Raw genomic sequence first — 144,179 nt, 5'->3', positions numbered from 1 at the left:
GTAGGAGAAGTGCATAAAGCAGATGGGGGACACAAGGTTTCCTCAGGGATAGGAAGGGTTGGTGATTCTGGTACCAGGAATTTGGTGTTCCCAGAGCCTGTGCAGGTGGGCAGCACCAGCAAGTTCACAAACCAAACTCATTTTATGGACTGCAATCCAGGGATTATCCCTGTTTGTCCTTTTCTCTTCCTTGTATCCAAGACAGACTCCTGGGCTAGGAAGACAAATGCTCTGACTCAAAGCATTTTTTTCTCTTGCATATTCCTTTAGTGTGACAGTGAAGATGAAGAAGAGGTTTCTTGCCATCTAGTAGAACTTAATTTAAAATAATGCTCATAGTAAGTCTCCATTAAGTCATTGAAAAAAAATACTTCAGTTGATTTATAAAACAGCTGTTAGAAAACTAATTTTTGAATGGGCAGTACTTTCAGTCTTGAGGCTTGTAACTATTTTAAAGGAAACTGCTCTCCATTGAATTTAACTGACTGGAATCCCTTTATAATCCATTACACATTCTCTGGCTTTCATTTTGAGGAATAAAATGTCACAGAGCGGCCAGAATTGCATAACCTTCTGAAATCGTGGAATTCCAAGTATGAGAATAAGCCTCTTATGTAAGCAGGGACTCTTAGGAACGGGATACTTCCATCTCTTCACTGCTATGATTTCTACTGAGGAGCACATGCTCAGCCCCCAAGCAAGAGAACTCCTGGTCCTGCAGCTTGGGTGGGGTATTTTGGCTAAGCCACCCACTGGTCTCATTTTGGAGTTGTCTGCAGGTACCTCCAGCCTCTTGCTCTCACTGAGACAGAGGAGAAGCTAAACATCAGCAGAAGGTTGTCTGCTAAAACAAGCTGAAATTACAGTGTTTCAGCTTTTTTTCTTTTTTAATTCCAAATTCTGCTTTCCCACGTTGCATTTGGCTTTCACATAAATTAAGTCTTTACAGAGAGCACTTTGAGCAGCCTGCAGGAAAGCTATCACTGTGTGAGCTGAAATGAGCCAAACTTGGCTTCATGAAGATGCTCTGACACTTTAACATGAGGAACTTTAACAAAATCAATGCTCCAAATTATTGTTTTATTACTTCATATGTGTTCCCATAGTTTTAAAGTTTAATAAATCAGAAGGCCAGAACAAAAGAATTATGTTTGCCATTGACCTTTCATTACTTTGTCTTGCACTTGTAGGCTTCCAACACATAACTAATGTGCACAGTTTAAATGTATACAATGCAGAAATTCAGAATTAAAAATACTGTAAAAGGAGCTTACTATTTTTTCACACCTTAGTTTAACTTGGATATTTTTAATTTATAGGGTTTTCAATTCATGGCTGTATTGATACCTACAGTACTTTTTATTAACATTTGAAGACTCATCAATAACTGTAATTGTAGTCCAATATTAAAATCCCATTTTTCCCTGTAGGAAAATGCAGCTAGGTCTCCTTAAACTTTTCCCATTTCCTGGAGGATAGCTGATCACCAATTTCTGGTGCAGTCCTTCTGTGCCTGTGGGCCTGAACATGTTTGTTGCCTGCCATGCTCTTCATTGCCGAGATGAGATCTGACTCCTGGAGTCAAGCACTTGGCTTTATACTCCTCCTCAATATGCTTATTAAAATGAGCCAGAGGTTAGTTCATTTTAAAGGCCTGAAGAAGAATTATTAAGGAGCTGATTAAGTCAATTATGCTGCTTAGGGAATCCTTTTTGCTGTGTTGTTGTTAGCCAGGAACCTTAATAGGACAATTAGGATTAATTAAAATCAGCCTGATTGATTAGGATATATAAACCTGCACGTGAGCTGTAGCTGTGTGGTTGTGTTTGTGCAGCCTGGGAAGGGGGGCACTGCATGCTGAGGTTTGTGTTTCTGCAAATATTATCTGTATGCAGGCAGGAGCAGGCTGATTTGAGGGTGCAGTTGGTTTTGACAGGGATGATTCCACATCAGAGAATTAAATTTTCTGCATCTCCCTATTGGGATTAACAGGACATGAGACTGAACAAAGAAACAGCAAATGGATTTTGCTGTATATATGTGTAAAATGACAAGGGGGTGGGGAATCAATCCTTATTTGCCTGTAAGATTGAAGCTCACCATGATCACTTGGGGCCATGAGCAATGATGGCTTAATGGCAATGGGAGGTGAGGGAGAAGGGCCCTAAAATGAGGAGTTTGTGCTGCCCCTTGGGACAGCCTCTCCTCCAGGGGCTGTAAGCTCCCAGTTTGTGTCTGAGCTGCCATCAGAAATCAGTTTCTGCATGCAGCACGACCATCCGACCGTGCTGGTGTCTTCAGAATGTTATTAAATGGATGATGTCCAAGAAAACTTGAACACTGCTGTAATGGCTGTTTTAAGCTGTGCCAATAGCACAGTTAATGGATGCAGCCATATGCTCAAACAGCCCTGGGATCCTCACCTTTCCCAGGGTCATGCAGTTTGTGTGCAGACACACGACGGGAGAGAGCGCCATGGGAATGGTCACATGGCTTTGCATCTTCTGGGCAAGGCAGAAGGGTCTTAAGTTCCCTGCTCTTTCAATGACCAAGCAATGCTCTCCTCGTTTAAAGCTCTCACCTGCTTTTTGTACATTGATGGATTTTGGTTACTTCTGGAAACTTTTTATAATCTGCTGTTCTGTCCTCTTGAAATAGCTTTTTTTCTAAAAGGAAACTGATCTCCTGTGAAAAAGGTTATCTGAGGAATGCACCTTAAAGCTTCCTTTGTTTTACTGCCAATGAGCATAAGTAGCTCCACTATTTGTTCTGTGTCTTTATCCAAGATTTTTTCAGTCATTTCCTATGTAGGGAAACATACAAAGAGTCTTCACTAGACATCAGCAAGGCTTTAATCAGCAACAGCATTTTTTACTCTAAGCAGTTGGATGAGTGTTATCAGTCAGAGTTTCTTTCTTCAGGTGCTTCAAAAGAACCTGTTATTTATTAATGATCTAGAAAATTAACTAATCTTTCAAAACAATATTTATAAGCATGTCTTCATTTATTACAGTCCTGAACTAGTGCACATCTAGGCAAGTGTGCTATCTCAAGTCTTATTATGCCACTGGTAAGATCCATTTCCAGGAATGCTTATTCCATCTTAAAGAATGTCTTCAAATATTATCTCAGATGTCAGTCCAAAGGAAAATCAGCTTTTCACAATATTATTTGAAATGTTAAAGTTCTTTATTTTTATGCCATGATGTTAGGAAATACCAGAGGAGTTCCTGTTTTCAATAAATAGCATTTAGCAAAATGTGGTGTTTAACTAAATAGCATGTTATCCTGTGATATGCAGTCTGAAGTTATCTGTGCAGTCCTGGGGTGTCTCAATCTGCAGAGTTTCTGCTCTTTAAGACAGGGATAGGTAAGGAGAAAGAGATAAGCAGGAGATAATGGTGTCACTGAAAAAAATCTCATACGCTTTTAATCCTGATAAAAATATTTATTTCAGGGGCTAATACCCAATAAGACTCAGTAAGTAAGAATATCCTAGTTCCATAATCTAAGAAGGAAAAAGTAATCATCCACAAGATTAATTTTTTTTTCCTAAATTATGTTGGAGTAAATCTTAGCAGAATCCTCACAACATCAAGATATTAAGAAGATACTGAATGCCATCTATTTTTATTGTGCTCTCTGAGCACAATGCTATTCTGAGAAGTTCCTGTATATTGTCATGACATGCCTGAGAAGTCCCAAATCCCTTTCAGAGATTGTAATTGTGGCCATCTCTGGCAGTAAGTAACCCTTATTAGGTCTTTGTAAACTTCAATAAGTCAAAACAATAGGGGAAAAATAAAAGCTTAAGAAGCCACATGTATGTGGTATTCCACTCCCAGTTTTCGTTACTGATGCAGAATAAGATTATAGAAAGCTTTGGTACTTATTTCCCTTAATTTTTTTGAAGGACATTTTTACAAGCTACCTGTCATTTTCAGGACTTTATTTACTCTTGAACGTCCTCACCCAGTGTTTACAATAAATTGTATCTGCCCTTTAAATCTGAAGTATTAATAACTACATATTTACATAATATAATACAAATCAATAACTTAAAATTCCCTGTTTTCACCAATAGGTGGTGGTGCTAGCTGGTTCTTTATCTGTTGCTTCTTCAAACTTCAGGGCAACTTACTGTGAAAACATCTGCATATTTCTGGCACTAAATAACCTAGACATAGATAATTTGAGAGGCTTGGAGCCGGGGTGCCATGGCTGCAGGAGGAAATGCAGACCCTGTGAAAGGATGAGCAGTGCTGTGGTGATGGAGAAGAGGCAGAAAATGCTCTCCACTCTCCAGACTGCTTAGAAAACAAACTCCCTCTGATTTTAGTTGCTCTTGCAGTGTCTTCCATTGAAGAAACAATCTGAAAATGTTGTCAGGTCACCTGGGCTCTCCCCTGGTTACCAGTTCCCAGTTTGAGGTGGGAGCAGCAGGATTTGTGAATGCCCAGGGTGAATGCTTGGAGTCCAAGAACAGAACATGGTCTGTGAATGGATAAAAGGCTGTGAGAGAGAGGGATCTTTTTCCAGGCAGTGACCAAAAGTACTGGGAGAAATGGAGGTCACATCTGAAGCTAAACCCAAGTGCATCACTCAAAGATTGAGATTCACAAATACAAAAAAATGAACATTACAGTAGGTGAGTTACAATGCAAAAAACATTGGCGTAAAAGCACACATGGTATGCTGAACAGGAAATGAGTAAGAGAAATATTGTTCCTTCCTTGAATTCCCCCTTTGATGGTAGCTTAGTGGTTGCAGAAAAAGTGTTTATTTGGCCATGGTGTGCTCTGAAGTTGACAATGTGACAGGCAGACACTCTGATGGGGGCCACTTGGGCTTAGCTCTAGGCCTTGTATTATAATAAGCAGTTTCAGCAAGCCACGAGTTCCTCTAAAAGAACAATTAAAAGTTGACACACTTCAAATGAACTCAAGAACAAATTGAAACATGCCTGTAGCAAGGACCATGTTTTTAATTTTATATAACCTTCATTAGAGCCTATGATAATGTGACACAAGAATTCTTGATGCTGAATAAAGTATCAAGAGTATGAATGTGTTCATCGTCTGATTGCTTTCTTTGTTGTGGGGATTTTCCCCCTCTTTTTTTTTCCTTCTGTTGTCTTTTCCCTGTATCTCTGGCCTATTTGCTTCCCTGTTTCTTCTGTAGTCTGCTCTCACTGCAAGGAATAAGATAACTCATGACTGGCAGCCAGCAGCTTGGAGTGAGAATTCTCATTTGTCACATTCCGTTGCCAGCTGCCAAGAGAGATATGCAAAACCTTGTTTCAGAAAGTTCCAGTATTGTCAGGTTCTCTTGGCTGCTAATATCTTCCATTCTAGTATTTTGGAAGGGAAAAAATCCTTAGGTAAAATATTTGAGCTCCTCTGGTTTTCCCTTGGAAGAAAGAGGAAAGAAAAGAAAAAAAAAAAAAAAAGGGAAGAGAGAAAAGATGGAAATTTATTAAAGATGAAATTTAAAAAACACCCTTTTTTTTTGTGTTTTACTGGTAGGTAACAAGTTCTCAGTATGCATATAAACTCTGTAAATGCTGAGGTTCAAACATGCAATTCTCAATGCCAGAGTATCTGACAACTTGAGCTCATGCCTGACTACTCTGAAGCAAGTTTATAGACCCACTTGCTGGATATATTCCAGCTTTTCATTCTATCACCTTATCTTCCTGAAGGGCTTCTCTTATACTCAAAACTGGACCCAAAGACTCACCAGCTTTAAGCATTTTTTAGCCTGTCTATCCTTTCATACTGTGCCAGCCAGATTTTGATTTTGTCTGGTTCTGATGCTGTCTGGGTTTTTATTTTTATGCCTTCAGCTTTCTCAAAGATTATTTCCTACCTTTAGCACCAACTGTTGCTCTTTTCTAAGTGTTTCTAGGTGAAGGCTGTGTGCATTTGTACTGTCTGTCTGATGGGATGTCCTTAAGGAACTGTGTCATGTCCTCAAGTGACCATGATGCCACCAGCAAGGGCAACTCCAATTAAGCTTTTTCAGTGTAGGCACGGTCCATTTCAGAATCCACTCAGAAGCATCCTAAGGTTTCACTGATTTTGGTTTGTCCTGGAGTGATTGCTGATATAACTCTTTTAATCAGAGCCCCCTGCTGATCAAAAGTAACCAATAAAGTGAGCTGACAATGATGATAGTAGGGTATCAGCTGTTAAAGTTATAATGATAACTAAAAATTGAGTTATTTTTGTCACTAAACTCAGCTTTGAAAGAGTTCTTAAAGAAAGATTTCCAGTAGTTGTGAAATCAGAATAATCTCTGGATGCAATCCCTGGCTAAACCCTCACCAGACAACTTTTTGACAGCCCCCTAATTTCATCCAAGTGTTGTTAAACATAACGGCATTAAAATAATCTGTTGTGTTTCAGTGAAATACCCAGTATTTCAGTGATGTAATTCAAAATGGGACATTATTACAAACTCTAGAGAAAAAGCAGCAGTAAAGGAGAATTTGGAACACTGAAAGGTAGACTTGAGCATTAATGGCTAAGATGGCAATCTAGGAGCTTGAAGTGTACAAATCCTGAAGGACAGTATCAGCTAAAGAGAAGTAAAATATGGGGTCCTGACAGCACTTCTGTGGCTTGAAGCATTGATAAGAAGCCATGCATGGAACCAACTTAGATAATATGGTAGTTCTGTAAGGCAGCATAGAAAGCATAATATCTAACAGCTAAAGGAGGATTTTTCTGATGGGCAACTGAGTTAAAAAAAAAAAAAAACCTCACTTTGCAAAGGTACCACTGTACAGCAAATGTGGAAAGCTAAGCATCTCTGTGATTCTTTAGCAGGGATAGGGATAAATATTGTTATATGTACATGACTGACACACGTGGCTGTGGAGTTAAGGGAGCCTGCCTCCCTCCTGAGTTGCCAGAGTAAACTCTCCCAAGTTTTTTTACTAAAAGACTTCCATGAAAGAAGAGTTTTTCCTTTATTTTTGTTTTTAAATACAACTTCTACAATGTACTTCTAAGGAACATTGTTTTTCTTTATCAGTTTGACGTTTTCTGAACTTTACATTATTAGCTGCAGGACTTAGCTTTGAGCTGGGTTCTTGCCCTTGTGGTTTTCATGGCACACAGAACACCAGCTCTGGCTCAGGAGCTTGAGGGGCTGTACCTGAAAAGAGTCATTATGGAGTTGCCTTTCTCCTAACTTCTTCCTCAGACACAAGTTTATGGCTCTTGTGGACTTGGAAGTTCAGACTAAATGGACTTTGGTGTGTCTCAGCATGGTCATTCATTTAATCATCACTGACTTTTTCCCCAATATTTGAAAAAAAAAGAGAGTAGCAGTGTCTGGGCTGAGCAAAGCTAGAAAGGATCAGATTTGCAATGCATACATGTTTCAAAAGCAGTTAAGAAATAGATGAAATTTTGCCATGAATTAGATTGGGTTATGCATTTAAGGCTGTGTAATATTTGCTGGAAGTTATAGGGTGTTAAATTAAACATAACAATAGGGGTTGAATTGGTACCTGCTTCATAACTATGCTAATGCACTGTTCTCTGAGCTCGGCATGAAACTTCTGTGGACTTAAAATTCAAGAACATTTTATTTCATTTGTGGTGGTGGAATTTTGATGGAATGCCAATAAATTTAATGTAAGCACTGCATTTTTCTAAAAACGCAAACGATGGTTTTGCTTCTTTATGAACTTCTGTTGGCTTCACTCCCAAGCTCAGATCTACTTCCCCATCCTAAATGAGGACATGCTTTTTAATATGAGGAAGCTCAAAAAGGTGATTGACTAGATGTGCAAGGAGGAGAGACTGTGAACATGAGAGCTTATCACAGACACATCACCGTAAGCCAGGGAAAATCAGAAAGAGCTTTGAAAAACATTAGTTCCAAGAAAATTCTATAGAGGTTTTTTGGTTGGGTGCTGGGTAAAAGGGGGTTAGGAATAAAATAAAACCCTTCCAACTTTGTGTTAATCTTGCACTCATGAAAGTGAGGCATCACTGCAGTGTTTCTTATTTATAAATAACATATAAAAAAAAGAGTGATACATTGCCTGTTTTTTAATTATTAACAAAATCTTTTCTTAATCCAGAACAAGGTGTTCTTGGAGAGTAAGGCTCTCATTCAGTATATATGTGGGTTGTTGCAGGGTTTTGGAGTTTTTTTGGTTGAGTAGTTTTATTGTTGTTGTTTTTGCTCTTGGTTTTGTTTTGTTGCTTTGTGTTGGGTTTGGAGATTTTTTGGTGAGGAGGAATGTGTGTATTGTACTAGGGTTTGGGGATTTTTAAGTGAATTTAATAATGTGGGAATTCTTTCTAATAAGAAAGACTAAATGTACAATTATGAGAACATTTCCTTAAATCTTCATCCTCACCTGGAAGGATGTAGCTTTGGTACCAAAAGATATACCCAGAATAAAAATCCACTTAACAGTTGCAGCATTTTCTGAGTGCTGACTTTCTTGTAGCTGCTTATGCACCATTCCTCTGCTTTCTGTCACATACCCCATGCCTAGGAGCCAGCAGAGATTTGCAGCTGAAAACCAGTGTGTTCTACAATGACCTGAAGCCCAAGCTGCTTTCTAATTCATAATTGCAGCAAATATTGGTTGGTCACTGTTCTTGGGGCTTTTATTGTTTAGCAGTGCTTTTTTAGCTTTTCAGCTGTCTCAAATTGGTGATAATCACCTAATTCATACCAGATCTGACTTCTCTTAATGGCAGAAAATAAACGTGTTGCAATTAGAGCAAGGAGTTATGTGGGCTACTCATCTTTTATATTTAATGCCTTATTCTGGTGTGTGTATTTAAGCAAGAGTATCTCCAGCATAATGTTTTGAATGTTAATAACTACTCAAATTCATATTTACGTGTTGCTTATTCCAAGATCTTGGTGCAATCAAGACTTCACTTTCAGCAAGGAAGTATAATATATGAAGAAGAGTTCCTGTCCATATTTTCCTTTCTTCTTGGATATGACTTCACACCTGTATTATACATATTCTTCATATATTTATTGAATCCTATAAACATCTTCCTCCAATCTTGGAATGTGCTTCATAGAAGATTAAAGATATTTGGACTAGCTGTTAATAATGAAGGTAGCCTTTAGTTGCTGATCTGAAGAGGAAGATCACATTTTGATGCACTTATTTCTGGAGGTACATCTTCTGAACTTACTGAGAGTCTCTTTTCAGTTAGAAAAGAACCCTGTTGTTTTCTGTAATTTCTTGAAGGGGTCATCTATGTTATGGTTCCTAACACTGCCTTCCTTACATCCATTTCTTATCGTCAATTTAATTTTTTCATGTCTCTACAATGGGTTGCTGTACCTGGCACAATTGTTTTGGGTAGTTATAACATTTTTCCCCAGATGGATTTTCTTTCATGTGCATCCCACTTCAAATTTTCTTCTGGTAGAGGCATCTGTCAGAGATCAAAGAGAGGATTAGTTCTCTGTGCTTCCACAGATAAGGATATTTCAAGGAGCAAAAGTATTTTATTTACTTACAGCTGAAAAGTAGCAGATGATAAACTTGTAATAGCTTTATTAAAATTCTGCCTTTAGCATGAATTATCAGTTTCCCAGTTCATTACCAAATGAGCCATTTCAATGGACAAATAAACTTGGTATCCTAGAAGATTTCTGAGTCCTCTTGTATTGTTCAGTGGGACTTGTTTTCTATTTATATTAAAATATTTTTGCGTCTGATTTTTATGAAATAATTCCAGAGGTGAAAACTAGGACCAGAGAAGTGGTTCCTGATTATTTGGAAGAGACTAAGATGAAAAGATGGTGCTTTATGTTCACAGCCTTGTTGGAAGAAAATAGGTTTGAATGCTCCCTGCCTCAACCCCACTGCAAAAAACCAGTCAACAGCCAACACATTTATGGGAACAGGTCGGAAGCCCTAATGTGACAATTTGTAAGAGAATTGCAATATTTTGCAAATTCATTGCACCTGTGAGTAGCAATGCCAGGAGCATTTTAAATCACTTCAAAGATAAGTGGTGGAAGGAAAATTAGAGGAAACTAAAGTGATACCTGATATAAAGTGGTGTATTGTAAAAAAAAAAAAGGATTCAAGAGTAATAGATTTGGAATAGAGCTGTAATTGCCAACACAGCCAGTCATTTCATCCCAAGACCCAGCCTGTCTCTTTTACCTTAAAGCCTCATCTCTTGAATTACTGTGAACATATCTGTATCATTTTAGATGTTAAACCTAGCAAATAACACTGCTATGACAAGCTAATCATCCTGGTTATGATAAAAAATTTTTGAAGCTGCTATATGTTTCAAAGTATTTAAAGAGAATTCTTGTTCTAAAGTCTTGACCTCTAAAATTCTTGGGTTTAGTAAGCTGGTCTTATTGCCTTCATTGTGACCTGACCTGGTAACTCAGCAATACTGGCAGACCTGAAATCTGAAATACAGTATTGTGCTCCTTCAGCTAGAATAGAAATCATTTTCTCTTTCCAGCAGCAACAAAACAGGAAGAGAGAGTCTCTCTCAGTAGTACTCCAGTGTGGTTTGAGTGACTTGTTCCCTCATGTGTGTGGCACAAACACATAGCCACGTTTCAGCAGGAGTGTGAGAGCTGCACCACTCACTCTGCAGCTGGAGGCGCCTCATTCCTCACTGCAGTTTGCCCCCAAGGCTTGGGGAGGCAGGGAAGAGGAATATTGCTTTCTGGCTTGCAATTTAGTCAGTATTCAATGCAGTTTTTGTTTACTGACTGCTGGTGCCATATAACTCTCTCTGAGGTCTGCAGAGACAAAATGCACAGCTATTTAAATGGAGCAACAGCACGAGGTTATATTGTGAACAATAAAGAACCAGAAGTGATCACTTCTTACAGGCTGTTCCATTCTCCCTTTGATGAGCACTTCACTGTGATGTGGAATGTGTAGCTTGTTGTAGTTGCTGAAATGTTTGTTTGGAAAACCTCTTGATGTTTTTGGTGTTAATAGATTCTGCCCTCATGTTCGGTAACTCTGCATTTTAAAACTTGACCCTCCACAGGGCACAAGTCACTCAGAAATTTTGTACTGGTAAATGTCAAAGTTCTGTACATTATTCACAGTTCATGTATGGTTTCCTTATGGAAAATACCTAAGTTTGACTGTGCTGCTGAATGACTTTCAGGATAGAATGTCATTTTGTACATCTGGTGTTCTGTTTAATTGTCATCAGGCTTTGGTTTTCAACAAGATAATTGGTGAGCTGTCTTTGGTGCTTTGAAAAATAAGTTGTCTTCAAATCTATTAATGTTGTTCAAATATGTGCTTTTCTGAAAACGTGTCTTCTGTCATAAGGCTTCAGAGCAATTTAAGAGTTTATCAGGCTGTTATTGTCACAGATGAGAAAACAAAGTGTTACAGATAAAAGTCATATGAACGTGACTCTCGTCTTGATCACTGTGGAAATTGAGAAGCCTATTTCATTTATGTTCAGGAAATTAAACTAATAGATATAACAGATGAATAGGCTGCTACTTTTTGACCTCTTTCCTGACTTCTCTCAGAAGAGAAAATACAAGGATTAGTTCTCTGTACCTATTTTATTAAAGGCCTTCTGTTACATAGGTTATCCAGTAAAATGGTGGAATATTCAGCAGGAGGGAAAAATTGTAGCACTTCTTAAAAGGAAATGTAGTATTGTAATCACTCTAGAACCAAATTTTCATTGACAAATATTGCACACAACAATGTGGGATAGGTGTCACGCCATGAGGTACCTAAGTGCTCTTTGTGTTTCCTCAAAAGCAGGAAAAATGCGAAGTCTTGACAGAAGAGATGCAGAAGATGCATCTTGTTCTTATTCTCTGGTTGGCCTTGGGTTGCACCCAATTCATTGACTGCAGGATTTTTTTTCATCTTTTGCAATTTGCTTGGAGAAGTACATAGCAAATGTTGGTATAGAAGTCTGGATGGCCTTCTGATGTCTCTTGTATATCCTGATTGTGTGAGGAGATCAGTGTTATACTCATGACACCCTTTCAATTCAGCATAAGTGCGTATTTCAGATATTTTTATGTAAAATGCCAAACTCTGTATGGATTTTTGGTAGATATAATTGACCTGAATTTCTATTGCTTAACTATGCTCCACTTGTCCATATGTATCCTCTTAACAGTTTGGATCTGACCTGGTGACCCAAGCCTGAGCCCTGCAAGGTGGACTTTCCCTCCTCCCCACACAGAACAGAAAACTGTGTCATTTACCCTGGAGATTCTATTAAGCACTACCTTGTCAAATCCCTGCTCTTTGGAACCAGAGTAGAGATGTAGCCTATTTTTCACTGATGGCTAATCTTAGGTCACCGGGCTGTATAGTTTGTGACCTGAGACTACTAAAAAGGTCACTGAGGATAAAAGGAAAAGACTGACTTGAAGAAAAGAGGTTTTTCATTTTGACAGTAGTAGATTGGCATGATAAAAACTGGAATCTTCTTTATGCTGAACTGAAGATACAGAACATACATTTCTCCTTTTTACGTTGCTGGATAAGTTGCACTTTTATAAGACATTTCTGTAACCATAGTAGTGCTAATACATCTAAAAATGATGCTGCATTTGAATTCAGTGATGTGCTGTGTAAGGACTTGTCTCCAGACCCAATCAGATAACATTTGTACTGAAAAGCAACTATTAGAATTTAATTTTTCACCAACAAATAAATTTATCACAACTTAGAAAAATATTAATCTCTGGTAATGAAAGTGTTATTTTAATATATTGCTTTGATGCATTCTCTATCCTAGTTTATAGTTTGAGGCATTGCGCTGTTCGTTGTGCTAAAACACTTTTGGCACTATTAGTTATTCTTCATAAACCAATTCATTAAGTGAACATGTGTGTGGAGTGTATACTATGTGTGTTGTCCAAGACTTAAAGAATAAATTACTTTAAAGATAATAAAGCAATCACATCTGAGAAGAGAAATTCTATTGAAATCATGTCGCGTGCATTATTTGAGATTAGAAATGTGCCTGTAGATTTTTTTCACCTCTTGTGACCTAATTAGAATACAGCAGAGCTGTAGAGATATTGCAATTTGTGAAAAACAGACTTGTAATAGGATCTATGTATAGGAAACAAAGTGCGTTTATTTCATTGCTTCTAAGAGATGCATAGAGGAACACACAAGCTACAGATTATTTTTTTCCCATGGCACAACTGTGTTAAATTCTTTTTAAATAAAGGAGCAAAGGCCTCTGGCTGTTGAAGACTGGGTTATGGTGTAATATTGCCCTGATATTATATGCGTATCCTTGATTGTCTGGTAAAATATATACTGACTGAAGAATAGTAGTTGTAGTTCATGCTGTATTAATTTCATTTTAAAAATATTTGGAGAGAAAATAATTTTAATACCTTTCTTGTAATGAGGTTTCTACAAATAATTAGGTTAATTTTTCCCTAACTGAATTTGTGCATATATTTTAATTGTGTTTGTCCTAAGAGTGACTTTGCTAAGGAATAGCCTGTTTATAAACAAAACCAACCTGACATAATTGTCATGTCAAGTCATGAAGATCAATGCCTCCTTCAAGGTCAAGATGTGCGCCCCCTCCATTGTCCTGTAGATGTAGCTGGGATGGTGCAAAGGCTTTTGGGGGAACAGTGTTATGGTTTGTAGGTGGAATGGTGTAATGGTGGAATGGCACAAAGGCTGTAGGTGTAATGGTGGAATGGCACAAAGGCTGTAGGTGGAATGGTGGAATGGCACAAAGGCTGTAGGTGGAATGGTGGAATGGCACAAAGGCTGTAGGTAGAATGGTGGAATGGTGCAAAGGCTGTAGGTAGAATGGTGTAATGGTGGAATGGCTGTAGGTGGAATGGTGGAATGGCTGTAGGTGGAATGGCACAAAGGCTGTAGGTGGAATGGTGTAATGGCACAAAGGCTGTAGGTGGAATGGCACGAAGGCTGTAGGTGGAATGGTGCAATGGTGCAAAGGCTGTAGGTGGAATGGTGCAATGGTGCAAAGGCTGTAGGTGGAATGGTGCAATGGCCTTTCCTCCATTCAGCATCTCTGGGGTTTCATTGGCTTTTCCTCGGCTTTTCCTCCTTTTGCAAGTCCCCATGCCAGCTCTGCCCTCCTCCCTGCCCTGCAGAGGTGCTGGTTTGAGCCCTCTCCCCTGGGCTGTGCCTGGGCTGCAGCCAACAGGTTCTGCCCCAGGTTCTGCCGCATTTCTACCCCGAGTTCTGCCTGGCACTGCTGGTCCTGCCCAGCCTTGCCAGGACAAGGTGACACCTTCTCTTCTGCTCTTGTTTGCTGTGGTGCAGAGGGGCAGCCAGGACAAACAGGCAAAGTGAGCTCCTTCTGCTGTGCAGCTGTCTCTCCTCTTAACAAAACGTGCAATACTTTGTTTATACCCTGCAGTTTTACTTTCTTTATTTTCTGTGTCCCACCTACTGAAAACCGTGTAATGCTCACTTTTGCATGTGGATTTGGGGACCTAAATCTGTGTCTGAAAATTATTTGCCTAATGGTGGGATCTACTTTATAAATATGCCTCTTTATAAATATATCTCTTGGCTCAGCAAATTTGTTGACTGTTTTCCAATATTTTAAGGTAGTACTGCAAAATACCTGAGGAAATAGATCATTACAAAATCTAATTCCTTGTACTCAGCACTGAATCAGGACTAAATTTATTTTACATGACAGAAGCAGAGTGAATATTGCAATGTCCTTGAAATCCAGCATGGTTTTAATTGGATTCTATCTTTTTCTAATGCTACTGTGAAACACAATTTAAATCTTTGGGATTAAATTTATATGACAGGCTGCCATTCTCACTAAAGTGGTGCATCATTTTAATTTATTTATTTTGCTTTTATGTTTCTTGACAAGTAATAAAGCATTAGGTCCTTAGTGGTGAAGGTCTTGCTGCTATTTTTTTGCTACAGTCCTTACATTTCAGAACCCTTTTGCTGACACATGGCAAAGTGCAACAACATTCATTAAAAAAAAGGACAACTGTTCTTAAGCTCAGCAAGAATTCTAGTGAGATACAATTTAAGATAAGGAAAGCTTCATTTATGTAATAAAAAAATAACCCCTAGTAAATGAGGTTTGTAATGCATTATCTTCTTAGCCTTCCACTGGGCCCATAATTATGCAGAATATCTAATGTACTCTAATAATCAGATTTTAACTTGATAGTTCCTTCACTTTATATACAGACTAAAACATTACAGCCCAGTAGATTAGAAAATAAAGACACTGATTGTTTGACTGTAATAAATACCTGATGCTGTGAAGGTGAAAAAAAAAGCATGATGTGCAAAATATGAAAATAAATTAAAATGTTAGGAAACAGGTGTGAAGAGACTTTGAAAATAGGTTCACATCTTTCTTTATGGCAGTATTGTGGTTCCTTGTCCCAATCACAGTCACTTTTTCTGCCAATAAGAAGGTAGATAAAAGTAAATCATTCCTAGGTTAATGAGCTTATTATTAAAAATTAAATAAAAAATTAAATATGGACACATTAGGAAAAATGGAATTGCTATAAATTAAATTTTAAATGCTCCTTATCTGGAGAGTATGAGATTTTAAAAATATTGTGTTTGTCTCTCTGTTCTAGGCAGCAAGCCTATTTTAATTTCCAGTGTACCAGACTCTTGTTTGCTAATATCAAATGAAGTGCACTATCTGTTATAATGGTTTAAATCAATTACACTGTTTTATCAGCTGGGATTGAGCAAATGGCAGGGATGCTGATGAAGGACAGTTCTGTGGGTCTGTCTGCAGTTTCTGTTGGCAGCATCCCCATTTGCACGGCTTCATATGGCACAGAGAGCTTTGTGTGTGTGAAATTTGGGAAGAGTGAAGCAAGTGAACCAAGGGCTTTGGAAATGGGTGCACAGATTATGAACGGACTGGAAAAGTCACGAATCTAGTGAGAGTCATACTTTTTCTCCACAAAGCTCATGATAGGATTACTAACATAGCCAAGCCATTGCTGACCATCACCTGCCTGGCATTTGAAGCACAGTGTTACAAGCACAACCTGTGCTGTTCATCATTGCATAGGAAAGAATCTGGTGTATCCAGGAAATGAACCTGTTCTTCTTCATGGATGTGCTCTTTGGTTTAGATTTTCCTTGTCTGTGACCAGTTGCAAATCTTTGTTTGTATGGCTGGCTGGGATCAGGTCTTGCTGTTTTCTTTTTTTTTTTCCTCTCTCTGCAGTTACTACACAAGAAAGAAACCGAAATATTAATGACAGAAACTCAGAACTTGGGGGGGATTCTGTCATGTCAAACCTCAAAGTGCCTCCAACTGTTGTGTGTGTACCAGGTGTTTTGCCATCCTTCCACTTTGCTGGGTCTCTGCCCACTGGAGGAAAGAGTGCATTGCCTTATTTCCTGTGTGTGAGCATCCCTGTCCTTTGATCGGTGTGGAGAGCAACAAGTGGCTGTGAATCCTCAAATCAGCACAGGCCCAGGATACAAAGGGCTTCCTGTGCAATAGGACTTTGGTTTTCACCTGTGAAAATCATTTCTAAAAGCTTCTAGAAATTTTTGATAGGCTCCTTCACGTAGACCACTGATAATTAGAGCCTAAATGTTTTTTGTTTTACTCCCTACAATCACATTTGATCTTGGCAATCCATGTTATTAAACTGCTCAATAAAATCCCGTGCTGTGTCTTTAAATCTGATCAGCTAGAAATTTTGAGAACACTAGTGAGCTAATTCAGACTTGAGTTTTCTGTAGGTATAAAACCACAGACAACAATATTTCTCTTCAGAAAATTGCGCCCTTCAATAAAATTTAGACTAGTTGTGAATTATTGTCTTCTCAAGGCTGAGTACATTTTTGGAAGATGTGCTGGGCTAAATTTAGAAATTAAACCCTTTTTTTTACCCTCCAGAACTGTGGAGGAAAATCATAAGGGGAAAGTATAATAAACATATAGTACATTCTGTGTTTGACTTCTTAGCTCACAGCTATTTTTATTATTAAGCTCTGAACCTTTAAAAGAAGACATGATAACATCTCACATGAGCAAGTAACTCTCTGCAATCTGACAGTTCACTAGATAAAAACAGTTGATGTTTCCATCTCTACCTATGCTGTGCTGTGTTTGTTTCACCTGTTTTTACTCTGGTCCCTGATATGAGTAATTTCCACTAGATCTCTTTGAAGCTGTCCAAAAGAAAACTCATTGCTTTGGATCATTGTGCCTGGCATAGGTGTTGGGACACATTTATGGATCCTCACATGGCATTTCTAATTTATTTTCCTAAAGGCAGAGTTTGCAGGGCAGCTGACTCTGCAAACTTAGCCAGTGTAGGCAAGTGGAGATGTGCAGCAGAACTGCTGTGTGAGTCCCAAACAAATTGGGCACTTTCTCCTTGAGTTGGCCTGCACAGCTATTTGTGTTCCTTCTCTCCATGGCTGAGATGGAATACAGGCTTGCTCAAGCTGCACAAAACTTGTTGTGGGAGCAAAGGTGATTCCAGGGTGCCCCTGGGCTGCAGACCTGCGTACTCTTTGTACCTGCCCACGTGAATTCACTCCTACCAGAGCCTGTGGGAAGGGATGAAGAAGGGAGTTCTACAAGTTAGGGAGATTATCTGTGTGGTCATGTAAGCAGAGTGTTATTAGGGAATTTTATACTGCTGGGGTTTGGGCTTCATCCCTTTGTCAGGGGCTGTAATGAGATGCTCAGAGGGCAGCTTGCTTACAGTCTCTAACAGTGATTGACTGGAGACTTTAATTGAACCGGAATCAGAGGGTTTGTGCCCTTTCATTAGTTAGCATTGAGGATGAAGTTCTTATAAGATTTTATTTCTGTAGAAGTTCCTCAGTCCAGGACAGATGTACATCATGTGCCTGTCTTGCTAGAGGGCAAAATCTCCTTAAATGTTTGGGGAAAGAGATCTGCATTGAACAAAAGGATAGGTCACAAAATTCCACATACCTTATTCTTTGAAGTCTGGTCTCTTTAAGTTCCTGATTATTCTATCTTATAGCTAGAGTGTAATTAATTGAAGCTTTTGTTGGCTATCAGAAACTTTGTGTTTATAGATGGTATTGACTGCAGTAGTGCAAGGGTCTTTGGGAGCTCTGTTGTTGTTTGTAATCTGAATTATAACTGAATACTGTAAGCATCCTATAATGAAATTCTTGTGTTGTCTCCTATGATTGTTGAACTGGCTAGTTCATGCTGAAACAATTATTTGAGGAAGTTGTCTCAAGCTGCCTGAGGATGTGATCTGATCAGTCAGGCAGCTGAAGGGATTGATCTAGTCATTGTGAATAGTCCCTAAACCCGTGCTTATTTATTGCATTACTTGTCTTCCTGCCAACCACTTACAGCCTGATCAACTTGGTAAAGATCTTCAATGTCTGACAAAGATGAATACTCCATTTTCTGTGGGGCCATTTTCAGAATGAATGAAGTGTAGGCTGAATTCTGCAACACGTGCAGAACCATCTCATTACACATCTGTGGTGGTTAGGGGTAGTGGTTAGGGTTAGGGGTGAGAGAGTCCCAGAGCCTACAGCTCCAGGAACACTGGGGCTGGGAAAGGCAAGCCAAGGGGATGGTGGCCAGGCCCCAGCATTGCTGCTCCTGCATCTTTCTGATCTGTATCACCCTCCCTGGTGATGCATTCAGGGTTAGGATAGTGATTATTATTAGTAGAAGTTACTTTGTAGGGGTAGTAGTCAGTGAAGTCTGTGTAGTGGAAGATTTTGGGTAGTGGTTGTGAGTGGTTTTAAGGGTAGGTGTTAGGGGTAGGATCAGGTTTGTGGTTGGAGGTTAGTGTGGTCAGTACCTCAGGGGTTAGTGTGGTGCTCAGGGCCAGGATTATGGTGGTGTTTAGGGGTAGTGCTTATCCTATATATCTGACAAAGGTGAGTGCTCTATTTTCTGTGGTCTCATTATGCAAGTATCTAAACTGTGTGCTGAAGCAATATATGTTTACCCCTGTCATTCAAAATGCATCTGATACATTTCAGATTCAAAGCCTTTTAGATGGAATAGGGAAATTTAAAAAAAGTGGCTCATTTGATTTTGGAGCATGGGAAAGAAGGGAAACCTGACATTAGTCTTGAGTAGGTTATATTGCTAGTAAAGTATTTCTGTGATTTAAACTGATTGTGTGCAGTGGAACTACAATCAAATTTTTTCCTTCTTCCATTTTTCAAGTACATATTACTGAATAAATCCTTTAAAGGTTAGCCAGCTTACTGAATGTCCTTATTTAAGAGAAGTAGACCCAATTAAAATGAGACTGGTGGGCTCCTCCTTGTGCATGCTGGAATAAGTGAATATTTGAAGAATGGAATATTGTCCCATGTTTCTTAGCAAAGTTGTTTTAATTTCATTTGAGGAAGACCAGAGGGATTGTTTGTACCCCAGACAGCAAAGGCTGCTTGTCCAAATACTTCCTGAGATCAAGCAAGAACAGTCAGAAGGGGAGACCAGTTTGGAAGGATAACTCTTTGTAAAGAGTAAGTTTTCCTCTGGAATTTGATGTGCTATTGATGATTACTTTAGGATTGTTTTCCATTTTGTGCTTGGAAGATAATAGTTTTTACAACTCTGAAAAGAATTTCTGAGCTAAACTATCTAAGGGTCACCATGACAGACCATAAGGTGCTGATTAATGTTTTAGGAGAGAACATCTCGTTTCAGTGGCCAAGATGAGAGAAAATCTGCAATAAAGTGTGAGACTTGGAAACAGTGCTATTTAAAACTTAAAAATGCTCTTGGTAGATAAGATAGGTATGGCTGTACTACGGCCTTTTAAATATTTCCTTTATTTATTTTATATTGGACTGGGTTTATCTAATCTTTAATTGAAAATGTTGGTTGTAAAACAGTCTAATCTAGATGTCAAAACAGCATAATTTAGAATAGTATTGCAATAATAAATCTGAAAGAATGCTAAATGCTTTTTATTAGATAGTAGGCATTAGATCAGCACAACTGGCCACAAGTACACAGAAAGAAAAAGATCCATTTGCTTCTTAAACCTTCATGGCAGTACTAAAATTTGCAAAGATTTAAATGGAGTAGTGGGCTTTTCATCACACAGTGACTATAACTCTAAGAAATTTCAACATTCCCCACTGTTATGCTTTCACAAAGAATGTTAAGCTGATGATTTTATGAAGTAAAATATTATTTTAATCTTAAAATGACACTAAAGAAGAAAGTGACTATTTGTAGAACACTGCAGGTGAAACAATTTTGAATTTCTCAAGTCCTGTTACTTTCTTGCTCATGGACAGTAAGTAGCAGCAAACAATTCCTGCATTGACAGGGTAGGAGAGGTAAACTACCTATTGTTGGTGTTTGAAGAACAACAGAAGCATGGAGATCTGCACAAAATAATATTTTGGCTATGTTTAGGACAGAACACTATTCAAGGTAGTGTAAACTTGCTGAAAAGCCATTGAAAGTGCATCAATTTACAAATTCCTAGGAATTCAAGCCTGAATACTCTCTTCCTGTAATATCATTAGGTAACTCTGTCCAGGAGTGGTTCTTCCATAGGTCCTGCCACATCCTGATGTGAAAGAGCTGATTGAAGCTCTGACTGGTAAGGTTAGAAAGGCAGATGTACATGCTTGCTTAAATAGAGAGGCTATTTCCCTCTATTTACACTGCCATTAGTACCTTCAAGTCAGTTTTGGTTGATGCAATTGAGAAAACATTTGGTTCTTGCTCGGAGTAGCAGTAGAGTTAATGAGGCTTCATGGACCTAAGAGTCTGAGTGTAAATGTCTGTATATTTGAGCAATTTCTCCCTGAAGAAGCATCATTTCACTTTTTGCCCTGAAAAACAAAGAAGCTTGAAGAAACCATATGAGGTCTATTGGCTGTTTGAGATAATTATACAGAAGCCTAAGATTTATGCTGGTATTTTCTCAGGAAATCATCAAAACCTTGTGTGTCTTGGCTTTGATAGAATTATTTAATATCAGCAACATATTACAGTAAAGTAAATATTTTATACTTCACAGAGAAATAAATGTATTGTAACTTGTGACATACATACTAACTCTGCATGACCCCTTTGTCAGACTTCTACTAACATAAAAAATAAACTACTTAACAGATGCTCTATTGCTCATCTCAGGGGTTTATTGCTTCTACACATTTTTATGAAGACATTAATTTTCCAGAAGTATTCTTCCTGGAGTATTCTGAAGTATTTTCAGAAATTAGCAGTTATCAGTCTAACACACTGCACTTCCTGGAGGCCTGATCTATGGACTTATTTCCCTTTTTTTATTTGAGGAGTCTTTTTGATTTGCTTGAACTATATGTATACTTCTGGGGATTAGTAGAAAATTATTCGTATATAACCCAGACATGCATACTGGACTAATAATATTTTTTATTTAGTTTGTATATTAGTTTTGCAAAGAGATTATAGAAGGTTACATTTCTAAAATTATAGTGGGTTAGGCCAGTCCATTACTTTAAAAAAGGCTTTTTGCAATTCTAATTTTAAGGCATTGGCTTCTTTAAATGAAGGGTTTGTAGGGATACTATTATTATTATTATCATATTGCAGATATTGATTTTGGCATAATAAGAGGATATTTCATGATCCATATGTCAAAACAGTTTATACAAAAAACCATTTATTAAACTAATTGGGGCTGAATCTTTACTGGTAGGGACAGAGCTGAAAGTCAAACAGTAGCTCAGAAGGTTGTGTTCCACATGAAAGTCTGAATAAGCAGAGCTTGAGTTTTTTCTAACAGTGTGTGTGTGATCTTGAATGTCTTTGTAGCAGAAAACTCAAAGTCATGCTGTCAAGATGATGAAATCCAAATTTTGTTTTGTCTCATTCTTTCTCTACTAACATTTCTTGGAAATTTAGCTGTTGTCAACTCAAATCTACCCTGTTCTCTTTCTTCTTTCTTTAGCTATTATTTCTAATAAGAAAACAAATTGAAAGACTTTGGATAGAAGTTCAAATGGCAAGTTTGTAATTGAGACTGGACTCCAAGAGCTCAGTGGCCAGAGACAGTCAGGCCTTGGGATTTTTTTCCTCCCTGTTGACTTAGAATTTACTCTTTGTAGAAAAAGAAAATTATTTTTTAAATCTATTGTACCTTCAGTTGCATGATAGGTGAAGCTTGATATATTGATCATATTAACTAGTTTTCTGAATTAACTGTATTTTTCAGGGAAAGAGTTTGTTCTACTGCTGTGTCCTGTATGGGATAAAAACCCAGAAAATGTTAAAATAATAGTGGATTTTTCTCATTGTCCTCCCTGGCTTTCTTCCAGTTGGCAAAGATGCAGTAAATAGATCTCATTGTGGCTTTTATCCTCTGTTTTGTCCCTTGAACATCAGGCCAGACCTGAGAATAGGTGGCTTATGTCCTCACACTTTTTAACTGAAATCCATGGCCATACTAGAGTGGAAGCCAATACAATAGCCCACTACCTGCATATCAAATGTATTACTGAGTGGATATTGGAGGTTTTATAGATGCAAAAAACCAAGTCAGAATTTTTCTGACACCTTAACAAAAGTGTTGGAAAAACCTCTGGTCAGAAGCCTTTGGTGTTGCTTTGTTTTTTGTATTTTTCACAAAAGCTGTATCACTAAAAGCTTATCCAGTACAAAATTATCCTGCAGCTGGGAGCATGTAGCAAAAATTAAATGGAATAGCTAAAATTAGGTTTTTTTCTGCTTTTGTAAAAGAACTGTCTCACTGATTTTAAAATGATTGTTGCTGCCTATGCATTTCTTACTGTTTGGATGTTTGGGGTCTTTTACACAATAGATATAAGAAAATTTCTGGTAGCTTGAGACTTGAAACAGATTCAGGAAAAATTATGCATTTGTTACTGCTTTGTTCAGTATTTATTTCCAGAGCCCACTAGAGCACAAGTGGCATTATATGGCTGCAAGAGATAACAAGAAAGGAAGGAATGTGTTCCTGGTCCGTCCTGGAGGATTGCTGTGGGAGTGCACTTGTGCCTGAGCCTTGTATCCCCCTGCTCCTGCCAGCGCCTGGTGCTCTGCCAGGAGGGAGCATGGCCAGGACAGCTGGCCTGAAGTGACCAGAGATGCCACCCTACACACAGCCCTGCCCAGTTTGTGACGGGGGGAATTGGCCAGAGCCACTGGTGGATGCTCAGGGCTGGGCTGGGCATCGGTCACTTGTGCTTCTTGGGTTTTCTCTCTCTCTTCCATTACTTTTTATTGCAATGATTATTAGTAGCATTCTAATAATTGTTGTTATTACATGAATTTTGTTTCAATTATTAAGCTGTTTTTAACCCACGTGGTTTAGTGTTTGCTTTCTTTTCCTCCCCGACTCCCCTCTCAGTCACATGAGGAGCAGCTGCATGGTGCTGGGGTTAAACCCTGACAGATTTATATTGGATTAGTTTGGTTTTATGCATTTCCTGTATTAGGCATGAAAGATTATCTTGCGATCTATTCTTAACTTGGAAATAATCTTATCTATGCCTAGAGCCCTAAAAGGATCCTTTAAGTATCAGTGCTCGATAACAATATGTACTGAATGCAGGCAAAAATTCCTCCTTCCCTCAGAACTGTAACTGATTTCCTGGGAAAATCATGATCATGTATATCAGTAACTTGCAGTGCAGCTGGGTGTCTGACAGTGTTTGTCCATGGGAGTTCTCTGATTCTAGATGTATCCTTCAACACAGAAAAAAGTTAAAAGTTAACTGTAAAAAGAGAACTTCTGACTAAATATATGGAATTCATACCAAAAGTACAATTCAAAATTAAAACAATTTAATTTTACCTTTGAATCTATGCATTTGCAAAAACAAATACTTAAGTAGAAATATTCTTTTTTATTAAAACAATTCCAAGAAATTCCTACCAGATTGAAAGTTGTTTTTCTAATTACAAGTAGCACCATATAAAACTGTATTTCACCTCCATCAGATATTCATATATTTGTTATGTGATGTTTAGCTTCCACACTACCTGACTAAATGGATGTGTTGGGTCTGTCTGTGAGCACTTTCTGCCCTCACAGTTATTCATGCATGTCAGTAGTTTTGCTGTTACATTAAACTCAGGTGCAAGTAAAGCTGCAAAGCTCCTGTACAAATGTTTCTTGTTTGGGGTTTAATGCTGTGTTTTGTGGTGACAGCTCTCCCAGTGTGTCAGAGGGGCTATGGAAACAGCTCCTATTGCTCCAGTGTAGGGCCAAGGCATTCAACTGTGTCACTTAAAGCTGGAAGTAAGAGGGCAGCAGTGTAGGAGCGATTGTGAAAGAAAACAGTGTCAGACAAGTGGTCCAAAAAAATCCTTCAGTGCTCAAAGCCATGGGATTTTACACAGAAATTGCTTAGAAACAGACCTGACTCTGAAATCAACTTCCATCTCAAAATCACTGTAAGGTTTGTGGGCCATTTTTCTTTGTGGTTGGGGTTTTTTATTTCTTCATTGTAGAGAAGAATTTCATTGCAAGATAAATGTTTTCCATACATTTTACTTTCTGACCAGGAAGTACCTTCTTAATTAAGCACGTTTCCTAAGTTTTTAGCATCCAGAATTGGCCAGGTGTACTTTTAAAGCTTGTTTGACAGCATGCTGAGACACTGGAGGCTTGGTGGTGTTTGAGGTTCTGGCATGCTCTGGTTTTTGGCAAGTCATGTTCAATAATAACTGGAATGAGGGGCAGGGATAAGACATTCCAGCAGCAATGGAAATGTGACACTAAATCTCAGACCTTCTTCCCAGCACATCAATTCAGCAGCAAAATAGTGAGTTATTTCTTGGGGCAGCATTCCTGCACCTTTTCCATGTCCCACCATGCCTGATTAACATTTCTGCAGCAGCCTCTTGTTAAATCCATGATCAGCATTATCTCTGTGAAGGTTTACATGCAACCAAATTGTGAATTGTTTCCAGAGATCTGTATTAGCTCTCCATTCTCTCCAAGAAGGAGGGTCTCTTTCTTCCCTTTTTCTTTCACAGCATTAATTTGGTGCCTAGGCAAAGGACAAGCTTTGATGCAGCCCTTTGTGGAGGTTCAAAATGCCTTCCCTCTCCTGCTGTGAGATATTCTTTGTCTCCTGGCACTGCGATTCTGACAAACCCATACATAGAACATGAAAGCTTTGCTAAAATGCTGCCTCCTGTGCATCAGCAAAGAGTCTGTCAGGATCTGCTCTGTGGTAATGGCAGGGGGATTCTGAAAGGTGAAAAAGGCAATTTGAGGGTTTGAAAAATGAGGCCACTTGCTTAGATCCTTGGCTCACTCTAACTTCAAGGACAGTTGGACATATCAAGATTTGTCACCAGCTTTGAAAATCAAAGGTTGTGGAACTGGGCTGTGGCTGCAGAGTGGCTAGAAGATAAGCCTGATGACTCTCATATTAAATGTTTGTGTTTATAGAGACCTTTAGAAGTTTTTCAATTGATTAAATAAAAGTTAAGCTTCTCTCTGAAAAATAAAAGGGGAAAAATATTAATCTGCAAGTTTTCTGCAAGGTACACTTAGTGTGTCACGATGCCCTTTTCAGGTTCCTTCCTCTCTTCCTTCCTCTCTTTCCCTCTTTCTTTCAATCAAGTCAACAGTGGTACACAACCAGCTCTTGGTATTTTAGACATCTTCAAAAAGAGCTGACTTTTAAAGTAGGTCTTCTACTACTGAAAGATTGAGTTTTCCTCTTTTTTTTTTTTCCTGAGGCAATATGTGGTTTAAGTAGCTAGCTTTATTACACCCACTCTGTCCACTGAATTTGCTGGTTTTCTTTATTATTTACAAGTAAAAATCAATAAAATATTAATGAATTATATCCTTTGATTTACTTTGCAGTGCATCTATATAGTGTTATGAAATCATTCCACTACACTTTTTTCAGTTTCTCTCAGTGCTGTTTACCTCATTAGTACTCTAATTCATGCAGATGTGGTTGGTTGCCACTGAAAAACAACAATTCCTGAATCAGAAGCTCCATGTTACCTTTGATTCACTTCTCCTTGAACTGCAGTAGATGCTGTAGCTTGGGAAACAGGGGGTTCGAATCAGTCCTGTAAATGGGAAGTTGAAAAAGGATCTTTATTTTATGCATAAAATAAGATATGGTTTCCATCTCAAAATAATTACAAGGGTTTTTCTGCAGGACCCTATTAGATGCTACCCTGATGTGCTCTGTGCACAGCAGAGAAGCTGCAGAACATATTTCTCATAGTGCCAGAAAAATCTCTATTGTATCTGTGTCACATCAGTGACAGAACATATCCAGTGGTTTGCTTTATAATTGGGCTGATGTAATTTACACTTCACACTTGTAGTCTGCTGGCAGCATTGTCCAGTAATGTTTTTCTTTGACCCCTCCAGCACTACATTCTAAAACAAATTTCTCTAACAAAATTATGCTATAGGGGCACATAGATATTTCCCTTAAAAGTACTGCATGATTCATGCATCATGTATTGCCAAGTCTTCTGCTGCAGTGTCCCAAAGGAGATGCTTTCATCTTCTAAATAAAACTATAAAAAATAATTTGCACAGTAGTCAGTCCCTGTGTCACTGGCATTTATCATTTTTTAGTAATGCAGAGCTGGAGGTATGGGCTGACAATTGCTAAATTAAGCTTTTTTTTTTTCTCCCAGTGTATGATTTTCTCTGATTTGTATGTTCCTTATGTAATGGCTAGGGGTAGGTGTAACTAGTGACCAGCTCATTTGGGGAAATTACTTAGGCATATATTCACATATTATTCTTTTCCTGATGACCCCTTGCAAACGTTTATTGTCCATTACCAGTAGCTCCTGTAGTCATGTGGAGTTAGAGGTCTTGGAAAACTGACTTGGCTGAGGCTGGGCAGAAGGAAAGCTAGTGCAAATTCAGTGCTGATATTTTTAGCTTATCTGTTTCTTATATATGTGCTTTGATTACTTTTTTCTATCCTAAACCATTAATTATATTCACAAAAGAAAAAATTACTGTCTTTTCTTGTGTGATTATCTTTGTTAATAAAGATGTGGAGGATCTCTGGCTGCAGCTGAGGCACATTCCCTTCCCCCAGATTGGCTCTGACTTTATTGTAAATTAAATACTACAGAAACAACTAGTAAGTGGGGGTTTTGCTGCAGAAAAGAATGGAAATGGGATTTGGCTCAATCCAATTTTTGTGCCTTTTTTCATAATGAATGAGCACTGTAAAGGAATGGATGAACAAACCAGTGTTCAATGCACTCCTTTATCTGGGGTGGATGTAGTTGGAAACAGGATCCTTGGGAGACCTGTGCAACTTCTGTATATGATTCATAGTAAAAGAGATAAATGCATTAAATTTGTTGGGAAACTTTATTCGTTTTTATTGAATTTTACCTACTTGCACAAGCGATTGTATGCACACTATGCATAATGTGAAGAATAGTCTAGTGACTCCAATTAAATTATACCTCATATTTTATTTCCCCTTTGAAACTACCTTTTATGCGCAACATAATTCATTTTTGTTTGCATTCCTTCTTTAACCCCAGCTTTACCAGATGCAACTTTGCCAATGTAAAAATCTGATTCAGTGCTACTTTCTTGGTCAGGTCGCTTGCACTATGGACAGCTATTCCTTATTGTGAAGAATAAATATTTTTTTGGAAGCAATGAGATATGTAGAACATTTCTTTAGTGTTTTCAAGTCGCTTATTTTTTGTAATCTCTTTTGATAGAAATTGCTTTGCCTTCAAGGTCTTCAAAGCCTTTATAGAATGGAGTTTTCTGCATGGGAAACACCTAGGTGTCCTCAGTCACTTGAGTTTTTCTATAGCCTAGGATAAGTGCATGCCTTTGATTTCTTAAGAATGGATATTGGGTTGGTACTAATATGGCCGTGCAGAAATTTTTCCTGTAAAACAAATCTTCTGGTATGATATTTCATAGTGTTCTTTATTGAGCTTATGTATCAGGTGCTGCATTACTAATACATGTTAAAATAAGTATAACCATGATTGTGACATGCCTGGCTGATGCAGATGGGCCAGTGAAGTAATCTGGTGACAATATCAGTATTCAGTACAGGTCTAATAGCAAATGTAGTCCTGTGAAAGTCAATTTATCTGTAAGCATATGTTCAAGTGATTTGTTGGATTGAACACTACTTGCAAAATACACTAGTTCTGAAAAATAGAAAATGAAGGTTGGTTTATTTCAATAGAGGAAAAAAACCCATTCATTTTAGCCGATACAACCTCTGTTCTCTATCTAGCTGATCAGAAAAAAGTAATTTACATGCCTATTTTTTAAACTATGTGTATTCCAAAAGTGGAAAGTTGACAACACATTTTTTTGCTCCCTTTTCTCTGGCAAGCAGAAAGAGCTGCTAAATTTTCCACCATGAAGTAGGAAAAGAGGCCAGTCTTACCTGACTTCGGCAAGAGCAATGCAAAAGGAGAATCACTTAGATTGACTGGTCTAAGAGAAATAGTTTTGATAAAATGTTCTTTACCTTGGCATTCACTTGCAGTAGAAGTTTAACTTTAGTTAGGATTATTCCCTTACACTTTGATAAAGAGGTGACAGCATCCAAACTGGCACTATCTTACTGTCTGTTCTTAGTACTGGGATGTCTTCAGAAAGCAGTGCTGATAATGCAGGACACATTTCCTGCTTTGAGAATTTGGCTGGAGAGTTATATGCAATTGTTATTAATCAAAATAATAAAACAATTTTTCTCAGTGTTTTCTGTATAAAATATACAGGAGAGCTTCAGGGTGCCACATCCTAATTAAAGAATTTTTTCACTCTATTGTGAACTATTTTGATGCTTTTCTTGCAAAAAGTTTTTCTTCTATGAGAAATTTTGAAGGGATGTCTTATAAATCCCTCCAGTGTCTCCTTCTGGCTTCCTAACACAGAGTTTTAAGAGTAGTGAATGGCCTCAGACACAATTTGGTATTAAATGCAATCTGTGTGTGCCCAGTGATTTATTTAAAGTAAAATATTGAACAGTCTGTGATGCCAGACACACTCTTAAGTGTCATGTACTTTCTTCTGCTTGCAAACAATTATATTCTTATAGCTTTTCATTATCTTTGACTCTTCTGAAAATCTATTCAGAGGCATGCAACCTCATCCAACCCCACCTTCCCCTCAGACATGGTACTGGTCAGAAATGGAAGTGCTCCTGTGTATTGCTCACTCACTTGAACTCTATTACCAGAGTGATCGTTGTAACATGAAAACTTTGCAAATTTGACATCTGTTCTGATTTTAAGTTTCACAGTCTAAGTTTTGCCCCTGCAGTGGGTTCCATTTGGTTTGGTTTTCATTTCAACTATAGGAAGACAGATCTGTGGTTTTCTAGAGAAGTCAGTAATTTATTTAATCTGCTGGCACTGCTGCAAGGTCTGGCTGTTGCTGTTTCTGCAGCAGAATCAGTCTCACAGTGGCTTCTAAAAGCTATGTAAAAAGAATATATTAAAAGGCAAGAGTGTAGATCAGATAAATGTACTCAGGTTCCCAACTCTGCTTGTGTCCATTATTTTTTTGAGTTGTATTTATCCCGACATGTTTTACCAATGTGTTTTTATCACAATGCTCCAGAACACTGCACTCAGCAGTTCAGCTTTTCCTCTCTGTTAATCACTTTCCTTTTTATCAGACAAACATCACTTGAGAAAAAAAAAAAAAACAATGCTGCATTGCTGAAAATCTGGTTTGTTAGTGGATTAAAGAACAAATAAATGCACATATTGAGTATGAGAATGGAAGAACAAAGCTCATTTTCTCAGTCATTAACTTTCCTTGTTTTGTAAGGACACTTTGAGAGGAAGATGTTACTTCAAGGTGCAGGAAGAAAGTGCAGAATTTTTATCAGTGCTGTTGCCTGTTTTAGGTGACTTTCCGTGGAATTCTACTGAAACTGGCTGATCCACAGGGACAGCTTTGTGAGGTGGGGGTTTGCCTTTGCCAAAAACCCTCATGCCAACCCCAGTCTCTCAAGACCAGGGAGGATCTTTTCTATTTGAGACTTCTACTTTTGCCAGTGTAAAATAGTGTATTTTCAAGAAATTTTGGGGAATTCTGAGTTGTTGGTCTCAACTGAGAGTAGCTTTACCCAAACTGCTTCCCTATTCTGCTATCACTTACAGAAGTTTTACTGTTTTGCATTTCCTTCTAGTTTTCTACCCAATAACTATGTGAGTTTATTAAAATATTTTAAGGTTAAATAGACTTACAATTGTCATTTTGTCTGTTTGGTTGTGTAAGAAACAAATAGAATCTGCTGCAGTTACTATTGCATGAGGTAGAATGTGGTTCCTGGTTGATTTAGAGCTTATATTTTTAGGAGAATTTGAATGCTGATTTGGTGACTTCAAGTGATGGAGAATTCAGCACACCTATAAGCAAATTGTTTTAAGACTTGATTATTCACATGATAAAATTATGTGGCTACTGGGTATCAGATGTTGGAAATTCAGCTGTCATTTAACAAAGCTATTCAGGAAAAAAAACAACTACATTTATATGGAGAGAGAGGAAAGATTTCTCTGAGAAAAAGATGTACCTTTTTGGGGGAATAATTTTTAAAAATTGAAAGCAACCTGTGGTGAGCAATTATAAATGTGAAACAGTGGGGAAATGTAGGGAGGTAAAATCACATTTCTTATTCTCTTCTAGCCTAAGCCCATGATGAAAGGGTAAAATGTAATTTCTTAGTGGTACTGAATGCTGGGAGGACAGCATTTTCTCCTAGGATGAAATGCACAAGTTCCCAGTGCCACCTCTGAAAGGGGCAGCCTCAGCATGACATTTCCTGGGCAGAGAGGGAATGGAGATGCCATGGCGTCCAGGTTTTATGTCCCCAATAGATTTGCTGGGCTGCACAGCTGAACTGAATCTAACCCTTGCTGAATTGCTCTCTGCTGTGCAGCCTGCATTCAGAAATGTATTTCACATGTCCCCAAGACTTCAGTGTAGGAAAAAAGAATCACCCTTATTGTGTATAAAAAGATTTGAACTACTCTCATTTTGGAGATTAATACAAGCCACTTTGATTTATCAGCAAAATGTGCTTCACATCAGGTATTGAACCAACAGGCAATCCATTGGGCAAGGGAGAAGAAAATGAATACCATTAGATCATTTTTTGTCCTTTTTAACTGTCATTTTATCCATTTCCTACCATCTGAGTGTTGTTGTGACAATATTTGGTGCATTCAGTCATCCACTGGCTGTTGTGTATTTCATTTTTTCTGAAGACTGCTGCCGCTGGGGAAGAAAGCAAAGCAAAACAATTGCCACAGGTCAGACTGTGAGGAATCCAATTTTATCAAGAGAAGTCTGGAATTCACAAGCTCTAATCTGATGCTTTAAAGTCCCTAAGGTCAACAGTGAAACAATCCAATAAAGGGGCCTTAAAAATGTAGATCTTTATAGAATTTGTATCACTGGCCAAACCTATTAAAATCGAATGTGTTAATTGATTTGTTGAGTGGGGTTTTTTACAGTTTTAAGAGATTTGAATTTATCTGGACTAGCAAATGGCAATATCAAAAACTGACAGCAGCCAGCACCAAGGTGTGTGGCAGTGTTGATCTGCTGGGGCAGGAAGGCTCTGCAGGGACCTGGCCAGGCTGGACCAGCAGCATGAGGTGGGTGAGCTTTGATAGGGGCAAGTGCTGCATCCTGTCCTTGGGTCACACCAGCCCCTGCAGGGCCCCAAGCTGGGCACAGGGGCTGGAAAGGAGCTGGGGCTGCTGCTGGCAGTGAACATGAGCCAGGTGTGGCCAAGGGGCCAGTGGCACCTGAGCTGTTCCAGCCGTGGTGTGGCAGCAGGAGCAGGGCAGTGACCACCCCTCAGCTGGGCACTGCTGGGGCCACACCTCAAATCTGTGTCCAGCTCTTGTCCTCATGTCAAGAAGGACATTGTGGGGCTGGAGCATGTCCAGACAAGGGAGCAGGGCTGGGAAGGGTCTGGAGCACAAGGTTGAGGCAGCTGGGGGTGTTTATTCTGGAGAAAAGGAAACTCCAGAGGGACTTGATCACTCTCTACCTACAGCCCTGGAAACACCATATGCACAAACAGGGAACTGCCTTTTTGTTATTGCACCTTCCCAGTCTCAAAGGGTAGAAGCTGCAAGTAGAGGAAGATAAAATAAATAAATTTTTTTTCACAGAATGTAGCAATGCCTGAGAGGAGGTTGTAGACAGGCAGGGTCAGGCTCTTCTCCCAAGCCACAAGCAATAAGACATGGGGAAACGACCTCAAGTTGTGCCAGAAGAGGTTTAGATTGGATATTAGGAAAAATGTCTGCATCCAAAGTTTGTCACACTCTGTCACAGGCAGCCCAGGGCAGTGGCAGAATCGCTGTCCCTGCAGGGACTTAAAAGTTGCACAGAAGGGTCACTTGGGGACATGGCTTCAGGATGGACTTGGTAGTGATAGGTCAGTGCTGGCACTTGATCTTTCATGTGTTTTCCAACATAAATGATTCTATGACTCTAAATCTAAAAGAAAATCATGAAAATTTAGTATTTCACTGGGGGGAGAAAGGAAGAAATGTGAGCATAATAATAAGCAATAACTTCAGAATATCAATTTAACTGTCATAAGGTTGACTTAGGGTTAGCCATGATTAATATATAGCATTTGCTAGTTTGTCTTTTGTGTTATAATAAATTAGAAACATTGTTTCCACTGAGACATGGAAGGTTGTAGATAATGAAACAGCACAGTAACTACTCACAAATAAGCTTTGGCATTAAATGCTTAAGATAGTTTAATACAATGTCATACATTCATGAAAATGTCTGAGTTCTGACATATATAGAAAACCTTTCCAAGAAAATATTTATATCATCTTCACCCAGCTTAGGTCTATATGTTATAGACCTGAGGTGCTACACTGCATTAAAAATAACTTCAAGACAGACTATTTAAAGTCCATAAAGTTCTCCAAAATACTCCAACCATACTACCAAGGAAGATGCTGCTTGACATTTTGTTCATATGATAGGTCATTTCTTGTTCTTTATTTAAATTATAATAAAAAGATTGGGATTTAAAATAATTTTAATATATAGTGGAGTGCAATTAATACTAAAAATAATATTTTTAGTATTAATTGCAGTATGTCTTTAAAACCTGTTTGTTTAAGAAACCCTAATGATACTACAGAACCTCTGCAGAATTCTGAGAATAGATAAAAATAAAACTTGGGTCTTAACTGAGCCAGCAGTTGGAACCTGGTGCAGAGTCAGTTGATGAGCATGACTCTGCAGAGGCATCACTTAAAATTAAACACAGGCTCAAAAAAAGCTTGTCAAAAACTGCTGGGGCTTCCTGGCCTTAGTTCAGCAGGGAGGCAGAGCTGCACGGAGCTAACATGGAGTGCTCCTCTCCATTATTGTGGTTGTCATTGTCTCTCCTGACCTGGGGAAGCTGGTCTTGGATGGGATGCATGAACCAGGTCATGGGTAGGAATCAGCTCCTGGACTGATGGGTGCTGTTGAACCAGAGCAATATTGGAGTGTATCTTAAATAGAGATGAACTGGAAAGCAAATCTGTTCTTTAAATCAAATCATCAATTTAAAAAAACAAAAACCAAACCCTTATTTTTCTCTAAAACTCAGGCTTGTGAATCTGAAGGCAATGAAGTAATTTCATTCATGTCACATTCACAGATGTCATTTTCTTCAATCTTTACAAAATTGCAACATGAGACTAATACTTCTGGAAGGAATGCAGTGTAGAATGTTAGTCCCCTTTTATTTTGAGCTGTTAATTATAGGTTGAAAGTATTGAATGCCTCTATACTAAAAGTAAAATAGAGCTAGTATTCAAAAAGTACAATATATAGCACAATCATATAGAGCAAGAAAATCTTGGCTTGTCTCTACATAAATTATATTCTCTTTGAAATATCAGCTCTACTGTCATAAGTATGGATGTAAGAAATAATGTTGGGGCAGTGGCTAGTCTGGACCATAAATCAATATACTCTGCATTTATCAGATTTAGAAAAAGAGGAAAATGTTCACTGAAATTTAGTCAATGAATGTAGAGAATTTTCAGTCTCTCTTTAAGAACTCAGCATGTTATCCAGCATATTGCTCTTCTTCCCTAAATAGTTGGGCACAGCATTACCTTTTCATGTTTATGTAGAGTATTGAAATGAGATGGAAATTTATATGCTCACTCCCTAAGAATTATTTCCTAAGCATTAACCTGGTCAGAAATTACTAAAACCAACCAACAAAAACTTTTCTAAGATTATTATTTGATACAATTGTTGCATGAAAGGCTATGCTCCATTAAAATAAATGTCTTTCTCAGTCATCATAACTGCAGTGTGGTTCCCAAACTAATGAGGAATGAAGCAATTCCCTCACTCTACCTGCAGCCCTGGAAACAGCATATGCACAAACATGCACTGGCTTTCTGTTATTGCAGCTTCTCGATTTCAAAGGGTAGAAGCTGCAAGTAGAGTAAGATAAACAAAATAAATTCATTTTTTCACAGAATATAACAATGCCTGACTACAAGTCAAGGGCTCACTGATAAAATATTTCAGTCTAACTTTTTGAACTAATTCTGATATTTTAAACTGATTTAGGGTGTTCAGGGGTGGTTTTGGTCCTTTTTTTTTTCCTTTGGTGTGGTTCTTTAGTTTTGGTTTTTGTTTGTCTGTTTCTTTCCTGATTTGTTAATTTTGTTTCCATATATCCTGCAATTAGATTTTCCTAGGTCATGTGAATGCTGCACTCTTCCCAAACATGGACTTAAGGGGATATGTGTGACTCCTTAATCCTAGTCATAGTCTGCATCATTTCCTGCTTGAAAAGATAGAAATAGTTCAGGAGTTTCTCTGCTGCCAACTTCCATTTTATCTTCCTTTTATGTAGTCTGATTCACAGGTAAAGCAGGAGTGGATGCTTTCTCTGCCACAGTAATTTTAGGATTTGAGAAGCAATGCTTATTTATGGCTTTAACTTCTAGTATTTTATCACAAAATGCTTTAAACCATAATGTGGTTCATGATAGCAACGAGGAGAGCTCTGCCCTTTGCATTCTCACATTTTGAACTGTTCCTTGTGGCTTTGGCTTTCCACTTTATTTCAGTGAGATGGGAAAGATAACACCCCAGCATCAATACTGAAACTCTGTGCCTGGATGCTGGTATAATTGACTTAAAGTTGTTAAAATTCACAGGATCACCAACGTGTACCTCAATTAATCAATTTTTTAGAAACACAGAATTGACAGTTTAATGAGAAAAGCTTTCCCAGGATCAGAGTCCCCTCCTCCTCATTACGAGAGTCAGTCTTACATTAAAGAAATGGTAAATCCGATTTGATTTCCCTTTCATGAAAGACTGAGCTGTCCCAGGGGTAACCTTTCTTTTTGCTGGATGAGGAGGACAAGTGCTAAAGTAATGAGATAATCAATAGGAGTTGTTTCTGTCTTGTCCATCTCATATACAACTGGGGACTTTACGTGTTTCCCTTATTTTTTGCTCCTTTGCTGGTCCAGCCCATTTCTGACGGGCAGGGCACAAGAAGTTATTCAAGGTCAGGCCATTCCTTGGTTTCAAACTTTTCTTTGGCTCTTCTCCCATTGTCATTTAAATTAGCCTGAGCTCATCAACACTTTAAAGCAGCTTTTAAAAAATGCTACTGAGATTGTGGTTTAACGAACTGAGAAATGAATGTGTTGACCTTACCTTTACAAAGGGGATCACAGGACGGTTTTGCTCATGGCTTCATTGGTCTCATTGTGGAATAACCCCTTCAAGTAAATGCCTTTTTCCACAGGTCCCCTACAAAGTTACAGGATATCTCTCAATTAGCTGCACTATTCTTCTTTTAGAGCTCCAGCATCTTTTGGAGTAAATTAGCTGACTGCTGTAATTTACTGGAGACTATATCATGTCATTCAAGTTTTAAACTGTGCAAAAGTCAGTGTGTAGGAATCTCACAGATTTAAATGATTTAAATATTTGTATTTGAATATTAACTCAATCTGAGATTTTCCCAATTCATCTCTCATTTCCTGAGAAGAACACTATTATGCAGTGTTTAACTGTATAATGGTTATACCGATTTCTGGTGTGTGGTGGGAAGGATTGTAAGAGAGGAACAAAAAAAAAAAAATAAAGCGGAAAAAAGGGAAAAAAAGAAACCAAACATAAACATTCTTCACCTTTCTGAAAGAGAAACAGCAAAGTAACTGCAACAAAACCAAACCTGGCATTCTTCTGTCTCAGCCCTGGGCTCAGCTGTGGGCATTCAGTCTTCTCTGGATGGGGTTAACAACTGCCCCCATCCCAGGATCACTGAAACAAACCTGCCCCTACTGTTGGCTCTGATTTTTTATTATTTGGACTTGTTACCTGACTTCCTGACCTGGGAGCCTTTTTACTTTATTCAGATTTGCAGAATTTGGTGGGAGGAAATATTGTGGTACCAGAAGGGAGCACCTGGTGATGTATCAACATTGTATAAAGCTTTAACTGAAGAAAATGGTGGATTTTACATAAAGCAGTATAGTTTAGCTGCTCCGTTCTTGTCTCTTTTTTTTAGCTTGAAACAAATTTCTTGCTGGCCTACATGTGCTCTGTGCATGCAGGCTTACATGGTGACTTACCCAGGCTGGGAGGAATTGAGCATGCTGTATTTAGTGTTTAGGAAAGTATGAAAATACATTATTTAATTCCATTCATTCTAATTAAAGTACAGTAGGTTGTGTGAATTCTGGGATAATTGTTTGACTATGGTATGAAAACTTTTCTTTTGCTTCCTTTCCCTATTCATGATGTGATTTGCATAATTATTCTTTAAATTTGGGTCTCTGAATATTGTCTCATTAACATAATTACCTAATTTCTTGTTTTGTGAATTGCAATAGATAAGTAACAATAGTCTTAGCTTATTATCACACTTTCTTCTGTGCTTTGTGATCACAGTAAACAGATGAGAAATGAGATTTTTTTCTTTTTATAAGGAGGGACTATTTAAATATCAGGATGATTATGTGACCCATTTACACACATGCAAAACCCCCAAGAGATTTCAGCTGCTGACTGCAGCATCCTTTTAGGCACCTGCCTGAAGTCAAACTCTTCATTAAGGCTTTCTCTTCATCAGGAAATTGTTTTACAGTATTTGAACGCCACAAGGAGCATTAAATGCCATTTTTTCCTTTAATTTTAGAAAATTAAAACCAAATTATTAAAGGATTTTAGTCCCTGCAGAGATAAGTCTCAGGCACCTATGCTGATTTGTGGTGGAAGTGTTGTTATAAAAAAAAAGGCATTTAATTGCAGTTAGGAGCTCATTTCCTGTCAATATTTAATGTATAAATTATTTGTGCTGGCATCAATAATGTCCCAGAATCCACTAAAACTGCTTTTGCATAGAATATGTTTTGTGTATTTGCATGATGCTCCTGCAAAAGGAATTCATCTTCAGATAGATTTTTAGACCAAATTTTCTATTTTTAACATAATGTTTGCCATATAAACACCTATGCTGGAATATGAAACAATATTTAACTGGGGAGCCCAGAAAATTATATTTTCAATTATATCTGGTCTTTATAATTATATTTGGTCTTTAAAAGGCCTTTATTTCAAAGTGCTTTAAGAGGTTTTTATATTGAAGCTACTGTTATGCAAGTCTCTGCAAGGAGATCCTGAGGTGGTTTTGAGAGATCTAAAACCTTGCTTTTACCCAGAAAGTATTAGCTCTAATTAGGCACATTCCCTGAAACCTAAGTAGGGACTAAAAAGGATATTTTTGAGAGTAAAATGTCATATAATATACAGGCTATACTGTTCTTTTCCAGTCTAACCCATGAAGAAAGTATGGTAATGTTTAAAATACATTTAACATAACTCTAAAAACAGAGATTCTAAGATCCCTACTCATCAAATCTGTTTACAGGAATATTATCTGGGCTTCCATCTGGGTGCTGGATGTGGGTTTGGTTGGCAGCACAGAGGATTGCTGGGGGCTGAGAACAGCCAGTGCTGGGCTCCTGTTCCCATCAGTTCATAACTGTTCATTTATGTGACCATGGAATTTTTCATCTGGATCAAGCTGGTCCTATTTTTAACTAATTTATGTGGCTCATGCATGATTCTTTACTTGTAAAAGACATTCCTTTGAGGAAGGAAAGATTTTCAGCAGTTTTGTTTAACTGGGTTAAAAGAAATCATTATGTAGCAAAGCTCTAGAAAGACCTTGTGAAATTTCCAGTGTCAGTTAAAAGTAAATATGGAAGAAAACTCTTCAGGAAGCAAAGGGGCCTGTGAGGCTTTTACTTGGCTAAGTTGTTTTCTCTGCAGCTATTTGATATGTGCATAAAACAAGACAGAAAAAATCATGAATATTTTGCTTTTTCTGTTTGTACCAAATCAGAAGCTTATCTGAGTTGGTAAAAGACCTTTCAGCCTTCATCAGGTATGGTGAACAAGGGAAAGCTAAAGAAGGAAAAATAATGTAATTAATAAAAGCTACTGGGGGTTGTGTTGTTTTGCTTTGAAGGGAGAACATTTGTATATAATAATAAAAAATGTGATATAGTTGTAGAAGCTGGGACCTGAACACCCATGTTTTGAGATTGTTGCAAAACCCGAGGTAGATGCTTAATTCAGTTGTTGGATCTGTTTGCCTTAGTACTTTTAACAATGGTAGAACTGCATCATGGAGACACAAGTTAATTCCACTGAATTTCTTAAAAGACAAATATTGGGATTTGGATTTTCAATCAAGAATTTTTGACCTAAACAATAAATTTGTAATGTACATGGGGGGTTGCATGGTTACTGTGCCAATTTTCCTAAGACCAAAGAGAGATGTTTCAGGAACAATGAAGCACTTTCCTCACAGAGGACTGGAAAAAGAGATTATTACTTTATCACTGTGTGCTGGCATGGAAGCTGTCCAAAATTATACTGGAAATTCTGGTCCTTTCCTCAGACTGCAGACTCCTGTGACATTGTTACAGCCCAAAGGATATCCATCCATTGTGTCCCTTTGAATTTTTCAAACAAAAACACAATTAATATTTTATTGCATTTTGAGTCCTGCTAAACAGAAAATGATCCTCTTCCTTGTTGTTTTGTTTTCACTGCATATTTTTAAAGTGGGCATCAATGAAGGTTTGGAAATAGGACCCCCTCTTTTCCAGCTTCTCGAGGAAGCCTTTAATGCACTGCTGTCCTTAAACACACTTTTTTATTGTCTGGATCAGGGAAAATATCCTCACAAAAGAAGCAAAACTTTTGAGATAAGCTGTTCATTTGAAATGTGTCTGACAGGAATAAACATGACATCTCTAGAGTGTTATCTCACTGAAATAAAAAAGACTGTGGTAGTAGTTTAATAAGTGGGTTGCCTCCATTTGTTAGGATTTTGTAGTGAAATAGGCACAGACTGCCTGTGCTCAGAAATGCTCAGAAATTCCTAATTTGCACTGGAATTCTGTTATTCACAGTGCTGAACAAAAGGAGTTGCAGAGTGGTGCTGTTGGATAAAATCTTGATGGATGCTTGTGTTTGAGACCTGCTTTGCTGTTGATAGTGTGGGAGGCAATTGTTCCAACAGCCTGACTTGGGGTAGTGTTTTCTTGAGGGAAAGAGCATAAATACAAACTACTGTCTTACTTAATATGAATAAAAGTATCACACATTAATGTAAGTGATTTTTGAGATGAAATTCCAATGCATGCTCTGCCTGTGTTTGGCTTCTAATTCTAATTAAGCCCTTTTTAACAGGAAGAATCATAGTACAGAAATCTGCCTTATAATGAGTAATACATGCAAGTGTCTCAAATTGTATTTTCATATTGAGACCAGATTATTCATCTATCCTGGACATACAGTACATGAGAAATTGATTTTGGATTACAGTGGTTAATGGGTCGAGGATACTACCTGAATTGTATCATTTAAAACAGGGATGTGAAAGTTTCTTGGATCCTGGGCTGATCCTCCGAACAGAATTTTTTTTTTTTTTTTTTTTTTGTAATTGAAAATTGATTTAGCTTCCACAGAGCTATACAAAATTAAAGCTTTGATTCGAGGACCAGAGGGACAAAAATCTGAGGCAAAGCTTAACTAACCCACATACTTTTTCTTCAAAGCACACAATCAAGCAAATCTTATTTACTTCAGCAATCTGCTACATGATTCTTTCCCTCTGAAAAAAACTCAAAGGATTGTATGGTAGTGTGGATGGTCTCCTGATACATGAAGTTCTATTGAAGTTTTTATCCTCTTTTCTGCCAGAATAATCTAGTGATCTAGGATGTTTAATTAGGCATTTGTCTATAAGCTATATAATTTCACAAATCTCCATTAACTAACATGAATTCAAAAATTTGAGATCAACAGTATAAAATTCATCCAGTTCTTTGAGCTCCAATTAAATGCTTGTTAATGGTCAGTATCTATCTAGAATTTTAAGTGAACTCCTTAAGATTTACTTACACTTGTCATTGCTATAAATAGATGTTATCTACTGTGTAATTTTAGAGGCCATTATTTCATAAATTAAATAAATATGGAAAATTTAAAAAATTCCTTCATTACTTTTTTACGTTTATGATTGAGATTAGATGGAGGCTATCTTGATTTGTCTTACAAACAAGTGCTAATCAATTTAAAGTGTGAAGGGACAGCCTTCTAAAACCCTTTTTAAAGTCAATACAATCTGCCTGTTTGTGAAAACAGCAACTTCTGTCATTTTTGCTGCAGCTCCAAGTTAGAGCTGATTCCAGCTGCCTTTCTGAGACATTAACTTGTTTGGACTAATGGAAATAAACACTCATAAAAGCAAACTGGTTCTCAGAGCACATATATATACTAAGACCTTAACAGATTTTATGGTTATGGGGATGGGTTTTTTTTAAAAAAAATCATAATAAAAGTAAGGAACCTTTAGTGGTGATGGAATCATCCTAAAGCAGTTCCAACTGATAACAAAGCAGCATGGATAAAATTCAGTTATCCTTCAGAAATATTGTAATAGAATTTTATACACAGGAAGGCAATAATAAAATGTATCAATACTTTATAGGAAATTAAACAGGTGTAAAATGGAGCTCCATAATTCTTCTTCATTTGTTATCACTTCATAAAGTAATGAACTTCATTGTAACTTCATTGTAGTTGTCCAGGTAAATTCAGCTTTAAATTCTAAAAATCTATTTGCATTTTTCAGCATTCATTTTTAGCATGTTTTATAAAGTGACATTTTAGTCTTCCTATTTTGTAAGGACATGTGGAGCTAAAGATGTGTCAGCACAAATATGTTTGTAGATGGGTGGGGTTTTTATGATTTCCATTTTGAGATACCTTTTTCTTCTGATTTTCTCAATCTCAGCTGCAAACATCTCTGTTTCAAACAGTGCTAAACAAATACATCTTTTCTTATATTAAATACTTTAAACTAGGGGTTGACCTAAATTCAAGTCAGATTTTTTTACCTTCTTTGAAGTAGAGAAACCAAGTGTTGCTACTCTTTTAGAAACTCCGAAAGAGTTTTTCAGTACGTTCAACTGTTTGTTTATTTAGGAAGCAACATGAAACCAGTCTAGTTGTTTACATTGAGATAATGAATCCTTTTGGTGTTTAGATTCTGCACTTGCAAGGAGCAGAGGATAGATGGTAACAAGTAAATAAATACTCAATGTGTGGGACTGTCAGGAGGGGTTCACAGGAGTTTGCATGCATTAGCTCAACTGAAGTGACTACAGTAACATTAAAAGCTGTGAAATATTTATTTAAATTTCCCTACTGTAAAATTGTAGCACATGCTTTCACTTTGTTCAGTAATATTAGATAAAGCAGAGTTTCTAATTACTGTCAAGTCTGGAGAAGGTGATGGAAAGGAGCAGTTGGGACTTGTGGAAAAAGCCATGCTAGGAAAGGTTGGTGTAAAAGTTGTATTGAAGCATTTTTGTGACTGAGGAAGGTGAAATGAAACCTCTCTGTCTCCTGGAGTTAGAGGACAAAGGAAGCCGGCCTTTTTGGTTTTTAAATACTTTGGTTTGTTAACAAGTAGGAGTTTGTTTGGGTTTTTTTGTGGCTGGAAATAGAGGTAGAGAAAAGAGTAATTGTTCTATTTGTTTTGAACACCTATTTCACACAGGGCTTGGGGCAATGAAGAAAATGCACAAAAGCTAACTTATTAGTGGTTTTTGAATGAGATGAACAAGTAAATATGTTTAGTGTTGATAACAAGGAATTATGAAAGATGGTGGAGAGGGCTTTTTTTTATAAATTAAAAAAGCAGCATGATGTAACCATAATAGGTACAAAAAATCATCTTAATTCAACAAAGTGAGTCCTTCTCTGGATTAAAATAAGTGTTTTAATAACAGAATAGCTTTTCAGCATAACAGGAAGGTTAAGCTGGGCAAATCATGTCAATTCAGGCTTTGGCAACATCATCTCAATAAGGATTTTAAACCATGAGGTTGAAGTCTCTTTTGGCAAGTTATTGGAAAAGGAATAAAATTTCAGTTTCAGTGCTACAGTAACAGGACTTGAGCTCATGTAATTTTTCTCCTTCAGTTTTGCTATGAAAGTGAATTCCAATTGATTTGTCTGTCTTATGAGAAATTGTGTGTAACAATAAATTCATGCTGTCAGATTTGGACTTACTCGAGGTGGACACATCAGAACTCACATGCCAAGCAGTGTCTGTGAACTAAACTGCTTAAAGGATGGAGATTTTATTTATTAAAAGTCATTATAACCTATAAATAATAGGTGAAAATGTTTACAGACCATCTTTCATTCTCATACCAACAGAGGGCATTGGGATACTTGCAAGTCAAATAGGAATTAAATATTTGTATGCAGATGTCTCATAAATAAATTTCACAAAACATCCAAATGGAATGATAGCATGTGACTTTTTGCTGCAAATTGGAGTCCCAAGAACTTGTGTCACGCCAATATCTGTAGGAACAGTTTGTGGTAATTGGGAGTGGGGCTGAGCCCCATCCCCAATGGGCACAGCTGTGAGCAGCAGTGACACAAGGAGCCATGGAGTGCCCAGGGACACTGAGCAACCACCAAAGGGAGCAGAGGGCACAGGTGCAATGCATCAACAGGAGGGTATAAAAGGTTGGGCTCAAGAACAAGCAGGGCAGATGCTTGCAGCCTTCTGAAGTGAGCTGGTGTTGCTCTGTGTGGGCAGGCGCCTGAAGCCTTCTGAGGAGGTAAGGTGTTATTCTGGGTGGGTAGAAGTGTTCTGAAATTGTATGGTGATTGTGTGTGATAGCTTTCTCGACTGCCACACGTGCTGTGACAAATACCCACTTGAGTACATCTCATCTCCCAGTCCTTTCAGGCCTTGCAGCACAGAGCTTGGCTACATTGGCACTTCACCTTCCAAAATCCCTGTACTCCAGGAGCATTCCCAAATTAGGAAATCAATGTCTTTATAGCTCCTTTTAAAGGAAACTTGGTGCAATGCAGAAATGGCCTCATATAAAAATTATATCTTCCCTTGACCCATTAGCCTAGGAATGCCTGCAGTATTTTAGCTGTGTGCCAAAGTTAGTGCCCCATTACAAAAGGGAGGTCATGCTGCCTCTGATGCCTTGCCACTGGCTCCTGGGGGACATGGGTGGAAGCCAAAACACATTGACCTGTTTGGTCATGGCTTGCTAGTAAGATGTGTGACTATGGAACTGATTTTGGTGCATAAACCTTTCTGGTTTTGCTGAGAAAGCAAGTCTGTGTTTCTTCCCAGTTATTATCTCACGCCTGGGAGCAGCTGCACCACTACCAAGTACAAGTGTGAGGTTTTCCCTCTGTATTTATTTATGAAGTGGGTAGTTGTTTTAATATCTTTAGCTTGTAATTATAACAGTGGGTTTTCCTCCTGCCATTTAAGCTTGGAGGTATTTATACATTGTGTTTACTTAGCAGCAGACACCAGGAAAATGCTCTTTGAAGATTTAGATTTTTAAGGGTTTTTGTACTTGCTAGAAAATAAATCTACCTATTCTGTGTCACAGAAAGAGGTCTCCTGTTCAAACAGTCTCTTTCAGTTGCAAACAGCAAGGGAGAGATTGCAATTTTTTTCTACTACTCATCTACTATCTATTTCTTGACTTTTTTATTAGGCAAGTTTGTTTTACCTGTTGCTCTCAAATGACATTTTTTGGTGACTGGAGCAAAGGGAACATTTGTTTAAGAGTCTGCATTCACGTAGTAATGATGTAGCCATACCTGCAGTAAAGAAAATCTTCATTTACTATGGTAATGGTACAAGCAGAATTATGTAATATTTTTGCAACAGGCTGAAAGCATACTTTGCATCCCTGTGTAGCCAGAAAACAATAATGTTGCCTGCTCATGTCAAAGGAAGTCATGATTACAGGAATTCTTGGCACTTGACAGTACTGAGCTACTGGATAGACTCCTCTTAGAGGCCTTATGTAACTCTGGGATTTGGTTTAGTTGGAATATATAACTCCAAAATTTTAGCTTGTGTAGAAAAAGATTGTTAATTGTTGGAAGACATTTCATCAAAGCAGAATGTCAAACTGGTTGTGGTTTTGTTGGTTATTTTTCTTTTCCCATTCCAAGGTTAATTTCTGTCTTATTACAGAGATAATAGAAGTGTTTTCTTTTATAAAAGTGTACATATTTCCAGGAATTTCCTAAATACCTCCTGAAGGAACTACTTTTCTAAAACCTTTTGAATTTTTGCTTATTTCCAAGACTGTAACAAAGCAATTGCTTTTGTTTACACCCATTTCAGTTTAAGTATAACAGAGAGCAAAATAAATGATGGTATTGGGGACTGTGTAAGAAACTGGAATATGGATGGTCATGTAGTTCTTTGGACATCTTTGTTCTGTGTGAGTGTAAATAGTACAGATTTATGGTAATGCTTTTAATAAGCAAAATTTACTTTGTCTATCTGGTACCTCCTCTCATCTCATTTACTGATGTAGCTAGGACTGACGGCTAATGCCCAAGGAGAGCAATTTTTCCTGCAAAGCAGTAAGGTAGAGGTTGGGTTTTCCCTTTGCCAGAGGAATCTATACCTGCCAGGTCAAGGACCACATGTTTACTCTGAAGAGCCTCTGTTTTACAAAAGTAATTTTCTGATAGATCTGTGAGAAGCATTAAAGAGACAGAGCAAGCTGGGGTCCTTCAGCCTGCTGCAGATGCAGCAAAAGGTTTTACATCTGTGAGGCACCTAAAACTTGTACAGGGCCATGAAAAGTAGGAAAAGAGGGAAGAGGAGCACCCAGAGGAGCTTCAGGAGGGGAACACCTGCTCCCCACAACAAAAAGACTTAAGTTGTTGGGAGAAATCTCTTACTTCCAAAAATTAATTTAAAACACAAATTCACTGAACTACAGCACTTGAAATAAATGCACTTATCAAAAATCTAATGAGGTGAGAGACCTTTGACAGGAAGGTTTGGGCCTTTCCTTGTCTTTGCAGTTTTCCTGTGAAGACAGTGCTTTGGAGCAATGTAATGATATTGGCATCAGCCAAGGCATGTGCTGTGTTATGAGACTCACACACCCAGAATCTCAAAATCTTTTTGCTGTGGATGTGTTTACTGGCCTTTCCTCAGACTGAAGTTTGATGATCTCATAAAACAATTACCAAACAAATTGAATTTAATCTAAAAAATGCTTAATGGAAATTAAACTGTTTTAGTTATATCTGCCGTGAGATCACAGCAGTTTTCACATAGTCATTAGAATTTTTTCCTGCATTACTAAATCAAATTTGTTTTACGATTGTTTATTTTGCACTTTTTACCCTTTGATGTTCTAATGTTAAATTAATAGCTATTATCTTTCTGAAGATTTAATTTACACTAATTTAATTAACTTCGGTGCATCTTGGTAGATATTAATTGCAACATCAATTCTAGCAATCAATAGTTCCTGGAAAATAGACCAACAATTATTGCCATAATTTGTAACAATGTAGGAAGCATTTTTATAATTGTTATATTGCTCTATTTGATGGCAGAATTCTACCTAGCATGCTCAGGACTGCAAATAGTGGTCATTATTCAAATGTGATTCTTCTTCCCATACTATTGTTAACTATTAAGCATGGATGAATCATGTTTTCAGTTAATACAATATAGTAACTCTGTGCACTCTGTTTAAATTGAATTTGTGCTACAATTAAATTTTGACTTCAGTGATAAATATCTACATTTTCAGCAGGTATTTCTGCAAGAACTGAATAAAATTGCTTCTTTTTGTGTCAAAGAATCTCATTAAACTAAGCTGGGATTTTTGTTTATTTTACCCTTTATGTCCATTTTATTCAGTGGATTAGGCAATCGTCCTTGTAATTGAATTATGAACTTTACCCCATCTCCAAATGAAGTCTGTGTTGCTGGTAGCCACAGCAACCTAAGGGCCACTAGACATAATGTCTCACTTGAAATGGTTTGGATGTGGATTCCAATTCAGATAAGCAGCCAGTATTTCATATTTGGAGCTTATCTTGAATGCTCTGGGTCTGAGAAACTAAGCTATTGTCAGAATTCTTTAAAGATTTCCTGTGCCTCTGAAAACTCATCTTCAGATGAAAAAAAAAACCCAGAAAGAAAAATTAATGGACTAAACGATTAAATATTTTATGTGTCTTAGTGGGGTTTGTTGGTAAAAAACAGCATAAATTAATTCCAAGTCATTCATTTATAAGTGTTAGAATTCAGGTTGAAATGTTGTATTCTCAAAATTTTAGAAAATAGTTTTCTTTGTGCAAAATGGACCTATTTTTTCCTTGCTGTTTAAACATTCTACTACACTGTAGAAAAATATATTTTTTTTCCTAATAATTGCGGGTTTATATTTCATAAGTGCGTAGATAAAAGTGTAGCCTGGAGGAAAATATAATAAGCAGGTATATATATTTATGAATATAGGTAGATATGCAAATTAGGATCACAGTTAACTCTAGTTGTGTCAGGTATAATTACAGCATGTCAAAACAGAATCATTTTCAACCAGGCTGTAGAGACCTTAGAGTGATTATTTTGGATGCATTTTTACTTTTTTCTACCTTTCAGCTAATACCTGAGTAGCTGGCCATCTGATTCTGTTAAGTTTATATGTATTTGGGTGGGGGGTGGGTAAATTGCAATATAACTCTGTTATTTATTAGGGAGATGTGGTTGGCAGGTGTTATGCAGACAGATAATACTTTAGGGAGTGCTAATCTCGTGCAGCTGATTTGTATTTCTTCAGCTGAATGCATTTGCTCCATGGAGGCCAGGATGGGATTACGCACATTAGTTCATCTAAAAGTTCTACAGGTAAAGAATAACTTTCCTAAGGCAGTTTGCATTATGGGATGTTGGGTTATTCTGTAAAGTGATTTATTTAATATCCTGAAAATGTGCTGGTCAAATTTCTAGGACAGGTGTTATAAGCTCTGTACATTTCCCTAGGAGCCATTTTAAACAGTTACCAAATCACCCTGGAAAGGGGCTGGCAAAGACAGACATAGTGCCCATTCTTGTAGTGATTGCAGTGGCAAAAGCTGTGTTTGCATTTAAGAATTAGTGGCTTTGTAACTCAGAGATTCTATATATGTATGTATTACCAGTTGATTGTTACAGAATTATTTTGCTTTGTGGTCACTATCCCTGGTTTCTGAAAGGGCTGAGCTTCTCCCTGGCTTTTTTGCTCTGCAACATTAAACCACAGATTTCTGCTGTGATAAATTTTTGTAACATGCTATGTAATGATAGCAACTAATAGTTCAGATTGACAAAGGTCTGTATGGACAGGACAGAGCAACATAGCTTTTACTGGTGGGGAAAAATTAGGTAAAGCTATAGTTGCACGCTATGAATCTTGTTGTGAGGAGTTATGTACTCTGAGATTCTGCCCCCTGAAATGGGAGTAGAGATCTTCAGCTCTGTATTTACAAAGGCAAGTTGACTCAAAGCAGCCTTTTTTGAATTCCAAGTGGTACAGTGTCACAAATTAATATAATTGGATCTCTAGCAGGACGACCAATCTTACTCTTTCTTAAATATATGCTACCTCTTAAGAGTGTAAGAATAAAAACAGGATAAAGCCCAAAGAAATACGTTTTTTTTCCTGTTTGATTTATGTCTACTTGAAAATATGTGTATTTTCAAAAAAAGCCCTTTTTCTATCCTGAAAAAATGAGATTTAACATCCCTCAGCAGCTAATTTTCAGCACTTAGAAGTTCCTTTGGGCTGCTGTCAGCTACAACTTATTGCATAGGTGCTTTCCACTAAACTCATTATAAAATGAGTAGCCCCAAGGGAAACAGTGTGATCTTACAGGCTGCACTTTTACAGCTGAATTGTAAATTGTCAAATTTTACCAAATGGTGAGCATAGAAAAATCATGGGATTGAACAGACAAGTTGTTAATAGGGATGCTGACTAAGCTATATGTGTAAGAAGGAGTATTTCTAAGGAATTATTTTTTCTACCAGATGTTCATTTGCTGGATAATGTTGTGGTAAGAAAAGGAATGTAGCAAAACATGGACCAAGTTATTAATGCTATTTATCTTTCATTACTTGTTAGACAGGGACCTTTTTTAATAAAATAACATGTTTATTTGTAAGCGGAGTTTCCACATCATGAATTTGTGACAGGAAGGTGGGGTGGGTTTTGGAAGGTTCCTTGAGTGTTGGTCATGTGAGAGTGGGTCTAGCTCAAGTTACCAATTATCTCCAAAGATACAGTACAGTAAAGTACAGTAACACTCTCAGAATGCCCCAAACTCTTTTAACATAATCATTTAAATGCCACAAATGTTTCTTGGTTAAGAAGCAACAATCCTTCTGAAAATGTCATCTTTAGGGAGTGAGTGTTCCCTTCAGACAGGCAGTGTTCTGTAGTGCGGATTTTGACATGGATTTTGCCAAGTTATCTGTACCCAAGAGTTATATTATGAATGTTAAGAGAGCAGAATCATCAGTGCTTTGTGATATCTGTTTGGGAAAGCTTCCTGAAAGAGCTGGAAGCCAGGGAGTCACTGGGGTAAAATTTCTGGATGCAGGAAAATCCTGCTGGCATTTAAAGTGTATCCTACTAGATAGAGTCTAGAAAAGGCCTTTGTCCCGATCAAGTTCTTAATTTATAAAGAGTTCTTTATCTAAAAGGAGTCTTTGAATTAAAAGCTTTTGACAAGAGGAGGAATCAAGAGGCTGAGGAGCAGGGCCATAGCAAAGGTGGTGTCTATCAGGATTTGGAGTATGGCTGAGGGGGTGCAGAGAGTGTTTTGGGGTTGTATTTCTACTATCAGGGCAGTAACAAATGTGCAGGTTTCACTTGTTTCTCATTTTAATCTACACAGAGGATTTAAAACATACAACCTGTTAGCTCTAGTGCAATATACTTCACTTTCTTTACTGTGTGTGAGGAAGGTTGAGAGCATAAGAACAGCATTTAAGGGTTTCCAGAGGACTTTTAGTCTTCTGGACTTTTGGTCTTCTGGAACAGTCTTTGCCTATTTCTGAAATTTTAGGATTAACCTTTTTCCTTTTATTCCTGGAAAAAGTCTTATTTTCCCCTCTGTGTTTTCTCATGTCAAAGATAATGCCTTCAGGACACTAAATCAATGAAGCTATTTATTGACCTGAAGAAAAAAGGTGAATAGCATAGGCTACCTCAACCTAGGGAGTTTATTTCCTTCAGTTTTTCACCATATTCATAAGCATTTCAAAAGCTGCTCTTAAAGATTCTAGAAATTCCAGTGAACATCCTTATTTGAATTATAACTTCAGCGTGCCCTAGCACTGTCAATGCTTTATCACAGAAATGGCATTAAAAGTTTCCTCCAAGCCGTAGCACATGGACAGACCCTTAACAGTCCCTAATGAGAAATCCACCTCACGGACTGGAAGAGAAGCTGAAATGTCAGTTCTGGCAGCTGAAAGAGTGCAGTTAGCCCAGGATTTCCTCTAAGACAACTGAGAGGGCAGATGTTTCAATAAAAATGTTAAAAGTAAAGCATCCTGTCTGTGCCCCAAAGTCCCTAATTAATTAGTGGAGTTATTGGAGCTTGGTGGTGCTTCTCAGTCCTCCCACCTAAGCACCTTGGGGCAGCTGGAAACCCAGCACTGAACAAATGGCAGGCGACTGCTCTGGAGTGATTCCAGGTAAAGAAAGCATTACCCAAAGTGCTCTCTGAGGAGCAAGAAATGTACAAATCACAGAGACAGTAACTACAACTCTTGCTTTATTAAATAGAGCTGATATGGACCTGTCCTGATAACAAGGACTGCTATTTACCACTGTGTCATTTGTCATCAGAAGCAGAGCCAAGACTGTGAATCATGAGGGGAAGAGGGAAACAAAAGGATTTTTTTAAACTTCTTCATGGTTTCAGATAAATGGCCATTAACTGACTCACTGCTGTGCTTTATTTATTTATTTGTTTGTAAGTGAAGGAGTAAGAGGTTTGTTTGCAGGATGTTTTTTCCCCCTCCCCAGAAGTCTCAGGGAATCCTTTTTATGTGAGATCAGCTTTCTTGTCTTGACAGCTAGCAATATATAAATGTATGCATGTGCATAGCAAGGGTCATTTGCTGCTGCTGCACTGTACTTTACTTTTTCTCTAGGAAGCATCCATAAAATAGCTGAAATGCTGATGTTATTAATACAGGTTGCACCAAATGCCTAGTGAGTTATTTTCTGAATATATCAAAGGATACATCCTAATATGTATGTTCATGCAGTGCAACCAGCATCAGAATTATACGTCTGAAAACACAAGGCTTTTATTTTGCTGATTTGGACCACAGTTATCTTGACAACAAAAGAAATAGTTTCTTATCGCTTTATGATAAAGTTCTTTCAGAGCAGCAGAAAGAACATAGGTACTGAGATATTAGAAAAGAACCAGTTGTTCACTATATGGCACTGAAGCTTCTCCAGCCTGAGTCACTGTGAGGCCTTTAGTCTGCCCATGTGCCAGGAGCCAGAGCTCACCGCCCTGTGTGATCCCAGAACGATATTCCACTTAATGCAGCCCTTTGTCATGAGAATTTGCTGTAAGATATTGTTTGGTTTTATCTTTGAAATGTAACAACTGTTGGCAGAATTATCTCTTGCAAGCCTTTTGTCCTGTTCAAACAAGCCAGAGTTCCGGAACAAAGGACTTGAAATCAAATGTTTCTGTCTTGGGCAGTGCTCCAGTGGTTGCTATACAGTGATATTTGCAAACAAAAACTTAAAACTGGAAAAGGTATGTGTTATCTCAAATACAGCTGTGGGTGCATTTTAGTTTTTGGAGGTGAAATTTGGACTTTAGTTCTGAATTTTTTGCAGCCAGTAAGAAAATCATCTTTAGACAAGGTAGTCCTGTCCTTTGCATTGCTTGCCTTAGCAAACCTTCCTGGCTTTTTACATTTTGGTTTCCTGAAGACCACAAAGAATATTGCTATTTGAACTTGAAGTAGAAATGCATTCCTTCTGTGTATAAATATATTAATTTTTTTTTTTTAGCTATATGAAGGGGGTTTTCCCCAATGAAGGTCAAATGACCTTATTTTAATGGGCAATGCTTGCAGTGTGATCATATCTAAAGATGTGACTGCCTTAATAAAATTTACCCGGGTTGGCAGTTTTCATCTCTGAAGCGGTGTGTCACCTTGTGAATAAGTCTCTAACATATCTACAAGAGCTTACTTATTCAAGTAAATATTAATTTACAGATCTTTAAGATCGGAACAGGATCCTCAAACAGCATCTTAAGGAAGAAATATTAATATACTGCTTTTAAGCTCCGCCCACTCTCTATGGTTCAAAGTCCAAACTTTATTTTTCCCACCCTTTCAGTGAAATCATTCACCAAGGAGGGCTTCTCAGACCAAATTTTTTACCACATTTTGATATTTTCCTCCTGGTGAGATTAGAGCTCATCAATTTCAGTGTCTGACCTGTTCTTCACTGCAATATCAGTATCAACTGTTCTTGTCATGATGGGGTAAATGTTGGCAGCCTTTTAGACATTTCCCCTTGGTTGTGATTCAAACCCATAGGAAAATTCAAATGTGCTGTGAAAACATAAATATGTCTAATCATGCACTTAAGGAAGCCTTCTGAGGAAGCCAATTTACTATCAAATATAAGTCTCTAGTTTTCTTGTACTGGTTTGGCTGTGCTGGGCTGGTTTGTTTTTTTATTTTATTTTTTTTTAGGAATAATTCAGCTCAGTCCTATGAAATAATGTTAGCATGTTTCCATAACATTGAATTGAATAGATTATTTGTTTGCAGTAAATTTGCATTTCATTCATAAATATAATTTCTTATGTTTAAAAAGGTCATTATATGTATTTACTGAAAGAAGAGAAGCATTTGATTTAGAGTGCAAATTGAAGGCTGTGAGTTGGAAGTTTCATAATGTCCTGCTCTTCCACTGGGAAATACAAATGCAGTGCTTGTCTCAGTGTTAGGACATGAAAATAGGATTGGAGTTAATGAAATCTACAGGGTTCTTAAACATGCTTTATGTTTTCTAAAGGGTGATGGTTTAAGGGTGAAGAATTAAAGCACAAGTGATGCATGGAGTGATGCTGTTGTGAGCTTTTATCTAGTTTAATTTGCTTTACATGTATTGGAGGAAAAGGGCAGCGGAGACAGAGGGAAGCTCCAGTCCCTGCCCCATCCCCTGCTTTGTGGATCGGACGGGGCCTGGAGCAGCGGCCGGGACGGGGCCGGAGCAGAGCCGGGGACGGGGCCTGGAGCAGCGACCGGGACAGGGACGGGGCCTGGAGCAGCGGCCGGGACAGGGACGGGGCCTGGAGCAGCGGCCGGGACGGGGCCGGAGCAGAGCCGGGGACGGGGCCTGGAGCAGGGGCCGGAGCAGGGACGGGGCCTGGAGCAGAGCCGGGGACGGGGCCTGGAGCAGCGGCCGGGACGGGGACGGGGCCGGAGCAGGGACGGGGCCTGGAGCAGACTGGGACGGGGCCATCCCTCCCTGTGCTGGGGACAGGCTCCTGTGGCCCCACAGTGACTGAAGCACACAGGGGGCTCTGTCCTCCCCTGGCTCTGCCTGATCTCAGTGCCGCTGTCCCCAGTCACTTGTCCCACACAGGGAGGTTGTGTAATTCAGATCCTACTTAGGCAACAAAAAAATTTCTTGAGTCCTGACCTAGATAAATCAAATAATATCCTAATTGGATATACGTAATTGGTGCTTGGAGGCATTTTTAGACAGTGTTTTCTATTTCCACTGGGAATATTTTCATTTTTCTGTTTATAATTTACACCACAAATTTGTTTATTAACAATTCTTGGCATTTCTTTCATCTTCTTATGAATTTCTGCTTGAGAGGAAGGAAAGTATATCTTTGTTCTCAGGAAAGAAAAGTTACTTTGAGTTTTACTTTGAAGCACCCAATGATATAACTGAAATGTCATGAATAATTTAAGCAAACATTGATGCAAATGTTACTAGAAATAATCAAGGAACTTTAGAGGTTGTAAATAAAACCAATTTAAAGATGAGAATTGATGCAACTTGCAATTCTAATTTTGTATACATGCAAAAGTAGGACAAAATAGTATCTTGGAACATATGGGAATGGAACAAACAGCGCCGACACTACGTGGGTGATTCATTTGTGAGTAAAAGAACTTAAATATCTTACTCTGGCTTGCATATATACAGCAAGAACACTGAATTAAAAAGCCTTTTAGATTTCTTCGTGATAATTTGAAAAAGATTCGTTATGGAATCACAAAGTGGTTTGGGGTGGAAGAGCCTTGAACATTGCCAGGGATGGGGCATCCACAGCTTCTCTAGGTAACCTGTTCAGTGCCCCACCACCCTCACAGGGAGGAATTGCATCCTATTATCCAACCTAAACCCTGCCCTCTTCCAGTTTGGCTTTAGTAGCACACATCTTGCCCATAGCCTGAATGTAAATAGTTGTGCCATTTACCTTCCTGTATGCTCCAACATTCTAAGCTGCCTGACCTAAGTGACCTTGTGGTACTTGTTCTATAATATTGTCTTGTTTCTGTTAATTTAATTAAGGGAGTTGCAGGGGAATTGTGTTGATGAGGGTGTCATTCACCACCCATCATGTCAGGTTTTCTGGTATCTGCAAGTCTTGCTTTCACGTGGTATTTTGAATATTGCAGTCCATTTACTAATCATGTTTTGTGCTTTGAGGCACAGTCTGTATGTAGGAGACAATCACAGGACTGATATTTCACCTCAGTGTTCCTGTTCTTCTTCCAGTCCCCAAGGGATGGTTCCAGGTAGGGAGAGCTGTGCCCTTCCCAGGGCAGCAAGGGTCAGCTCACAGGGTCAGGGTGGGCCTGAGCAGTGTCCCAGGGTCAGGGTGGGCCTGAGCAGTGTCACAGGGCTCACAGGGTCAGGGTGGGTCTGAGCAGTGTCCCAGGGCTCACAGGGTCAGGGTGGGTCTGAGCAGTGTCCCAGGGTCAGGGTGGGTCTGAGCAGTGTCCCAGGGTCAGGGTGGGCCTGAGCAGTGTCCCAGGGTCAGGGTGGGCCTGAGCAGTGTCCCAGGGTCAGGGTGGGCCTGAGCAGTGTCCCAGGGTCAGGGTGGGTCTCAGGAGTGTCCCAGGGTCAGGGTGGGCCTGAGCAGTGTCCCAGGGTCAGGGTGGGCCTGAGCAGTGTCACAGGGTCAGGGTGGGTCTGAGCAGTGTCACAGGGCTCACAGGGTCAGGGTGGGCCTGAGCAGTGTCCCAGGGTCAGGGTGGGCCTGAGCAGTGTCCCAGGGTCAGGGTGGGTCTGAGCAGTGTCACAGGGCTCACAGGGTCAGGGTGGGTCTCAGGAGTGTCACAGCCACAGCACAAGATGGGGATCCCCACGCACAGAACTGTGACAGTGTTCACAGGGGTCTTAGGATGAGGGAAGAGATGAGGATCTGACTCCAAGTTTCAGAAGGCTTGATTTATTATTTTATGGTATATATTATACTAAAACTGAAAAGAATAGAAGAAAGGATTGGCTAAGAATAGAAAAGGAAGGAATGATAACAAAAGCTTGTGTCTCAGAGAGTCCAAGCCAGCTGACTGTGATTGGCCATTAATTAGAAACAACCACATGAGACCAATCACAGATCCACCTGTTGCATTCCACAGCAGCAGATAATCATTGTTTACATTTTGTTCCTGAGGCCTCTCAGCTTTTCAGGAGGAAAAATCCTAAGGAAAGGATTTTTTCAGAAAATATCATGGCTACACAGAACCATTCTTGGTTTGCCTTAAGAGGGCCTGAGCTCTGGTGCTGGACTCCACAGGATATCCACAGTCCTCTGGATTTTGTTGAGTTTTAAATAGATGCAAAGTTCCTTCCTTCTTGAATAGAGTTTTTTAGACTGGCTGAAAGGTAATTCTCTGAAATGTTTTTGTGGAGTATAAATAAGCTACAGTGAGACTAAGACAGCATTTCAATCAGCTCACTACCAGTCACTGTATGGGCACTGGCAAAGACAATAGATGGAGAGAAAAAAAGTTTGCGTGGATAGTCTTTTTAATAAATAGTATAGAATAAGTTCATTAACTAACTCCTTTTAGATTCTTTTGAAACATTATGGTGATGATAGTGCAAAGCTATCTGATTCAGATATGATTGTGTTCCTATAGTTTATTTCTCAAGGAGAAATCTCAGAGGAGACTATAAAAAAATACTTGAAAGATTTAATTAAAATCTGTTCTCTCACATTTAATACTGCCTAATACTTTTAATTAATCTGAATATTCCTAATTGCTTCTGTAATTTTTGCCATGTGTAAATAGCTAATTAAAGTATTAACCACCATCAAATGTAGTCTAAAATTAAATATATAAATGCTCTGTTGCTGATTAAGAGGATTACATGAAAAAATAGTCAACTTTCAGGTATGAATGCTTTCTGACTGCAAATAAAGGCAGATTAGCTGTAGTAAAAAGGGAAGTAAATAAAGGAAGTTCATGCAGTTGCTTACTGAGTTTATAGTTTCCTACTGAGCCAGTCAATATAAGACTTGTGTAGCTCTAATAGTGTTTAGAGAAGTTTGGAGGTTGTTTGAAACTTCACCAGTTAGTTACAGTCCTTGAGGGACTGTCTGTCAGTGGAGAGTGCTGGAATGCAATATATTCAGCCTTCTTTACTGGGTTTCAAGGACCAGATGGTAGGGGACACAGTTATGACCTACATCCTCTGAGAAAACTTCCTTTCTCATTTTCAGAGTCATGTCAAAGGTACAGAGAGCTCTCCTTGCTCCTGGAGGTTGTACTACAGAATAGCCTCATATTTGTTTGTGAGCCAAAAATGGATGGTGACAAACTTAGTGGAAAGGCTGAAGGAGAATAATTTGACCTTTTCTTCACTATCAGCTTGGGAACACCATCAACACAAATTCTCCATAAAGATATCCTCTGGCATAGCTGTCTGCTGTAATGAAATAGAAACCAATATCTCTTAGCTTAGCTCAGACCAACCTGAACCAGAGAGTTCCTGTGAGTGTCTCTGGAGTGTTTCCTCAGCCATTATGGCTCTGGAATCAGCTCATGCTGAACTGATCCATCCCTGCCTGTGGCATGGAATGCCATCGTCAGGAATGTAAGGAAATCTCTCAGGTAATCAGGTGCTGGGAATTTTTAATGGGGCAAAAGTAAAAGCTGCTTTTACTATCAAGACCAATAGAAACAGTTTGCTGAAGGAAGCCAAACCAATATTTTGATTTCAGTTTCCACTGATTATTCTGTGATTTGGTAATTTGATTATAAACTTCAAGATTTTCAGAATTTTAGGTCATTGCTCCATGTCCTTATGTTACTTATGGCAGCATTCCCCCCTCACAAATTTAAGGACTAAAGATAATCCAATGAGATGTTTCATTATGGGATGCTATTATTATTTTTTGGTCCCCTGAAAGGCCTCTATAGACAAATTAGACAATTAAATCCTTTAGCAGTCATTACTCCCAGTGGCACTTCTGGGTTCTATTTCAAAAATGAGATGGTGTAGGCCCTTGAGTTGGCAAAGCCTCAAACTAGTAATGAAAAGCTGAAAAGCTCTTCTATTTAAAATAATCTCCAAGACTGTCAAACATTTCCTACAATATATAGAAAAAACTCATCAGGTTTTGTCTTTTTTATTCCAATAATGTCTCAGATATAGTACATTTTGCCTCTTCCATGTGTGTTCCAAGGGCTTTTCTATATGCTTTTTCCTGTTAAAGTGACAGATAGAGACTGGGTTTAGGTGCCTTTTATGCTCTTTTTTTTGGAAAACTAAGCCAAGAATAGAAGAATTTCAGTTCTTATTCTGGTAGTACTTTCATGTTATCAGAGTGCTCACAACTAGGGAACATTATTTCAGGTAGAGTGCTCCTGGGGAATCTTCCCAGGTATGAGTATGCTCCATGGGTATACCTGCCACTGTTAGTGAGACAGGAAATTTGGGAATCAGGTAGTTTATATTTCTGTCCTCTGGTTTAGAATGATTAACCTCAGCCTCACATCTCAGTTTTAGAGAGATGAGACCCAAAGGATAATATTGTAATATTTGTCCCAGCTGATTTTTCCTGTAGCCTGTAATCACCACTTCCAGCTCCCCTCCAGAAAGTCAAGGCAGCAGCTGTCCCTCTGTCCTCCTCAACAGTAGACTTCTCCTAGTAAACTAAGAAAATAATTCTACAGCTTCTTCTGGCATAGAAACAACATTTCAACTGAGAATGGTGTCCAGGTTGTTGTGGGTTAGTTTGATTTTCCCATATAATGTAAATCAAGAACACTGGTATCCGAAAGTGTCATTTCATTAAGTGTTTTATTGCTGCTGAACTATTAAACATATTTCATGGCTTTGTAATTTAATTGATGGAGGCATAAGTTACAAACAGAAAGTTAATATTATGATGATACTTTTACATAAATCAGATATTTTAATAGAAAATTACCAGTCTAACTTGACTAAAAATGGTTCTGTTCTTAATCATACTGAATATACCATTGGATACTGCACTTGAGCTTTTGAAATCATCCCCTGAGATTCTGGAAAACTTGCATAAAAATGTTAAATTTCCTTTGTTTTCATTGACATTTTGACTTGATTAGCTGAAATTATAATATCTCAAAGTATGGGTAATTGTATTCATGTCATTTTTGCTTCAAGTTAGTGGCATGTTGCAGATCATTTTTTTTATTCTGAAGTATGTTGGCATTTGTGGTGGTACTGTCAGAATCACAGGATTTCATTGATGTACATTTATGAACTTATTATTTCTGACATCCTTTAGAGGCCTGAACTACTTTCCATATCAAACAATTTCAATAATCTAGCACGAGATCTCTCCTCCTCCTTGTTTTGGAGGTAGAGGATGGGTACCCTGATGGGAACCACAGGCAGGTGTATCTCCTCTCTGGGGCTCCCAAATTTTTGGTTATAGAATATCGACTGTGTTAAGGGAATGGTGCAGCTGATGGTAAGGAAAAGAAAACCTCATGAAAGGGAGCTGAATGTTCTGCAGCTGAACTGGTGATGACCCAGCCTCTGCCACAAAGCTCTCGTGGCATACAAGGGAAAAAATATCTTCCCAGATAGTCACCATCTGTGTTTCATTTTGTTGCTTTCTAACTTAGTAACCAAGGTCTGACTTGGAGAAGTACTGAGGGCTGAGAGCTGTGTTTTGAAAGCATCAAGTGCTGTAACAGAAAATATCATTATGGAAACAATGGTCCCACATTCTCAAATTCTGCATCTGAAAATAAGACATTTTGTTTACTTGATGCTTAATGTGCCTCATCCATAAAAGGGGGGGTCATATGTTTACCTGGAGTTGTTATGGAAATTGTTATCTCTTAATTAGAAGCCATGTATGACCCTGTAAAGAACATGGGTCTCTGGAAACAAATTCAGTCTGTCTGTGATAACAATTAGAGCTGAGTTCTGAAGAATTTGTATTTTAAAGGTTCTCTTTAAATTCATTGTTTTCTGACACTTCCCCCCTCTTCCCTCAAAGGTCTAAAGTTTATTCTTGAAATCATTAAGCACACTTGATCAATTTTTTTTTTCTTTTTTGCACACAGTGTGGGAAATCAGCAGACAATACTGGTTATTTTTCATTCTCCTCATAGAGATGAACCGTAGAACTTGATTGTGTGTATGTAGATTTAATGAGCAATTATGTGCCTTCTAACTTCCGTAAATAAACTGTCTCCTCAATCAAATGACAAATACATACAAAATACATGGAAAGGAAAAAAGAAAGAAAACCTACTTTACCACTTAACTTCCCCTCTTGTGTCATGCAGCCCAGGCTGGAGGTGCTCCTTTTCCTCCACACAGTAAGAATTTGCCAATGACAAAACATTTGGCAAATCAGGCAGAAATGTTCTGCACTAGTATCTCTGTAAACAGATCATTATGCAGCCTGTTTTAAAATCTCAGTGAGAATCAGCAGTAGGGCTTTCTTAGTGATGCTAATGCACAAACATTGACCAAAAAAACCCAGTGATAAAACGGCAGAGAAATGTGGCAGAGGAATGATGAATTCCTAAAATTATGATGTCCGACTTGTCTCATCTTCTTGTCTTATTTTTTTCTCCTTTCTGCCTACAGAATACAGTGAGAGTTTTACATAAATGCTTGCAAATTACATGGGAAATTCAGGTCAAATAAGTGGATTAGTAATTTGTAAAATACAATGAGTGTTAGACAGCCATAGATATTTAGCTTATGTTGGTTGATGTTGTGTTGAGCACCTTAAACTCTTAAAACGACTTACTTCAGAGCTGGAGAATTGTTTTGGGAGTTTTCTGTGGGGGCGTTTTTGGTTTTGTGTTTGTGGGTTGGTTGTTGTTTGAGTTGGTATTTTTCCATTTTTTAAACATCTGAGGAATTCTACATGTCTGTAGATATATAAAATACTGTTAGATATGGGAAACATTCTGTCACTGCAGAATGTAAACCTATAATATAAACTATTGTTGGATTTAAGAGATTTTCTGTCACTGCACATTCTGAGTCTATGCGTTGTTTCTTTTCTAGTTCTTTGCATAGGTTAATCATATTTGTTGACAATTTTGTTAAAGGACAATTCTTTGAAATTTAAATTTCACCTTTACTTGTTTGCTTATTTATGCAGGAAAAATATAAATCTAAATCTTGGTTTAAGATCAGAGAAATTGTCAGTTTCATGTTGGTGGTCAAGGGTGTAAAGTGCATTTGTTCTTGGTTAATGACACACTCACTGTGGATATAGAAAGGTTCTTAGTGCAGCCAAAACAAAGCTGCTTCCAAAAAATGAGTATATGACTTATATAAACTTATTTGTTCTTAGATTCTTTGGGTGATACAATGCTGTTTCAGGAAGGAAGAGCTCATCTGATTCTGAGTGTGGGGGGATGGCATTGAGGATATTTGGAATAAACTTCACTGGAGTGCCAGAAAATGGCACTGGGACATGAGAAACATCTGTCTGTCCAGAAAATTTCTGATAGTATTTTGGAAGCAGATGAAGTTGTGGAATATGCTCAGCTTATTTTAGTTACCAGCCTCTGGAAATGAGGAAGTTATAAAGAGGAATGTGTGAAATGAACAGCAGGAGAAAATAAAAGACAAGTGTCTATTGCTGCAGCCTGGCTATGCTTGCACCTGCAATGTCCTGGGGATTTCAGTACTAAGAAATGAATGCAGACCTTCCTCTTCTGTACAATATCTGGGCTAATTTTGGAAATAACCTTTCTGGGTTCTTCAATGCATCCTTGGAACTGGTGTCCTAGACTCTATATTTCAGCATTTCCTTGTGTCATCTGGCATATAACCTAACTGAGATGAGGGTGATGCATCATTTGCTGAGCTGAAATTAGAGAGAAAGTTAATTAGATGTGAGAAGTTTTGCCTCTTTGTAACAGACTAAAAACAGATGTAGAAGAATAAATTACTGTATCATTGGGGGGAAAAAAGCCATGATTTAAATCCAATTGTGCTCTGTGGTTAAGAAATATTATATTCAGAACTACAGTGCTGTAATAAATTAAATTTTTACATTGTGTATATTAAGAATAGAACCACAGAATTTTTTACCTTGGAAAAGATCTTTAAGATCAAGGCCCACTGTTAACACTGCCAAGTCCAAAGCTAAATGTCCCCAGGTGCCACACCTACACATCTTTTAAATCCCTCCAGGGGTGGTGGCTCCAGCCTGTTCCTGGGCTTGACAACCCCTTCAGCAGAGACATATTTTTCTAATGTCCAATCTAAACCTCCTCTGATACAGCTGGAGGCTGTTTCCTTTTCTTCTACCACTTGCTATTTGGGAGAAGAGGCCAACCCCCCTATGGCTACAACCAGCTGCATTTTAACTTCACTCACCCCAAGAGCTCTGTTTATTTTATGTTTTTTTTAAACTACAAAGCAATCAATTTGCATCTTGCCATGAGATGTGTATGGAGGGATCTCTGAGCTCTCGTGGTCTGATCTGTGCTCTTTGTGGATTCAGCAGTGTGCAGGAATTCCTTACATGGTTCTGTAATTGATAGCCCTGCAAATATAAACCTCACCTGTATTCACATTTCATTGTAGGATTCAGACATGTGTTTCTTCTTTAAAAGAATTTATAACACCAACTTATTTCAGGCTACATTTTAATCTTCTTGCATCTACAACTTCTTCTCTGTAGGGAAGTTCCTGTCTGATGGAACAAAAGGATTGTGTGAAAATCAGATATATAATGTTTGGATTTGTACAGGCTACTATGAGAGAATAGAAAAATTCCAGCTGAAGGAATAGCATACTTGACCAAGTGGAGGGGTTTGTTTGTTTGTTTAAAAAAACCCTTTAATTGTGTACTTTGACAATTGTGGAACATTTTACTCCCCATTACCCTAGTATTTTAAATTATTTGCCTTAATTAAGATGGAAAAGGTGATTTGCTTATTCATCTGACAGTTACAGGTGACCCAGAAAAATTGACCTTGTCTTCCTTCCATGGACATTCAGCTGTGGAGCTGCTGCTTGCTTGTCTTGGGCATCATGTAGCCTGGCAGGCTGCACAGAATTCATACTGCACTGAATCCATGCTGTCCTATATGGAATCTCTGCCCTGGGTGAATTGGCATCATAGAATGAACCAGAGATACAGGACTCTCACAGAAACAGTCCTGACTTACCCAGTATCTATGAAAAATGCTCCTTTAGATACTCACTTATGGTTTTGCCACATACATCACCTTTGTGCCTTGTAAGTAAAAATCTAGATTGATATCCCCCTCCAAAGGGCTTTTTTAACCTGGTGTAAATCTTAAATGGAAAGTTTGGAGTCTCTGTAATCAGCCCATTTGAAGCTCCATATCTGAAAATCCAGCAAGTGAACCACGCTTTAAACACTGATACATTTTGAATTTTAATAGACTTTATTACAAGCCTTCAAATTAAAATCTGTCAGGAGAGATAAAAGGTTTGGGATTTGGATTCAAAGGGACTTTGATTAGACATAAAGGTCAGCAATGGTGGCAAAAAGTCGATGCATCTAAATTAAGCATAAACCTCTGGAAGAGAATATGCTAATCTTTCATGTAAAGTACTTGTCAGGCTGATCTTGGCTCATATCCACAACAGTTAAACTATTTTCTGTGATGAAATTTTAACAAATGGTAATCCATGTGTAATTTGCCTGTCAAGTGTGTGCCATTTGTTTTTACAAATGTTAGATTTTAACTGCTAAGGAATCATATTATACTACATAATGTGCTCCCGATTAAAGGTTTTGTTTTAGAATCTTTAGCTCAGTTTTTAGCTGCAACTTTTTTTCCTTTGGAATGTAAAATGCAAATGGGAGAAAAGGAAAAAGAAAGAAAATCAAGACTCTAAATGTCATTGCTTTGTGTAAAACTAAGTGTAAATGTATAAATCAGGCTTTAATTGAGCAGCTACTTCAGGAGCTTAAAGTTATAGTAACTGTTAATATTTCTGAATGTGAAATTAAGAATCTGCACTGTTAGTGAGCAAACTCATTAAGGACATAAAAGGATGACAGGATGAAAAAGGATTTACATTTAGAGAATCTTCTGTAAAATTATAAGAAATGACAGGCTCCATTTTTTGATGCTGAAATCAAGGTTGCATGCCTAAACCACAGTGACATTGTGGCTGGATTTTGCATAGCTGAGAACTAATAGGAAATTAATAGAGTGTAATACAGGCCTATTGGGCTCAGTCTAACTTGGTAGCTTTGATGTGGAAGAACAGAAGGCATAATTTCAACCTTTGTTTAGTGTGCTGGACAGATAGCTTCACTAACATCTAACTATGGTTGGGATTAAAACTGTGATGGATGGCACTGCAGCACATTCTTGACAGCTTTTCTGTTCAAATACAAATTTCTGTCACAGTCTCAGAATGTTTGAAAGAACATTCCAAGATGAAATATTGTAGCTGCAACAAGTCCAGTGTGAAGCTGTTATGCTTTGAAAGTAAAAATAATTACAAACTGTACATCTCCTAGGCACATATCTGTATTAGTAATGAAGAGTAGTAAATGCACTGGAGTATGCTAATGAAATGTTATTGAGCACACAAGTTTTGGAAGCTGTAAGGTTATCAGTCTGTCAAGGAAATTGTCAGTGCATCTGTCTGGTTTGGGGGGCTTTCTACCTCTTTCAGGCAAATAAGTATTTTGAAAAGTTATTGTAGTTCCTGGTTTATTCTACCTTTCATAACAACTATTTAGAATATTTTGTTTAAGTTTTTTTTTTTAATGTTTATCAATTCCTGTATGAAAAAGTATTTCCTTTCACTTAAGACAGTCTCTGTTGCCTCCAAAAAAACTCTGGTTAAACTAATGCTTTTATTGAAGCACTCATAGATGGGATATTGTACTTATTATAGCAGCAAAGTAGGTCAGAACCTCACTGTTTGACAGACGTGACATACAAATTCCCTACGTCCATATTAGTCATGAATAAAAGGAAAAAGAAGCTGATTAATGCGGGAAAATTTCTGCATTTAAAGAGCTAATACCTGTAGTGATTTTCTTCTTTGTGCTTAACTGTTAATTGAAGGAGAGACTTAAACTTTATCCCATTGCAACCAATTCCCAGACAGGCACGGGGAGTCCAGCTGACACTGCAAATGGCACAGAGCTCTGTAATATGAGCCATTGATTTAGCACCATAAGAAAGAAAATTGGACTCCATGAAGTGAGAATAAATTGTCTGGCTGCTGAATCTGTCTCATGAAGTCTGATCTCTTGCTCATGTGTTGTCCATGGGATGAGGTCATTGTCAGCTTCCAAAGATCTCCCAGTGGTCCTTTGGTGCCATTGTACTCTGGGCTACACCAGTTATCTCAGCAGAGGTAAACACAGGTGAGGTTGCTGCTCATGTTGAATAGTCTGTGGTCACACTGGTCAAATTTAAGTATCAAAGAACTCAAAAGTAGGGCAGAAATATCTTAAATGTCTTCAAATGCTCTACCTGTATTTGTTTGAGGTAACATTGATGAGACTATAGTTCCATTTTAATCCAAGTACTTTTGTACATCATTCTTAAGGTAAAAGCATAGACCCCAAATACTCAATAAATGGGCAATTAACTTGTCTCCTAAGTGAAGTCTTGGTCTTCTTGGAATTTATTTATGCATTTCTAAGTACTGTTGCTAAGTGGGTCTTGACTGTGCTCAGAGCAATGACTGTGTGCAGTCTCCTAAAGCAGCTCAGAACAGAGGGACCACCTCATTTCACACAACACTGGCTGCATCCTTGCTGCAGTAATGTACTGCTTTTATTTATTCTTGGCTTAATCTGTCAACCGTATAACATTTATACCAACACTTGGGATCCTCCCTATAAAAGTCATCGGTTGAAGAAACTGCTCAAGAAGGCTGAAAAGCTGAAGTACTTAGAATTTATTGCAGTCAAAAATACTAATAGTCAAATACAAAACAGAATAGGGAAATGGCAGAGAGGTGAATGGATATGAAAAACATATTTTAATATTTATTTTTAATAAAATGGGGGTCAAATGACTGGGATGTAGTAGCTCTGTGTCTGACTAAGACCTGAAAGCAGGAGAAGCATTTTAATAGTAACTCATGTTGGGGGTTGGTTAAGCTGTGAGAATGAGCTAAGCAAAGAAAACTCACCTTTATCTCCTTTATTCTCCCATTCTGTCAGTTTTGTGCAGTCTGCTGTCTCTCCCATGTTTTAATTGATACATTTATTTGAATGTGTGTTTTTAAAATAAAAATAAAGCAACTATACCTTTCTAAAGAACTGAAACCCCAAAAAAATCTTGTTCAGTTATTGAAAATATTAAATTCAATCTAAGCAACCAAAGCAACAGGATTTGCTGGCTAGAGATAGATAGGAGATGCAGTATTTAAAATTCAAAATATTTTTGTTTGCTATGTAGATTTGCAGGAGACCCTGGACTCATGGTTCCTTGGCCATGGAGAAATCTGGCTTTTGGGTCTTCCCCAGACCCATCCCCATGTCCTAGCTACAGAAAGTAGACAACCAAGTGTAAATTTTGGCTCTGTCAAAGTTTTCACAACAACTTTCCCAGAGAAATTCCTGGAAGTCACCTTAGTTAGGAAGATATTCAGTTATTTATTTCAGTTAAAAGTTGGACTAAAATATCAAGTAACAGAACTCCCTGCAGCTCAATTCTGTTTTTTCAATTGGCTCCTCTAACTCCTGTACACCCTTTTAACTGAATGTCATAATTCCCACTTTTCTGAGGAAATCAGCATTGTCTTATATGACCAGAAATTTATATTTTTTCACCAAAGTAGTGAGAAGAAACATATTTTTACCTGGATTTGTATGATGAATAATATCTTGACATAAGTTCTTTAATGGAAAGGACTTTCAGGCTTGAATACTTTTCTTAATACTATATTTTATGGAGAATGTGATTCCTCCAATAGGCAGGAACCTGGACATTAGGATTGTATAAGTAAAATGAAAGACATTCAGCTGCATTTAGCAGAGAAAGGGCTGCAAGAGGGCTGTTACCTGGCTTGTGGTTGTGCTCATCATTTGTCCTAGTTTGAGTTTCCATCATGGGCCAAGGTCAAGAGCTGCCTGGAATAGGAAGTAATTTTTAACATAGGCTTATTTAGAGAAAAATACCAGTTTAGAATATAATTTTGGCTTACATTTAGAAGTGTGCTATATTTCATAAGGTCTTGAATGACTGACCTAGTGCATCTTTCTGCTGATGTTTAAACAACAGCCTGAGCAATATTTCAATCTGTTAAGACACTGAAGTTCAGGAATGAGTGCATTTCTTTGCTCCCAAGACACCTGTACTAAGTAGGTGACCTTTGTCTTGAGGAGAAAGGATGGCTGGACCCCCAGAGTACCTCCCTGGTGTCAGTTTAGTCTCCAGAACCACCAGCAGAAAACCATGCTGGTCTTGGTCACAGCAGCTTCACCCCAGGCGTGCTGAGCAGCACATTTGATCCCTGGCAGCAGTGAAGGCACACACCCATTTTAGCTGCTCTCTCCCTCTCCTCTTGTTTTCCAAATAATCTGGAAGCAAATGAGTTGTATTTAATACCAAAGGATTTTTCTACTCTGCTGGCTCAAGTATGAGTTTCCTCATTTTACTTCTTTTCATCTCATCTCATCCTCTCTGAAGTTAGAAAGAAACTACAAAAAATTACTCGGAGCTAATACCAAATGCATTACAGATATAACATTTATGAATAAAATACTTACTTTGTAAAGCTTTTGCTTTGTGAACCTTGATGATATAAGAACACATAACCTTTGGTATCTCCTTTTTAACTATAGGAATTGGGTAGGATTGTATGTTTGGGCTTGCATTGTCTTCTCAGAATGCCTTTGTGACTAAAAGTAATCTGTAGAATGAGAGGAAAGTTCTGTAAGGAAAAAATGAAATAAACAAAATCAACTTCAAACCTTTAGAAGTTCTCTTCTCAGCATGGTAGATGAATGTGTGCACTGACCCATGCAGCTGGTGCTTGAGAGTGTAACCTGCTGAGGTGAGAGTCTGTTCATGTTTTAAGGAAACACAATTTCTCATCATAGCTGTGTTGCTAAGGGATAGCTCATGTTTCTCCTCTTTCTTATTCTCTGTCAGATTTCAAAGACCAAGAGGAAAAAGTGTTGCATTGTGTCTCAGTATTACTTGTTCATGGTGGAGAGTTAGGAATTGATTGCAAAAGCAAGAAAACCTTTAAATAGACTCTACAATATGTAGCTCAGTTCTTCTCTTGAGGTACCCCCTTCACTCACTTCTTAGTATTCAGGGGTATTTTCTAGATTGCAGCCCTTCTCCTTAAACCAGACTTGGTGATTTCACCTTAAAGGAAGGTGGCATCTCACCATCTAAATTAATGTTTTCTGCCTTGCACCTTGGTGCTCCTCATAGTTCTCTTTGTTCCATATTGGTAGCATGACTGATGCAATGGAAAAATAACCCTGAAAAAGATAATGCTTCATCTAAGAAGCCAACTAACTCATCTCTCCAGAAATCCAAACATGGATTGGCAAGAAAGAGAATTGTCCCCTTCAGTTTCAGCTCAGTGTTAAACTGGCTTAGAAGCAGCCTGGAACTGCACCTGCAAAAATACTAAGAGTCTCAAACATCCAGTGGATATAAACAAAAAAAAATCTTATCTTTTATATATTTCATTAACCTTATAAATAACCTGAGAAAATAAAAAAACAAAGTTGACTCCACTTGGAGAAGCACATAAATAAAATATATGAGCCCCAGAAGTAAAAGGGAGCAGTGGAGCTTTCCCACCCTGAGGGATGCAAACCAAGGTTGGCTTGTGGGGGCCCTCTGGTCCTCCCCAAGATGATATAAGCTGGGACATTACTGATAGACTAACGTGAAGATTAAAATAATGTGCTGTGTAAAAGGAATTTAATTCTCCATCTGACATGTTTAAGATCCAATATTAATAATTTAGCTGAGTTTTAGTAGCCTTTTCTGCTGTAGCCCACTAATGACAAGCTTGTTTTCTAATGTTTAACGCCTGCTGCGCAAGTGGTACTTTTAACAAAATACATTTGCTGCAGGCTCTTTGACATGGCTTCACACTGAGATAAACACAATTAGCATGAGCTATTTAAAATGCTTTTCTCTTGTGCTTGTTTGTAATTGGTCTTTAAAAATCTATTTTTATTATTAATTTTAAGGAATGTGTAACAGATTTGATAGCGCAGTGAGGGTGTGTTATTCAAGTGTTTTACTCCTGAGATATTCCTGGGTCATCCTGTGTTTGTAATAGCATATTCATATACAAAGACTCAAGAAATGACCAGATTGGCCCCTTTTTTAATATGCTGTACCATGGGATGTATTGTAGCAGACCATGGAGGATAATCCAAAGGAGTGCAGGCAGGCTAGCTTACATAGCATAAAAATTTCATTAGAAAGTATTTCCTGTGAATCCTCTTTTGTATAAAAAGTCTTATCTTTTCTATATGTCACATCAAAATGTCTTTTAGTAAAAATAGTCTTGCAAAGAATGTCTGCTGAGGCGGGCTGTACTGAATATTCATAACATCTGAGTGTGTGCTGAGACATTTTAGAATAAATATTTTTTTTGTTAAACTAGTTTGGAACATTATTGTTAATCTTCTTTGCATCCTTTCAGGCAGCCCATGCAAAGAAATTTTTGAATTAAAATAGAAAAAAATATATGCTATCCTCAGTGAGAGCCCACATGTTCCAGGTCTCATTAAAATCAGTGGAAATCTTCTATTGACCTTACTGAGAGTGGATCCACTTGGCATGGGTTTTGGAGGGGTAAAGGGAAGAAAAGACATGCCTTAGAAAAAGACAAAAGTCTGTTGTTAGGTACATTTGAGCTCTTCTTCCAGGCTGCCACTTCTGCTGACTGATTGAAGCATCTCTACCCACACCCCTGGCTTTTTGTGGGGTTTAGTCTGACAGCACAGCCCTCATGGCAGCATCAGAAAGGAGACTGTTCCTTGCATGTTCCTCAATCTGTGCACCTGGGCAGGTGACAACAATAATTGCTTTTTAATGGTTGGATTTGAAAGAGGCAGTGAGCTGATTTGATAATAGACTGGTCTTCATCTTAATAAATGAGCATAAATTGAAGCTCTTTGCTTTAGCAATTGAAGTACAGTAAATATTCTATGCTTATCAGAGCCTTTCTGCTCAATGGCTCCTGCAGCTGTTTGTGGGCAGTGCTGATGAAGATCTGTTCCTGGATGTGGGTAAAATGCTCAGTCTGACAAATCACCCATGTGCTGGCTGACTCAGTGGGGGCTGAGCACTGCACTTGGGAGCACATGTCTGAGCATCAGCCCTGACCCTGACACTGAGCCCCTGGAGACAGAGGGACTTGTTCCATCCTTGAGAACAGAACACTGTGCTCATTTGGCAGCTGGTGCAGCATGGCAGGAGGGCTGGCAGGACCTGGGAGGCTGCAAGCGGGAGAGCTCTTAGAAAAAAGGCCTGCAAACTGTTGGGGCTGTTGTGATGGTTAAAACTTAAAAGGGTTTACTGAGATCACATCCACAGCCATCACATCTTACTGGCTGCTTCAGGACCAGTGGCAGCATCCCAAATTATGCTTCCCTAAGGAGGCTTTCAGAACACTATGGATTTCCCCATAAATCAGACCAGGCCATATTTAATACCCATAAGGCATGACAGATGATGGATAGATGGCTTAGCTTTGCTTTGAATGCTATTTCCTATGTCCTTTGCTGTAACTGGATTTGTTGGCATCAGATCTGGACTATCCCAGTAGGGATCTGTGGCTCAGGAATGGGGGAGAAAACAGTATTCTGGGGGGTATGTAAATGGTAGAAGCCTCTGAGAATGGCTGGAGTGCAAAAAAGGGCCAAAGGAAAGACTATCCCACTTAGTGCATGGACAAGAAAACAGGGAAATCAATTTGGGTTGAAACATTTTGTTTCATTTGTCACACAGCAGTTTTTCACCACCAGGACTCCATGCAGTGCCTTACTCTGGGTCATGACTGCTGAGTCCTCAGTGCTGTGAAAATACCTCCATCTAAATCCCCTGCTTTGAACCCTGAAATTATTTTGATGCATGCCTGCTTCTATCTCTGCTTTCATCTAGCTTTTTGAAAGTGACAAATAGATGGCTGAAACATCTCAACTACTGAATAATGTCATTACTTGGTTAATCTTAGTGACTTGATTTTGGAGAATCTATGATAAAACATAACACCCAGATATATTTGCCCAGTAACTTTAAACAGGTACTGGTTACTTTTGCTCTCTTTAATATGTTGCTGTGATGACATTAGTGGAAATATATCCTTTGTCCAGACACTGAGTCTTGTATGGAGAACATTGAGATTTCAGAAGAAAGGTGCTTTAAAAACAAAAAAATTGTTGGTATAACAAAACCAAGAATTTGGGGGAAAAAAATAAGGCATGTTTTGGAGTGTTATATAACAATCAGAACTGGTTTCTTTAAGAGATCCAGTTTTGCTCTAGTCAGGCTACTGAAATCCTACTTTCATTTGAACTCACATGTCTGGGATGTCTGTAGCATTTAAATATTTATAGCTTTGAAGGTTCACCAGGTCTGTAATAAGCACAGGGAAAAAAAATACGTTATGCAAAGGGTGATTAGTTTTATCACATAGTCTTCCATGGGGCAGCTGTTTATTTTCGGTGTTCATTTTCTTGGATCAGTCAGGTAGACAGCTGTTCTTTTAGGGCATTTTTGTTAATTTAAGTAACTTCTTTGAATTGCAAATCTACAACCATATTCACTTCTAAAAATTCAGCCTCCAGCTCATAATTATATCATCAAAAAAAATCTTTAGATCACTAATTCAAAAATATCTACTTGTCAGAGATATTTCAAACAAATGCAAAGCATATACACTCTACATCATCTCATACATCAATGTCTATATGAAACCAGATATAAAATGTCCAGGTCTGCTGTATTTCTGAAATAAAAAAATACAATGTACATTCTGTACATTCCCATAATTCCACAGAAGCTTGAAATACTGTTGTCTCAAATATGTGACTTCATAAATGCTTGTTAACATCAATAGGCGGTTGCAATGATAGAAATATGATAAGTGGTCAGCCTGTAATTAATCTTTTTATTTTTTAAATTGCCTTGGATTTTTGCCCAAGCTCAGAGGACTTGAGGAGAGTTATAGGACAGAGAAAGGAAAGGAGTTCTGCAGAGTGGGCTGGCACTTACTGCACTGTAGAGGGACAGAGCTTTTTGTGCATTGGAGCTGTCAGGAACAACTGCAGTGCAGAAGAACTTGCCAGTGCAGTCACCCATGGAACCCTCAGACTTAGAATAAACTTTTTACAGTCAGTGCATGACTATTCAGATACTCATTTTGTATGCACACTCTCAGGCTTGTGCCATAAATATTTGTGTCCTTTTCAATTCATGTGCAAACATACCTCTCAGCTACCATAGTTTTATGAGGGCATTACTGGAATGTTGCATTAAAATTAATTCTTTGTATTGCAAAATGCTCAGCTAAAGAAAATGTAATATTATGGCTCCAGTAGATCAATCATACTTGGTGGTGTAGGCACTTATGCTGAAATTGCCATCAGAAATTTATTGACTGACATATTTTGACCATTCTGGACCAAACTGTAGTCTGCTTAAGCTGTAAGTGAAAAATAATTTTTATTTCACTGTGAACCAGAGTTTGTTCCGTTGTGAATTGGTTACTGACCTGGTTTGTTCTGAAGTAGCCTCACCTGGAGTTCCCAGCTCAGCCTGTTCTGGAAGGCACAGTTTGGGGTGGGGATGAGTAAGGGGCTTAGAAGGGCAAATTTCTTGGTGTAATTACACCCATAGCAGATGGAACCTGAGCAGGAGAGAAGCCAGACATGGGCAGGGATGGCAACTTTATATTCTGTGAGCTTCTGGTAACACCCAAAGTGCCCTTCAGCAGCACTTTGACTCCAAGCAGGGAGTGGGGCTTTGTTCACTCATTTTCCAGGGTGTTTTCCTCATTCAGAGCTGTTGCTGGTATATAAAGGAAGATCATCTCCACTGAAATTTTGTAAGTTGGCAAGAAGAGCAGTTAGGTCTAAATCAAACAAATAAAAGTTTTGATGGTAAAAATAGAGAAGTAATAAGCTTTTAATACATTTGGCAAATGTAATTTCACCTCTTATTTAATTAATAAGCTTTGTGTATTTATTTGTTAGGACTGGAAGCTTTTGACCAAGTACACAAACATTCACTTGAATACTTACCATTTATACATGTCTAGCAATACCAGTTGTTTTAATTTGGAAATACTTGACAGAGTATATCAGAGCAAGTGAAGATGTTATTATGATGTAAGTACAAATGGTGTTACACTAAATCAGTAGATTGTTGTACCCACAGTTAATTGTAAGATTGTGTCTAGTATATCTAGGTAATTAATATGCTAATTAGCTAGTTTAAAGATAAAAGGGGTATTAAAAGAATGCAATAAAGAGCTTGTATTTTTGTCTTTTACTGTGCAAACACAGCTCCCTGCAATAACTCAATGAAGGAATTTCAAAGGAACAAAACTAACAACAAACGAATTAGAAGCTTAACTAAGTAATTACATGGTATTGCTGAGACCTTTTGGGTAGGGACTGGCATAAATATGTGTTTAGATTGTCATAGCAGCAAATAACAGAGAGAGTGGGAATACTGAGAAGATCTGTTCATTTGTTGGAAATTTATTTTTCTGAAGCAGCCTAAGAAAAATTTGAATTAAATGGTTTTTATTGAAATAAATTGATTTTTGATAGTACAAAGATTGAAAATATATCTAAGGTAGAAGGATGTAAGCTCTTTGAGGGAAGAGAGCACAAATAGAAAGTGCTACTCTTTTTTCTTTCAGCCAGCCTTTAATATATTGGTAGAAAAGGGATTGGTTTTCAAGAACCACAACCTGTATTTGTTCAGCATTCTGAATTTGGAATCTGTTCCAAGGGCCAGGTTTCAGTCTGGCCTGAAAGATTAATATAAAATCTTAGGTGTGGCATTACAAAAGGAAAGATCCTTAAGCACAATGAAAATGTGCCTTCAACTGAGTCTGGATACACATTATGGGCCAAAATATTGATGTAGAAAATTTCAGAACAAATTAAGGCAGGTCTTTCCAGAGATGAAGGTAAGAGAGAAGTGTAAGAAATCAAGAATTTTTGGAAATTTGAAAAAATGCTTTCAGAGCTTTAACTGCTTTATTAGTGTTAAATTTCTTGTCTCCAAACACTTCTCAGCTGGACAAAGCCCATGTTTGAAGCCTTCTCTTCTGTCAGGAAGCCACACAGATTTAAACTTGTCAAAATCATGACACTCTCCACACTAAAAAATGGAACTTGAACTACTATGTGCAGCTTCATCTGACATCCATACTTGATAAAGACAAAACCCCTATCTATTAATGAGTTTACTTTGCTATTAATGGACTTAATACAAAAGTACTGTTATAACTAATTTCAAAAGATGCAAACATACAAAAGGAAGCATGCAACAAATCATCTGTTTTCTTTTGTGTTTTTATAAACAATTCAACAGTAACAAAAAAAATCAAGCAGCTGCTAAATGAAAGCCAGAAATTGCCTTAAAAAAACAGTAAATATTACTCTGAGAATAAATAATATCAGTTTTAGAAATTTTTATGCAAAGAGATTGCTTTTTAAATATAAGGGTAAAGCATTTTGGACTTTTGATTCAAATTTAAGGCCTATCACATAGTTAATATTGAAGAGAAGCAAGGGTGATCTATTCATGGCATCTCAATATTGATAACTGAGCTGCATTTGCAAGAACAGGGAGCACTGAAATAATCTGAACATCACACCTCTCCTCCAAATGAAAGTGTGTCTCCTCCTGGCTCTCAGCAATTGAGAGCAGGGATGTGTCTCTAAAAGGTGGAATTTCTTCAAAAGTGTTGGAATGGTTTAGAATCCCACTGGGACTCTGTGTCTAAAAGCTGTGCAATTCTATTCTCTGAATATTTAACTGCTGAAGTAAACATCTGAACTTTGTTAACGTCAAGTGGGTTAGGACATCACACCACTAAACTGATTCTAACACACAGTTTAAATGCAGTTTTCTGATTTGATTGGTCTTTTAGTTTGTTAATTATAGTAAGAAAATGCGTAAGATGCAATGTATTTTTAGTCTTTTTTGCTAAGGAATGGAGGTTTATGCCTCGCGCATCTATCTGGGTTTTTTTCCCTGGTAACTTTGAACCTATTTTGAAACACATTTCATGAAGAGAGAGAGCTCAGAAAGGCAGTGAGTTCTCACAAGATGCCAATCCTCAAAGCAGTTTAGTTATCAGCCTTAAGAGTTGAGTGGGGAGCCCCTGAGAGCAGCCCTGGGTCTGTTTGCAGGGAGGCTGCAGTGTGTGTGTGCTCTGTCCTAAACACCAGGAGAGAAATGAGATCAGCATTCGCACTTGGAAAGTTCAGTTGGGAATTAAAAATTAAGCTTTGAACCAGACTTCATCAGTTTTCTGTTGAAGATATTTCGTATTTCAAATGCTGAGGTTTCGTGCTGGGTCAATCTCATTACTTTTTAAAAAGAAATTGTTGAAGATAACTTAGGGTGGGATGAGAGCTCATGTAAATTGGATGTGTATATACACACTCACACATATATATATATATATATTATAATGTGAGCTGCAGCTGGCTTTATAGCTCTGTAGACAGTTAACTGTAGAACTGTCAAAAAGAAAATAAAGGGAATCCACAGAAGTGGAACAGACTCTGAAGCTTAGGAAAGAATATGGTTAATGAAATACATCCACTTAAAAGGCAGCGCTACATAAAATGTAAAAGAGTCCAGGTTATGAATCTCAGTAGCTTTGAACAAGCTCAGACCATTGCTACAGAGCCAAGTTATTATGGCCCAGATGTAGCATTGGATAGGAAACAGCCTGGAGGAGGAGATTTCTTCTTTAATAAAGACTCATATTCTATGTGAGGTTTTATATGAATTTATATATACATAAATATGTATATAGTAGTTTTCTTTATCATTCAATGCTATCAATTTAAAATGGGTGCATTTCCAAACCTGGGCCTAATATTATTACAAAAAATGAAACTCTAGTTAAACTTTGTGGCATTTTTATGTCACCCATAGGATCTTTCTGGTTTGGGGTTTGTATCTAAATCACTGGGTTTTAAAATGCATCTTCTGTATGATTTCAGTTATAGTTGTGAATGACTGGCATGTCTTAAGTGAAAGATCTCTTGTCCCCAGTGGTGGTTAAAGTCAGAGCTGTCGTCTTTGAGTTATTTTACTTCATGAGCTTTTAATCATACCCCAAGGACATGTCAAGTTCTTGCATGGTCTTTCTTTCAAGTATATTCTTTCACAAACACAGGCTGTGGAGGAGATGCTGTCATTTCTTCTCTTGTTCCACTCCAAGCATATATTCATCATGGTAGGGCAAACTTAAAAAAAATCTAATATCAGTAAATTGCAATTTGGTGAGGTGTGGCACAATTTCCAAGGTTTAAAATTTTGGTGGTTGTAATACAACAGCTAAAGCAGTACTGAATGTGGTTGCAGTCAATCAGTGCAGTCACTCTCTAAATAAATACTCAGTTTGTTAATTAGATGGAATCAGTTGCCCTCAAAATTATCTTTGTGACATTTCTGTGAATGTGAATTAATTTGAAGACATTGTGAGGTTTGTTCACCACATTATTGAATTTTCTATGCCTGAAGCATCAATAAGTATATTTATAGTAAAGCTATTGAACAATTTTGTCGTTTTTTTTTTTTTCAATTATTGTTCTCATGGATCCCAACTGGCACATTCCTTTGTCTCGTATACAGCACAGCATCTGAACGTCCCAAGGGTTCACATATTTTCAGAGGAGACCTAACAGCTGGTTTGTCCTGCCTTTACTGCTCAGGATAGGATATTGTCCTGTTTCTGGCAGGTTTTGCTACAAAAGTGTAATGATGTCTATTGTGTTTGCTGTTATTTTTGTATTTGTTATTTTATAGCTTCATAGGTAAGTAAATATTAGGTGGGGACTCAGTGTCTGAGTGTCATTTAGAGCTCCAGGCTCTAAAATTGCCTCCCGTGAAACTTCAGTAATATCTTTGAATGGCTATGTATTAAATGACTGACTCAAATGTTTCTTTGTGCTAAAGGGAGCTGCTTAGAGAGCTTGCAGTTTGCAAGACATTTTTGAAATGAACACCAGGAAGCACAGTAGTTTTATTTAAAATTATTTATTGATGGAGAAGTAAGTGAAAGTGTGATATTTAGACCAAGGATTGTTTTCAGGTAGAAATAGCCTGTTTTCCCCTCAAGCTCATTTCTGAATTTCAGGAAAAAAGACAGTCATAAACCTCTAAAAATATCTGAGGCTGAATTACCAGTGCTGAGCATTTCTGCTTTCTCTCTGTGGTACATTAGAAATCCACAGGTATGTCCTTAGCTGCATGTGAGGACTTGAGGTTTGTAGCTGACAGGGTAGCCTGCTTCTGCTTTGGCTTCCAGCTCTAAGTTAAAATTCCCAGTGCTCCTGCTAGCCTTTCTTTAGGTGCCTTTGCACTTAATTTTCACAGACATCTTTTATGAAAAATCCTTTCCTTAGAATTTTTTTCTCCTGAAAAGCTGAGAGGCCTCAGGAACAAAATGTAAACATTGATTATCTGCTGCTGTGGAATGCAACAGGTGGATCTGTGATTGGTCTCATGTGGATGTTTCTAATTAATGGCCAATCACAGTCGGCTGGCTCAGACTCTCTGTCCGAGACACAAGCTTTTGTTACCATTCTTTCTTTTTTTATTCTTAGCTAGCCTTCTGATGAAATCCTTTCTTCTATTCATAAAATAATAAATCAAGCCTTCTGAAACATGGAGTCAGATCCTCATCTCCTCCCTCATGCTCAGGCCCCTGTGAACACAGTCACCCTTAATGAAGTGGCACCGTCTGAGGCTGAGGCCAGGTGGGCACAGCTGGGCACTGGAAAGGTCCTGCTGAGCCCGGAGCCGCTGGGAACAGTGGGTGCAGGGTGCAGGCGCTGAGCTGGGTGCCCGGGTCAGGTGTGCCTGGGTGGGTGGGTGCCAGCCCTGCCCCAGCAGCTGCTCTGGCTCTGGCTCAGCCTCCCTGCGCGTCTGTGCTGCGATCTGGGCTTCTGGGAGAGCATCATGGGGCAGATGGGAACATGCACAGAGATCTCATCCTGTCACTGCAGCTTTTGTTGACACAGTCTCTGCCATGCAAGGAATCTGCCTCTGCTTTCCCTCTGCAGCAGCTTTGCAAGCAGACTGTCACATACTCCTTGTTGTGCCTTGAGCTAATCAGTTCTGGAAAGGAAATGATGTACAAGATAATCTGAGCATGGAACATTTATATTATCATCATCTTGACCACAGATTACCTCTTCATTCTGAAAAATGCTTCTGATGTGATGCTTGGAGAGACATTTCAGTAAACTTGCTCTCCGGAAAATTAATGAAAAATATTGCTGTCATAGACATCTTTAGTCTTTAAAAACCACATAGCATCTTGGAGTACTCAATCAACAAACAACAAAAAATAAATTCAATATCCATACAAGCTATCATCACGCAAGGAGCTTTTGCATTATGGTCTCACAGCAGTTTGAAATGCCACTTTCTGTACAGGCTTTAGATATATTTGCCACATTAAATAATAACTATGTATGTAATTGAACACACTTAATGATAACTCCTTGCCTACTACAGAATGTTTACTGAATTGTAGTGGCCTAGTGTGACTGAGGTCATGGTACATAAATCTGATTGTATTCCCAAATTAAACTTATATATACTTGTTATGCAATAACAGCAAAGTAGGAAAATTAAACAAGCCTCCTCCCCAGTGTAGCTTTGAGAGCTTGGGAAATTATTGCTCTGTTGGTCAGATATGTTACATGAGAAGTTATTCCTGGTCCATTGAAATAATTTGTATTAATGCCACCTACTGTGTAAGAGTCTGGTCTTGTGGTCTTTTGAAATATAAAGCGTAATTCTGTGACCAAAATATTAGAGATGTTCTGTGATGCACCTGAGATTTTTGTACTGTATGTCTGAATAAAAATTACTAATGCAGAGATATCTTACTGCAGAAATAAACAAGTTACTCATACTCTAGGTTGTTTTATTTTGTTGGCTATTTTGTTGTCACTTGCCCAATACCACAACTTATAACCTCTGACTCTCTAAAAAATTGCTTTTATGGTTTACTTTTATGGAGGTTTTTATGTTTAGAGCCCTTTCCAATCTTGAAAGAAATGAAATTTCTTTCAGTAGCTGTTGTCTTGAAGCGTGAATTGTTTAGCATTATGACTTGGCTGCATTTGAGTCACATTGCTGTATAATGGTTGTGCTCTGTCACGTGTTCATGGGGCAAAGAGCATCACAAGGACACAGCATTTTGAATGCTGCACCATGGAAAGATTCTTAGGTTTCTCTGAAAAAAAGTGCCTTTTGAACTTAAAGCTTAAATCAAGTAAATTCTGACATTACCAATAATCAGTGGATTACTTCTCCAGATGGGAACTAACCCCTTGTTAGCAGCTGTGCACATCCACCTGAAATCTCCTGTTAATGATTATTTTCCACCATGGTTTGTTTGACTAACAGGCTGCATACCTATTGAAATCAAGTATAAAGAAGTGCAGTGGAAGCTACCTAAAGCAGGATACATGAACTCACTCTGTCTGCTAGTAAAATTAAATTATTAATGGTTTAATTTCTTTTTTTTTTCCTTTCCACAGGATTTGAGGTTCCAATTAAATCTGTGTTTGGGCCATTGCTTTGCCTGCCAGTACTTAATCTTTTTCAAAGGCCTCATCACTTATCTAAAACAAAAGAACAAGGTAAGGAGAAAAAGTAATGAAATGCAGCATAACACATCTGTCAAAGGAATGGAAAGTAGCTTTAAAAAAATTCAGGATCAATGATGTTAAAAAATTATTTGTTGAGCGCTAAATGTGATCATGTTAAGCATGTTAATTGTAAAGAATCTGTAAGTACCAGCATGTTCTTGCATGCATTGAGGGTTTTGTTGTTTGTGTTTAAGAGATTTACTGTTGATGTAGCCACAGGACACAAATGACTGATAAGAGCGGTTGCCAAGTGTGCTTCTCTGTACTACTGAGTCCTCTGTAAGATTGTCTGACATCTTAATACTGAACTGTTGAATATAATTAACATTTCTGAAGTTATTTAAGATTCACTTTTGGGTCAGTCTTGATTTATGTTCTTCAAATGTGCATAATGCAACACTGGGTATTGTATTAAAAGGCTTAAACGTTTCAGCACTTAGGGCTGTACAACCCTTTGTTGTTGGTAATAGATCTGTCCAAAATACCTGGAATTGGCTTTTGCCATGTCACTTAGGATTTCAATAACACAGAGCAAGGCAGGCATAACTAGAGGTGACAGAGAAGAGTAGTAAAGTGATTTAGCCTTGACAGGCTAAGGATGTAAGGCAGATACATGGCTTGAAAAATATAAACCTTTCCTGAGCTGCAAAAGTGTAGCCTGCAGTGGCCACCCCTGCAGCCACTGCTGACATGCACAAGAGACAATATTGGGATCTCAGTTCTTTTTTTCTTTTTTTGCCCACTCATTTTTTCTGCATTGTCATATCCCTTCGCAGGGTCAAGTTCAAACTAATATTAGCTGGTGCAGAGCAGGCTCAGTGGCTCCTTAATATGCTTTCACCTCAGGGTCTTTATATGAAAACCAGCAGGTCAGAAAGTTTGTTGGCCTCTCACCTTTTCAACATAAAATATCATGTATTTGGTTTGGGAGTGTTAACCACACATCTCCTCTAGGTCTCTCTCAAGGATGCTATTTTTAGTTTTGCTTTTCAAGCTGTGTAAAGGGTGTTATTAAGTAGCTGGGAAAAAATGTTTAATCATCAGACCATGGAAAGCCATAAGCCAGGCAGAAAATTGCCAGTGGTATTTGTCAGCAATAAGTAGAACTGGGTTCAGTAGGTGTGTTTGTAAAGCAGATTTGTTGCTGAGGGGAGTTGTCCCTCCACATCCAGAGCTGGTGATGGAAATGGCTCACTGATAGAAGCATTTCTGAAGTATTTCCTAGAATTTCTATCAGAAATTAATTTTACATGTGTAGATTGTTGGCTTTGCTATGTAAATCCTTTAGGTTTGCCAAATAACTGGGTTTTTCAGGGTTCTGAATCCTGTCTTGCTGTGACTCTTCCTACAGCCCAGTTGTTTTCTAGGTTGCCCATCTACTGCCTCATGTCTGCTAAAATTTCTCATAGTGCTGGTCTCTGACACTGAAAAAGATGATGAAACAACAAACATTTCTATAATTTAACAAAATTATAATAATTCTCTATAGTAATTATTATATATTAACTCCCTGACATTGCTTATGGAAGGAAGATGGGATGCTTGTGTAGAATCTGTTACCGACAGGGTCCATCTTCAAAAAAATTAATTAAGCTTTAATTTAACTACTCTTAATAGGACTTGAATATAAAGCACACTTGATTTGTCTATTACTCTTCAATTTTCTTTCAATTCCTCATAATTGCATTTCAAAGCTCTTCTTTCAATAGATAAACATCTCAAATTTATTTTTTAAAAGATTCTCTTATATTTTCTGCTTTAAGAAAAATTAACTTCTTTACCTTCCAAACCTTCTTGCTTCTTCATTTATTGGTGAAGCACATTAACAACTTAAAACAGATAATCTTTGTAATTACTCGCTTCTTATAAACATAATTATCTTATGATTAGTGCAGATGACATTAAAAAAAAATCTTACAGTGAAATGGTGCCCAAAATGAGTTATGTGCTAACTATGTATGCAGTTTAATCGGGACCCCTACTGATACTGAACACAGTTGGTTTGTTGAAACAAAATCAAGACTTAAATTATTACAGTGTTATATCTGGGATGTCTGAGTGTCTGTATCCCCCAGTAATTTTTAACTCATTCACTGACATGAGAGTTTGTAGCCCAATCACTGATATTAACATGAAATTTTGAGACAAATTGTTCCCAATGTTCTAGTGAAAATACATGGCTTTGCAGTTAACAAAAGGATATTGAAAATGCCCTAAGGGAAGGCCACTTTGTGAGCTTCTCTGGAAAATTCTACAACAGAAAGAGATCTAATTTATGTGCCAAGTTTGGGAGAGGCATTTTAGTCAGAATCCCAACCTTTCTAACATGGGAGGGTCCATAATGAAAATGTGGAATGCAGGGAATTTCCAGGGCTCTGCTCAGGGAATCAGACTGGCTCCCTCCTCGTGTGCTCTGAATATCTCCCCCTCCCTCGTGGTACATATGTCCTGTCTGCCTGGAAGATCCTGGTATTTGATGTGAAAAAACCTGTCCTGCAGCCAAGGAACATTTGCTTTCATGTTATAATTTCTGTGTTTAAAACCAAACCCTATTATACGCTTGTGGTTGGCTGGGATCGTGTTTATGGTTTATTATATTTGCTGTTTCAACTGCAAACACAGAAAAATATCTGTTTTGTTTGTGGAGAAGCTTATTGTGCTTATTGAACAGTAACAAACCTTATGCTATGGATGAAAGAATGTGATTTATCTGTGTTCTTAAGTGTACTAGGTATGTGATTAGACATCACCCTCATAAATAGTGTCACAGCCGTGATTTCATAAATTCCTGTTAGCTTGTACAATCAGGGAAGTTCTTGAGAACATCAGATATCTGTGAACATGTGGCTTCTCACCACTGCAGTGTCTTGGTAGGGTTACAGGCCTTCAAGATGAAATGTGGTTTCCTGGACAATTTGTGTAATGGATCTTTGGGGTATTCATACTTTCAAGACATATGTGGATTTATATGCCATAAAAGATAAAGCATGCTTTGCAGTTTCTATTCTAGATACAGCACCATTTGAAATGCTTGAGATTACATCCATACAGTGGAAGGTTTACTCTGAGGATCTTAAACATTCATTTCTGCTGGTTTTCATGTCAGAGAATCTCTATTAATATTGCCATAGTGAAACAGGAGAATGACTGCTGGGAATCTCCAGGCAATCAATGAAAAATACTTGGCAACAACTCTGTCCTTTTCCCTTTTATTAAAGGTTGTGAGAGCAATTTACAAGCATTAATAACACATTACAGTAACCTCTTGAATCTCTGTGAGCATTAGAAAATTTAACCTAAGCTAAAAGTAGGTAACAGCTATGCTATGACAGGAAACAAACCATTCTTTTGCTTGCCTTGCTTTTTGTGGATCCTCTTGGACATCCATGGAGTTTGGTTTCAAAAAATGTTCATGGGTCACAATTTCCAATCTCTGGACTCCAATTTTTGAAGCTAATCTTTGATTATTCCATCAGGGCTCTGGTGTATCTTGAGCTTTTTCATAGCTTGAGCTAAATTTTGAAATAATCTGAAGAATGAGAAGGAAACAAAAACACTAACAACATTTTCTAATAGCAGTATTCACCTTGTTGGAGTATAGAAACTGTCTTCTGACTGTGTTCAATGTTAGCAAGAGGAATAGTGAGCAATTCAAATTTCAAATAGCAAAGTCTTCTCTGACTTTGACAGGCATTTTATTATTTTTTCTTTCTTTTTTCCCTCCCTTTTTCCATAAATATCTTGTTTAAGTTTTGCAGTGTATTCTGTATGATAACATAAACCTTTTGATTCTAACTTGCTACACCTAACTATGATGGCTCAATGTAGGGCAGTAAGTACTGAATTATCCAGTGTCAGAATGTGCTTGCCAAATTGTTATGCTCATGTCTCATCAGTTTATCTCACTGGCATGGAGCCTCATTCCAACTTTCCCTCCACAATCCATAAGCAATTTACTGCCTGGTAATTCCAAGACAGGACTCCAGAGTCAGTGTAATTTGCAGAGATACCAAAGCAGACAATAGTACACTTTATTCCTAAGTATTTTGTGTAACAAAACCTCATTTTGATATTAATGAAAATCTATGATGTAAAAGTTTTCACACTGACCAGTACTATAAATCACATGTCAATGTACACTACCATTTGAACTGTGATCTCATGAACTCTTATTGTTTCTACTTATAACATCAAAAAGTATTTTTTAAGGACAGGATAAAAGCACTTCTTGGAGAAATCGTTAATTATCTAGCAGAGAAATTTCATTATTCCTTTAATTATGTACATAAAATAAAGAATTGGAGTTGCTGTAGAATTCCAGTAATGCAATTTTTCAGTAGTGCACCATGGAGAAAGCTTCTTGCAATATTCCAGAGTTGTGTCCTTTAAGATAAATGTATTTTTATGCAGTTCAAATTATTTTACAAATCTTTAAAATATTATTTTACAAATCACTGATGCATTAAGTTGGCTTAATCATCTGTCTGCATTTAGGCTTCCAAAAGCACATGTGGTAGAGATGTTTTGTGGTTCTTCCAAATCTGTAAACCAGTGAATCAGAAACAGGAAAGATAAAATGAATAATTCAAAAGATAAATGCTGACCAAAGACCAGAGATACTTACAGTATTATTATATTTTTGGTTTTCTGCCTGTAGGCCATAATTTTATGTAGAAAACGGTTTTTGGAGTAAATAAAGCTGATCACTATATACTATAAATAATAGCAGTATGTGCTTTTGCTAGCATTAGAAGGATTGCACCTTCTGTGACGCATTTTACTAGCATCAAAAACGCAGTAAGTGATTAAATATATATCTTCCGCCTGACAAATTTCACCTATACATCCACAAATGTAATCACATCCTGTTCTTTTCATCTCTTGGCTGGTAGTGCTTTCCAGCAGAAGGGAGGCCTGTGGCACCAAAGGGCAGCTCCCAGGGCATGGGGATGCTGCTGGAGCTGAGCACTTCGGTGCCTGGTTTAGAGGATCAGCACTGAGCCTCCCTCCTCAGGCTGCCAGTGAACAGAGAGGCACAAACATCAAACATCACCGAGGAACTCAAATCACGCCAGGCACAGGAGCTCAGAAGTGACTTTTATCCCAGTGAAATTCCACCAAGGCTTGCAGTGAGATGGTAGTTTCCAGATCTTTTTCCCAAACTTCCAGGAGTGTTTGTGCCCAGGTCTGAGCTCCCCGCACTCTCAAGTTGCAGCTGTGAGACCAAGCACAGCATTCATGCTGCTCCTCAGTAGTGCATGGCTTCTAAAATACTGCTGTCCAAGCTCCGCTTCACTTAAGACTACACGTAATGGTGTAGTAATAATTTTAGTAATCATTTTTCTAAGAACTATCAAATTATAATACCAGTAATAATATTATAACTAGCAACCTCTTTGCTTGCAGCAACCTCTACTGCAACTCCTCTTCTCTGTATCCCCAGAAAAATTATTTTGAGATTTTCTTGGATTTTAAGTGTTAGATAGCTTTCAGGTAGCTTAGTATACTAAAGTTCTGTCTCTAGAGACTCAGATAAAACTCTGTGTAAGCAGACTGATCTCATCTAATCCCTGGTAGGCATTCTTCCAAATCTTAAAACTACAACTGTAGTCATGTCAAAGTAATTTATTTTTTTGTTCAACCCAAGTAGCTCAATACTTGGATTAAAAAAGAAGAGGTGAAGCAGGCCAGGACTTCTGTAGGTGAGAAAGTTGGAACAGCAGTAATACTGTCTTGGTGGCACTATTCTTTGCTGTACGTGTTAATTCCAGCTGAAAAAAACCCAAAATTATAAAAGAAGAAACTATGGGAAGAAACTGAACAAAACCAAACCGAGACAGCATGTGTAAACTCTTGTGTAAGCTCTTAATTAATTACTGCAGATTTAATTTGATTTCTATCTAAACCACAGCCAGCAGGATTGTATTTGTTGGAAAAATAGATAATTTCAATGCAATCAACTTGTCTCTGTATTTTCTATTCCTTAATTTAAGAAGATTTTACATGTAATTTTTATCATAATAAATATAATGAGATAGATAGTAATTCTGAATATATCCAAAATGTGTTAGCAGCATGGCTTGTTCCTTATAGTGTCAAGAAGTTTAGGGATGACAACTTGGAGAAATCTAGATTTTTCAGGGCATTACTCCCCCTGACTCCTTCAGAAATCCCCTTGGAAAAAATTGTTCTCTCTCATCTCCAGTGTCAGGGAGACTCTTTCTTTCGGCTGGGTAGGTACAGAGGCTGCAGTCACCCAGCTCTTGCCTTTCATCAGTGGGATGTGTAAAATTTGCAGTTTCAGCACAACTTGTCCCGTGAATCTCTGCCTGTGTGCTCCATAAGTAGGAATGGAAATTTCAAACCTGTCTCAGAGCATCTCACAGAGCTCAGGCAGCAGCACTGACATCAGCACGCTGGGCACTTAGCCATGCCTTTGCTCAGTGCTCTGCCACCCCCAGACTTGCCTTAGGCAGGGCATGTCTGCAGTCACTCCTTACTCAGAGCACTTGGACATTCTCTCCCAGAATCTGATGGCAGGACTGCTGGGGGCCATCAGCTGTGAGAGAGCAAAGTGAATTTCTAGGAGACAGGTTGCTTGCCTGTCAAGTAATAGACAGTTTGACCACTGGACGTACTCCTTCACACTTTGCTGCTTTTTTTCACCTTCTCAGTCTCTTTAAAATACAATTACAGTTCACCATCCAGGAGCAAAGGACAGGAATTGCTCCAAGTGTTGGAAGGAGTGAGTATGTGCTCTTAGAGAGGATGCTGCAAAGAATCTCTTCATGGCAAAGAGCAGATTCTGGATCAGCCACTGTCCTCTCATGGTTCCTGCAGGCTGTCAGATTCAGAGCAGGCTTGGCTCTGCAGGTGACATTCAAGTTCATGTATGGACAGTCATACCAAATAGTGCTGGATGGACATTTTCAAAGTCATTTGGAAATAGAAGGACAGACCGAGATCGGGGGAAAAATTGAATTATAATTCAATGATCCCATATTTATAAATTATCTAGTATCTATAACAGTTTAAAATAGAATTTATTTGCTTTAATAATTAATGGAAAGTTCATAGTAGGTAATTTATTAATAATACAGTGTCATCAGTATGGATTATGTCCAATTCCTATTTCTATTCTGTTGAACCTACTGATCTGGTTTATGGCAGCAGCAAGAAGCTCAGTTTGAAACACTGAAAGGAAGCCTATTACCTTGTTTTCAAAATAAAATATGGAGATATGTGTGGAATACAAAGCTTCTGTTTGAGGTCAGGAGTAGCTACAAACACAGAAGGCAGTATTTCTGTTTAGATGATTGCTAAAGGTCACAATGCAGAAAAATGCTGGATTATGTAGGCACTTAGATTTGAGTCACACTACTAAAATCAATGCAATGACTTTTATACTTATTGGCATAATTATCCTATTGAGACATTTACTTAAGTGTTCTGCTGATTCAGAGCCAGAATATACAAGCTTGCTGCAAAGGCAAAGCCTGTCTCATTTGAAAGGTACAGTTTGCAGTTTCCCAAATTCTTCATTATTCCATTACTAATTTCAGCTGTTTCATGTACCCTTACTACATAAGTTAGTATTTCCCCACAAGAAGTGTGTAGATACCAGTTTGAAAATGGGGTTTTTATAGCAGTGACAATCAGTAGGAAGGGCTTATTTATTTTTATCTGTGTTCAGATTTTTTTCTTGTTTTCACCAAGCAGGTTTCTCAAGCTGCAATACTCTGACATTGTATCTGAAAAAATTTGCTGCCGAGTAACAAATCTGGATGTTTTCAGGGGGAAAAAAGCCAATATCTAGTTAGTGATATTGCCAAAGAGATTAGGATTGTACTTCTTAAGAAGGTATATCTGTTTGCTTCACTGAGAAAATTATAAACTAATATTCACCAAATATGCGAATGTGAAGCTATCATGGTTTCATGTAAGCACTGTAACAAGTGAAAATTGATAAAAATTGGAAGCAATGGAATGGGTTGATTAAGTCCATATCCAGAACTGCACACTGTAACAGCCCAGGTGATTTTCCATTACACTCTGCTGCTGGTAAAGCCAGACCTCCTGGTGGCTATCAGAGTTTCTACTACATGTGTGTTTGTATGTACAGCCCATCTGCTTTGTAAGTTTTAGGAGAAAGGAGTGGGAAACTCCTGTTGTGATTATATTTTAAGTGAAGGATGCAGTGCATTGGTTGCACAAAATATTGTTCAAGCACAAATTCCCATATTGACCAAGAGCTAAATTTCAGCAGCATTTGCTTTGGTTTATGGTGGGTAAGTGCAGGAGAAGTGGGACAAGAATGTGTGGATGAGGCTTGTGTTTGATGTTTAGCCCTGTCAGACTGAAACTGCTGGGAATGGTGGAACTGCTGTTGGTGGTGGCTGCAGTTCCTGGCTCTCTCTGAAGCTGTGTGAGAGAGGAGGTGTATCTATCCCCTGCTTTCACAGCAAACTGGTGTCTTGTGTTTGTGTGCTGTCAGTCTCACGTAGGTAGTTGTTAAATCTGGCTAGGGAGCATCCATCAGTAATGAACAACAATTTTATGATAAAATAGCAAAGTTATTTTGGAATGGGATCTGGTGACTTCTAAAATGTTTTTACAAAGCTGATCTATGTACTTCATTAAACACTATTTTTCCAAAACTATCACCTCTGATTCAGACATTGCCTCAAATAATTTTCTTATTTAGAAAGCAGAGGAAAAAATGTTCAGGGTTTTCTTTTAAAATTGTTTCCTTCTTTTTGACTGAAAATCTTTCTTGAGTTCTCTTTGTCAGTATTTCCTATAAATAAAAAGCAGCTGATGTACAAGAATGTGCCTATCAGACTTCTATTTATGGCTGTATAGAATTTTACCAGTTGCGTGGAATTTTCTTGTTTGGCCAGTTCTTAGGCTTTACCTGGTAAAAATCTTTCAATGGTATCATGAGATAACCAGTCCAGCTGAGGTATGACGGTGTTTTAGGATTGTTCTTTAAATCAGTGTATTTCCACTTTTAGAAATTACAAAATATCCCAATAAATGTAGAAAAGGTTTATGGAATTATAATACTTGATTCATTTAGACTCTGATTTGTTTTCTTTGCTTTTGAGCATGGCTTGCATGTAAAGTTGGTCATTACCCTAAAATTGGGTGTTGTGTGTTGCATTCCTTGGAGTTTCCCCTTATCTAATGCTTCAAATGTTTTCCTGCTTCTTGTGTTACTGAATTAAAATTGTTCAAATAGGGGTGTGTGCACATTTCAGGGTTTAGGAGTATGCAAAGGCACAGTTATTATTTTGATTTATAGAGATAATATGCTGACTTAAAATACAAAAGCAGTGCTTTGTGGTAGAACCACCTGCATCCTCCTCACTTTAACACAAAGTACAAACCATTAAAAGAGCAGCACAGTTAACATGAAAGAGATTTCCAGAAGCACATCATCATGATGTGCACAAGGAGAGGAGGGAGAAATTAATTCTTAAATCCTTCTAGCAAAACTGTTGCTGATCTTTAGACATTTGTCTTTGTGCTCTTTCCCTTACCAGTTCCCAGCCAATGGACAAGGACACAATGTATTACTACTTTCTGTGTGATTCATTCCTTAAAAAACAATCTGTTCTTTTAGTGGCACTTGTTATTAATCAAGGTTTTTTCCTTTCATTAGAGTAGTTGTTGGCTCAATCACTTCAGTATATGCAATCACTAACTTTTTCCGTTACACTGGTGAATAGGTGCTCTTATATGTCTGTCAGAGGGATGCTGGTACATTTAGTATGATGCTTTGCAATTTCACTGAGAACATTAATGGTTGAAGTGTGATTGCTTTTTTTTTCCTTTGAGAGAAAAAATGTAACATGTTCTCCTTAGAGAGAAAAGAGAGAAGAATGATGGAAATTTCTAAACTCAATTTATTTTTGTATCATTAAAATGTTGAGAAGTACCAAGGAATACTCCTGCAGAATCAATCATTTCATAATGTATCTGCAGAGGCCCCAGACTTGCCTATCCTGAAGAGAATGCTGAAAAGGCTAAAGTATCAATTTTGTACAATAGTCCAAATGTATTTGCAGAATATAGCACAAAAATTCTCACTGTTGCAAATGAAATGCAGGAGGGAGGGTGTGTGTACATAAAACCTTTATGGACATGGTATTGTTTTCTGTGCAAAATGTTCTGTGTGGAACAAATAGAAAGACAAAGGAGATGCAATACATCACTGAGTAATTATATCTTTCCTTAGCTTTCTGTGAGCTAATTTCCAGAGGAGCCCCAGGTCCCAAGGTATCAGCCCTTTTGCCAAGGGCAGCAGGCTCTCTGTGCCCTCCTGGTACTGCCCTTCTCCCCCCTCAGTGCTGCACAGTGGGGCTGAGCTGTGAGAGAACACCTGGGGCTCCACAGGCAGAGGGACACACTGCACTGATGCCTTGAGTTTTAGCTTTCATATTTTTTAGGTTCTGTACTGCCTTAGTGTGTGACTCTGAGCTTCATATGAAGCGTTAGCAAGTTCTCTTCACAGTTTAGTCAGACAAAACAATCTTTTTCCAGCCCGAGAACCAAGGACACTGATGCAGGTTTAGGCCCAAAAAATATTAACACTAAATTGAGGAGACAGAACTGCGAGGATTGGACTTTGTAACCTGGAGCTGTAATTAGAGAATTAACCCAAATATGTAAATGAACCAAAACTTGTAAAAGTGTGAAAACATGTGACTGGTTGTCCATCTTGGGCCCAGCTCAGGTCCATCTTGAGTGGAGCCATGGCTGGGCTCTTGTACTGCCCAAGGTGTATCCTTTAAAGGCCTTTTAATAAATCCCTCCTTTATTTCTTTATCACTGTCTAGCCTCTGTCCCAGTAGCCTCTTTAGGCATTACACTGCTGCCCAGTGCTTCTCTCCCCCCACATTAACACTGAACCGGCGTGGGACAGGATGATGCCACACTGTCTGCTGAATGGCTGAAAACTCTGCAGGAGTTCCTGACTCACTGTTTTTCAATGAAGATGTTATTAACAAAGAATAAATTTTTCTTCCTGTGGAGATTTGATGTCGGCAGATACAGCCCTCTGCTCTTGGCCCTGTTTGTTACCTATGCTGTATATTCAGCTGGGTGACACATGAGGCCCAGGCATAAAATTGCTACTTATCCCAGGATGACTATCTTTTTTATTTTTTTTTAATATGACTTAAAGCTTTTATTAACATTCTGAGAAAAATGGAAGCTTGTTTGAGATACATGATATTCTGCACTGTGTAATTTATCTCTGTGTACTTTCTGAAGTTAATGAAGTTATTGAGTAATCACACCATGTCCCTTGCAGCTTTTTTGGCTTATTGCATATGTGAAATAGGCAGTGATATATTAGAGGCTGTCTCTTATAGAAGAGGTGTGGATCATATTAACAGCCATTGTGCAGTTATATTTTTAGTTATACAACTAATGGTGTTTATTGGTCTTCTTTTTTTTGTTTTCATTTATGTCTACTTTGGCTTGTATATATCTGAACAATGTAGTGGTTTAATTGCCAATAGAATCCAGGCTGAAAGACAGTTTTTAAGGAGTCCTGGTCTAATACCAAAGTAATGCAGTGTATGAATCTGGTGGGAGGAGAACAGGAAACAGAAAGGAGCATATGGGATGTGGCTACAAATTACTATGTTCTTTATCTGCCTGTTGGAACATGATGCTTTAACTGTGAAATCTGAGGAAAGCTGTCTCTTCTGGATCATTGCCTTCTCATTGTTACTTTTTTCCGCTCAGTTATTCTCATATTTTAAATAAAGGCTCTGTCAATAACGCGTTTTAAATAAAAGAAAGAATGGAGGGATTGGATTGGATAAGATTTCTAAGAAAATAACTGTAACCAACAGCTCTAGGTTTAAAATCAATTAGATGATTTAAGGTGCAGAACCTCTTAGGTTTATTGAAGCAAGTAGTTCTTTCCTGAGGAGCTGGTTTCTCTATCCATGATGAAAGCTTTCTGTAATTGCAGAGCAGAAGTTTTTTTTTGTGTAGGACCCTGTTTTAGTAGTCAGCTGGAAAACTTTAAATACAGTATTATATCAGTAGGTCACTCATGTGCCATTTCAGCAATACTTGTCAAAGATGCTGCCCGCCAAAAGAACAAGTTTTCTCAGAGAGGAGCTGTTGGGAAAGTTCATCTGCAGGGGCAAGTCAAGCATATGAAAGAAAAGGACCAGCTGTGTTTAGAATAGCTCAGTCTTTCCCAAAAGAATGCATTGTTGCCCTGTTAATCCAAATACACCAATCTTGATAAACTTTGTTGCTTCATGTAGGATGGTGAATTTTCCTTATTTTAGAAAATCAGCAGTATTCAATATCAAAATCAATGATTTCTGATACTATGTGAAAACAATGTGTGATGACAGTTGGAGAAAAAAATCCTGATTAAATGTCACTTACACATGGTATCAATATTAAGCTACCTACAATTAAAATGTTAATGGACAGTAATGTTCATGTGGTGCATTTGTTATAAAGTATTACAAATAATGCCCATTACAAATACTATGAATCTACTGTTGAAACTGTCCTGGCTGTACCTTAGTGTGCATGTGCAGACATTACCTGGGCTCCTCTGTTGCTTTACAAATCCACATTTCCTCATAATTGTTTTCTGCCAGTTCCAAAGTATTGCTTTGTCCTTTTGTTGTATTCCATGTTCAAAGTAACCTCCAGTGCCACTGGAGATTTATTGTTGGGCCCAGTTTCAATTCTTGGAATGCTACCAAATTTGTGTTTATCAGAAAAATGAGATTGTTTAATATTATTATACACACAACACTTTAAACACATTCCTGTTACTTAAATGTGTTTTCCCTTTCTTGTAAAATGTGTACAACTGGCACACCCCAGAAGTTCAGCAGATTTAGCTGTGCTGAACCAAAGTTCAATTTTGATGCTCTCCAGAGGTCTAGATAAGACAGAGGTGCCTCATTGCTCCATCCATGTGCAAGCAGCCACTTGGCTTTTGTCTGGGGTTGTTGTAGGCTTCTAATGAGGAAGAAATATAAGCACACTGATGTGTGATTTGCATCCTTCCTAAATTCATTGCCTTTCTTAAAATACTTAGCTGAATTTAGTGCTCAGATTAAAAATGCTATTTCAGTAATTGTTTAAAGGCCAACTGGCGAGGCACTAAACAAAAGCTATCATGTTTGTAGAGCAAAAAGCATTTTCTGTAACAGCTTCTTGCTATTTGTTGATGTGGTGGGGAATGGGAAGGCTTTGAAACCTACTCTATGAGTCATTCCCAGCATTTCATGTTACTGAAACGTGAATATTACTTTTAAATGTGTAACTATGCTATTAGAGCCTTCTGTGATTTAGGGAGATCTTTCAGAATACTAAAAAGTCATTATTTACTTTCTTCCAGTCTATTAGTGCAGAACAAGGCTCGCACTGGCTCTGCGGTGGCAGGGTTGATTGGCTCTCAGTGGACTTGTCTTGTTAATAGGAGGAGAGAGGCTCTTGCTGGTATTTCTGCTCCTGCCTGAGACTTCTCTCGACAGCCAGTTGTGCTGCATTTGATCAGCCTCCCCGGGGTGACAAAGCAGGGACCCTCACACTTACCCTCACCTGCAGGAAGCGCCTGCTCCTCACCTGTGCCAGAGCTTCCAGTGTCCCAAACACCGAGACTAAGCAGCAGGGGCTAAGAGGAGTCACCTCAGTGAGACATCAGCCTTATGAATCTGGAGTAATCCAGCCTCAGCAAGGTTTGGCAGCTCTGTAGGATCTCATAATTTTCCCCTTCTACGCTCCTTGCACATGCTCGCGGAGCTCCCTGATATTTACATGATGGGGCTTGGATCACTTTGTCTCCTACAAATGGAATGTCTAATACACTCTTTGTCTCATCATTAATTAAACATTGGAGATGTTCTGTTGTAGGGTAATTGTGTTTCTGACACAGCTGCAGTAAATGTGAACTCTTTGAAAGCTTTGCAGGAGCTGTAGTTCTGCAGCCAGGAGGGAAGGAAAAAGGAGTGTTGCAGAGGTGATGTTTACATACAGCTCCTTGCAGTACTGCTGCCAGTGGCTATTTATTGAACTTTAAATACATGTGTAGTAGCTGTCAGTAGCTGTAACTGAAATGGCAAGACAGAACAACCCAAGACCTGTACAAAAATATAGGCTTTCATTAAATTTCAAACCATTTTTCTAAAATCAGTAAAGCTGTATTTTCACCTGGTTTTATTAGACTGATGTCCATTAAAACCCACTACTGTTAATTTGACTGCACATTTGACATCAGCAACAACAAAAGTCCCATTCAATATATCCTTAAATTGCTTTGGTTATGTCACAGTTACAGTTAATTTTCTTTTTAGTAGCTGGTACAGTGCTGTGTTTTGGATTTAATACAGAAATAATGCTGGTAATAGACTGATGTTTTGGTTGCGGCTAAGTAGTGCTTCCCTAGGTTGAGGACTTGTCATGTTCAGTCCTTGAACAAGTGCAGAAAATGACGGGAGGGAGCATGGCCAGGACAGCTGACCCAAGCTGGTCAAATGCTCATGGTTTGAGTGAGAATTATGTGTTAAAAATTATTCTAACAAACAATGTCAAATTGGTGGTGGCCATTTATATTATGAATCACTAACAATTGAATAATATCTAGTTTATTTTCTCCAGGCTATGGTATCTATTTTATGAATGCACTTGTACTTCATAAATCATTCTCAAGAGCGAAAGGGAGAAAAATGAAAAATCCATTTTCCTTCAACCCCTTGGGTCTTTATTTAATTTTTAATGAAATAGAGAGGATACTTCATCAATGGCAGCAAAGGAGTAATGGCTTTAAACTGAAAGAGAGTGTGTTTAGACTAGATTTTAGGAAAAATTTCTTCTATGTGAGGATGGTGAGGCACTGGCACAGGCTGCCCAGAGAAGTTGTGGATTCCCCATCCCTGGAAGTGTCCAAGGCCAGGCTGCATGGGGCTCAGAGAAACCTGGTCTGGTGGAAGGTGTCCCCGCCCATGGCAGTGTGTAGAAACAAGATGATCTTTAAGGTCCCTTCCAACCCAAACCAGTCTGTGAGTCTGATTTTGTGAGAAAAAAAATCTTGAACTGCATTACTGAAAAATCCCAACCCACAGACCAAAACAAATAAAGCAAAAGAGATGCCTTGAGACACAAAGCAAATTTGAAATTAAATACACTTTTGAAGCATTTAAAGATTTGGCAGTTACTTAATTTAGCCATGAAATGTTCTTATGTTACATACAGCAGAATGCAAACCATAAATATTAAGTACTTACAGGATTTTTAGCTGGCATAATACTTATTTCAGGGACAAATGTATCAATCCTGTGTATTTACTTTCTGATTCTGGCTCAGTGAGAGATCTGGGATCAGAACAATTCCGCCTTTAATGTGGTATGTCTTTTGTCCTTACGGTAGACATTGACTGTAAAGCTGTGTATGTGTCATAGGGAAAGCATCACTCAGCTGAATTCTGTTAAATGAAATAGTGCAATATGTTAATATTGTGTGAGACCAGAAAAATATTTTTCTTTTGTTCCTTTAAGAGTAAACTTTCACAGTTTGAGGCACAATAGTTTAATGAAATAATCTGATTTAGCCTCCTGTGTATCACTGACCCTTTTATTTTACACAGGTACCTTTGTATTTTATTTTGTTAACATTGATATCATGTACTTCAATCTCCATCTGATTCTGTTTTGAAGATATCAATAAGAAAAACAATGTAGTGACTTTGGGAGGGTGATGATGGTATTATTTGGTGGTTTACTTGAAAGATTAATCAACCCTTAAAATATGTCCCTTATTCCCAGGTCAAAAATTTCCATCCTGAGCTTCTTTATAGAGTATGTTTCACACCTGCTCCCTTCAATTTTATTGTTTTTTCTTAGATGGAGACTCAAATGTCTTGGTGAGCTCTTAGTCCTTTCCTTCATAAATGTTCATGATTTGTTTTTTCCTACTGTGATCAAATTATTCATTTGTTTTCTTAAATGTGAATACCAGTAGCAGATTCAGTCATCTGGTGCCTATCTTGCCCCATTTCATGTAGTAAAATGAGCAAATACATTGTGGCTTTTTGGTAGAAAAGAGGAAATCTTGCAGTTCAGTCTTTAGCAGCAAAGATAGCCGTGTCATGGAGTGGTCATGTTACAGGAACCTTGGTCTACTGTCAAAAATACACAGTGCTTTTTACTTGCCTAGCCATAACTCAGTCCATATAGGAGTTTTCTATACAGAAGAAGAAAAATCTCTCATTCTCACACTAATGGAATTTGCTTTAAGAAATATTCCTATTACAGCCATTATTAACTTGGTTTTCAGTGCATCATTCAGATTGCAAGCATCTAGTAAGTATCTCATGTCTCTTTCAGAAAGCAGGTGAGGAATCTAGATCATCTCAGTGCATTAGACTCAATCACCTTTATATATTATGGCACTTTAAAAGTCTATTTTAAAGAATAAGAATTGGAGCTTGATTTACATTAATGATCAACATGTAATTCAGTCAAGATTAATGCTTGTCTTTAGCCCTATACTATCATTCTGAATTATTTCAGCAGATATTTGCATACTGCCTGCATTGTAAAATATAAAAATATTCTTTATGGAGCAAAAGTGAAAATGCAGCTGTTTTATTATCAAAGGCACACATTTACTACTTGCTGCTACTTCACCATGGATGGCACTAGTACTACTGACTTGTTCCTTTCTGTTGATATTGCCAGAACATGTTGCTGATCATCTATTTCCTTCTCCAAATGTGCTTTCCCCAACTTGTTGCAGTGTCTGTTATTATCATGCCACTCATGCCAGCTATGCGTGGAAGTTGCATATACAATTCTTGATACATTTATTACACACAGAACAGTCTGTGAAAAATAAAACTCTATTTCATCAGCTCTCGTAGAGCATATGAAAGCTTCTTACATTCTTTAGAGTTCCATCTTTGTTGTGTACTGCCAGCAAAATGACTCCCTCTATAGCAAACCTAAACATTCTTCACACCCATTAGCAGCTGAAGCTCTCCTAATAGTCAGTGTTTTTCTCTTATCCACTGTGATTAGTTGTTTTGCTGCCTTGGATGGCAGTTCTGCTAAATTTTTATTGCTTCCTGTGCTTATGGCTCATTTATTGTTTTTCATCTGTTTGCTTACTGAATAGATTTATTACCTTAGCATAAAATAATTCTCTTGAGATAACTGCTTATTTCCACAGAGGATTCTTCAGTTTTAAATTACTGTGCAGTTTTTGGGTTGTATTACTCATATACAGAAGAATTTTGCTAGTAATCTGCATGGATTCTTTTAGAAAAGCTCAGCAAGGAAAAAATAAACTTATTTTATAAGTTAACACATTTAGACCTTTGCCTTTAAAGGAAACTTCCCTGAATGTCAATTTTCTTCCCAGACTAGAAATTCTAGTGTTGCTATGCATTTTCAAAGGAACTGTGAAAGCTCAGTGTTTTGAGGAGATCAGATCACTTATCTTTCTTTAGATACATGATCGGATTTTAAAAAAATAATTAGGCACTGCACAACTGCAGCTTATTCTCAGTGTAGTAAGAAGTGAGCATGTGTCAAGGCTCTGCTCTGAAGCTGCTGAGACAGGTTACCAGTACAAAGCAAACAGCCATCTTGCAGAATGAAATAAAAAACATCTCTCCAAATTCTGTCCTCTAGCAGTGGTTAAGCCATCCTTGAAAGCTTTCACTGTGTAATCTGACCATTTCTTATGAGATGCTTACATTATTATTTAATAAGAAAGAGTAATTTCTCTCCAGCACCCCAAAATTCAGACCAGGCTTTTGTAACTTACTATAGTGGCAAAGGTAGATACCACAGACTTCTGCATGATTTATCTAAAAACACTTGGGCTGCAAATAAATCTGTTCTCATCTGAAATACATGGTACCCTTAATATTAATATTAGGAATAGTTTCACATGTTGAAAAACAGATGAGAAGTGAATACATTCCCTAGCAACGATGCAGATGCTGAATTAAATGAACAATTGGATACCAGTCTTGTCACAGATATTACATTTCTCTGTATCACTGAACATCAGGTAATTAAAAAGTTCGTTTAGCCAGAGGAATTATTTTTATGAATTCACAAATATGCTTTAAGCAAATACAAAGGAAAAGTAATAAAGCTTAATTTACTTATTAACACTCTATCCCATCTGCTGTCTACCTATATTTCAGCATTTAGATGATCCAGCATCATTGTAGTATTCCTCTTTTCAAAATATATTCAGCTCATTAACAGATAACTAAATTCTCACCTTCCCTAGAACATGACCATGAGAAACAATTTCAAATGGTGATGAAATAATTAATTTTATTTAATTTCCAAAGAGCAGTATGTAATGTGGCTGCACTCACACATGCTTCTTTTATTCAGGGATTTTGAGTTAAAGAAGCTTCTCATATTTGTATTGCTGCATAAACTGCCATGTCCATTCCTGTGGACAAGTGATTTCCTTAGATAATGGATTTCCTGTCTTTTCCAAATAGAAGAATAGGATCAGACCTGAACAATGATTTTTCTCCTCTACATCTACCAAAACATTTACAATCCTGTGAAATTCAGCTTGAGAACAGTCTTGAGAGGTGCACACAGAGTAACTGCTAACCACAGACCAAACAGAGTTGTGTACATCATCACAGTTTATTTGATTCTTCTTCTGTTTTTAGTTTTCCAATTTTCAGAAAATCAGGTAGATCAAACTAGTTAGTGGGGTTTTTTTCCTTCGTGTATGTCTGCTTAAAAGCTTATTTTCAAGTCAAAAGGATGATGGTTGAAATGAAAGGAGGAAATTATGATAAGCTTATATTCAGCTCTTTGTAAAGTATTAATTCACTAGTGAAATTGAGTGATATACTCTAGGGCTCCTTTGGGGATTTTTTCTTCCACTCCAGCCCCCAAACCGCAATAATCCATCCTGTAGGATGAATCCTTCAGTCCCAGCAGGGCCTGAGAAATGTTTGGAGTTTTTACCAGAAGTCAGGGAGCGGGGGTTTGACGCCCCCTCCTCAAGCCCAATGCCTGCTGGTCATTGCCAGACAGGGAAGTGATTCCTGCAGGCACCTGCAGTGCCCTGCACCTGTCAGGAGAGCCCCGGCCTCGCCCCAGCAGGGCTGATAAACCATCAGCCATCCTCTCCTGGACGTGCCAGGCCAATGGTACCATCCTTCTGCCCCCTTGGCCTTTCTGCTTGTTTCTAAGCACTGAAACAGGCAGCTCTGTCCTCAGCTCCTCTTGGCTTCCTTAGCCTCCTAAAAGAGCACATTTGCTGCTGCCATCCATGACAAAACACAATTCCAGCTTTCTGCTGAAGCTTAAGATGCTCTAAGGTAATACAGTAAAAAAGGAAAAGCTTGTACTGTGCTCATTTATGACCCTCCTGTGCTCCCTCTGCACCTCCAGCTCCTGCTTAACTTTTGTCACTTGCCACAAATGCAAAAAACTCTCTCTCACTGTGCAGTGCTGGCTCTGACCTGAGCCTGCCTCTTACAGAAATTATTGGCTGAACTAAATTTTATTATATGTATTCAGAGATGTATGACTATGAAAGCAGAACCAAATAATTTACTGTGAAGAATTTAGCTTTTTATGTAGTGGGAGGGGAGAGGACTTTTTTTTTATAAGCTACTTGCTCTCCTGGAGCACATTTGCTATTAAGAAGATGACATTTCTGGTGGGAGATCATTTGTGACACTGAGGACACTTGTACATTTGAGCTGAACAGATCATTATTGAATTGATATATGTAACTAATTCATTATATGGTCTTTGACTATGTGTTTTAAATTCTGAATTTCATTGGAAATGCAGGACTAATTTTCTTAACATCCTTCAAATTCTGTCAACACACTGTTGCAGTTATTAATTTCAAAAAATATATTCAAGCACATTGTTTTGAATTGTCCATGTGCCAGTTTTTGTCCACTAAACATCATGAATAATAGTAAACCTATAATTTTCTTGTCACATTTCAGTTGTAAAAATCATCCTTAAGTCTCTCCAAATGTAGAGTGCTTTTTTACTTTAATTAAAAAAAAAACAAGCAAAAAAAAAAAAAATCCCACCACAAACAAAGAAATCCAAACCCAAATCCTTGCTATTTTCTAACCATTTCTTATCCCTTCAGCTATCATCTGGCTGGTTTCACATTATTTAGGGGGTTTTTTTTAAGATGAAACATTTAAGAAATTACTTGGTCTGTGTAGAAATAGTTCTTATTTCAAATTTTCATCTAATAGAGTAAAAAATTACAATACTTCACCTAAAGAATCAAGACTGCATAGTACTGTTTCCCTTCTACACATGAGCTCTCTGAGAATTTTCTGTCTTTCCTTATTTCCTAAAGAGAGTGAGATGGTGAGGGGAGTGTAAAGCACCAGGGAGTGTGAGCACAGCTTTTGGATGTGAGGGGTGATGGGTCAGCACAGGCAGAGTGCACTGGGGAAGGAGGAAATTTGACAGCTTCCCTAAGCAAAGCTGCAGCTCAGAGGTACTGAAAGGCAAGGATTGCACCTTTGTCTTTCATTTTCTCTTTGATGGTGCTGAACACTGCAGAACGTTTGTTCAGTGGCAGGTGCAGCCAAAAGAGTTTGTTGCTGCAGACCAAAGAGTTCGTTGGGAGAACAAGGGAAGAAAAGGGTGCTTTGAGGAATGCTTCTTCTATGCCCAGAGGCTCTATATTTGAAGTAGCAGAACTACATGCAAAATCAAAATGACTACAAGCCACACCAATGTAAACAATGCTTTCCTCACTGCTTCCTGGGATTATCCTGTCTTTATGGTGGTTTGACTCATTTTGGGGTTATGCATCAGGCTTGCATTTCAGATGTTATTTTCTTTTTTTGTTCTCCTCTCATTTTTATTTCTTTAAATTTCTTTTTCTTATCTCCAACAATGCTTAAGTCTGTATCAAAGATCAAAGTCCAAAAAATAGTAAATTAACACCAAATCCAAAACTGCATGTAATGAAATGCTTTGGGAGGGTTTGCTGGTAGACATGGCATGGAAGGCTTTCTCAGGTTGTCTTACCTGTGCACTGAGCCAGAATAGCACTTTTTAAATGCTCTTCATAGCAGAGGAATAATAACTGAATTATCGAAAATAAATGAAGTGAGCATCTGCTCTAAGTTTTGGAGGCTATTATTACCAAATGTTGCTACATTTTAGGAGCCAAGTTTTGAAAACCATTAATACATACTTGTTATCAGCTTAGTAGCACACCTGGAATTTATTGTGGGCAAAAATTTTATTAATGCAAGAATTGCATGCTAGTGAGTTACTGGAAAACTTTAAAAGACACATTTACAGTAGATTAGATTAATAAAATAGTGCAGAAGTTTGTGAGTCCCCAGAAGACTCACAGACACTTAGAATCCCTTAGTGGTGAGAGCCCCCTTGTTATCTCTGGTTCTAGCTGGTACTCAGGGCAGGGTATAGCTGGCTCTGTGTTTGCTCTGAACCTTGTACAGGTGTTTTGGATTACTCCAAGGAAGGAGGTTCAAAAAGTCCTCGGGACCCTTGTTCATCTCTGGCTACCTTCATTGTAAAGGGATTTATTCTTATATTTAGTCAAAATTCCCTGCACTCCAGCGCGTGTTTGTTGCCTGTCCTGCCTGTATCCTCTACAGGAAGCCTCTGGCTCCATCCCCACATCCTCCCACGCACGGTTGCAGGTGGCAGTGAGATCTTTCCCTGTGTCTCTTTTCTCAAGGCTGAACAAAGCTCTCATCCTCTCCTCAGTTCCCTGTGCTCCATCCAACCCCCACCTCTCCAGCCCTTTGCAGGATTTCACTGCAATGCATCTCTGCCCAGCTTGTGCCCAGAGACACCAAATGAGACACAGCCCTTGGAGTGTGGCCTCACGAGTGAGCACAGAGGAGAAGGATCAGCACAGAGGAGAAGGATCAGCACAGAGGAGAAGGATCAGCACAGAGGAGAAGGATCAGCACAGAGGAGAAGGATCCCCTCTCTCAGGCTGCTGGCTGCATTCCTGCTAATTCCTCCCAGGATGCAGATGGCCATTTTCTGTTTCAAGGGCACGCTGCTGGCTCTGCTTCAAGCTGTCCACCAGCACCCTCAGGTTTATTCTGCAGAGTCACTCTCTCTCTGCCTGGTCCCACATCTCTACTCCTCCTGTGGGATTCTTCCACCCAAGACACAGGACTTCACATTTTATTTTGCTGAACTTCATGTTCAACAGCACCAACTGAGAATCAGGATGCAATCAGTTAATTGACCTTGGCTTCATACACACTTTCATGTAGTACCAGAGGCATTTAAATGTGGAGGTAGTTGTCTCTGTCCTTCAAACATTGGCCTTTAGTTCTCTTCACTAATAGCTTTGGTCATTTAATAACGTATTTTACAGCAAGGTCAGGTTAAGAGGAGTTTTTATAGGTCAATATTTTACAGGGAATTGGTGAACGAAAAACTGTAATTATGCATGTGAAATAATCCCTTGAATAATTGGTGGTGATTAACTGGCTGTTATCATTGAGACAGGTTGTAAGGATTTGATATAAGAGGTAGAAACCAACTTGCCAAACTTATGGCAAGTAAATGTTATATATTTCATAAAGCCCTCAATGTACTCTCTTATATCTTATTTATAGGGCAAATACAGCAATAATTGTGATTTTTTTATCAATTGGTATTGCAATCTAAAAATTGCATTTTATGGTAAGTCTTGATGACAGCATACCAGAGAGCTTCAAAAATTTGACAACCATTTTTCAGTGCATGAGATTAAATGATGAGTGTTAACAGCGCTTAGAAGTTTAACCTGCTTAAGTGTTTTATGCACAGCTGCAATTTTCTTTTCCAAATACTTTGATAATGTGCAACAGAACACAGCTGCATAAGGTTCCTAAGTATCACCTTGAAAGGTTCAACAATATTGAGATTGGTGTATAAACATCAACTAAATTCTGTATTTTTGGAATCAATACCCCTTCCTAAAAAGTGCTATAACTACAAAAGGACCAGGACAAAGTGAGAGAGAACAGGAAAATCTCTGTGAAAACATCAGTCATATTGTGGGTGAAATAATGCATCTTTCATTTCTGATAAAGTCCAAATTATATTGCTCTGAAACTACCTCCAGTTGAGTCCTCCCACAGCCAGGAATGATGTGCTGGAGGTTTGGAAGGAGGAGCCAGAAGAGATATCTGCAATTGAAATATCTAAAAAGTAAATAATTGAAAATTATTTCAGTTGAAGTGGTGTATTTAGGAAGGAAAAATTCATGTGTGAAACACAATATATGGACAAATGACAGGGAGAAAAATATCAAAAGGAACCATGTTGATCTGCCAGAACAAAGGTTCAAAATAATTTCTCTTATCCCAAATATATTTCAAAAATACCAGTCTATAAAGTGTACTGAGGTCTCAGGGTTTTCTTTGAAACTGTTCCATTTCCTACAGAATATTTAAATTTATATTGGAAAATGGAATCCCAGATGTTGCATCTTTCAGGACACTGATTGACTTAGATCTTGTATTCAACTATCCCTTTCTAAGAGCTCTTTCTCCAACTTTCTTAAGCAGACTGACCTTCACTGGAGGATTTTTCTAGGTTTATTGGCTTCAGACAGTGCCCCAGACTCCCCCAGCAGTTGGCTTCAGCTCATATACAATGCACTCTCACAGGGCTATTTCCTGAAACACTGCTCTAAGGTAGCTACTGACTGTTTTGGTAAAATTGCTCTATAAAGTGTCTACTATTTCAGTCTACTTGTTTTTAAGCATGTTATGTACTTCTAGAATGATAAATACTAAAGAACTTAATTAGGTCTACTTATAATTGCTTATGCTGTTCCTTTAAGAATGCAAATTCACCTGGCACAAAATTAAAAAGAATAAATTTAATAAGTGCTCCCCTTTTAATTTGAATACAAGTCAAAATAGTCTGGAACACTCATTCCAGATAACATATACTATTTTTACAGTGCAGAATAATTCCTGTTTTGTACAGCTGGTGCTAATTAAAATAAATTCGCCTAATTCAATTTAATAAAACTAGCTAATTTAAGAAAAGTCAGTGCATTAAAATTTACTGTACATGACAACTTTTCTCATTTCAGAGTGCACCCTACCACCTCTGTTTGATTAGATTTCATATTGTAAGTTCTGAAAAGGTTAATGAATACCTTAACAAAGCAGCTCAGGTTCTGTAATTGGGTGTAATGAGCTGATGTGGTGATGGGCTTCTTTGTCAATGTAATTCTAATGAGAGATCTTTGATGTGCTATAAAAACAACATAGAAAGAAGTGTAAAGAAAAGTACAATCTTCCAAGTTCCTGGTTTACAGATATGCTATAGAAATGTTTTCATTTCCTGGCTGATGTAAACTGCTAACAAAGCTCTCTACAGTTATTTACTCCATATCTGCAAGCATGTACCTCAAAGGCAATTGCTTTTCACTCCCATAAACAGAGACAGAAAATTTCTGTTACAAGGATCAAACTGTAAAAAGGTGTCTCCTGAACTCTTCTTATCTGAAACCCAGTTGTGCTTTGAGTTTCTAGCTGAGATACCAGATTGCCTTCAAAGTCAATCTGCCTTTCACACTTGACCATGGTTTTGCTGGAGTAAAAATGAGAGGCTGGTCATCTTTGCTCTGCTAAGAATCCATTTTCTTGATCATTCAGAAAACTCATCTCTGAACCTAGTTCCAGTTTGCAATACCATTCTTTGAATACTTGTGATGAATTACACAGAGGAGTACAGCTTGAGTAGCACTAACACTTCTGTGCGTCTGTTCTTTAAGTCACCTCACTGACTGATGTGTCCCAGCATTGCACTCGGTCATCTCACTCTGAATCCCTCAGTGCCAAACATTTGATTCTTTCATATTTTCTATTTTGTGATCTTTCAACTTGAGGAACATGGTTTTGCAAATAGTTTCCTATTTTCTAGCTTTGCCTTTCCTGCTTTACTGAACTTCATTCTGTTTGTGTCACATGAGTCCTCAAGGATATGCAGTTCTTTTGTGTGGTATCCTGAGCTTTTCTACATTCATGAAACAGCCTGAATTTCTTCCATCATCAAAGTTGGCAAGAACATTCTTTACTTTTATTAAAAAGAATTCTCTTTAACAGTGGGGATATTTTACAAGATGGGTCCAAACTGAACCTTGAGGAATGAAATCTTTTAACCTTTTCTAAGCTCAGGATTTTTCTTTGGTTTTTTCCACTCTTGTTGTAATAATTTCCTGATCTACCTTATAACATTTTGCTAATATTTTCCCTTGAGGCATAACATTAAATAATTTGCAGAAATATAGATCAATAACAGATGCTGTGTTTCCTATATCTCATGTAGAAATAGTGTGGATTAGAAATAGAAATGGCTTGTGTGCAATAAACAGGGAAGGTAATTACAGTGGGAGAGGAATGGGAGGCAAATGCAAGGTGAATGGACTGAACTAAATTATCACACTAAACAATGAAATGTAGATATGAACCAGGTTTTTAACATTTTATTTCCATCTTAAGTTCCTAGTTTTCATATCTGCATACCAAAATGACTATATGCTGTCGTGTAATGACTAAAATAAACTTGGGGGGGCAAAGAATATACTTCACTGTTCGACAAATCAAACATGGAAATGTGAAATAAACTGCTGTGATGTAGGTGGGTAATGTAAGCAAGTTCTCCATCAACCTACCTGGGAGATCTTTCTTTAAGGAAACCTTTAACCCATCCTTACCATAACCAAACAGCATTCAGTGTTTTCAATGTATTTCAGGGGTTTGGTACATTTTCAGTTTTTATTAGAAGATCACCAAACAATTGGCTTTATAGTTAAGTCTCCACATTTCTCTAAATCATGCGGCTGTGTAAGTAGATACCTTAATATTAACTATCATTTTTGTAGATGAAGCCATCTTTCCATACATCTAACCAGTGACTGGGTGAGACTGGCAGGGACCTCCAGAGGTCCAACCCCTGCTCAGGCAGCACCACCAGGGCAGAAAACCCAGGGCCACGTCCACATGGATTTTGTAATGCCTCCAAGGAGAGAGATTTTACAGCCTCTCTGGGCAACTTGTAGGTACAAATATATAGTCTTAGTGCATAAAGTCAATGACAAAACACCTATGTGATTTGCATACAAATATATAAACTTGCATTCCTGAAGAATGCAGTTGGACAAAAGTCTGCAGAAGTGTATCAAGCTAAGTTTTTTCCTTAGGATTTAGGGAATGGTTATTTAGCATAATACTTGCGTATATGTGATCAAAAGAACCTTCCAATTTAAATTTGTTGTTTATCTGTACAGCAAAAAAAAAAAGAAAATTAAACCTGAAACATACATAGGATCTGTATTTGTTTATCTCATACCTGTTTCCCCTGGCTAAGTCAGGCTTAGGGGAAGAATTTGATTGAAGTACCTTTGCATTTATGCATTTAGTATAACACTTTTTTTATATATAGCATTTCTCAACTCATTCTACCTGAATTCTCTTCCAAGGAAAATGCATTATTCATTTTTATATATTTCTGGCAGTGGCTATGATTTTCAAAGTCTTGTATGAAAAGCACCTGGGTTTGACCAAAAGAACTCCTGTGTCATGAGAGCAATGTTGTATCCACAATACCATGTCCATCATAAATCTGATTGTTAAATGACCTCTTAAAAGAGACAACTCAGCCTTTCCTCAGTGTGCGGTGGACTGAATAAATACATATCCCTTCAGCAAGTGCACCTTTGCAAGTTGTATTCTCCTTAATTGTAAGAAATCATTTATACACAGTTTGGTTTTATATGAATATAGGCCCATTTCTGTTGTTGACTTCTTGTCAGCTGGTGTAAATTATGATTGTTCCCTAAGCCACTGAACCCATGAATGTTTGCATCAGGTTGGCATCTCCTTGAATAATGTACCAGTAGCTTGCAGTGACCATGGAAGGAAATTGTATAAACATGAAGCTGAATGAGTCCAAGATAAATGTTTTTGAATGGACCTCTCAGGCTACAAAATAAATTTACGTTTATAGTCTACTGTTTCTTAACATTACCTGCAAAAATGCGACTTTTTCATATCAATCAGTTTTATGAAAGGAATATCCAGTGTGAATAAAAGAAAGAATCTGTATCTATTCCTTTCCAGTCCATCTGGATTTTAATGAAAAACTGCTAGCTTATGATAATGAAAATACCTAAGAAGCTAAATTTTTGAATTCCTATTCAGTATCCTTTTTTAAAAATTCCTTTTTAAAACCAGCATAATCACACAGGCTGTTCAAAGTGCCTTACAGATTGTTAAAATAAGCATTTTTCTCAAAATTGGATTTAGCCTTCATTTCTATTTGTCATTGTGTTGTTACACACAGAATATAAACATTATTTAGAAAACATACTCACCAATCAATCAGCACTTATTTTTAAAAAAATATTTTGGGTTACAAGTGAATTTGAATATCAAAAATATATGCTGCACTTCTGAGCTTCCCTCATTAAATCATCACCATAAAAAAGGCCTTATTATGTCATAGCAGGTAGAAGTGACACATGGAGTGATGAACTAATTCACTCCACTGATGAGGCCATTCAACCGAGTCAATATTAGAGATTATACCCTGTCATAGTTGAAAAAACATAAAATTTACTTAATCAGTTACCAGGAGATGAATATAAAAAGAAATCTCAATCAGTGTCTGCATGTGAGGAAATATTTTAATTTTACCAGATAGTTCATCACTCTGATAGAAATCCGGGGGGGCAGTTGGATTCACTCTTACACAGGAGATTCCTTGGTTCATGGCTTGCCTGTTCTTGTTCACTAGTGCTGGATTTTGTCCCCTGTCTGTTGACAAGGATGTTCACTGGTGTTTAGCTGATCCCTTACTGTACAATAGAGAGGCTGTTTGTGCAGGAGATGTGTTGAGAGTAATAGCACAGCAATAGCAAAATGACACTAAGCATAATGGAAAGTTAATGGGAGGCTACTCTGGCTACTGCTAGGCAAGCTTGTGTCAGAGGGATTACAATAACCAGTATTATTTCTATTATCCAAGGCCTGTTATGATCTCCTGAGTGCAACTGTGCTGTAAAAGTAGGGATGGCAAGTATTGAAAAATTACTGTAATAGAGGTCTATAGAGCTCAGTGTAATTTTGAATGATTGCAGCGCAGTTTCCATGCTACTTTTGAAAATCATGGCCCCACAAAGGGTTGTGGCATCCCAGCACTGCATTTAGAACAGGAGAAAAGTACACATCAATCTTCCTCTAAAATGTCATGAACAGAATACAGTTTGCTGTTATTTGCAGATTCCCAAAGAGTTTAAGGAAGATTGAAAGATGACAATAAAATGGTGACAATTCAATTTAGGCCAGTGAGATATTTCCATTCCTCCTATTTTTGTGTATGCACTTTCTATGGACAAAGGGTGAGCATTTGATCTTTTAAATCTACTTGCCAGCTAGTTTTATTCACTGATTCCTCAATTTCTTTTGCTTGCACACCAGCACCAATCTGTTTAATAACTAAATAAGTGAAGTATAAGTGCATTCCTTTTCAGGTACTGTAAGTGACTAACTTCAAAGCTCTTCATGCTAGATTGGTTCTGTGTATAAAAGGGGGACAGAGCAAATGCACATTACTTAGTTGACCAGGATAGTGAACCGGAAGCCATGGCCTGGCAATTTATTTCATTTCAAACAAAACTATTTCAGCTGATCCACTAGTACTCCCATGATGCAAAGTTTATCTGGAACTTCAACAGATTTACACTTTGCTTTAAAAAGTATTAAGGAGGAAGAAATGAGTGGAGTACCTATACTAAATAGAAAAAAATATTAAAAATCTATTTAAAATCTTTTTTAAAATATTAAAATAATTTTAAATAACGAAAAGTGCTTGTAGGGAAGCTAAAAATTTACTGGATACTTGAATGTTTACAATCTCATCTTTCTCATCCCCCCAATTAAAAAAAAAAAGCTGTTCTCAAAGAAATTTGCAAATTACTGTGTTTCGTGTTGTATTCCTCATTCATTGCCCCACTCTTGGACACATTCCTGATAATACACTTTCAGGTGCCCACCTGAACTACTTCCTCTGTGATTTAAACTCAGCTAATAAGGCATTAATAAGCTGTAATCTTAACCAATGTTCTTGAAATGATGGTAATGAATTCACAGCAAGTAGGAGAAAGATTATGTAATGTCCACTCACCCAGTTTAGTATTTTAGCCTTTTCAGTGATAAGGTCTCTGCAGGAGTTACTGTCACTGACCAGAGGTTTTTATGGAAGAAAATACTGGAAATGGCTAGTGATGGATGTTGCTAACATTGGCTATAACCTCTCTGTATTTGGAATATGAGGTTTTTTTACTCCTTCATGTCTTTGAGTTTCTAATGATGGTGGGTTTAAGGACAGGCTCCTGATTGTGCTTCTAATAAGTTTTTATTCTTGGTTGAGCTCTCTGTGTCAATACTGATCCCTTTACTGTGTTCATTTCCAATGTCTGCAATTGAAGATGAATGTATAAAAATATAGAGAAGCTCAGTGAGTTGAACGATGAATGATTAAAAAATAGATTAAAGAGAAAATGTAATTCATTGAGAAAATAGTCAAGAATATAAGTTTTGAAGTATTTGTCAAATAGAATATGGTGATCAGATTTTTCTCTAAATGTCAGTGTAATAGAAAGTTACTTACAGATGAGCCTTCCATCTACCAAAGAAAGGTTTCAATATATATATTAAAAATGTCAGGTCTATAAGCCTCTGAGTATTTTGAAAGTAAAGAGATATTAGAATACTTTTTTTGTTTGTTTTGTTGGGATTTTTAGCTAGATCATGAAAGCACTGCAGATGAATATTTTTCATCCTTCTCTGCAAAGAATTGTCATATCTGTATAAAATCCAATCAATAGATAAATCAGTCTTCTCATATAATAGGTTTTAGGTAGGGAGGACAAAATTCTGAAGGTGCCGCACAAGTTTAACGGCATTTTCCAAAGTTCAAGCACATTATTTTTACTATAATACTCACCAGCATTGTTAAAATACCAGAGGACATTGACTCTCTAATGGCTGTTATAATGATCTACTGTGTCCTGTCCTCCCAAGTTCAAGGGGGCATTCTGGTGGTCATATTTCTTTTACAGGCCCATGACTCTGTCAGCACTGGGGGGACCCAGTAAGGACTCAGTTCAGGAAGAACTGAATGTGTTAAAGGTCTGTTAGACAGTGCTGGGCTTGGATCAGTGTATGTGATAGAAACTCTTCATGTAGAACATGAATACGGGAGTCCACAAACACATTTTTAAAGCTTTTATTTTAACTGATGCACTAGCTGCATGCAGAACCAACAGAAGGGTTCCAGCCACAATCTTTTGCACTCCCCATGAGCAGACAGATAGAGTTATAGGTATTACAATTTGATTAATATCTGTTCAAAAGCTTTAGTGAGACTGTGGGCTAAATATAGTGTTCAAAATGGAGAACAAATTATAGCCTTGTGGAAATGCCACTTTTGTTTTATAGTAAAGTCTGGAGGAACTGGAAAAAATACTTTAATAAAAAGCGTGGTGTTAATGGCTTGGTCAGAGGGCAAAGTTTTCTAAAAGGCTGAATGAAAAGCATAGTATGTCCTAAACAAAGTCTTAATTCAGCAGAGAATTTAGATCATTTGGCAAGTTGGTCACATAGGACATTCAGCTCTTTTCTTTATTAAAATGAGAAGTCATGCCTCAAGGAATGAAAGCCTTTGCCATATTTAAATGAGGGAGGGGAGAGGTGACAATGTACTCTTGAAAAATATAACTCTGAAAATAACTGGAGTGTCAACATAGTGAAGCAAAATGTAATTTATCCCTGTGTGAAAAGTTAACTATGAGAGAGAGCTCTAAAGCTTGCCTTTAAGTGGGAAGTGATTAGGTCAAACAGATCTTTTATCACATGTGTATGATATTAAATATGTCATTAACAGACATCATATTTTCAAAAGAAAGTTGAAACTGGCAGGGAGTTTGGAACTGAGTGAATTTTAATGTCACTTCCAACCCAAACTATTCTGGCATTCTATGATCCTTATGTGGCAATATGATGGAGTTGCTGACTCTTGAACTCATTTACTAGAAAATAGATTTTGTTGGGGATTTTTGTTTTTTTTTTTTTTTTTTTTTTTAATATAGGCTATGCTTGTAACACATTTTTTAATCTGGCAGCCTGAATTTTGGGTTCTGTTATGTGCAGGAGGATGAACTGGATGATCATAGAGGGCTCTTCTCTCTACTTAGAAATGTATGCGTGTATGGAATAAACGGTTAAATGTAGTGATCTGTCTCAAATTGTGTAGAAAAAATATATAAAACACATTAGACAATACTATTTTTTCAATCATCTTAAGACACTATGAAAGGACCCATATGGGTATAAAACAGTGGTAGGAGCTATATGTCTCTTCTAGAAAACACACAGGGCTTAGACTAATATTAGACTCATGGGACATCTTGTGCAAGACTTGAGACTCTCAATGACAGGACCACATGGAAAAAATAGTCCTAAACACCTTTATAATGTCAAAATCAAAACAGAAACTATTTCTCCATATACATGACTACAAAGACATTTGAACTATTTCTAAGAGTTCTAAATGTCACTAACTGCATTGTGTTGTCATTCTTACTGTATCATCATCTAAACAGTGACTAGGAAGTGGTTTAATCACAATTATTTTGACTACTCACCTTGAAGATATCTTTACTATATTGACAAATTTTCATTTTGTCATAACTACTTCAAATAATTACAGCACTTGCCAGAAATCTCTAAATCAGATTATTTATACAAAATAGATTTTTTTTCTTTAAAATTCTATATCTGAATCAAGTTATACGTTGTCCTTGATATGGCACCACATCACTTCTGATGACAGGTGATAGCATCACAGGTAAAGCAGCCTATTTTACCGAAGGATTATGCCTGACAGGGCCTGAGAGATTTTGTGTCATCCAGAAGCTGATTGCAACTTTCTTTGTGCAAGTTTTGGGAGCTGGGGATAAGACTGGATGACAGGACTATCACAATGAGTTTGCATCTTGTCCTAATTTAATAGAAATGGACACCCAGGTTTTTTCATTTTAAAATGTCGTATTTGAGATTATGAGTTACCACTTGAATCCTGAGCAGCATGTCTGTGATAGACACATTGCATTTTGTCCCCTTCTGGTTTTTAAACAAGCTTATAGGATGAAGCAAACGTTTGTCACTTCTTGTCAGCTCTGTAATGGTAATGTGAAGCTTTTTCTCAAACTTCAGATAGAGCTGTTTTGTTGCTTTCCATCTGCATCAAGGTTATTCAAAATGTAGAATCTTCCTGCTATTTTGATAGATGGGACATTTAAAACTTTTATTCCTCCCCCCCCTCCATAAACCTCAACACTGAAAGAAATGTCATTTCACTGCTTTTAAATTTCTGTGATCAGATGCATGTAACTGAAGCCAAGCAGTTCTGGAAAATTGGGACTGTTCCAAGGTAGCCTGCTTCATTTTGTAAGAGAAGATTCATCTTTTTCAGCAGCATCTTTAGCCAAAGCCCAAATGCAAAGGCTAAGACAGACTGGAGCCTGGCTGACCAGTAGCTGTTCACCCACTCAGGAGACCTGGTTTGAAATCCCACTGAAAATTCTCCAGCACAGACATGTATCTTGGATTCAAAAGACTTTAAAAAATTAAATTTAAGCAAATCAGCAAGTTTTAGCCCATCCTGGTTTATAGATGGGTCCTTGGAGTACTTGGAGGAGCAGGCCAGCATGATGCAAAGATTCATGAATAACATCTTGTAGAAACTTGGGTATGGTTTTTAACATGCAAGTACCCACATAATTTACATTTTACAGTTTACCCCGAGGGAAAAAAATGTAGTAATTACTCAGAAACAGCTATGTGATATGTTCAGAGTTAGCATTTTCAACCCAATTTAGGACACTATTGAAATGGAGAGTAGAAATAATGCATGGACAAGTATTTCTCTGCTGCACAACATTTTAAACATGGTATGCAGCATACTACCCGACTCAGCCTAAAAAAAAGGGTTTTCTTTTTCTTCTTCTGAAGTTTCTTGAAGAATCCACAATGTTCTATTTGGAGTATTTTTTATTTTCTGTAGCTGAAGAGCATTAAAATGGTTTTAAGAAAGGAATTTTGTTTCATGAGAATATAATGTTTTGATATCATAAATAATTGCTAATGATTATTAAAGTTCAGAGCGAAGTCAGTACCAAGGACAGTTGCAATGTAAATATTCCAGGTAGTAGCCAAAAAAAAAAAAAAAAAAGAGAAGAAACAGGAAAGGAAACATGCAGAATTGTGTTTTGGTCTTGATAATTACAAATTCTGTTGGCTCAAAAAGCCTGAAGTTAATTTTCAGCTTATGAATAAATTGGTGTGTATCTGTAGAAGGTCTTCCACTGGTGCTGCCACTTGGACATGAAGGTTTGGTTTTAATTATAGGTTCAAAACAAAATCCTCTCACCAAGCTTATAGGAAAGCTCAAGTTGTTTGAATGTTTAACAAAATACCTGTCATTATCAATACAGTTAATTAGGCTCATTCTTCTGAAAACTTTTTCCCTTTCAAAAACATTAAATTATACATATGGCATCAAAAGTGTCAATGAGCTAAATGAACTCCTTAGTGGAAGGATTATCTGGGAGACATCAAGTGAAAAACAGATGATTTTCAAGGAAAAATGCATTCAAAGGACCTATATGAAATAACTACCTAATATCTGAGAACAAGAGCATTGTGCAACATTGTACTTTGAACAATGGACACTGCTTTTGAGAGCTTGTTGAGCAAACTCAGTGATGTGTAAAACACCATCCCTATATAATAAGCTGTTATAGATTTGTTTTGTTCCGTGTTTGTTTTCTTGAGTGCAACTATTGAATATCTGATCACTGAATATGAAAAATAATAACAGTGCTTGTCAGGATTATGATAGAATACTTGTAGTTCTTTATGTGAGTGGCATAAGGTGGTCAGTTGCTCAGCATGTTATTAGATATTTTTGTTTTCCTCTTTTCTACCTGCTTTTACAGCATTTTTTCAAAATATCTGCAACAGCTTCAAATGCTGTATTTTAAAATTTCATGTATTATTCATGTATATCTGACAGATCTCAAGTAGCTGATGTTGAAAAAGAGGTGAAGTTCACTGAAAATAAATGTATTCTATTCAGAATGCTGAAAAAACTTAAATTTTCAGTGTTCAAACTAATCTACAAACATTTTGGGGGTTAATAATATTTAATTTAGGTCCTGTTTTTCATGTGAAGGAGTAAGCTACCACACTCCTGTAGTAGACAAGATTTGTAGACTAACAATGTATGAAGACATCATTCTCAAATGATTCTTTTTAAACATCTTATGTATTCAGAAGTATATTTTTACTTCATTATTTTAATGTTCCAAATGGTTGGGTTTGATTGCAGATGATTTTTTATGGCTTGGAGTATGGAAAGCTCATAAACTAGTATGATGCAATTGTACAAGAGGCTTAGATCAGGCTGCAACCTCAATTTCCTTCACAGTGATTCCCTGTCATTCTGTCTTGCCCCAGTGCATTGCGGTTGAAAAGAATGCCAGCAAAAAAGAATTCATTTGACTTGAATGAGAGGATGATGAGAGAGGCCTGGAGGTTTGTACATGATGTGCACTGCCAAACCAGGTCACAGTAAGGATGGCTTTAGAAATACCACAGTGCAGTACCAAGGTCTCTTGTCCCAGCCCCTCCTGCATCTCAGGGAGCAGCCCTCTCTTTTGTGCATGTAGGATTCTCACACCCCTTTGCTATCAACTCCTCGTTCCTCCTCCTGGCACAAAACTCCCAATCTTCCATCCTTGTTCTGCCCATCCTTTTCCACCTGTCCTTTCCTCTTAGTCTCCATTCCTCTTTGCAGCTCCCAATCTAATTCCCCAGTTCTTCTCATCAGTGCAGTGATCTGTTCTTCGTGTCCATGTCAGCCCTTCACACAACTTCTGTTCTGCCTCTACTCCAGCACAATGAGATGCTGCCACGTCCATCGTGCCTCACTCCACCCCCATTTCACGCTGTCACCTCCTGTTACCCTGTTACTGATGACTCTCATGGCCAAGAGACTGCTCAACAGCAAATCATGTGCTGAAATATGACCTGGTGATGCTCATTAGCTTGGGAGAGCACTGAACAGTATTAAGCTAGAAGCAGCTCCTCTTTTTGCAGTGATGATGCATGTGGACAGGTTGGAATTGTGTTTCTGTCTTTGACATCACTTCCTAAAAATACATCTCTGAATTGCCTCAAAGTAGAGGGAAAAATGGTTATTTACCAGAAGTGCAACTAGTGGATTTATAGGGAATAAAAACCTCAGAGCCAAAGCTAAATTTGTTCCTGTAAATGTCTGATTCAAATATGTAGGTTATTCAAGCTTCCATGAATCCTTATTCAATGCTTCTTTCTCTGGGAAGGAGGAAAGCACTGGATAGGGGGAATGAAGCAAAGCAAAAAAGACTGTAGTGGGAAAGGGCATCTGCTTTTAGGTAAAATGGAAACCTCTAACACTTCAACCTCTGCCTTCTGTTAATAAAACCTCACAATGGGACACCAGCACTGCTGCAGTGTAATGTCATCTGATCCCAGACCTGAGCTGTCTTAAACACATGAAGCAAGGTGTTCATAGTTGAATATCTTCTCCAGTTCATTTAATTCACAAAATATTAGGACAGTGATTTGGGTGCTGATAGTAATTAACTTTTTTCTATGCTCTGAGATTTCCCATTATAATGCAATTTGTAATACAATTTTCTGGGAGATTCATGCAAATAAAATATAGTTAAGAGAAAATAAATACAAAAGGGGAAAAGAGTGGAGTGTAATTCACTTTTTAAACGGAATCAGATCTTTTGGGTTTGGTTTGGTTGGTTTTGGGGGATTTTTGGTGATATTTACAGTGCTACCTTATTTTATTTATACAGTGATTTAGATTTCCCTGGTGTATGAGTGGCTTTGCACTGACCGTCTCTCTACTCTGCCTTGGACAAAAGTGCTCAGTGATTCACTTGAGGATGCAGCAGCCAAGCAGGGCTGCAGCACTGCCTGCACAGGCCAGCTTGCTCTTTCTTCTGAATCTTTAGTTATTTCTCCATTTTACACAAATGGTATCTAATGGAGTCTCTAAATGAGGAACTGAGTAATCAGCTGTGAAAGATGAATATCAAGCATCTCTGCAAAGTGCCATATATAAAGCAGGAAAGCCCTCAGGCATCAAGATATTACTTGTCTATTTTATGCTGGTTTTACATGCCTGTTTATTCTTCCAAGAAAAAACCCAAACAACCCAACACTCGTTACCTTAGCAACATGGTTATGTTATCTTCAGACATCCAAACCAAATTCTCAAGACACACAGACTGTTGGTCAGGTGAATCTCTATCACTGTAGGAACATGATATGGTCAGCATATTTTGTGGCAATTTTTAATCTATATTTTTAAACTGCATCCATCTGAGTTAGCTCCTTGGTTGTCTTTTCAAGCTTTAATTCTTGAAAATTATATTCATCAATTGATTGAAGGATTTTTAATAAATTATAGATGGCAAGCTTTTTATTTTAAAAAACATATTTTGCCAACATTATATTTGATGCAAAGAAGCTAGTATGCCTTTGTTTATGAAAAAATACCTATCCTCTCTTGTGTATCAAATAATGAATAATAGACTGAGGTCATAATTTAAAGAAGTCCCTTGCCAAAGCTAATAAATAGTTTTGGCTAAAAGATAAAGTACTGTATTGAATTAGAAAATGGCTGTATATATTCTTAGCCTGATAAAAATCTGTGTATCCTGTGTCAAGATGCACTTGTCAAAAATCACATCCACTGTCCATGGTAACCATAACATTCAGTAAAAGATCCATAGCTGTAATGGAGTAGATCATCTGTATGACAGAGGTGAAAATATATGCCACACCTGTGTAATAACCATGCATTTTTCTTTGTTGCCTAAAGCCAAATGCAATTGATATGTTATTTAATACAGTTAACTTGGAAGTCATCAGAATTCCAGGCAGTTACTAGCACAGGTGATAATAATCCACCCTCCCACTGCAACAGACCAAAACTATAGAGACCCTATTGGAGTTACTTGTTGAAAGATTCACATAAAGTGTTTTTCTGCCTAAGTTAGGCCAGGCTTTTAACTGCAATAGAATAGACACCAAAAAAATTTGCATATAAACTTAATAGATATTCCTAAATGTTTTCCACTCTGTGTTTTGCATTGATTTGGGATATAGGCTCTACTGGAAAAGGAGCAACACATTTTTCTGACTGTTCCAGTATTTGTCTATTGTGCTTTAGAATTTCAGCAGCAATAGTTAAATGTGCTGTGCTGCTGGAGCTCCTTTATAGCTCCTTTATCTATTCCACATAAATGTGGGATAAATGGGGTGAGTAAACAATCAAACATTGTTTTTCTTCTTGTTGGCCTTTCCTACAGCTCTGGAATATTAAAGTGAACATATGCTTTTATGCAGGGTAATGACGTAAAAGTTGTTTTTGATTGTCTGTGCCCTTCACAAATCACAAAAACTGATTTCATAGCACTCCATGCAATCAAAAACCACAGCCATGCAGCACTGAAGATAAAGCACTTTACTGTGAATTGGGCAGAATTTCTGAAATGTTCACACTTAGAAAATTTATGTCTGATACTTGGATCACCTGAACCTGTTGATTACAAGGGAAATGTGAAGTATAAGTAAACTTTGAAGGCCACAAAGACTTGTGAATATTGCTTGATAACAACAATGAACTTAAAACCCCAAATATGGTGCTATTTTTCATCATCTTTTAATATAATAGTACCAGGAAAGTTTTCTTGTTCTAGGAAAATCATCAGTGAGTGTAAACTAGAGTTTACACTCTAGAGTTTCTGTCATAGCAGAATAGTGGCCTTTTATAGCTGTGTGTCTTTTAAGAGTCTGTTAAGTAGATAGTAAATATGAGAAATAAATATAGTACTATAGTACACCTTTTCCTCACAGGAGATTTCAGAATGCTTTACCTTCTGTAAATATCCATCAGCTCTCAATTTGTCATTTGTCCTTTCCCATCATACAAGACATCTCTTTCATAAGCTTTTGGACTCTGATTTTGAATGTGCAGGAAATAGACTGCTAAATTCAGAAAATGCAAATATTATTCATCTGCCTTTGTGTTTGCATGAAAAGAAAGCAGTATAGCTGTTGATGGTCTATAGCATCACACAACATGCATCTGATCTGACATGATTCAGTGATTACAAGGTAGGGAATTATGGCTCATTCTGCTCAATATGTTACAATAATGCAATTTGCTAATTATTTGTATAGGACAAAATTAGACAACTTTTTGCATCCTGTATTTGATGTCACAATGAGGAGACATGCCTGCAGTTGTAGGTGGTCAGACTCTAGTTCAACTCTGTTGTTTATAGGTGGAGCAATATTGACATCAAAACTCGAGAGCTTTCATGATAGAATTTTAAATACTATCTTGTTTCTCGTTAACTTGAGAAATACTGCTATGCATAATATTATTCAACAAGAACTTTGAGGTCCCAGTAAGGTAAAGACACCTGTTGAGCTCTTCCTTCTGGTGTGGTCTGACAGTGGACAGCTTTGGTTTGGATCTTTCCCAGAACCCAGAAGTCAGCTGCTGCAGAAGTTGTGCACAGAAATGCTGAGAGTTTGCTTCACAGAGATATGGTCACAGCAAAATGGAAACAGTTTTCTTCCCATTTGAATTCAGAAAATGGCATTCTTGACCTCTGCTGAAATGTGAGGGTGCAAATGAAGAGATGCACAAAGTAGCCCTTTGCTAGCACTGACCACCACTGCTGCTGCCAGATGTGCTACAAGGAATGCAGCTGTATTTTATATTCCTTAATATCCCTTGTCATCATTTAGCCCCAGCCAGCAGCTAAACACTGCTCAGCTGCTGGTTGACACAACCCCCCTGCTGTGGAACAGGGAGGAGAATCAGAAAAAGGTAAAACCTGCATTAAGATATGCAAAGGTTAATAATTGAAGTAAAATATAATTATAAAAATTATACTAATAATTTTTTAAAGGGAAAGAGAGAGAAATAGAACCCAAGAAAGAAAATTGATGTCCAGTACAGTTGCTCACAACCCACTGACCAAGGCCTGTCCCATCCCCAAGCAGAAACTTCAGTTAAAATCTTCACTGCCTGAATTAAGTGTTCTGTGAGACCAAATACATTGTTTGTTGCTTACAACACATTTTCTATTAGGAGTATGGCAATGTGAAAAATGCATTTCAGCCAAAAGAAATGGCATATCTTGGCACTGGGGCTTAAGTAGATTTCCTCTTCATTGAATAGATAAATGAACTTCCCCTAATGTGTTACTGAAAGTGTTGTTTCAGCTGCTGCTCTATTTTGCTGTGATACCCACAGGAAATAGTCCATCTCTGGTACTCAACATCAAATCCAGTTTCCAGCTGGGATCTTGTCCCTGCTACATACATTTCAATGGAGCCCTGTTTTTAGAGCTGAATTTCTCTTTTATATGTAAAATATTGTTGGACTGCAACTCAGAAGCAGTGGTTTATCTCATTGCTAGTGGTAGATAATGGTTCTGTAAAACAGCAGAGATTGCGCTGACAAAACGCTATGAAAATATTTCCAAATGAGGAAGCAGAGGGGTGTTAAGTATAAAGTTAAATTTCATTGTGAGTGAGGGTTGCATAGATGGGTATTTTTCTCTTGTCCAGTAGGTATTGCAGATATGGAATTCACTGCAACTTATTTTCTCTGTTTTTTAGTATTTCTGGGAAACTTTTATTTCATTAAAAAGGCAATGAGAGGGGTTTTTTTTATCCTTCTTTTGAAATGCTAGTGAAGCTCATATTGTAAATTATCATACCGAACAATAGTTGAAGAGAAGATTGCTTTATCTCTGGAGGAGCAGTAAGAGCAAAAGTGTGCCTATTTCACTTTAAACTTGGTAGATTGGCCAGTTTTAGCTACTCATTTTTCACAGAGCTAGCCAGCTTTAATTTAATTTCCAAAATATTTTCACTAAAAGGAATTGTGATGCTGGAATCCCAAAGCCTTTTTTTCTGCATTGGATCTCCTGAGCCCCCCAGATTTGCAGAGGTGATTTTGAGCTTTACTCTGTTTGACATGATGTGCAGCTGGAGTTTTGCAGGCTCAGCCAAGGTGATCTGAGGGCTGTGGAAATGTTCCTGCTGACTTAAACACAGCTCAGACCAGACCTTCAGGAGGAAGGCAGGACAGTCCACAGATATTTGGAAGAAAGGGAGGGAGGGAGGGAGGGAGGGAGGGAGGGAGGGAGGGAGGGAGGGAGGGAGGGAGGGAGGGAGGGAGGGAGGGAGGGAGGGAGGGAGGGAGGGAGGGAGGGAGGGAGGGAGGGAGGGAGGGAGGGAGGGAGGGAGGGAGGGAGGGAGGGAGGGAGGGAGGGAGGGAGGGAGGGAGGGAGGGAGGGAGGGAGGGAGGGAGGGAAGGAAGGAAGGAAGGAAGGAAGGAAGGAAGGAAGGAAGGAAGGAAGGAAGGAAGGAAGGAAGGAAGGAAGGAAGGAAGGAAGGAAGGAAGGAAGGAAGGAAGGAAGGAAGGAAGGAAGGAAGGAAGGAAGGAAGGAAGGAAGGAAGGAAGGAAGGAAGGAAGGAAGGAAGGAAGGAAGGAAGGAAGGAAGGAAGGAAGGAAGGAAGGAAGGAAGGAAGGAAGGAAGGAAGGAAGGAAGGAAGGAAGGAAGGAAGGAAGGAAGGAAGGAAGGAAGGAAGGAAGGAAGGAAGGAAGGAAGGAAGGAAGGAAGGAAGGAAGGAAGGAAGGAAGGAAGGAAGGAAGGAAGGAAGGAAGGAAGGAAGGAAGGAAGGAAGGAAGGAAGGAAGGAAGGAAGGAAGGAAGGAAGGAAGGAAGGAAGGAAGGAAGGAAGGAAGGAAGGAAGGAAGGAAGGAAGGAAGGAAGGAAGGAAGGAAGGAAGGAAGGAAGGAAGGAAGGAAGGAAGGAAGGAAGGAAGGAAGGAAGGAAGGAAGGAAGGAAGGAAGGAAGGAAGGAAGGAAGGAAGGAAGGAAGGAAGGAAGGAAGGAAGGAAGGAAGGAAGGAAGGAAGGAAGGAAGGAAGGAAGGAAGGAAGGAAGGAAGGAAGGAAGGAAGGAAGGAAGGAAGGAAGGAAGGAAGGAAGGAAGGAAGGAAGGAAGGAAGGAAGGAAGGAAGGAAGGAAGGAAGGAAGGAAGGAAGGAAGGAAGGAAGGAAGGAAGGAAGGAAGGAAGGAAGGAAGGAAGGAAGGAAGGAAGGAAGGAAGGAAGGAAGGAAGGAAGGAAGGAAGGAAGGAAGGAAGGAAGGAAGGAAGGAAGGAAGGAAGGAAGGAAGGAAGGAAGGAAGGAAGGAAGGAAGGAAGGAAGGAAGGAAGGAAGGAAGGAAGGAAGGAAGGAAGGAAGGAAGGAAGGAAGGAAGGAAGGAAGGAAGGAAGGAAGGAAGGAAGGAAGGAAGGAAGGAAGGAAGGAAGGAAGGAAGGAAGGAAGGAAGGAAGGAAGGAAGGAAGGAAGGAAGGAAGGAAGGAAGGAAGGAAGGAAGGAAGGAAGGAAGGAAGGAAGGAAGGAAGGAAGGAAGGAAGGAAGGAAGGAAGGAAGGAAGGAAGGAAGGAAGGAAGGAAGGAAGGAAGGAAGGAAGGAAGGAAGGAAGGAAGGAAGGAAGGAAGGAAGGAAGGAAGGAAGGAAGGAAGGAAGGAAGGAAGGAAGGAAGGAAGGAAGGAAGGAAGGAAGGAAGGAAGGAAGGAAGGAAGGAAGGAAGGAAGGAAGGAAGGAAGGAAGGAAGGAAGGAAGGAAGGAAGGAAGGAAGGAAGGAAGGAAGGAAGGAAGGAAGGAAGGAAGGAAGGAAGGAAGGAAGGAAGGAAGGAAGGAAGGAAGGAAGGAAGGAAGGAAGGAAGGAAGGAAGGAAGGAAGGAAGGAAGGAAGGAAGGAAGGAAGGAAGGAAGGAAGGAAGGAAGGAAGGAAGGAAGGAAGGAAGGAAGGAAGGAAGGAAGGAAGGAAGGAAGGAAGGAAGGAAGGAAGGAAGGAAGGAAGGAAGGAAGGAAGGAAGGAAGGAGAAAACAAACTGGATGAACCACTCACTTTATTCCATAAAGAAGTAGGTGCTAAGGAGGTAGCTCCAGAGCGCCTGTGGCTTTTTGACTTTAGTTATCACATAATTTCTGTGTGGGCTGATTCAGTTCTCACTGGAGAGATTTGGAACTTCCCATGACTTAAACAAAAAACACAATTCTTCCTGCCACTCCCAGCCTGTATATAAGTTTTTCTGGTTTATTTTTTAAAAAAAGGAACTGTGAAATGAGAGGGATTGAACTCCCAACTTCCAAAGAGGTGCTTTGTAACTCATTTGTTTTCTTAAAATCTGTATGCTTTGCTAAAGCATTAAAGCTTTTAACTTTGTTCCTTGAAGACAGAGTATTTTATCAACTTCTGTGTCTTTTATGCATTTTGAAATAAGTTAGCCTTGCCTGCAATACTAATGGGCATCTGTGTCATGAGGGACCTGCTTTACTTTGTAGAGAGAGGTATTTGCAATGAGGTGAAAGAGGAAAGTTCTTTTTCTCATCTGAAATAGATGGTCTATTTTTCATTTTCAGCATTCAATTAGAGCACTAGCAGCTTCTTGGAGAACACTATATCCAGAATAATGCATATTTTACTATGAAATAATACTTATTTCTCTCTTATCACTCAGTATCTGTTGGTCATCCACACATTTATGAGCCTTTTTTACACAGATATTTCCTCTTTACTGAACAGGGACAGGAAGGGAGCCAGACTTAGCAATTGTCACATCACAACTTTGACAGTCATTAAATGTCATCATAAAGAGACACATTCATATTTCATGTCACTAACCGTTGATAAGGGCTTTTGAAATTGTGGCTCCACTGTGCAGTATTTCATTAGAAATATCCTGTGAGGCTGGAGCTGCCATGCCTAAATGCAAGGTCCAGTCCAGACAAACACAGGCATCTGAACAGCCCCAAACTGCAAAAAAAGGGGGCAAGTAGCAGATCCTGCTTTCAACAGGGAGTAAAATACCTACTTAGGAATATTCAGAAAGAAAAATCTAAAAGTTGTGAAAATTGCTTTTCAACTTTTTTCAGGGTAAGAATAGATAGGAAATAATCTTGCTTATTTCTGAAACTTTTCTAAGTCTCTGTCTCCCACCTTTCCCTACCACTTGACACATAAAAATGCCAACTATACATGATTGTTACAACTAGGCTAATTTCTTCTGTACCTGGGAGGTGAAGACAGCTGTGCTTGAAGCACTTCAGTCCAAGGAGGTTTGGAGTGAGCTCCTGCTCCTCAGCAGGGGAAAGAAATGGTCATTAGTAACCTAATGGGATTCTGTCATCTCTTTTTAGCTTGGCAAAGTCCTTATTCTGGAGATGGCATTTACAGGCTGTCTGGAGACATTCTGTCTCTTTGCACTGGCTGGCTGACACTGCTGAAGCTGGGAAACCACTGAGGAACCAGGCACACTCAGTATTTTCTCAGAAACTATTTCAGCAGTTAATATGTACTCAAAAACCTGAGCACAGTGAAGATTTGGCCACTAATAGGAAATCTAATACCTTTCCTGTAAAACAGATTACACATATGTGTGTATGTATATCCATACATCTTTGTGCAGGTAAATGTATAAATGCAGACACACACACACATATATATACAGAAATATACATATATATATATATATAAATATTAGAATTACAAGCAGCATGACATATGGTGTCCATGGGTAGTGACACATGGAAATATTTAACAGAGTAAGCAGACCTTTAGTGAGACTTTTGAAATTGTTTCAGACAGTTGTTTCATGGACTGTATCTGCTATGGGCAATGGGTATAAACTATGTGGTGTCTGCAGGATTTTAGCTTAATTTATATATTAAAAGCTGAAAAAGCTAAAAAAAAAAGTTTACAAAGATTCTGTTAATACTATTTCTGTACCAAGTGTGATAGGCTTAGACAACCAGAAGAATTTATCAAGAAATCACTTTCTAAATTGGATCAGAGCTTAAATTAAAACATGGATTTTCATTTTCATTGAGACTCTGCTACAAGAATTAAAAATACAATTTCTAGCTAGTAATATATTTGTTTAAAAGTCCCTTGAATTTAATAAATAGATGCAGCAGAGGTGCTTCTCTTACAAGCTGGCATGCAGCACTTCTTTGGTGATGGAATATGGTCAATTCCAGTAATGTCTGTGAGCACTGGTCTTTACTGGTCCACACAAGGCCTCAGCTTTCATTCTCCCACAACCATAAATTCAATTTCTGCTAGAAGGAATATAATAATATGTTAGGTATTTTCTAACTTGAGTTAACAAAGTTATTTTTTATTGAACTGACAGATATGCCTGGAGGTCCTAAACTGGCCTCCAATTTCATCTGCCATGTAAAATATTACTGGATACAAATGTCTGTTTATTTAATGAGATATAGGACAGACCTTTGTTGTGCATTTACCTAATGGAATGACTGAAACTGCAGAATTTCAGAGTAAACTCTAAATTTCGATTCCCACCAAAATTTTCATGTTCTGGAAGCTCCGGCTTAAGGAAAGAGCAGAGAATTTAGGTGTAGAGAACCAGACCATGGATCTATCCTATCTGTCACCTCCTGCTCAAGCATGTCCCTGTGCTAATCAAGGTGAAAGTATTATCCTGCTGCAGGATCCCATCCAGGCCAGGGGTGTTCCTTCTGCAGCTTTGGAGCCTGAGCTGCTCAGTTATTTGACACTGCATAGCTAAAAGTGTTATCTGTCCATTTAGCCTTCTAAAAGCACTGCAGATCATGTCACACAGCAATCCTGAGTTAGTGTTATGTTACAAAAAAGTAATGTTTCCTTTTCTTCCCTTTCAGTTTGTATTTCCATTTACTGTCTTTCTGCTTGGACTCTGCTGGAGATTTACAGGAAAGCTCTGGCCAGATATTCAAGAACTTTAATAATGTTCACTGCTCTGTGACCATTATTGATCTGCACCAAGCATAACAGTTGTATAAATACAGATAATCGAGAAAGCTTAATTTCATTAGTAAAAATTAATGGGCATACTCCGTACTGAAGAGATAATTTTGCATAAAAGTAATTAGGGCAATCAATTTAATTCTCCTCAGTCATGTGCAGTTTGCCATATTTCCTGAATCTTTCTTTTATTCTTCCAAGCTGCAAAATTCTAGCTTTTTATTTCTATGCTTGTTTCTATTTCTCAGTTATAATCAGTGCTTTATCCTTCTCTTAATCTCCTTGGCATATGATAATTGTTCATTAAAATGTGCATCTCTAAGTTTCTAGATGATCCTGGGCATAACAAATAATACACTTAGTGGAAAAAATTATTGTTTGATTCTACTATTGTAGTTGCTATGTTGTCTTAATCTAAGTAACTTTTTTTGATTATCTATGAAAAAAAGCATTTATCTTTATAGCAAGTGTATAGCAACAACCAGTAACAATAAAAAATAAAGCTATTAAAATGCCAGTAAGTTTTGAATATGTAACCAAAAGTATCTATAGGAAGGTTTATTAAAAATTAAATCCTGCCTTTTAAGCAGTTTTAGTCATTAAACTAGTTATTATTAAGATTTAGATTTAGATTATGATAGGTATTTCTTCAGAATTTAAATTATTTTACTTCAGCGCAACCATTTAGGAGAAAAGTACTTGAACTTTTAATCCTGTAGTAGATAACACAGTATTTGTCTGATTATTACAAACTGACTGTGTGGCTTGAGCACCAGAAATAATATATTACAAATGTCAAATTAACATCCAGCTTCTTGAACATTTGCATAGAGTACTATGACTAAATAATTGGCTATGGTTTTGAAATCTGGAATAAAAAAAAAAAAAACAAAACAAAAAAAATATTTTTAAGCAGAACCGAATGTCAGCTTTTGAGACACTTTAATTAGAAATTGGGCAGGAGTTTGCCAAGGGACAACTGTAACATTTAGGAGGGAGAGGGTTTATTAAAGTCATTTGCTTCCCATGAGATGAAGATTCATTGTTTGAATGATCCCAGTATACAATCTGAAAGTAATGGCACAAGTTTTCAGGAAAATATTGCTCCGACTCTCTTCAAAAGCCGTTTCCAAGCAGTTGTGGCAGGTGGTTTGCAGGGGTGTCAGAACACAGGCAGGGCTGGTGCAGGCCCAGAGCCCTGGTCTGCCCAGCCTCGTCCCAGCCGTGGAGCAGGGCAGGTGCCAGGAGTGACACCTGCACACCAGGTACTAAATGTGCAGATTACACCTGTCTGTGTGTGCTGGGGACATTCAGCGGGCCGCTGAAGCATGGAGGATTCCAAATGTGTATGGGTTTGTGTGTATTTTGTGCTTTGCTTTTTGGATATGAAGTTCTAGACATGTGAAATGCAAAATTATGCTCCATTAGCCCATATTCTGGCCTCCAGGTCAATATTCTGTCAAGCCTTTGGTAACTGTTCTTAGCAGCCATCCATTACCTTCCTGTTAAAATCTCTCTTGAGTTTTGATATGGCTTATCTGCTGCACCTACTGTCTCTTCCATTTATTGTTTCCTCCTGAAAATGCTTCAAGTTAGACCCACATGCCTGAGTAAATAAGTAGAAAGTTTGGTGGATTAGATCTTAAAACATTTTGGCTACCCAGAGTTCAAGCTTGAGTTTCTATATCAGGCAATTTTTCCATTAGTTTTATGTGTGCTGAAATGGGGCTGTGACACAGCTGAATTTCAGAGCAAGCTTTTAAGAGGAGGTATGTACACATTTCATAAAATTGTCTCAAACACTTTCTATGGCTTTTGCAGTAATTGAATCAGCCCAGAAAATCAACATTGGAATGTTGTCTTTCATCAACTGTAAGAGAAAAAAAGAATTTTTTTAGAAAGTCATAGTGAGGGGAAAAAGCATATTTTGGGATAAATTTGGGGGATACTGAGCCAGTGAAATTATTTCAGCTAAATTTTGGAGCTTTTTCTGAGGCATAGCTTGTACTCAAGAAAAGTGAATAGTATTTGGTGGTATACTGCCTTAATGGCTAAGCCAGGATTCAAATACACCCAAATTTTTTTTCTTAACAGTTCAACCTGATTCTACTTTTAATTAGTTTTATGATGAAAAACAGAAACTAAAACTGTTGCTCCAGCAGAAAATCCACTTTTATGCTTGAATGGTCAGCTATAATGATTATGCAAACTAAAATTACATACATTTTCTTTTTATTGCTCTAACTACAGAGAACACACTACTTTGCTGCAACCTCAATTTCTTTCATGTTCTCTTTAAAGAAAGCAAAGCATTTTTAATTCTAGAAAAGAGGGATTTTTCCCACTTATATATTTTCAAATATTTCAACAGTCTCTGTGACTTCTTGGAAATCTTGATTTGTTTTTTTTCCTCAGCTTCACATATTTTTATAACATCTCTACTGCAGCTACTGATTAGATGGGGAAAACTCGGTAGCTGATCCTGAAAGTACTATGACTTTTCCATGTATTGTTTTTTAAAAAATCTTATCTTTGTCATGACTTTAGGGCTGAGGTGATACATGACAGAGCCTTCTTAACAGCATGAAAATAACAATTCTTTAGAACCTGATGGATCAGAAATATGCTACTGAAACCAAACAAAAACACAACCACAACAAAAACAATTCACAGAACACAAGAACTTGAGCATGTCTGTGGGAGAGCTCTGGCTGGTACAGCTACATCCTGCAGTGATGCCCTGAAAAATCCTTAAAGTGAAAATTGTTAGAAAATAAGGCTGAGGGGGTAAAAGCACTAGGATGTGGCTAAATATTAATAGTTTGGTTGGAAACTTGATCTTAGCTTCTGCTATACACATTCCTTTGTTAAAATCTGAATATGATAAGTTAATTCTTTAAAATTGTGGTGTTTACCCTTTTGAAATTCACTGAGCACTTGCACCCTCTTGAAATACCCTGTACTGGATGCTAGATTTATTTTTTTTCCATAGAAGTCTGGAACTTCTAAAGGATCATGACTCATTCTGTTTAATTTAATTTTCTTTTAATAGTAGAAAATACGTTCACTCATTCGTCACAACACTGACCTCTCTCAGAGTCCCCTGTCCAATTTTGCCTAAAGTGTGATCTTTATCATGAGACACTTGGTCAACATCTTAAAACAAAATTCTGAAATGGAATCTGAGACAAACATCCCAGATTTAAAACATGTACTTTCTGCCTCTAAAAATTGGTGTAAAATTGTAATGGGAAAATAAAACCTTCTACTTTCAGAAGAACTCTAGGCAGTAGCTAAGGAATTGATGATCCTAATTCAGAGAATGAGGACACAGATATTACCATTGTATGTCTGAAATGGTCTGTCACAAAGATAACACGGCAGCTACTTTTCTGACAAATGTTTTTTATTTCAAAAGTTACAGTTCTATTAAACTGATAAATAAAAGCACTTGAATTAGATTTTTCTGCCTCTCCTCCACTCAGAGAATTAAATCTTCACTCTTTAGCCAAAGTATGGGTAGTCTATGAATGTGCATCCATAATTAAGTAAATCTAATACCTTGAGTACTTAATTATTTGGGGTTTCTTCAGCTGCCAGCAGAAACCTACCAGTGAGGGCAGGGAGACTTCCTGACCCTGTACATGGAGCTGCTGAGTCTACTTGGTATTTTCAGTGTATTTTTTCAGTGTAGGATTTGCCAGTCACTACACAGTTCTCTGTCAGTAGTGAAAGCTCTTCAGACTATCTCAAGATCCTTAAATTGATTGCTTGAGAAAAAGCTTCCACCAGAATTTGTGCTCTTGATTTTTTACACTGTGATATATGTTTAAAGTTGGTTGAGAAGCTATACTCAAAAACCCTTGCAAGCAGAGAAAAATCCTTAAATACTGGTTGTTTCATGTTTTCTTGGTGTTCTTGTACTTCTTAACAGCACTACAGAAATGGCAGGAAGTCACAAAGTGCTGTTTATGAACTTCCTACCTATCTCTACCTTGTTTCAAAACAAGATGTGGTTTGTGATTATATGTTATCTGGCATCCAAAATGTCATATAATCCAAATATTGTTAAATGCAGAAAGGCTCTTGGCCATTCTCTAGATGAGTGTATCTGCCTGTCTATTTAGTTTGTTAGAATTTCCCATTCTAACACAATCCATATGATAGCATTTGTGGAAATAAAAATGGCAATACATGACACAGGTACTCATCTATTTATCCTATGGCTGCTTTCACACCAACCACTTCAGAAGGATTCCTGTAAAATTTCTTAATTCCCAAAATAATAGATATAAAGCACAGCTATATGCGCATTATAAATATATATATATATAAAGTCTTTTTTCTTTTTGCTGCATCCCATCAGAAGTTGATACAACAAATTGGAGCTTGTGATAGCAAAGACAAAAATTGTTTAACTTCTACTTTATTTTGATGGATGTAGCATGAGCTTGGCAGTGTGAGTTATTGTTCCCATCCAGTATACCTTGGAAGATTCTTGCTATTCCCCTCAATTAAACTCTTGAAGGCTCGTTCTATCCATGGATGCAATCTCTTAATTATTTACTTTTTTGCCTGACTAGAAAATAGCAGTTCCATAAAAAGAAAATTCTGAGTCTGTAGTCTGCAGACTAGCAGGCATTTAATAGATAGATGGAATTCAGGTTAAATTATATCACAGAGTAGAAACTATCTGGTTCAAACTGAAATTCTTTGTGATTGGTACCGATATTACTGTTATATCTGATTGCCCAATAACAGAGTGCCTTTCACAAGGGTCACTTAAATCCTAGACTTTATAAAATTTGACATCTCTGTATTGATGTGTTGCAGGTTAACCAAAGGTCTGATCTGAAGTACTCTGAAGTAAATAGAAACCTTAGTGCTGACTCTACTAAGCTGTTTTCTAGACTTCAAAAAATTTCAGTCTTTGGAGAATTTATTTATCTGGATAAACCTAGACCTGAGAGTTAAAAACAGAGAACAATTAAGTTCTTTGACATTGGATTGTTTGTAGTGTGATAAGGTTTATCTTTCAGCAAAGAACTCCACTGAGCTGGAGACTTAGAGTCATAGAATCACTTAGTTTGAAGAAACCTCTAAAATCATCAAGTCCAGCCATTAACCAGCACAACCAAGCCCACCACTAAACCATGGCCCCAAGTGCTACATCCACACATCTTCTAAATCTCTCCAGGAATGGTGGCTCAACTGCCTGGGCAGCCTGTGCCTGTGCTTCCAGTACATTGGCTATCCTTTCAGTAAAGAAATTTTTATTGATATTCAATCTAAACCTTTCTTGGCACAACTTGAGGCCATTTCATTCTGTCATTTGTCATTAAAAGAGACCAATGGCCACCAGGCTCCAGCCTCCTTTGGGAGGTGTCAGCCACTCACCCAGCAGTGAAGAATGTTTCCAATCAAGCCATTCTCCAAGAAAATGCTATGGGAAACAAGAAAATGTCTTCAGTATATTCCAGGTAGACAACATGCACAGATTTCTCATCTGCTAAGCCTATTAATTTCTTTTTTCAAAGAAATTAATATAGCAACTCTGTGAAGTGAGGAGGCAGCAATGTGGTGATTTTGAGGTGTGGTGCATCACTGCAGTGTTGTATTAATTGTGAAGATTTGTATGCCTATTGGAGTTTCAAGTTTGTACTAAGTCTCTCTTCTGAATGCCGTCTCAAAGGTTTCATCTTAGCAACACTGGGCATATGAAAGAGTCTAAATTTCTTCCTGAAAGTGCTGTTACGTTGCATAGTGATTTCTGGGCAGCCTGAACTGGTGGAACTCAGTCAGCCTAAAATGTCATCATGAATGCATTGAGCTGGGCATTAGGAAACCTAAATAGCTTTTTCAGCTTTGGAGTTTGTGTTAAATCCAGAGAGCCATCAAGTTACATCCTGCTTGTTTATCAGGATACTTTCCTGCTTGTACTGAGTGAAAGGCAAACCTCCTTAGCCACCTTTTATCTCTCTCCTTTGCTCTGCCCACTCACCTCTGCCTTGCTTTCTTCTGTTCCTGCTCTCTCTTCTTTTTCCAACAGCTGCATTTAGACCATTCCTGAACCAAGCTAGGTTCCTAGTCTATGCTATTGTGAAGACATCAACTGTGCACTCCTGATGAGCATATTTGGCTGGATAATAATTTTCAGTTAGACTTGGTATAAATTTTTATTGGTTTTGACTTATGCCAATATAGCAAAGTTGGTACTAAAGAGCCCTAATCCCTATTGTTTGTCAAATTAATAAAAAAGTTTTTCACATTAGATATACGGTAACAAGGGAGTAATTTTAGAGTAGGAACTGTAAATTTCATTAACATTGGTAAAGTCTCTGAGGCATCAGAGCAAAAAATGCAAACTATCCTTTATTAGGAGTATAGTGGCACATTTCTATTTCAAGATAATTTATGCTTGCTTAGCATCCAGGTTGATCTCTATACCTCCTGATAAATAATTTTTTGAAATTTATTGCTTCACATATATTCAGTAACCTAAACAAATATGAGTTGCAAAAAATATGAGGGGAGCAGAGTTCATTGCCTTTGCACATTTACAAGTCTCATTGTCTTTGAATTAATCAGAGTAGTAAGAATCAGACGATGAAGTTTATTGGATAGGGTAGAACTGAAAAGTCAGGAAACTTGCAAGTCTAGTGAAAATGGTTTAATAAAATGAAACAGCTTCTAGTGCATTCTTTTTGAATCATATGTCTCCTATGGCACAATGAAGTTTAAATCCTTACCAAACCTTAGGATTGTTCGTGCTTTGACTGAAACTTGAACCTGGAGCACAGCAGTTGACAAGACTCAAGTGCAAAGAAGGATGAACTTGAGTGAAATCAGAGGCATGAAAGTTGTAGCAAAACAAGAGTATGAGCACTTGCTGGCAGGTAAGAAGTGCAGCTGTGAAGTTTTGAACAGCTTCCTGTTCAAGTGGTGTGGGAAATATAACTGTAACAAGACTCTTTCAAACATTGATCTGTCTGTCTGTGTCTTTCAAGCATTTGTTTCTCAGTAGTTAGGGTTTCATTGCAAGCAATGCATTTTCAATGATATCTCAATAGAAAAAAAAAGTTGTACTGTAGCAGTACTAAATTATTATGTTTATTTGGAAAAATATTATGCAACACAGCTTTTGTTTTTTATTGAAAAATAAATCTTAAATGCATTGAGTTTTCTATCCATCAGAAAGTTCTTTTTTAACTGAGTGACTTAATGATCCCAGTTTTCCAGTAATGATGCTGATAATGGCAGGAAGTTCTGAATTCTCACCTCATTTCAAGATGTCATATAAAAAAGGTCTTGTGGCTTACCTCAAAACTCTTTGAGATTGCTTTGAGTGCTGTGACTTATTTTTGCATGCTGTTTTGTGCTTTGTAGAAAAATGTAATTATAGACAGACTTGTATCTGATAGAAACGAGGAGCCAAACTTCTGAATTAATTTAAAATGTTGATGACTAATGTTAATATATGGCAGTTGAACATATTGATGTTCATCCAATGAAACTGCCTGGATGAAAATGAATTGAGTTGGTTGAAGAAGCCTTTCAGGATTCTGGTCCAGAAATATAATTTTACTTCTTTTAGGAAGAACTGCACTGCCCAGTATGGCAAAAACCTCACAGCAGCTCTTAGTCAGTTCTCCAGAAATGTCCTTTGTGAGTTTTTCCTGCCCTCCTGAGCAGCAGAGTCTGGGAGCACAAGGGTGGGGATACCCAGCCCTCCAGGGCTGCATTAGATTTAGAGTGAAACTGTTGGTAAATATGTGCCATATCATCAAGAAATACAATAAAAGAATGATTAACACTGGCACAAGTGGCCCAGAGAGGTGGTGGATGGCCCATGCCTGGAAATATTCAAGGTCAGTGTGCACAGGGCTCTGTAAATAATTTACTTTCATATTAGATCATCCTCAACAAAGCTCCCATGCTTTCCATGTTGTTTTGGTGTTTGGGGATTTTTGTGGGATACAGGAGTATTGCCAATCATCAAGAGCTATCAGTATAAATATTTATTCTATTTAAAAGAGCTTCAGAGAAAGTGAAGGGATAATTGGGATGTACTGCTAATGTTTGATATCAGATTTGCAGTGAGATAAATTATATTTTATATATCTGCCTTCTTATTTTCTTCATTCTTATATGCTAATGATTATTGCTATGCAGTATTACTTTGAACAGGGAATTTCTTAACAGATAAATAATTGTTTCATTTAGGTTATCTGTAACAGAAATGTAAGCAGTGGGAATTTTTGTCTCTGATCTATGAGACTTTTGTTGTATCTAAGATGCTCATTGAAGGATTTGATATTTTATTCTGCAGCAAAATGGATCTTTTCTTGTTAATGCTAGTGCTCTTAACTTTCTACAACTGTTTGGTATTCAGAAGCAATCAATCATACATATACAATACATATAAAACCATGGTTATATAGGGGGGTCAATCATAACTTTTTGATTTAGGAACTTAACTCACTGAAAGTGCTTTCATAAATTTCTTGTACTGAGCCTATGCAAGGATCTGGCCTGGGAGTATGTGTGGGAAGAAGGTAAAATCTGAATCTGGTTTTCATCACCTCTTAGCTGAAATGTTTCTCATTTTGAAAGTTCTCTTGAACTGCCTTGCAAACTGAAAAAGGTGGTTGTTTATTTTGCTGAAGTAATTTCAGACTAATAGTGAGTGATTACCAACATAACATTACTGATGTTGATTAGGCACTGTACTTATATTTTTCTCAGTTTTCAGGGAAACATTAGTTACATTTGCATCTCATTGCTAAATGAGATAGGAAAGAAGTTCTATGAATTTATTTTCATGACATCATGGCAGAGATAAGATTCTTTAAATAGCAAGGCAACCTATTAGGCATAAATGATTTTGAAAATAATTATATCCATTTTAATGCGGGGAAAAGACTTGACTGTCATTGCACCACTCTTCTGATACGTGGTGTGTTTCTAATCAGCTTTTTAATTTCTGCTTTCCACACTAAATAGTCCTGAGAGCTCACAGAGCACAAGCTGTGGGAGAAGCTCACACCTTGAGTGGTACTGAGAGGAGGCCACACTGCCCACCAGTATGGACAAACAGGAGCAGGGTTATTCAAGGGATAAATGTGAAATTTGGGTTTAAGTAGACTTAGAACTCCGCATTTTTTGGTCAGAATATGAGCTCTGGTAACACTCTACCTTGAAGAGACATTAAAAAGATGTTAGGAATGGTATTAAAACTCTGATTTTAATAGGAGGAACTGTAATTCTATCACAAATGATGGAAGGTATGGTTGACACCATTTTCCTGGTGTTTGAGTAATGTAATGCATTTAGTGAATAAAATGAATTCATTATAAAGAAAATATTGCTCACACACTATAATTCAGACTGGAAAGCTCTATTTACTCAATTGGACAAGCTTTTCATAAAGCAGATGCATAATTTATGTCACTTTTTGCTGCTAGCTGTTTATATGCCTTCTGGTATCCCACAGTCCTTCTCAGATAACTATTTACAGTTTTATACAGAAAGAGATTAAATGCCTCATTGAAGGTCACACAGGAAGACAAACAAAACCAGGAATTAAACAGAGATCTGTAATAATTATCTAGTTTTATATTTACTTAACACGATTTTCTGGCACTTCAATTATGGCTCTTTGGTTGGGCAATAGCCAAAGTCAAGCCACCTTTCCTAGCTTGACAAGAGCTCTGTGTTTCACAGTTTATGTTTCCTCCATGATCACAAGCTGCAATCAGAACCAAGGATTGTCTTAAACTAGACTGTATCATAAACTTGAATGATTTTCACAATATCTTAGCTCTTTACAAGATCTGATAGAATGTTATTTGATGTAGTTTCAAAATCAAATGTTATATTTTGTCAGGCATTTTTTGCCAGTGAATTTTTCAACAGACTTTCACTTTCAATAACTTTAGATACTTTCTGTACTATGGAGAAATACATCCTCTGAGGAGGTTTACTTGCCTTTTTCCTTGCCAATTCAATGACAGAAGTATGCACTGAGAACATAGAGGGATGAGAATAAAAAAGTAAAATTTAAATGACTGTTGCTTTTTCTTGCATTGTAATTCTTCCATGCTTGAGTAGATAAACAAATAAACACAGTTCCTTCTTTTGATTTTGTAATTTCTGAGATTTAGCAGTGGCAACACAGACACTCTGGGTATTCTTTGTACATTTGGGAAAACCTGAGCATGTATTTTAGGTTGTAGTATCCTATTGGAAAAGAATTTATCTCTGCTGAATCCTCTTTAAAAGCAAACCCAAAACCTCGCATTATTTTTCTGAGCTTTTGTGTTCATCTTAGCTACGTGAAGTTGTTCAAAAAGAATGGATGATTTTTTTTTAATATATTTTCACATCTGGTCTCATTTCAAAGGAACAATTAAGTGAGTTCCAGGGCATGGATTATTCCCCTGGAAGTCAGCTGTGTTTCCAGCATACCCTTCACAGCTGCTTGACCTTGCTGCTTTCCTGCCCATAAATGCCGCATTTGCTATGGAGCTGCTGCCTCTATGAGAAACAATCCATCAGTTTTACAGATGCTACAAACACTTCAGTTCTCCACAAAGTTAACAGTATCACAGGAACTCTCACGTTACCACTTCTATTTTCAAACAATTGACTCAGGAACAGGTATTATGTGGCCCAGCCTATGGCCAGGTCAGGCCGTGTGAGGCCTGGCCCAGGGCTTGGGGCAGAGCAGAGCTCTGTGGGTGTCACAGCAAGCTGGGACCCTGGGCCCTCTCTCATTTCCCAGCTCAGAGCAAGAGAGAGACTTTTAGGTCAGTCACAGAGGAAATATGTCAAGTTTGTGGTGAGGTCCTTGAGCCTAGACTGGCCAGTTTAAAAATAGAGGATTGATTTCTTGGAGCACAGATGCTACAGACTGGTTTCCATCTCTTGAGTGCCCACCTAGAGGACAGTCTTGTTTGTTCTGCCTCAGGGAAGCTGTGATATTTTTATTTGTTTCTTTGTTTTTGTGGGAGTTTTGTTTTGGTTTTGGGGGGTTTTGGTGGGGTTTTTTGTTGCTGTTTTTATTTTTTTAAGTTAGTGTTATTTTTTAGCACAGTAAAAAGTGTTCCACAGCTGCAGGCAAAATATCCCCAGCAAGTCTTACATCTTTGAGTGTTTTCTCAGAAAGCCCCTGCAAGCTGCAAAATAATGTTAATTAAAAGGTGGTCATGTGCTCTAGACAGGGTTAATCTAATGAGGAACTGCTCTAAAACCTCATCTGCTGACTGTGAGCTCCACTTTTGCTCAGCACAGATGATCTGAGCCCAGACTCAAGGGGTCAGCAACATGGGTGCAGGGTACCAGGGCCCATGAGCAGCTGAGTAAAGGAGATTTTTTTAAAGCAGCATTTGAGCCTAATGCTGGAGGCACTGCTCCATTGATGCCTCTTCCTGCTAGGAAACCTTTGGTGAAGTTCATATATTAATTTCAGTGTCATTTATATCTGAGTCCCTCAGTGGAAAGACATGAACAATTTTTGAATCTATTCTAAATTGAAGTATTTATGATGAAATATTGAGATTTTAATGATGTCACACTTCATAAATCTAGGGGATGCTGGTATTGTCAAACAAATACTAAAAAGGGAGAAAAATATCTGTCATCTTTGTCATAATCACCATCACTTACTCTGAGAACTTTGACATAAAAAGACTGATCATTTCCTGAGGGCTCATTTTATCAATTAAATAATGGCAGAAATGTCATGTAGCTTATTATTCAATACATATAGATACTGTCTCATTCAATGTTTTGCAGTTAAGCAGTAAATAATTTATCAACTGACTTGTTTGTGAATGTTCTGTAATCAATTTAGAATTTTCTAAAAGTGAGTTCCTTTTTCCCAGCTGCATTCTAATCGCTCCTGTGAATTTCTTTGCCAATTACTCAAGCTATAACCTTTTTTGAGAACTGTCAACTAAGGTTGATAGCTTTAATGTCTATTGTGAGAAAGTGATCTTGCATATATTAGGCTTCTATTCTTATAAATTCATGACAAAGTCTTAGATTAGAATGTGAATTTTGTGCTTAAATTGAAGGGTTGCCTCCCAACAAATATTGTTTATTGGTGCATTGAGAGCAATTCACACTGGCTGGAGGATGGGTAGAAATTTAACAAGTAAGGAGAGGCGGCCACAGCAGATGTTTAGCTGTGCAGAAATATTCTATCCAGGTCAGCAAATAACATGCTTGTCCTAATGCTGCCACTAATAGAGTAGAAGTCACATGTTTAGTGAGAGCTTTGCAATGTATTTTTAGACAATATTTTGTTGAAAGGATTTTTGAATCTGCTGCTTAGAAGGGATGGCAACACTGGTTGGATTGTGTGTAAGAGCAGTGTACAAATCTTTTTCTATTCATTTTTCACAAAATTAGTAGATAGGGTATTTTTAAATCTATTTATGCTACTCATGAGCATAAACAATAGATTATTTATGCTGTAAATTTTTAAAAGTATAGCAAAATATAGCAATTAGAAGTAAATTCTTTTAATGCAGAATTTTAATCCACTTTTGTGGTGAAAACTTCTACCTTTAGTCATTTTGCCATTTATTCATATGTTTGTAAGTGAAAGTGGAAACACATGCTGGACTAGTTTGATCCGTTGTGCCATATCTTTCAGTACCATAAATTAAATGTAGATATCTCCATTTAAAATAACATGACTTTTAGACAATATTTTAGTCCAAATCTCCTTTTATTTGTCATATATTTGTCATTTCACTGGTTTAACTTTACTGAGGTTATTGGCATAAAAACACAGAGTTTTGTTCTTGTTAATCGTTGCTAAAATTACCTTAAAGGCAAGATTAATGGACTCCATACTTTGCCCTGGTCTAGAAAATGAACATAAATCAAGACATGGGACTTTTCTTCCTCACACCCATGTTATATATATAGAGAGAGTAAGAATTTTCTAAATCACTTAGAAATGTTCCTGATTGATGTTAGTGGTACATTGTCATATAATCATTATGTTGCTTAAAGTTTAGGATAAATTTGAAGAATTCTATGCAGATCAGTTTAATTACTTTTCAGATATTAGAATACTGGATTTTAATTATCCCCTTCCAAAAAAAAGAGAGAAAATAATAAAATATTTTCTCTGTCATCCATCAAGTTATTAAGGTGACAAGAAATGGGCACTATGTTTGAGTGTGTTCTAGGATGTGGAGAATGCAAGTAAATTGTGTAACACTTTGTAGGATTTAGGGATTTAGTTTGTGTTTGCATGGGCTAGAAACCATTGGAAATACACTTTAAATGCCTTTTCAGAGCAAAGCCAGCTGTGATCCCAGAACGGGAATTGTCAGTCTAGCAATAACACCCTCCAGCTTTCCTAGTCTCATAAACATCCTGTGGAAAAACCAGGCTGCAAACCTTTCCAGGTTTCCAAAGAAAGGTGCAAAATATGTTCCATTCATTTGATCTAAGGTTTGCTTCCAATTTTGCACATGCATTTTAAAAAAGTCACATATACCCCTTTTAAAAGCTCTCCCTGAAAGTGTGGCACACAGGATTACTCTGAGACACCCTTGGTTTTCCACTGTATTACCCTTTGTAAATTCTGAAAGGGACTAAAAGTACTTTAGGTTGCAAACATTTCTACCATTACTGTAGCTGATGCATTAAAGGGAAACAGATTTTTTCACATCCAGACTTAATGCAGTCTTTCCTTAAAGTGCCCCCCATATGACCCCATGTAAGAGTTCTCTCCTTCCATCCTGGGACCTAAAAGCAGTGCTGAGCCTTCTGATGGACATTCTTCATTTCAGCCATGGCTCCCATTCCTCTTAGGCTTTTGACCTGAGCTTTGCCTTCTAGCTTGCTCAGTGTTTGGCTTGATGAGTTAGGGCTTCATTCTCTCCTGCTCCTGTCTTAAATATCTTTTTCTAACAAAGCAACAGTAAGAATAGTTCTAGGATTTTTGCCAAAAGTAACTTCCAGCTCTCAAATAGATCAGGCAATATTTCTGCCTTGCTTGAAGCTGAAGTTTCCAGATTCCTCATAGCACAAATTGCATTCCTGAATGTCCACAAGGCAGTTGAAACTTTAAAATGTACCTTCACAGAGCTGGAAATGCTTGCAAATCTCATTTCTTGTTTGCTCTGAATAAATGTGTAGCTTTACAAGAGACCAGAAAAAATGGATTTTGTTCATCTAATCTCCTTAAAGAACAAGAGGAAAGATCCAGATAATACTTTCTAATTGTACATGTTAAAAGTGAGCAGCCACTGCGAAAATTGACTTTAAACTGAATAAAAATCTGAATTTCCTGTTTTTAACATGAACATTAGAGACAATCTCCACTGAGGTTTCCAGTACTCAGTATTATTATTTTAATTTCAAACCAAAATTACCTAAAGTCTATAGACTATATAATAACCATTATTTTACATCACTGTGTCACCACTTTCCAACTGTTCTGTAAACTCCATGTTATCTTTTTCATGCAGCAATTGTATCTAGTGCATGGTTTCACAATGAAGTCTTCTGTTACTGTACTATGGACAATGCACCCTGAAAATTCTCCAGTGCAGCAGGCATTGAGAATTGCTTCCCTTAGAGCAGCACTTGGTCGTGCCCACTCACTGCCCGATCACCGTGTCTCTCATTTAGCAGCAAAAACAGAGCAAAGCATGAATTAGCAGGAAAACTCAGCCACTGTCCCTTTTCATGCAATTCTTGCATTAAAAACCAGAAAACTTTCCCAGATAAACATCAATCCTAGAGTAAATCTTGTAAGAAAGGAAGATTGGACAGGATGAACTGTGCAAGCAGGTAATGAGCTGCTCTTAGACTGCCACGCCACCATGTCTAAAACACGTGGAATTCTGTGCATGGCACAAGCTTTCAGTGTCTTAGTGAAACCTCAGGAGGCTAGAAATTTGAAGCACTTGTACAAGAGTAACTTGTGAAATGAATTTTCAGGTTTTAGAGAGCAAGTTGGGCATGATTGTTTTAGTCCTGTGCAAAATTTTTGGTTGAAAGCATTGCAAAATTGTAATATAACCAATCTGAATTACAGGCCTGGGCTAAATAAGATCTTAATTAAAAGTTTTTACCAGCCTACAATAAAAAATGATGATGATGAAAACTGTGAAATAATGTTAATTTTTTTTTCCTTTGACCAAATTTTTTATGAATGTCAGAGTTTATCAGTACACTGCAGATAAATTAGTCCTGCAACGGGTATAAATGGATACCTGAAATGAGAAAGCCTTTAAAAACAATGGTTTTACCAATACTGCTCCCACTGATTGTTCTGATTCCTAAATTATTTCAACAGATAGAGAGAGGTAGTTATTTGTGCTCTGTAGAAAAGGGATTAAGAGAGCTGTGGAGTTTACTTATTTATGGTCACTTCCACAGATTTTACAATTACCGAGCAATGCACTGAAAGCCTCTGTGCATAATTCAAAGACTCGCTGCATTTTCATCTTGAGTTTATTTTCTGTTTACCAGAAGCTGTGAATTTAAACTCCTTTTTTAATAATACCCTTTGCAAGTTTAATAGTAAATAATACGATTGTCTGCCCAAGCATATAGGACATCATATTGTCATGCTAAAGAAATTAGAGCATGTATAAAAAATCTGTGTAATGATTTTTTTTGTCAAAAAAGGATGCTTTTTCTGCCACCATAATAAAGCCTTTTTATGTTGACATGACTGTCAGAACAGCTTTCTATTTTCTCAAAGTTACTATGTTTAATTTTTCTAGCTACTTCATAATAAGAAAGGGAATATACCCAGAATGAATATATAATTCATTTTTCTGACCATGCTAATAATTTGACAAGTTTGAAATCTCAACTTTCTTTTAAATTAGAGTTCCATTTATTTCAGTTTTTGGTACTCTCACTGTTGTAAGGAGGATCTCATTTAGAGATTGTAAATCTCTGTAAATCATGTTGCAAAATCAAATAATCCTTTCATTCTTGGTCTTATAAATTAAGGTGTTATGTTGATGTCCTGGCCTTTAATGTAATATTTATTTCAACAACTGAAATGAAAGCTTTTGAAACCTAGAATCAAATGATGATAGGGATGCAAACTGCGTTGCACAGTACAGTAACTGTTGTGTTCACAAAGAGCCCATGGCAAAAAGTAAAGGCTGTAAGTGCCTCTTTCATCTGGTTGCATTTCTGTTAAACTATAGAAAACAATGTATTCTCCTGCAGTTTTCTGGGCCTAATACATTGTGGTTGTGAATGAATGACCTCTTCCTACTAGTTCCACTTTATTGTTTCTGGGATTTACCACTTGTGCCGTGAACATAAATTCCATTTACCTCTTACAGAAATCTCTTTTGTGCATTCTTAAGTGATTCTATTGATTTAATTGGTGAAAGGGACTTATCAGTAGGGGCCTTGTCTTCATAAGGATAATCCTTTAAAAACACTGCCTTTTGGTGAATTGGGAAGTGTCCAGAGGTTTCCTGCCTGGAGGCCAGGACCTCAGTTTCTTGATCCTTACACAGCTCAGCAGCTGGAATCCTTGCTGTGGTATTGCAAATGAGTGAATAGAAATTTAGCATCTTTCATTTGTTAATCCTCCACGTCAAGTGTGAAATAACAAAAATGCATTTTACACTTCAATTAGAGTAGTCCGTTGCTTTGAAATGTATCTTATTTACAAAATTTAGCACACAATAATCACCTATATAATAGATGTATGTTGGGTTCAGACAGCATCAAACCTTTGCAGCATCCAAAGCAAGATCCTGCTCTGTATTGCATATTTTCATGCTAACCTCCAGATCTGCAGTTAGGGGAAAAAAAAGTAGAGACACTTTCTGGCAAACCTTTGGAGAAAAAAAAAGTAAATAGCAAAGTTAAAAACTCCTTCCCAAAAATACACTGCTTCAGGCAATCTCAGCTGTAAGCACAAGGTTTGATACGTGAAAGGAATTGTGTAAACACGAGGGAACGTGTGGTCACCAAGGTCCAAGGAGTACAGATGTTTAATGCCATAGGGATTGAAATCCTCTGCTTAAATTGTATTTGGAAGCAATGTGGAAAGCATTGAAAAATCTCAGGTTGTATTTTCCACTGCTCTGCCTTTCCGTAAGCTGCTGAAATGCAGTAAATACAGAAAAAACAAGGTAAATGTAGTGAATGACATGAAGAAAGCAATTTAATATCTGTGTTACCTAGTGCAGTACTATCCATTGCAAAATATGAAATAAATTTATACCCATCAAAAGAATATCCCCATGCTGAAAGTCCTTTTACTGAAGCATGTATAATCCTACTCTTTGAAAATTTGGACCTGCTTCATTGTGTTTCTATTTACAGCACATTCACATGATTTTGATCACTTGTAACTTAAAAGTCTAATACCTGGTATAAGTTTCTCATGATTTAAACTACCTCAAAAAAGATTTTTAATGGAGTCTTTCTTTTATCCTACCACAGCTCCTGTGCCTATCTGTTCCTCTGTGACTCATCTGCCTGCTGTGTTTTCTACCAAAATCTCTTCCTTTAATTTCTGCATGGGAAATCATTCAGGGTTCCAGCATTTTGAACAAGGATGAGCAGCAGTATTGTTGAGCTGGAGTGGCTTTGTGGCTGCCATCAAGCTGGTTTCTGACCTTTGAAACATTGGCTCCAGTAAAAGATTTGGGAGATCTACACAGTTCCCTTAAGAATCAGCTATTTCCATAAAATTAATAAGGTTCTATCCATTAATCACTATTTCAAGCTCATGTGGATATGTTGGTCAGGATTAGGCAGAAAACAGCTATTCCCTTGAATGTTCAGGTTTTGAGTGCTTGGCTGCTAGCAGAATTTTTTCAGGAGTTTTAAAATAAAACCCTCTTTGTTCAGTTTGGAATTTTGATGTTTTGGCATTGAAGACAGGAAATTGAGAGAAGGGAGCATTGTTGTTATGTTGTGTAAGCTTCAAGAATTTTTTATTCTTCTCTAATCACTTGAGACATATTCTGCCCTGATATCACATGGTCTGTTTTCCCTCAGACTGGGCAGTTGTCTTAGTGGTTTGTGGATGGAGATAAAGGATGTGCAGTAGCTGCAAATCCCTTCAGATTACGCTTGGATGGCTTACACAATGTGTAAAGCAAGCACAGGAGATGTGCTGTGCTCTGCTGTGTGTAAGAACAATTTGGAAAGCAAAAAAGTCATCCCAATTTAGACACATTTCACTAAAAATCACACAAAAGAGCCTGTCAAAAAATAGAGTTTCCTGCAGTAGAACTAAGGCTATTTAATTTGCAGGTTCCATGTCCCAGGCAAGATTGCCAGTTGTGTATTTATCACACCATGACCTTCACCACCCTGCCAGGGTCCCTGGACGTGCTGCAGGACTTTGTGTTCCTGGGGGCAATTGAGTGATGGCTTACAGCAGTTTGTTTGCTCTTTCATTTGATGTAGTAGCCATGATTTTCTGAGCATCATGCAGCCATAAAGGAGCTCCTATCACCATCCTCTTTAAGTTAATTTATGTTGTGATTTGTATCAAAGCATAACATCTTTTAATGGCTGACTTTTAGTGTGGTGACTATCACTGGAATAACTGGCTAGTGTTAATAATTACAGTGTGTGGAATGAGGATTCTTCAGCTTTGCGTTTGGGACTGCACTTCCAAATCCTTCGGTGGTGCCAGTTCTGTGCTGCCTATGAAAAGTGTGGAATAAATCTTCATTTTTGGCTTCTAATGTGAAGTTTTTTGAGGGATCTTCTCAGATGGGGTGATGAGGTGTTTGTTTCATAGATTTGTTTTAAAGCACCACTAAGACCAGAACTGTTTTCATGCAACAGTTACACTCTGCTCTCTGAAATCCTCTTGAGAGTAAATGAGATGTAAGAAAAGAGCAAGCTCCTTGAGCATGACAACTACATTGTACTTCTACTACTCACCAAAGAAATGCCTTCAATAATTGTGAAACTTAGCATTTATGTCACTTGAACCTGGAATGAAATACAGCAATGCTTCCATGTTAACAGAAAAAGAAATATCTTTCCATTTTGTTCCTGTTAGAGATAACTTGTAGATTGTGTTAATTTAATATGTTGTGGTCTAAGTTTTTGTTATACAGCTTAGAAGTAAAGGTTCTATTAAAAGACAATGGCTATTAAAGAACATCAAAAGAGACCTCTAATTTCTGCTACAAAATGCTGTATTCTTAGTGATGACACTAATTTCAAATATTTTGATATACAAAGAAGTGCAAAATTATCAGAGCAAGACTTGAGGCCATAAGTAGAAATTATATCCTTAAGTGGAGTGAGAAAAACTGTATCAAGTGCTTTGTGTTTCTTACTGTCAATAACATAAGAGGTAAAAAAGAAAAATAGAGCTATTTTCAGACTTTATAAATCCAGCTATTGGATAAACAAGTACCCTACCTTTTTCATTAGGTGTTTAGAAGTTTAAATGAAAGAAATCTTAAAAGATACTGCTACTTCTACTTGAAGAAATGTGATAAATGCACTAAAGCCCAAGACAAATCATAGAAAACTGTTTTAGAGAGATGAACAACTTTACATTTTATTTTAAATGCTGATTACCTATCTGCCTTCTTCATTTACATGCAAGATAGGAATTTTTCAGTTATTTTTTCAGTTCAGAATAAATACTCTCTCAAAGATATGCTCTAGTATTGACCAGCTCTTTATAAAATATGTCTATATTCAGCCTTAGTGCTGCTTACTCTTACCATCTGAAATACAGAGGGGAAAAAATTATTTCAAGATCTATCTTCATCTCTTTATTCCTGGGCATAGCATTAAAAAAAATCCACTGCCCCTAGAGGGAATTCAAACAATTTTGACCTGTCCTCAAAATAAGCATGTACATTTTCTAGATACAATAAAGAAAATCTCATATTCAGTTGAATCAGCCCCTTGCATATTAGGTTAAAGTCCCACCTCTTCAAAGCAGGAGATAACAATTATTTTTTTTTTCTATCATGCCATACTGCTGTGTTTGGAAAGCTGTGGGATCTGCGTTCTGTCCAGGGAAAAGGGAAAGAAAGAATAGACCAAAGAGCTTTGCTGCATATGCGTGACAATGTGGAGAATTATGAGCAGTTTCTGGTTTTCTTTTATGTGCCCTCCTATCCCAAATGTATCAGAAAATGTGTTGTAACAGAATAAGCAGCATTGTTTTCTCTTGTTGCATGGAACCTTCAAACTGTAATAATATCTTCCTTGATCTTGAGTTTAGAAGCCTTGAAACCATTTCTGTAGCATTTTGAAATGTAACTGTTAGATATATCTCTAGATTTTTACAGTGATTTACAATCACCTTCATTCAAACAGAAGTATCACTTAAAAAG

At 37.8% G+C, this 144,179-nt stretch overlaps 1 long non-coding RNA gene across 1 annotated transcript; it reads left to right on the top strand.

Moving 5' to 3' along the window:
- Window positions 1-43,148: 43,148 nt before the first annotated feature.
- LOC132080238 (uncharacterized) lies at window positions 43,149-130,726 on the top strand. Its single transcript, XR_009419538.1, has 3 exons — window positions 43,149-43,184; window positions 78,670-78,771; window positions 130,600-130,726. It is a non-coding gene; the product is annotated as an uncharacterized LOC132080238 (long non-coding RNA).
- The last annotated feature ends 13,453 nt before the right edge of the window (window positions 130,727-144,179 follow it).

This window comes from Ammospiza nelsoni, chromosome 15 (genome assembly GCF_027579445.1).
Source record: "Ammospiza nelsoni isolate bAmmNel1 chromosome 15, bAmmNel1.pri, whole genome shotgun sequence".
NCBI lineage: Eukaryota > Metazoa > Chordata > Aves > Passeriformes > Passerellidae > Ammospiza > Ammospiza nelsoni.
The sequence above is the reverse complement of the archived record's forward strand: the minus strand, read 5'-3'. Positions and strand labels throughout refer to the sequence as shown.